Source organism: Protomyctophum bolini (genome assembly GCF_963924005.1).
Source record: "Protomyctophum bolini genome assembly, chromosome: 3".
NCBI lineage: Eukaryota > Metazoa > Chordata > Actinopteri > Myctophiformes > Myctophidae > Protomyctophum > Protomyctophum bolini.
Window position 1 is genome coordinate 32,056,456 of NC_137864.1, and position 142,802 is coordinate 32,199,257.

Genomic DNA, 142,802 nt, shown 5'->3' on the forward strand with positions numbered 1-142,802 from the left:
TGAATGTTTTTAAAAAAGCATGCGTATAATGAAGTGCTCTACAAGTTAATGATCAGAACAAAATGACCGAACTGAATAGATTACAGATGAGAAAAAAAGTAATGGGGTATAGAGACCTTAATTTCTTAATAACTTAATAACTCACATCTGCCCCAAACATGCCAATGCTCACTGATGCTTTCTCCTCTTCAGTTTTCTATTGCTCTGTCTCAATAAAGAATACAACACGAGCGCTGTCATTAAATATGACACATTCCACCTATAGATAAGAATCATTTTCTTGCCTGTATGTGTGTTCTATGGCATTCGTAAATCACATAACACTTTTTCTATAGAGTGCAGGCAAAGAATGATGATGCTGTAAATATTGAAATGCAAACTATTGTAAAGATGTGAGGGTGCTGTAACTGAGTCAATGTGTTCTTGTTTGTAGTCCAGGTGGTCCAAAAGATAAAAAATGAATGGTGCATTAACCTGAGTTGAAAGTTTTTCTTTAACCCATTCTGACCTGAGATCAGATTCTAAAAATGTCTTCTATGTCAGTCACTCTTCGATTAAAAAAAATATCAGACCTACAAGCTCGTGTGGCGCGCTATGAGCTTGTAGATCTGCTATTTTTAAATAGCTAAAGCATAATGTAATGCTAACACCAAAAGGGGTTCCCGCCTAAAAAACTCTGTAGGTGCAAAAACAGGAAACCCTAGTAGAAAGCAACCCTATAGGATTCTGATAGAAAAATCCTATTAGAATTTGGAACAAATCCAATTGGATTGTTCTTACAGTATACACACACACACACACACACACACACACACACACACACACACACACACACACACACACACACACACATAGGTGCCAAAGCCAGCAATGTCATTCTAATTAATTGCTTATTGTCTGGTCATTCCCACATTCAAATTAATTAAACTGAGTGGTGTCAGAGGATTATGTGTAATAAAGTTTAAATTTATCTCTCAGAACACAACCCATTTTAATTCCCTTGGAATGACTTTGAACATTGAACAACCTTTTCAGAATAGGTGTCACTTCTCTGAAATAGTAAAACATTTTTTTCCCCCTATTCCCCCAATTTAGCCATTGAGCTTTTTCTCAAACTTATTCATTACAATCGGCATTGTCGACTTGTTGTGCGCGCCTGTGTGTGCGTGTGCAGCATGCACGCATGTTATTCTAGGCCTATTACATGTTGAAAGATGGATGGAGCCAGCACACCATATATGGTATACATAAAATACTTAATTACAATTACAAAATCATGTGTTAGTCTGATTTCTATATTAATATTATGTTGATTGCAAAGTCAATCAAGAAACTCATTTGTTTCCTTTGGGATATGAACATGAATCAATAATGAGCATATACCAGCCATAGCATAATTATAACAGGATCAACAGATGAATAATAATTCATTTACACACATATAGTTTGTGTGCGTGCGTGTGTGTGTTTTTATAATGAGCATATACCAGCCATAGAATATAACAGGATCAACAGATGAATAATAATTAGCTTACACAGTATACACGTGTGTGTGTGTGTGTGTGTGTGTGTGTGTGTGTGTGTGTGTGTGTGTGTGTGTGTGTGTGTGTGTGTGTGTGTGTGTGTGTGTGTGTGTGTGTGTGTGTGTGTGTGTGTGTGTGTGTGTGTGTGTGTGTGTGTGTGTGTGTGTGTGTGTGTGTGTCACGCTGAAAGTGATCCCTGTGACATATGTATTGTTAATTATGTAATTATCATTCTGATATAATATTCTGATATCTGATCTCTGCCATCTGTGTATGAATGTGTGTGTGAATGGGTAATGCACGCAAGTAAAGAGCTTTGGATAAAAGCGCTATATGAATGCACCATTTACCATTAACTTGTGTGGACGGCCGTCCGTACAAGGTCTGCTTAGAGGATTTGAAACTCAAGAAAGCCTATGGCTTGTTTCCATTGGGGTCCTTCCATACACAGTTTGTCTGGGTGAGACTGTCCAAACCCTTATTTTACCATTAGCTTCCTGTGTTAAGTTGGAAGTTGTAAACACACGCCACATGAAGCCAGAACGGCCTATTCTGGGAGCAGGGCACATAGCGGTGTTGGAGAAGTTACACAGTAGGAGATATTAATCTGGGCTGACAGGTCTATTGTGCAAAGCACTTGAGTCCTGGAAGCCACAAAGAGTGGGTGAGGAGGAAACACTAACAGGGAGGTGTTGGTGTGTGTGTGTGTGTGTGTGTGTGTGTGTGTGTGTGTGTGTGTGTGTGTGTGTGTGTGTGTGCATGCGTGCGGTTGCATGCGTGCGTGGGACACAGGCACTGCATGCACTTACTGTATCAAAAGTATGTGAGGTTTTATTGGATGTTCATGAGCCTGGAGTGTAGAAGCATGCACAAATCTAAATTTGATGAATGATAGAAACACTGACAGTCAACCCCCCCTCCCCCCTAACACACACGGGCATGCGCACACACGGGCATGTGCACGCACACACACACACACACACACACACACACACACACACACACACGCCAACAGGGTAACACAATAGCCAATCAACAACACAGGTATGCCATATGTGTCACATCCCCTTTAGCCTTGCCTGCAGGGTCTGTGGTGTACCAGTATGGTAGGCTACTCCCCTGTCTATAGGCGTCAGCCAAGGTCCCAATCTTCCCAATTAGGTGCATTGCTCCCTGGAGCCCTATAAAAGAATAATACATTATTGTTAAAAGTTTTACACTGCCCGCAGAAGACTGTGACATGTGACACGGCGCGCCGTGCTTGTAGCCGCATTTTGATCACGTCATCACAACAAAACATGTTACGTAGGTAACCCATAGAGTATAAAGAAGGATAGAGACTGAACTCGCGCGAATATGTTCTGTGGCGAATATTCGGTGCATCACTACTACACACACGCACATTTCACACTCACTCACTCGCTCACTCACTCACTCGCACGCACGCACATGCACACGCTCACACTCGCACACTTCTCGCATGGCTCAACATTTGTCTTAGTCTTCTCGGTTTTTACAGCTGCAGATGTTTGAATGAGTTGCTGCTTGGCTTGAGAAGGGAATGTTAACAAGGCAGAAAGGAAAGTCATTTGTCAATGATGCGATAATGAAATGCATTAAACACTGACTGAGTTTGTCACTGTGTCGTATTTTAGTTCTTGACATAGAGGTATATCTGTCCCCTGATATAACCTAATACTAATACATTTGTTCCATTGATCCAGGCTGGAAAAATCTATAGATTGATTAACGTAATGCAGACTGCATTTATAGGGATGTGCATCATGTTTGTTTGCTATGTTCTCTATTCATGTTACATACTTTATGTGTCCGTCAGAATATTACAATAAAAGTATACCATGAACCATTCATCTCTGCACTTTATTTACTTTTTTCCCTTTTCTTTCTTTTTCTTTTTTTACAATCAGGGGCAGTAGTACTGCACATATCTATCAAATCATTTATTTATAGAGCACGTTTTAAAACAACCAAGGTTGACCAAAGTGCTGTACATCACTGGCAAAAACAGAGAACAGGCAGGAGAACACAGAATATAAACGAGAAACACAATAAAAAATGACAAAAATATAAGCCTGAAAGGTTAAAATAAGCAAAAACAACAACAACAAAAAAATAGTTAAGATACAGGAAAAACCAAAAAATGGACTCAAGAGGGATTAAAAGTCAGGGAGAAGAGATGAGTCTTGAGGTGAGACTTAAAAACATTAATGGATGGGGCAGATCGAATGTGAAGGGGCAAGCTCTTCCAGAGCCTGGGAGCTGCAGCCGCGAAAGAGCGTGCGCCCCTATGCTTTTGTTATGTCTTCATCAATAATATAAAAAGATAAGTGGGCTGTTTTTTAGAATCTGCAATCTGTAGAGAAAAGCAATTTTAGATCAAAAGAGGGTGCTTTAATCAAAACATGACATTTCTTGTCATATCCATGGAATCCCATTACAGCGTTATTACATGATCTCCAAACCAAACTGTTCATCCTTAAAACCCAATGTAACAAGCTAAGAATTGCCATGACCAAATCAGCCAAAAGTAACTTTATCAATGATAAAGCCGAGGAAATAAAAAACAATCCTCTGGAGCTCTGGAAGCTACTAAACAACCAACTAGGCTGTGGTCAGAAACTTAAAACCAGGTTTACTAACATAAACATCAAATCGAATAACAGTGATGCATAGTAGTGATGCATTTCAATCAATCAATCAAACATGGAGACAAATTCCAGTTATCTGTGAGGCTGATGACACAACGTGAAACAATAAATGCCAAGCAATGGAACAAAGGGGAAGTCACAATGATTGATTGAAAAGTGACATGAAGGCAAACAGCATACTTTGTTCCTATTTATCGATATTACAATGAATGTTTTTTGAAGTTTTTAAAGAAACAAATTCACAACATTCTTTTACATAAAAGAAGAAAGAAAACGGAAGACCTACTACAAACACCACAAAAGAAAGCCTACCCCCCCCCCCCCCTTTTCCCTTTTCTCTCTCTGTGTCTTTATATCTTTTAATTATTTGTATTTTAATGGACATTAAACATTATTGTTAGTGTGGGCCGATTTCTTATTTTCTGGTTTTCTTCCTTGGTGAAGGGTTGTATAATGTATAAATATGTAGAAAACAGGAATTGTACAATATTTCTGACCCAATAAAGTAATAAAAAAAAACATTGTTGTTGTTGTTATGCCTATCGCTCCTTTTCATGGAGCATAGGCCGTTGACTACAGTTCACCAGAGTCCTCTATCCTGGGCCTTCTTTTCCAGCTGTTTCCATGTCAGTCCACACTGCTTGATGTCAGTCTCAAGGTCCCTGCGCCAGGTGTTCTTCGGCCTCCCTCTCTTTCTTTTGCCTTGTGGGTTCCATGTGTAGCCGGCTGGAATTGAGCCTTTGGGGCCACCGTAGACTAGCTGCCCTGCCACTTCCTGGTTTTCAATCAGTGTTACTATTTAAAGGCCTTGTAGTCTACCAAACAATAGTCTGCTTGGTGGTTACATGGCTGTGGGTCCTGAGACCTGAGTCATACACTTATGCTGGTTTAATGCGGTTGCCAGGGTGAGTAAGGTGTTTCATGCCTATTGGTTTAATGAGGTTTATACTATCTGATAATTGTAAATAACTCTGCTGTTATAATTCAGGTTGATCATGTACCAAACATTGCTGTCGGCGAGAGGGAGTGTCAAGTACAGACAACTGAAGGTACGCAAACAGACATTGTTGTTTAAGCCTACTTTGTGTTTGTTGGTGTAACTTAATTAAAGTGTTTGTTTTTATTTCATCCTGTAGATTGCCACTGCTGCTTTGTTTTGTTTTAGTTTATTTTGTTTAGTTTGAGTTCATGAGTTGATTTTATTGCTTTTAGTATTTTGAGTCATTTCTGTTATTGAGCTGTTTCCTTTTGTTAATTTGTTGTTTCCCTCCCCACATGGTGGCGAGTGTTGCATCTGGATGCCGAAGAGAACCATTTGATGAATTAGCTGACTGGCCGTATGGGTTGCTACCACTAGGATCTCACGTTAGCCCACGACTAAGGTTTGGCTGTGACTGCACCTCTTTTCACGGTGTCGCTCCTGTTTTTTCATGCATGCTGTGCTTTGCTGTGCATGTGGTTAGTAATTATTAGTTTCTTAGTCTTTCATCGTTGGTGTGTTTTCTAGCGGTTTAGCTCCCCCTTATTAGCTGGTTAACTATTTTGCCTATTGGCCCCACTGGCTCCAAATGTGACCTCGTCTCCCCTTTTTATCAGTAGTGTTGGACCTGTTTATTGGTTTTATAGTATACCTGCTTTTAAAAGATTGTTCGCCTTATATATTCTGACATGATAATAAATGTTTTGTATTCATACTCTTAAACGTTTAATACATTTCCGTTTTGTGGAACACGTCTCAAGTCCTTATATCAAACTTGCATTTGTGGGGAACCCAGTTTACTGGTCTGTTTAATTCCTTGAACTATCTCAAGGTGGCGTAGTCATACAAAAGTAAATCCTTTGGTACACTTGGTTACACATGTAAGGGCTTGTCTTGTGATGCTGGTATTGGGCTTCCGGTGTGTGTGGCCTATCCATCCCCACCTTCTTCTCTTAATCTCCTCTTCCACTGGTGGTAGACTCGCTCTCTGCCAGAGGTCATTATTGCTGATGGTGTCTGGCCAGTGGATGCTCAGAATTCTCCTCGGGCAGCTGTTGATGAAAGTTTGCACCTTCATTGTTGTTGCCTTTGTTGTCCTCCACGTCTCTGATCCGTACAATAGTACTGGCTTGACGTTTGAGCTGAAGAGTCTGAGCTTTGTTCGCTGGCTGATTTGTTTCGAGCTCCAAATGGTCTTGAGTTGGATGAATGCGGCTCTTGCCTTGCCGATTCTGGCTCTGACGTCTGCATCCGTGCCGCCCTGACCGTCTATGACACTGCCTAATGTGAAGGCTTTTACTTCCTCAAGTGTTGTTCCCTACGGTCACTGGATCTCTGTGTGTTGTGTTGACCTTGAGGACTTTTGTCTTTCCTTTATGGATGGTGAGGCCAATTTGTGATGAGGTGTCTGCCAGCACTCTTATCTTCTCTTGCATCTGCTTTTGAGTATGTGAGAGCAATATGTTATAATATCATTCAAATCTAAGTGTTTTGCCAGTTATTTTTGACAGGTATTTGGGGGCCCACTTATCCTCACAGCCCACCAGTGGGCCCCAGTCCACAGGTTGGGTATATAGCTAGTTATTTGTCATTCTATATGAGAACACATCCTTTCATTACCATTCCATTGTGGTGGTGGATATTGGTGAATATTAGATTTCCATTGATTTTGATTATAAGATTTCCACTTTCACTTTATCTTTCTGCATCACTGCCATTGTCCGCTACCTGGGACCTTATCAATGTCTGACACACTAGTTCATTAGAGTAGGAGCCAGTGGAATATAGGGATTATGAAAGGTCTCTGCTGTGGTAAATTGACCCCTTCATATCGCTGTTTTGCAGCTGTGGGCTGGGTAAACGGTAGTACGACAGGGAGAGATGTGTCCACAGAGACTCTGCAGTGTTTGCTCAAGGCTCTTATTAATGATAAACAGTTTGGCAAGCCCAGAGTTTACTGTCACCAACATCCTTAATCATTCAGCACTGTGTGTGTGTGTGTGTGTGTGTGTGTGTGTGTGTGTGTGTGCGCACGCTTGTGAAGGGATGGGGGAAATTCCATCCTGATGTAAACCACTGGTCTGGATCATAAGGTCATATACTGACTTTGCGCTTATTGATTATTATACCAACATATCTATATACCAAACTAATGCATCAAGGAGGCCCCCATGGATTGATGACTTCATGTTTGACAGAAATAGAAAATAGAAAAAAAATTCTATGGTCTGGATGAAATCTGAATTTCAAAGCTTAGCAACCCTGTGTGCCAGATGGATGTCATGGAACATCTCACAGGCTGTGAGCCAATATCCACAGACATGAGCCACAACATTGTGGTGGCTCTCATAGTGGGGTCTGGAGAGACCATGCACGTAACCCGTCGTATATCCTATTTCAAAAAGAGCGAAAATAGTATCTGCAAGCACACAACACATATGTGTGAGCTTATAGATCTGCTTTTTTAACATGTTATTCATATGGCGAGCTTAAAAGTGAAGTGGATTTAGGAAGATATTGGATAGATTAGATATAGAAAGAAACAGGGACATATCAGTATCACATCATTTGAGAAGCTGGATTTCGATAGAAGTACTTGTCTTGGGAAGTAAGTAATTCATTGGGAGTATTTGTTTCCTAAAAGGTTAGACGGTGTGCCTGTGTGCGTACGTGAATTTACTATGCACACAGTTTGCATAAATACTCCATCCTAATAGTTCTCGCTCTGTGAGCACAAATAACTATTCATCATAATTATTCGACCGTGGTCGAGATCATGGATTTCACAATGCCTCTGGCAACTTTCCTGCTTACTGATGCATGTGTCCCTAGCGATGACATCGGGGAACGACAGGTTTCTACCTCTGGTCTGCTTTTAGGCAGGATTCCAGAGAAGGGAAGATATAACCTCATTGTCAGCTCTTTAGCAGTGGCCGGCAAACTGTGTTCTTCTGGATCGGATTGTGAAGAATCACAGGGAATGTTGCCGTATATTAGATTAGTCAATGGGTGGCACTTCCTAGACAGATTTTGCGCTCTCATTTGAAGGCGGGTGTACTGTAAGTGCCATCCAACTGTTTCTCTAATTTCTTTGGAAGTGTCCATGTCTCAGATCCATAGAGTAGAATCGGCTCAACGGTCGTCCCAAATATTTTTTACTTTGAACATCTTACTAAGCTGGGATAACCAGATCGTATGCATGTCATTGCAAGCTGACCAGACCATATACCCTTCCTAGTTTGAAAGTCCTTTTGGGAAGAAGATATATATGAACCCAAATACTTGTAGTCATCAACCTGTTTCAGAGGAGTGTTGTTAAGTGTTTTTATAGTGTAGTTATTGTTGGATTTGCATATATTTACGTATTCAGTTTTCGTCTTGTTGAGATAAAGACCAACTCAGTTGGAGGCCTGCTCAAGAGACTGAAGGAGAGTCTGAGCGTATTCCAATGATTGACTCATAAGCGTGATGTCATCAGCGAAGTCAGTGTCGGTTAGATATTTAGCAGGATGACGAGAGCTTCTCCTAGGGTTTAGTTGGTAGCCCTTATCATTGATAGTATCAACTGACATATACGAAGAACATAATCAACAACAATAATAAATAGACCCGGTGTGTCGCCTTGGATTATGCCAGCAAGGATGGGGAATGATGGTGTTTCTCCGTCAGGAGTAAGGATGGTATTTGTAGAACTTTTATGGCATTGATCATTTTGTCTTGGATACCATATAATTTAAGAATTTCAAACATTTTGGTTCTGTCCACCGTGATTATTGATTCCTCAATAATCCTACGTAAGCATAGGATTTGACTCAAAGTGGATCTACCACGTCTAAATCCGTTTCGATTGTTTCGGAGTAGAGGCTCAACGAAGGGGATACGACGATTAAGGATGAGATTGTTGTAACGTTTTGCAGCAATTGGTATCAAGGAAATTCCTCTATAATTATTGGCTAATGAGAGGTCTCCTTTCTTAGGTGTTGGGATGATCTGGTTTTTATGCCATATAGTTGGTGCCTTGACTGTGTTGAAGGTATGATTGCAGAGATTGAGCATTGAGCAATAGATTATTTTTGCTTATTTTTACAGATCAACGCTGGAATATTATCCGGACCAAAAGCTTTAGATGACTTCAATTGTTTGGTGGCTGCTATAACGTATCTCAGCGTATCTGAAACCTGTACACTCGGAAGAGTGTAGTCTACTGGAAGTTTGGCCTCCTTACCAAGAACATTACGCTTTTTGGCTGACAATTCAATTCAATTCAATTCAAAGGGCTTTATTGGCATGAGAAAACATACGTTTACATTGCCAAAGAACAATACAACAATACAGCAATACAATCAAAACAGAAATGATGTACATTTGAAGGTCAGAATCTTCAATAGATCAAATTCTATGTACCAAGGTCACTCAATGCAGGTATAGTGCAGGAATATACACAATGATTATTCATTGATTCGGATGGTGGAGTTTGAATTCTTGCCCGATTTTTTTCCATGCTAAATGGTGCTTCTTGCTGGTTTGTTGCTCTGAGAGATGGTCGATTTTACACTACATTTACACTATTACATTCCTAAAATTCACCTCAGCATCTAGGTAAGCATCGTCAAGTGCCTTTTTAGCCATTATTAGTTGGATTTTCTTGGCTTGTGATGGTGATTTGTGGTAGGCTTAAGACACTGACCTACTGTAAGATGTGTTATTCTTGCCTCGGAAACTAAGGGGGAGGTACTGGATTTACTTTTGCCTCTACCCTTCTTTTTGGGAAGAATCACTAAGGCTACCTCCTCAGTCGATTTCATCACACTGTCATACACATCTTCTACATTATCTGCGTCAATATAGAGAAATGAGAGTGACTGAAATTTGTTGTATACTTCAAGAGTGAAACTTGTTGCAAGGTCTTGATTACAAGATACCTCTTTCCAATCAATTGTCTTCATATGGTGTGGCTCAGAAGGTTTGGAGGATCGTTTTACAGTAACAGAAACTACTCTATGGTCGGAACCAACAGAACTGAAGCGTCAATATGTTCAATAATGCACACAGGCAGTCAATGTGTCTGTTGATTTACTCAAGTTCAGGTTCATAGCCTATGGTAGGACTGAACCCACAAGTACACAACATCTAGAATCTAAATTCAAAACAATGCACAATATACTGTAACTAGAAAAAGTGCCCTTGTGGGCACAGGTCTCCACCAGCAGGATAGGAGTATGTGTGATGTTTTGCAAAATGTGTGTGTGTGTGTGTGTGTGTGTGTGTGTGTGTGTGTGTGTGTGTGTGTGTGTGTGTGTCGCGACTTTGCCTGTTGTAACGCCACCATGTCACCGATTTGAAAACTGAAGTGGCATTTTCCCCTAGTGGGAATATGCATGCACAGTTGCACCGCAATTGGACGCTGCGTTGAGGAGTTGTGGCGATTTGTACAAAACGGGTACAAAGCGGGGCTACTCCTGAAAACTTTAGAAGCCAATCGTAGCCAATCAGGATGGATTATGATAAATCAACCCATCTTGATCACATGACTATGGATGAATGTGTACCGATTTGCGTGCAATTTTGATAAAATCTGAAGGAGTAATATTATAAAATGGGTCGTCATCCTGGTGGTGCTATAAAGAGCAGATGTGAAAAATTCCAGGCAAAGGTTTTTCCTTGGCCTCTAGGGAGTGTGCATACAAAGTTTTACACAGATCAGTGCAGTTAGAGGTAAAAACACTAATTGGCCAGTTATAGCGCCACCATGAGGCTGAGTTGAAAATGTTCCAGGGACCATATCACCATACAGTAATGGTAATGTCCCATACTTTTGTGATACAGTCATTGCAGGTGGAGACTCTGAAACACAGGCAAAAGGGGATCCACACAGCTAGAAAGGCAAACTACAAGCACCGTCTGATATCAAGGGCTTCATTTAGGCCCTTATTATAAGTATCTAATGTGGAGATGATGGATTGAAGGGAGTAGGAGTGGGCAGCATGCAACAATGTGGGAAGAAAACAGATGAGACTCATCAGCATGCAAGTACACCAACTAATCAGGGTCACACTTAATAAAATGCCTGCTCGCATTTGGCATTCTGCGGTGGTGTTCAGCCATTCAATCTATGCCAACATGCGTGACGGCCTCATCATACAGCAGGGAGGCGGATAGACTATGACATTGTTGAGACATAAAGCCCAGATAATGTGTTGCTTATTATTTACAGTACATAGCTTACAGACATTGCTTTCCTTATGGTATTCATCAGCACTCACTTCTGCATCAATAGCTTGTTTACATGCATGTAAACAAGAGGCAGCGGTGGCCGAACAGTTTGCGGAGCGGTCTTGATATCGGAAGGTCGCTTGTTCGTATCCCCGGACCGGCACGTTAAAATTACCACCGCTGAAGTGCCCTTGGACAAGGCATTGAACCTCTACCATGAAATGTTCTATGAGCAGGGCCTGGCTGTAAACAAGTTCTTGAGCTTAGTCCAGTTACCCTGGGTAAACATAGTACCCTTCCTTTCCATGTGACTGTGATATTTCTCTCACAGCTCTCTTGGGTTCCGGGGATCAAGGCTGCCGGAAATGGCAGGATGATTCACAAAAGATCTCTATCCTCTGACATTTGTTAGATGTTGTACCGAAGCTTTAAAAGGACTATACATCAGTACGTGTCGCCCACGTCAAACAGAACCGACATATCTGAGCTGACAAAAAAGCCAATGTTGTTAACGGACTGCGTTTGGAAATAAAACGGCTGTGATGCAACTCAACAGGCCTACTGTAGTAGTGCATATAACTCATCACCAGCATTATAAATTGTTACTGATATGTTAAAGTATAATGGCCAATTTTCCACCAACTTTTCACAAAGTTGTCTCTGTACGGACAAGTAACCTTGTGTTCAGTTCAATCAGAGGAAGTTTACAAGCTATTGCTATTTCTCCCCTTATTAAATATATCAATTACCATTTCTTTCTCGGTTATGTAGATCAATTCAAACAAACAAATCAATGCATATTTTGGTGGGGGAAGATGACTCCACTACCTAGCGACTGTGTGCCATTTGCAGTTTGCTCCACAGTGATGCAGCATTACCTACAACCTTTCCTACAATATATAATATAATCTGCAATCAATTTATAGGAAAACATATTGTCAATGTCAACATGTACACATACACATAGCCTTAAGCCCAGTCCACACCAATGATTCACAACACAACTTACAACTTGCAACCATGCAGTTGCAGCGGTCTGAATTGACCCATTGCAGGTCGGCACAGTTTTGGTATTCTGTTGCAAGTGGTTGCAGTTGCAACTTGTTGCAAATCATTGGGGTGGACTTAGAAAAGTTAAACTGAAAAATGGATTTATCCTAGTTACAAATATTTGGTTTGTCAAGTTCATATCCAGAAGGCATAGAACTCTGTCACTCATGTCCTGATTATATGAATTGAATATTGGACCACAATGAAAACAAGCCCTCAGGGCTTTTTGTGTTATCCTTTTAGCATACGGTAGCTTGCGTAATTGTACTTGCTGTAATGTTTACAATTTGTATTATTCAATCAATCAATCAATGTCCAATGAACTTGGGCATTGTAAAGTTTCCCCGATAATTTCATGAAGCGACAGCAATAGTGTACAAGGCACAGTGTTGTGCACACATAGGGATGGAAATTTAATTTGTTCTGGGATGAATTACGTTGGGGTTGTATTACTTATGTGATATGACATATGAGCTAGCTACCGGTATAATAGTTTTGACGAAACAGGACATACTTGCATGACTGTAGACTAAATATATATATATTTTTGGACTTAGCTATAGTACAACAGGAATACCGATTTCTTGACAGTTTTGATCATACGTCCATACAGTTTGTAGACAACTTCAGTATTGTCACAGACATGCTTTGACAATCCTTTCCATATATTCCCATAGGCCCAAACCAACAGTAGGCCTACACAGACTCTATACATGCATATTAATTGCATGTATAGAACATACAGTAGTGTTTACTGTGTTTTGTATCTTTGGAACATTTCACATTCAGATGAGCAAAACGATGATTAAATCACTCATTCTTGAGATGAGGGACAAAAGTGGAAAAAACATGTCCCACACATAAGAGCCTTATTTTATGTAAAAAATAAATTAATTCATAAAAATAAAAGCACTTGCAAAGTTAAGTGTAATACAGTTGTGTATTATTATGCCCTTAATTTCATTATAATTGTTTTCATATTCCATCTGAATTAGTTAAAAGCAGGCCCTGTACCCAAAAAGGCCTGTATTTAGCCTGTCCCCAGCAAGTGGCCACAATTTCAAACTGCCAAAAAAGTGTCTAATACTGTCACAATCACATAAATATACATACTAAATTAAAGTAGATTGTCAACAACATAGCAAATAATATACACAGTTAATTTTAATTTATATTTTCTATTAAATATCTCATATCAAATGTTCGTCCCACGTCTCCGTCAACTCCGTCAGGTTTTTTTAAAAGTCTTAAATTAATCAGAAAATATTGTCGACAGATTTAGCCTGAAGACTCCTTTTCCAAGTCCCATTTATATTTGTTGCAACAGTGGAGTACCTGGTCTGACAAGCATTCAATTGTTTGATATTTTAAACAAACAATGTTGATAACAATGTGGTCACAGCTTTTACATGTCAACTCCGTCTGCACATTTTTATGATCTTTGTTAAGAATTCAAAAATAATGTTTATTATTTTAGTTTAGGGGTTAGGTTTAGCTAACAAAATTAAGCAAAAACAAAATGGCTACATTGTACTAAAGAGGGTTAAGATGAAAACAAATGCCATTTTGTCAACTCCGTCAGACGTCAACTCCGTCAGATTTTGTGTCTGACGGAGTTGACGTGTATCTGACGGAGTTGACAAAAGTGTTCCTAAAACAATAAAATTATTGTTTTTGAATAATGGGCAGTATTCTAATTTGGCACACAGTTAGAGCATGCCTTAAGGAACATTTTTGGCTATGGGGCCATCACAGATTTGTCTCGTGGTGACCATGGCAGCCATATTACAAAAGAGCCGCCACCTGATGTTATTTTACAATAACTCAAGTTCTACACCACCTAGGATCTTGATTCTGGTGACTAAGACCTCATTTTCAAGGATGAGGGATACAGTGGTACAATTTAGACTTTCCCTGTGACCATGGCAGCCATTTTTCAAAATGGCCGCCACCTGCTGTTATTTTACAATAACTCAAGTTCTACACCACCTAGGATCTTGATTCTGGTGACTAATCATACATTTTCAAGGATGTGGGGTACATTGGTAATATTTAGATTTGTCCTGTGAACATAGCAGCCTTTTTTTTCCAAAATGGCCGCCACCTGCTGTTATTTTACAATAACTCAAGTTTTAGACCACCTAGGATCTTGATTTTGGCGACTAATCATACATTTTAAAAGATGAGAAATACAGTGGTACTATTTAGATTTGTCCTGTGACCATGGCAGCCATTGTTTTTCAAAATGACCACCAACCTGCTGTTATTTTACCAATAACTCAAGTTTTAGACCACCAAGGATCTTGATTCTGGCGACTAATCATTACATTTTCAAGGATGAACTTTCTCTGGGAGAGGTAAGGGCTTATTTCAGGTGCAGGTTGAGTTTCTACTGACAGGACATTAAAAGGAGGTGGGCTTTCTGGCCTTTGACTTGCCCCTTTCAGGTACAGATGCACAGTTTGACTTCACTGGCCACTGCAGGGAACTGTGGGGGAGAAACTTTGGTCTCTTGACACCCCGATTAGGTTCAGGGTTTTTTTTGGTGGAGACTTGCCTTTCATGACATCTTTGCTGCAGCAGTTGATCTCCTTACTGCCAGTGGTGGCACTCTCTGGGGCATTGTATCTTGGTGGCCTCCTGCCAGTGTTTCTCCATCCTTCTCCTGAGCTCTGTGTTCTGGGGCTCTGTTATAGTCAACTTACATTGTCTTGGCTGGAGATTGCTTTCCTGCAGGGTCCAGCCCAGTCTTGTGCAGATGGCTGCTGGCCCACCTGGAGGCCCCAACCTCACTTGTTCGGTTGGTGTGATTAGGTGGGGTGGTCTTCCCCAATCAGGATGAGGGGTTTGACCCTTTCAAACGGCAGTCTGGCCAAGTGTCTGTATTTAGTTGTGAGTTTAGATACAGGATACGATTGCTCACCCAGCCCCAGGTGACATGAGGTGAAGGCTCCTTTGATTTGGTAACATTGCTTTGGTTGACATGCTGGGGACACAGAGAAAGACACTGATGCCTTCAGTGTCTGCACATCCTGCCTGATGGTCCTGAAGCCAAATCTTCTGTCTTCAGTCTTTCGCTCACTGTTCACTGCTCACTGTTCACCTCACCGAATTTAGCCCAAGGAGTTTGACCCCTAGTTTGGCCATAGACCCCCTAGTTTGGCCATAGCCACTTGCCCAAATGTGCCGACATGTGCTGACCTCATCACATCTGTGATGATGGCTATGGCCGTTTTTAGCCAACGTAGTGTTTTTTGTGCAAAACTAATGCTTGGAATGGATCCAGAATCATGAAAAGCCCCTAGTTTGACATGCCACATGCTACTTAAAGCATAATGAAATTTAGAACATTTAGCCTTATATTGGTTGTTGATGGTACCCAACTTTCAGCAGCTGTCAAACATGCCCCTAGGGTGGTCAAATAGAAACCAATGTGGGATATGTTAGTAGACACCTTTACAAACATTGGTGAAGAAAATTCTTGGTAAGAAATGTATTCACAGATTTTATATTATTCTGATAATATTCCCTGAGTAAATTGGTAAAATAATAGCAGGTCCACCATTTTTTTAAATGTCTACCATCCATGGTCACAGGATAAATCTAAATAGTACAACTGTATTCCTCACCCTTGAAAATGTATGATTAGTCACCAGAATCAAGATCCTTGGTGGTGTAGAACTTGAGTTATTGGGAAATAACAGAAAGTTGGTGGCCATTTTGAAAAATGTCTACTATGGTCACAGGACAAATCTAAATAGTACCAATGTATCCCACATCCTTGAAAATGTATGTTTAGTCACCAGAATCAAGATCCTAGGTGGTGTAGAACTTGAGTTATTGGGAAATAACAGAAAGTTGGCGGCCATTTTGAAAAATGGCTGCCATGTTCACAGGGCAAATCTAAATAGTACCACTGTATTCCTCATCCTTGAAAATGTGGGATTAGTCACCAGAATCAAGATCCTAGGTGGTCTAGAACCTAAATCAGTTAAACTTGTCAACTCCGTCAGATGTTCGTCAACTCCGTCAGACGTTCGTCCCGTGATGTTTTTGTTAATTTCCAAAGAAATAGAAAATTCGCTGTCAAATCTTTTGTGCTTATGTATTGAAACACCAACTGAAATGATACGTAATGATGATTTTTTTTTTTTTTACATGGTTTTCATGTTATAATATTGAAAATAAAGGTTGAAATAACGGTTTTGAGAAATTGGATATTTCATAATAGTGTGATATTAGAACAAAATAATATTAAAAGATTTGTATTACTTAACTTGATTACTGAAAGCCATTATAAGATAACTGAGGACTATATATTATTGTTGAAATGATAAAATTCAATTAAAAGGGATTTTAGTGTGTCTGACGGAGTTGACATGAATCAGGTATTAAGTGCATAAATGTCCCATTTTAGAAAGAAATGTTATGCGAAAAACCTGTTCCTTCTCAAGATTGGTAGTTGAGACCTGTGTCTACAAATACATCTATTTGATTTGAATGTATCTTAAAAAAAAAAAAAATCCAGTTTGAAAAAAGTTTTGTCCCTTATCTCAAGAATGGGTGAAATATAATACAACGCAATGCATGGCAGATGCACTGTGCATCTTTGCCATAGAAAAGAATGACAGAAAGGGCCTGGAAGCACAAATAAGGCTGCCTCTTAAGGGGCTGTGCACACCGAACACTGTTTGCAGGCTGAAAATCGCTTTTTATGTGCAGTCTTCAGACTCTTCAAAGCAGAGCAGCTTGCTTGTCCGTCACTTTCAGGGCCTGCCCTGATCACACAGAAGTTGTGTTTCTTGCAATCTCTTTATCTGTTCGCCACCTCTCTCTCAACTCGTCCAATTGGACAGTGGGGAGAAAGCAGCAATGATCTGGAACGCTTATTAGCTGTGAGTTGATTTTCGAGGCTTAGTTGTAGAGCACATAAACTCAAGGCGACATGCAATGCAATATCTGCAAAAAAAACGCTAACTATTGCAAAAAGACTCCCAGAAGCTCAAACATTGTTCGGTGTGATCGATCCCTCCCTATAGCTCCTACATTTGTGCAACATCGTCTGTCTGTCTGTCTGTCTGTCTGTCTGTCTGTCTGTCCGACTGACTCTCTCTCTCTCTCTCTCTCTCTCTCTCTCTCTCTCTCCTTATCTTCCCCTTCCCTGTCTGAAGGGGAACTAAGTGTTGAATGATAGTCCAGACAGACGATTGGTTCTCAGCTCCATCATGGACGACATTGTCCTTTACCTTCAGTACCTCAATTTCCTTCAGTGATCTGTCGTGCCAGGTCCCCCTCGTTGAACTCCTGGATTTTCCATTTGGCATAATGGTCGAGTAATTCCCTCACCTCTTCCATCTTGTGTCATTACGTTTCCTGCTCACGCTCTCCAGAGGTCTCCAGAAAAGCAGTATTTTGATTAAAGAGCCATGCTGTCGCTTACTTTAAAGGCCCATGTACCGGTAATCAAGAGATCCACTGTGTGTGTTCGTATACCTGTGACCGTAGATCGCAGTTTACTATGAAGTCAGTCAGTCACTGGGGAGGCACTGGGGGGGACTGGGGGGGATTGGGGAGGCACTGGGGGGACACTGGGGGGGCACTGGGCAGACACTGAGAGACACTGCAGGGAGGCACTGGGGGGGGGGGCACTGGGGTGGACACTGGGGAGGCACTGGGCAGACACTGAGAGACACTGCAGGGAGGCACTGGGGGGGGGGGGCACTGGGGTGGACACTGGGGAGGCACTGGGGGGGCACTGGGCAGACACTGAGAGACACTGCAGGGAGGCATTGGGGGGGGGGGGCACTGGGGTGGACACTGGGGAGGCACTGGGGAGGCTCAGGGGGGGGGACTGGGGAGGCATCATTTAGATTTTATGACCTACGGTTCAAGAGTTATAAGCCAAGACGTAAAGTGGGCTGTTATAGCGCCACCATGAGGCCGACCGATATAATTATAAGTTAATACAATTTTGTAAAAAAATACTTGAATGTGAGTTTTCGCATTTTCCCATTCATGTCAATGGGGAAATTTAATTCACAAATACATTAATATCAATTAAACTATACATTTTCTCTATACATCTCTCCGATTTTTCCGGTTGATTTTACATATGGCTCAAGTGCGTACCGTCAAAATAAGTTACTCTACAAGAAGTGAAAATACAGTGTTACAATTACAATAGTATATAAAGAAAGTAAATAACATATTGGTTAAATAAATGTGCTGTGTTGCTTTTATTCTATTACAGTGTTCATACGTAGAACAATTATGTAAAGACAGTGCAGTAGGCCTATATGAATGTGGTGAGCCTTAACTGCCAAACACATAATTAACACCTGTCCCTGTGCAGACCATTTAAAAAACAATCCATTTTGGGAGATGGTACCCAAAACCAGGGCCGAACAAATAATTAGAAAGAAGAAAACGGCAGGTTACAACACTCTTCTTTTTTTTTTTGTAATTATTTGTTCGATCCAAAATGTGTTTGTTGTCATGATTTGTCACAACTCGAGTTGGCTTTGTCCGCGGCGTAAACGTCTTTAAATAAATACTTTTTGAAAAGCCTATGGAGAAAATGAATGGAGAATTCACTTCTGGGTCTCACAGGACAAAGTGTGTCCTGTGTCCTTCAGAGCAGTGCCATCTGTTGTTGTCAGAGGTGGATGTTCCGAAGGGATGTTATAGTTGATAACGGCATTCAGCCGAATGCCAACCTTGGAACACTATGCCTCAACTCTGATCAGGAACTCCTGAGCTTGTTCCACGTGTTCTAGAGCAGGCTGATGTCGTCCGTGTAGTCCAGGTCTGTCAGGACTACTGTGGGGTGTCGTCCTGATCGCCTTGGTGTTATGGTGAGGCCAAGATCGTGCTCTCGTCCACTGATGGCCTAAGGACAAAGAGGAAGGGGGCTAGGGTGTACCCTTGCATTACCCCAGCCAAGATGTCAAACTCCTCAAATAGTGCATTTATATAGTGCCTTTATCCAAGGCGCATTACATAGATTGTGCCCATTGTCACCCATTCACACACACACATTCATATACTGATGGCGACGGAAACCATGCAAGGCACCAACCAGCACATCAGGAGCAATTAGGGGTGCAGTGTCTTGCTCAAGGACACTTCGACACTAACTCTGGGAGAGCCTGGAATCGAACTGGCAACCTTGCGGTTACCATGCGGTTACCATCCGGCCACTCTACCCCTGAGCCACCGCCACCTTCACTGTTGCCATCTGGGGTTGTTGGCCCTTGTTCCTGCCATACATGGTCTCTATTGCCCAGAGTAAGTTGGGAGGGACACCGACGTAGGCCTTAAGGATTTTCGTCACCGTGCCTCTGTGGATCAAGTCAAATGCCTTTTTGAAGTCGATAAAGCACAACACGGCAGCCAGGTTGTTCCTTTTAACCTCCTCGATGATTCTCCTTAGGGCCAAGATCTGGGCCACGGTAGTTAGTTCTCCCTTCTCGAAATCCATTCTGGTTCTCCCTCAGATAAGGGTCGATGGCAGCCCGTATCCGGTTCAGGATCATACGATTGTAGACATTTGCAATGATGTCAGGCTGATGCCTCGGTGGTTGTCTGGCTTCGAGTGGTCTCCAGACTCCAGCCTTAGGCACCGGGATTTTTATGACGCCACATGTGAGCATGCACACAGAACAGCTGTGTTTATAGTGTATGTGTATGAGAGTTTTAAACACACACAAACTTTGTGACTTAAAATAATGAGACAACTTTTTTGCAAAACTAAAAAGTTTGCTTTGGACAAATCTGTAACCACTGGGTACTTATGGCGTGTCGTGGACGTGAGGTTATTCATTCTAGCGTGCACGCCGGTTCACCGTTCCTTTCCTTACCTGCGCGTGCACGTCTTTTATTTTATACCACGCCGTGGTACTGCGTTCTACAGTATGAGCATGACACCACTGCTGAGGACAAAGGGCGACACTGAAGAAGATTTGCAACTATTGTGTTCAATTTGTCACAATGCGAAGAAATATCTTTTTACTTGGTATAGTGGAGTCTATGTATGACTCGAAACTGAACTAGGCAGTTGATCAGAGCAGGCATTAACTTCTCCAAGACTGTCCTCCCAGAGTTCATTGGGAATTTGAAAACATTTTCCCATGCAGATTTAACTGCTGATGTAGAAGGGACTTTTACAGCTTGTAGTGACTCATAAAAATGTGACACCTTCTTGTCTGGATCTATATTTTGGAGAAGGAATCTAAGGGTGAAGGACTGAAGGTGATGCTCTCTCCAAAGATCGAGAAAAATGATGGGTGTATTACAGTTCCTAACCTGTAGAAACCTAAAAAGATTACTTTTAACTGAGTAAATGAGGTAAATGTTTAATCTATATACAGATCCCCATTTGTGCATATACCCAAGCCCACCACTGTAAAAACTAAAAAAAACGAAACAAAAACAAAAAACTCATCATCAACTTGTGGTGGTGGAAATGAGGGATTTCCAGTTATGGGGAGGAGCAGATCAGTCATTCCCAAAATAAGTTTAGATTTCTTTCCAGATTCTTATCATACTGTGAAAAACAAGGCAACCATTATAAATAGATTTATCTAAGGCTATGGACCGGGGATATAAGCTTACTGGACACAAACAAATGGACGGCACTATACTGTAACCAGTAGGAGCACGGTATTACTGTAACCCAGTTCAACTGGGTTTTCTAACCAAGCTGAAATTGTTTTAATTTGACGAAAATCAGTAGAAATCAGTGACACTATATTTTAGTGGATAGCTTACTAGGAGAAGCAATTTAGAGGTCTTCACTGACTGGATGAGAGCAGAAGCTAAACTGGTTGAGGGTTAAGAGTTAAGATTATCAGCCTATGAGCCACTCCCTTTACCTCTGTAGCTGTCCATCTGTAATCACTGTCTTTGCCCCCCTGTCTCTCTGTCTGTCTGTCTGCTTACTTTTCTTGCAGCCGGTCTGTCATCATCCTTGAATCAGCTGGGCTCCAATTATGGTAGTTTTGACCTCAATGGAGAGAGAGGTCATGTTGAGGGAGCTGAAATGCCCACTGTTTTAAAAAGCACAGATGATGAAGAAGGGTTTACTGGGTTATACTGTAGCCGGCAGAGCGTTGATGGGAGATGAAAAAACTAATGGGTTGAGAGATTGCAGGGGATACTGGGGAGAGTGATGGAACAGTAAATACCCAAAGTAGGAAGAGAATGAAGAGAGAACGGAGAACAGATCCCTTGTGCATTTTCTTTTAGTGGAAACTAATCAGATGTGTACTCTATGAAAAGCATATTACAACATGCCATGATTCATTATTTGTCATTGTTTGTTTGTTTGTTTGTTTTAATGTAAATGTAGTCATGGTGGGGCATTTATCAGAACATGTTTTGACACCAGATTTGTTGAACGCATCAAAGATAACGAGAATGTATAATATCACTCTGTCCACAATTATTATCATTATTGAATCACAGCACTAGGCCATGGAAATTAATATAGCCTATTAACCTTGGACAGCCACCCCCAATGCTAATTTTTTCTCCGTTGAAGCCCCAATAACTGACAGTCAATACATTCCGTTTATTCCGTATGTGGCATGTTTATATTTTTCGATTAATTCCGTTTATTCCGGGTTTAGTAGTCCAAGGGTTAAGTCTCTAAACTCAATCTGATCAATGGGACAATCCGGTAGTCAAAGGTCAATTGTTATTGCACATAACTTCTGAGCTATTCATAGTCAACAGATGGGACTGATTACATTTGTGTGCTTTCCTCAAGCCTTTTCACTTCCCTGCATGATGACATATCCTGGATGGTGTACGATAATTATGTACATAGTCGATCAAGTTACGGTAGGTATTTCGTATCTCAGTTATGTAACCCTCTTGCCCTTGTTTTACTTTTAAATGTAACACTATGTCTCCAGATAATTGGAGATGGGAGTTCGGACAGGTGCTACTGAGTCAGGAGCGAGCACACAAAACCACACAGACATGCATGCATGCACGCACGGGAGTATTTAGTTTACACTCATCTATTACTAGGCCTTGTTGATCACCATAGCAACCATGCTCACTGAAAAAGGTCAGAATTTCTTATTGTTCAAAATACCGGTACATCTTTTTCTTCAGCAGCATGATTCACTTTCACACATTCATAGTCCCTTGCTCAAGGAAACCTTTTGTTGAGATGAAGTATTTGTTGAGGGGTAGTGTTGAACGACCTTCAATATAATATCATATAATAATAATATCATACCTGAATTGGATAACCCCAACATTTTTAGTTGGGGAGTTAGTTGGAGCATAATTTGTCAGGATTCCTTGCTTAATGTTATGATGAATTGAATGGTGGACCCTATTGTAAACAAGTGTAATGCTTTATGGTGTCGTCCGCGGTAAACCGTTTTTGTATTGAGTTGTGCTTGGAATGTACTGTAATTCTGCAAAGTGTTAATGAATACTTCAATCAATCAATCAATCAATCAATCGTGGTTCGAGCCCTGGCAATGTGTCAATGTGTCAAAGTCCACTCAGGGAGTGGTCTATGGGCTGGATCCAGGCTAGGGTGGGCGTGTTTAATGGATGGATGGATGGATAGATACATGTGCCAAGCCTGTAAGCCATATACAGTGTGAATACTATGCATGCATGCATGCTGAATTGTCCATTTTTCCATGCTCTCTAAACTCTCTTATCGCAGGGATATTATCCCTCTCTTATCCTGCTTAAGGACTTTTTAAGCTTCATTACTTAATTGAAGCATTGAGCTGCAGCTGGGGTAATGATGCCTCTTTGTCTCTCTCTTTCCATTTAGTGTGGGTTTATCTCTAAAGCAGCCAGCTCAATCATCACTAAACTCTCCTCATACTCTCCTCTCCTTATAGACTTTTCACTTGGCAGAATAGTGGTAATGTGCAAAGTCATAGTAAAAGAACACTGATATGCCTATACAATGGAGTGTACGGTATATGGCGCACACACAAGTGTGTACTGTATATATATAGGGAAAGAGGCAGGGAAACACCTGCCATGTCCCCACACTCCATAAGACCTAAAGAATATCGGAGTGAGCTGGGAGCAAGCAAAAGCCCAGGCTGATGATTAAGTAAGTAATTAAGTAATGCCTTTTTACAATTATTGTTAATTTGTATTTTGATTGGAGACTCTAGTAGCCTACTGTATATAAAGTGCAATGTTGTTACGGCTCTGATACATTGAAGATTATTATTTTAAATAGATTGAGGCTCCTTTGATCTTTTAGTGCAATAATTTAAGGTAACTTTGACCTTGAATAACTTAACCTTACCTTGAATAACGTAACCTTTTACTTTGAATTACCTTAACTTTTACTGCACTAAATGTAGCAATAGCATTGATTTATGTTGAGTGGATGTCTAGCTCATCTGAAGAGCCACTGCAATAAAAGAAAGGCCTGATTCAAGGTAATTTGTTTTTATCTAACTGTAAATAATACCGTAAATTAGCCCCATTTCCCAGGTCCATACTCAATTAATCTCTCATTGTCCTCTCGGTTCCATTCCTTCTTTTTTCCCCCTTTAAATCCACATTTCCTCATGAATTGTGTGTGTGTGTGTGTGTGTGTGTGTGTGTGTGTGTGTGTGTGTGTGTGTGTGTGTGTGTGTGTGTGTCCGTCCTCTGAAAGTGCTGACCGTCCTCATCATGGCTCCGTCACCTGGGTAAGTGCCAGTGATGGTCTGGGTGGTTTTATGACTCTGCCTAATGAGAAGGAGTATTTCTAACAACTCTTGTACAAAATGACAACCGCTGGCCAAGTGCAAAGTTCAGTTGGGACGCTTTAAAACAAAATTCATCACCAAGAAGAATGCATGAGGGAACGCGTGTGCTTTGTGAATAAGAAATATTAGCCCTGGGGTGGCCAACATTATGGAGATGTGAAGATGGTGGTGTGTGGGCGGGAGGTGGGGGGACTGAGAGGGAAAATGGAAACCAGCAGTGTGTGACCAATTTTATTGGATATGGTCGCTGTTGGGCAGAAACTTTGTATTTCCATATTTCAACTCTTTATCTTTTTGTAAGTTAGTGCACTAATTATTCGTACAAGAGTGTTGATGGCGCCACATTAGATTTGAGATGATAAGTAACTATTTGTTCATGTATAACTCTTTCCATTTTCTTAGATCATTATTGAACAGAGAATGGAAACAAGTCGGTAATTGCTAGGATCTAGCTTGCCTCCCTTTTTGTAGAGAGGGGTACTCTAGCAACTTTAAAAAGCTGAGGAATTTGCCTTCCTTTATGGATAGGTTTATTATATGGGTTATTGAAGGAGAGATGACTTCAGCTGAGTCTCTTAAAAATCTTGAGGGATCGATGTTGTCATTGCCAGTATCTTTGGATGGATTTAGGGCTTTACGTTTTTGCAGAACATCCTCATTTGTTACCTCTTTCAGAGAAAAGGCATCTTTCTGAACAGTTAGTATGATTTCTAAATCCGATAGCTGTTAGAATTCCTGGATTAATCCAGGGTTCAGTTCTGGTTATAGTCCTGATTTCTTTACTAGGGGAAGTTTATCAATGACTGGTGAGAACATAGAACTTAAAACAACCCGATGCATTATCTCATCTGCTAAGTAAGAAATGGAATGGTCGCTCAGACCGTAGTGAATAACCCCACTTTTTGCAATATTAGATCTGTCTGATGTTAAAAGTATGTCAATGGTGATCTGATAAATTATTTTGGGCTCAGAAATCAGGTAAACAAAGTAGCAAAACTTTGTTTAAACTTTGTAAATGCTGCTGTAATTTTTTTGTCTATCTTTTTCTAATTACTGTGTAATTATTTCATTCAATTTCACCATTGTTTATGGAGTTATCTCATCCAAGAACGTTTCAGTAAAACATACCAAACATACAACCTTACTAGATTTGAACAGTAGTCTAATATCAGTCATCTTATTTTTTTGCAATAAAATACAATATATGAAGACCTTTGGTGGAGAAAAGCCAAGAGCTTGTGACCAAATGATAACTACACTGGATCCATCGAACACAGCTTAATTTATCAATTTCCTGAATAGCAACACTTTTGGACATCCATGGTTTTCACCTGAAAACGATGATACCTGGCTCCACCATGGTGACAAGACAACTTTGCAGGTTTCATATCCTCTGCAGAAACCGGGAAGAGAACATGCACTCAAAGCAGCAACTAAATGCCTAATGCTGTGTTTGATTGGTCTCTTTAGGCATTCAGAACCGAAAACGAATTACTTTCAGACCCCTGGTAGTAGATTCCCAAGGGAGGAAATACATACATTCAAAATTATATTAATTAATTTATAAACGTTATATCAGTTTCAGTGAACCAGTGGCTACTGTTTTCACTACCATCTTCATGAGTGAGTTGCATAAAAACACTGCACAGAAACCCACCATTATTCTCTCAGCAAATGCTCAGCAAATCCTCATATAGTGCAAACAATACAATACAATACAATACAATTTCAGGTATGACATTCAAAATGAAAGAGCCTTGAAAATATTCTGTAGTCAGATCAGGCTGCAGGTATGAAGTGGCGCGCGCTCACTTGGAACTAGACCATCGGTTTTTACTTAATCCTTAATCACAGATCTTGCTTCTTTATATGTTTCAAAGAATCTAACACATAAACTGTAATCAGTTACTCTCTTAAGAATCGTGAGGTTGGGTCAGGAACATATACAGCAGATGATCTCATGAACAGTAGAAGATCTGTGCTGCCCCTTTGTGGATGTCAGCAGTTTCCACAGTATTACAGATTGAGGTTTACTCAATATATGCAGGATTTAATAGTACATTCTCTACATGTACTGTAAATAAATAGATCAGAAACAAGCTATTGCTGCTCATATTATGCTGTCAGAACACATCGCCATTCAAACATGGGGCTAAATATGTATTTTCCTTTTACAAAATGTTATAGCGATTTATTTTGTATTATTTACTATAGTCCTAGACCCCAGGAAATTACAACTGGCCACAAAAGATCACAGGATCTACTGAATGTGACAAAGTGACATATATATATATATATATATATATATATATTGCACACATAAGGCACACCTTTGATCTTTTGTGGACAGATGTAATTTCTTCGGGTCTATTAGGACCATAGTAAATATTAATAAAGAAATCGCCATTATAGTTTGTAAAAAACAGCAAATGAAAAAAACAGCAAATGAAAAAAATAAAAATAACACTCAACTTTTACTTGCTCTAATAACAACCTAAAACATGAACTGTGGTTGAAAAAAAACTAAAGTTGTCCTTTAACTGCACTCGCCAGCAAATACAGCCTTCCAGTCTAAGACAGGGTTCTCAACGTTTTTGTCTGGGCCCTGGGACCCCCGGAAATGCTTTGGCCGCGACCCCTCCCCACCCCCAATACAAATTGACCACTACAATAACCTTAATAATAGTGGGGCGGTAACAGTAAGAGTAACACTTGAGAGTAATCTTCAAACTCGAGATGTACACTTGATGATTAGAGGAAATGTATACTCTACGCTTATAAGTAAACTGAGCTTCTCTCTCAATATTTCCATCCGGACTCTGCATAAGTCATGTTCATGCATATCACTACTAGTGTGGAATTCATACTATTATGAACACTAACTATTTGAGATCATTATTTTGTTATTATTATATAATGTAAATCATTTGTCATTTACATTGTTGTCATTGTCAGGAAATAGCAGCCAGGGGAATGAGACTATATAGCCGAAGACCCATAGCACTTACCCCACCCCCTTAGATAGCATTTCTGTAGACTTAAATAGCATTTGATACAGACTTATAGCATGTTATGTAGACAGCATAAGTGCATTGTATGTAGTCATAGCACGTCATAGTATATATGTATAGCATAGTAGTATAGATGTATAGTTTATATGTATAGTTTCATTATATAGATATTCCACTGTTACTTTCTTAGCTTACGCATGTTTCATGATAAATGTTTTTATGTGATGTATTCCCATGCTTTTTTGTTCTTGCTTAATGTAAGTCGCTCTGGATTAAGAGCGTCTGCTAAATTGTAAATTGTAAATTGAAGACATGAAGAACTGCCAGCCAGCAGATTGGTGCTGTGGGAATCAACACACGGGCATCCATCACAAGGACGTTCCACACTCAGAATTTTATTGAAAGGATAGGCCCTCGTTTTAGAGGGGGTCCCATACATACACAGGGAAAAACATTACATACAGTACAGTGCAGTTACACAAATAGACAGTGGATTAACAATAACATACGTGGATTTACTCAAGAACAACGCAGGAGCTCAAAGTACCAACAAACTGTCCAGATGTATGGAGAACCGAGATGACTGGAAGCGACGATGGAGAGCTCATCTGAGGACGACCTAGAGAGAGAGTATGCTGGGTATGCTTTACAATTTACATCATGTTATATCATTCATCAACTACTCCATGTTGACTTGACTTGGATGTCTTCTACACAATGTTGTGATGAAAGTGATGCAGTTGGAATAAGGCTAGCTAAACTGTGGCCATCACACTAATCTGACAGTTGACCTTCATTTCAGTGAGAGGCCTATCTGAAAAGCTTTGCCACATTTAATCGACAAAAATGTTTACATGCAATTGAGTTTTTTGGAAAATGGCAGATTGGGATCTTTTGGGGGGTTGAGGGTTGAGGTCCTCAACCCTCAATGTGCTGTAGATGATGTGGAATGTAGGCTCACTAGGGCCTAGTCTAGTGACTAGGCTGCTGTTAGTATATTGCGACCAAGCTGGGCTTTCCTTGTGTGCACAGTGGCTATTCTACATCAGAATACACATCCAAGTAGACTATCCACGAAGTGTATTACGTCTTCATTATCTAATTTGCCTCAAATGAGCACAGAAACGTTTTGCTTTATTGTGGAATCGCAAGATGAGCTCTTTAACCTTTATCGTGCACGCATAGTTCACTTACAATGTATTGTGGATAGACCTTAAATCTATCAGAGAGACTGTATTTTGGCTACCACCCCCACCCCGATTTATTTTATATAAAGCACTTGAGTCCTTATATAAAGCACTTGTGTGTGTGTGTGTGTGTGTGTGTGTTTAGTTTATTTGTCTCTGTCATGGTTTATCCCAGCATGATTACATACAGAAAAAAGGATTGACATGATGATACAATTGACCGAAAAGGAAAGTGCTGAAGCCGAAGCTTATTATGCACACCTTTTTGAGAATTAAGTAATCTCATAGAAGGAAACAAAGTCTGAATAGAGAAATCAAATTGCAACATTGCTGCATTTCTAATCAAATCAAAATAAACAAAATCGTGTGGAAAGAAAAAAGATTTTGATCAGTGTGTGTGTGTGTGTGTGTGTGTGAGAGAGAGAACTGAGTCAGCTGACTGTAGCAGCAAGATGATGCTGAGATCACTGATCTTCATAATGATAGGTCCTGCACCCAATCACGTTCATATTATTGGATATTGGACATAGTTACAAAGGTTCCCAAGGCAACTTACTGTGTTCAATTTGGGTGTTTTCTGTGAACCTGCATTCAACTGTGCGGGCTGTACTGACTGATGCCGAGCTGACTGTCTGACTGACACAGTAAAATATAAATGAATGAAACATTCCTACAATTAGTGCTACTTACAGCTGAAAATGGTCTCATGGTTTGCCATCGGATGTGACAGATATAGACTCTCTCTGACTCTGACAGATAGGCCTATACACACTACACAGTGTCCATGGAGGCTTAAGAATTTGCTGAAGATGTTGAATCATGTGCAATCCCCCATGTGACTGATGTGGGCGTGGTAGAATAAAGACAGTGCTTTGTCAACTGAAAACCCCTAGCTCTGGTCCATAGCTCTAATGCCGTTGAGAGGGTATGGACCAGAGCTAGTAAGTAAACCCCCAGAGTGGAGTGCACATGATAGTGCATACCACAGGCCCCAGACCCCAGCCAAGCATCAATTATCAACGGCATGAACTTGTTCACTCTTCGATCCCCTCCTCTAACTATTTTTTGTATGCTTTCAACCGCTTTCAACCTATTTTCCAGTAGGCCACCATCTGAAATTGGTGACCTCGGAGAATCGCATTCTCCGACCACCAGAGGTCACGCTAGCTGTTTAGCTATTTTAAGGAGAGAGAAGAATCACGACATGCTACTTTGTGTCAGGCAGGCAGTTAATTTTCTACGTTTTTAAAATGAGTGTACAATAATTGCCAATTCTAGTTTACCGTAATAAGAAATAAACCTCGATGATGCGATTGCATGCATACATCGCCTCCGATAGTAGCGACGCCCATGGAGACAGAATTCCATTGGTCACTCATTTCGGCTGAACACTGATATTCCACTGATTCCAGCCTTTTTCCAGTCTAGCCCGGTTTTGACGGTTGCCATGGAGATGACGTCATGCTGCACCCTTCTCGAGCAGGGGGGCACAGCGCAACCGCGAGAGGCAATGGGAAAATAGCAGACCTACAAGCTCACACCGCGTCGCGGATGAGACGCCTTTTCAGGTTGTAGCTCTGATATTTTCAACGCGCGACACCGCCTGTGCGACGAGGCATAAATTAGACTGGAGAATACCAGCGAGCGAGCAGAGATCCAGTGCGCAGTTCTCCTCCGCTCCACCATTCATTTATTCAGACTGCCAGAGAGGATACTGTGCTGTGATACAGACCGAACAAGCACAGCATCCTTGTCCATAAACAAAACAAACGAGTTTTAAATTCCACGTCCAGTTCGAGACTTCTTCGGACTCATCATGCGTGAAATTGTGCACCTGCAAGCCGGACAGTGCGGGAATCAGATTGGAGCAAAGGTATATTTGACATTGCACGCACACACGCACCGGTATTTTAAATTAATTTAATTTAACTGCAATCAATTATTGTGTGATTGAATGCAGGCTCAGCCTTTTCCTGTCGGGCCTGTCAGCCATGAGGCTTTGCTAAATAGGTCGACATAATAGTAGCCATTGTTAGTCTGATCATTGATGTAGGCTAGGCAGTATACAATAGCATCGTTTGGATGGATGGATGGATGGGCGGTGGCGAGCGGAGACATCCCCATTGTCGCTGACACTGACAGTCGAACAAAAAAATAGCTGTACACTCTCACAGGGATACTGGGCGTCGTCATTTATCAGGACACTGATTTCTATTAAACTTTTGTAATAGACAACATAAGAAGACATGATTATCACGATGACATGCGTGTGTGTGTGTGTGTGTGTGTGTGTGTGTAAGAGACAGACAGAGGAGGTGTGGCTCAGACACTCGACTAGCTAGCCTATGGCCATCTGGTCATTTTTACAGTTCTTTCTTATTTTTTTTCTCCTTTTAACTGGTGGAACTCAACATACTTAATTGACAATTATGTTATGATAATGGATTACTATAATGAAAATAATTGTGGGTGCTCTAATTATGTTGAAACCGATGCTTTTGAAGGGCACTTGCTATGTAATGGTCTTTGTATTTCAACAGTGTCTGTCAATCAGAGGTCATTAATGATATTGTCACGCTGTTCATATTCAATTCTTAGCCCATGTAAGGGTTATGATGATAATAATAAATTGATTCCGACATTGTCAAGTGCCTTAATATACACCCCCCCACACACTCTGTCTATCTGTAGTTCTGGGAGGTCATCAGTGATGAGCATGGCATCGACCCGACAGGAACCTACCACGGAGACAGTGACCTGCAACTGGACAGAATAAGTGTCTACTATAATGAGGCCTCAGGTACACGCACGCACGCACACACACGCGCACACACACACACACGCACGCACGCACGCACGCACGCACGCACGCACGCACGCACGCACGCACGCACGCACGCACACACACACACACACTAACCTCGCGTCACCACCAGACTTTCCACCTCAGAGGAAAGCCTGGTCTGTGTTCCCAAATCGCCCGTGTGATCCGGTCTAGGCAAGGTTTAGACCAGATGATTAAAAGGAAAAAAGTTACTTGAAACAGCTTTGTTTTAGTCCTCCCCCCCCCCCTCCCCCCAATTGTGGTCCCCCCTGTTTTTAGTCTCGCCAGTCGCTACGAGTTGGAATAAAATGTGGATATACACCAAATGAACTATTCCAATAAGTACTTGAAGAAACCTGTCAGATTAATACTCCACATGGATCTTATTGGGTAGGCCCTAAAATTATGATGCAGGGAATTATTTTGGGTCATGATTACAAACCAGACTACAACATGACGTGAATTATCATCTGCTCCCGACCAGATCATAAACCTGAAATGGTTTATGATTTCCCCCCCACACACACACACACACACACACACACACACACACACACACACACACACAATCCAGGGATTACACAGCAGCAAGATTAGCTCAAGCTGAATTGCCACCATGTGATGAACTGTCACCGTGAGTGACTTCATACATTGATCAAAATCAGCCGCTAAGCTGTGGATAGTGTGTTAGAATACACGACTGTGGAGACAGTGGAGTTGATCTGGGCACAAATTAACCAAAACAGTTACCTTTTGATGCTTCATAGAATTGTTGGTTCATAGAATGCTGCATACAGCGGCTGCGTTCCAACATGGGTGAGGCTGTCAGTGTCAGCTACACCTGACACGTTTTTAGACAACTCCCTCCCCATACTCGGGAATTCCCAGCGGCACTACCACTTTGGTTACTATAGCACAGTACCTTTGCTAGTAATCTATAGAGGGTATGCAACTATGCGCGTGACATCATCGTCATAACCGGAAGTTATGCATGAATGCCTACAGAGTGGCAAAAAATACTTTCTGGCCTTGACAGCCCATACATCCAAATGGAAAAGTCCTATCTGATTGCATTAAACAATGTTAAACAATGTTAAACTCACTTTGCTTCTCACTTTGCCACTCGATTCGCCACTCGATTTGCCATTGACTTTATGCATGCGCATACCCTCTATTGAATTACTGTCTGCCAAAAGACGGTGGAAAAATCTAAACATTTATTTTATTTTAATTTAACTTCACCAGTGTGAAGTGAGCGGTGCAACTATACCATGTGGGTGTCCACAGGGGGGTCCCCGCAACATCCAGACCCCCAGGAATGTGACCAGGGGGCTGGGCCGGTTCCGGCAAGCCGCCTGCATCCGAAACGGTCAAGAAATGACAGTTACCATGTGGGGGTCCCAGGAACATCCGGACCCCCAGGAACGCGGCCAGGGGGGCGGCCCGTGCGTGCGTGCGTGCGCGCATGTATGTCTGTCTATGTATATATATATTTATATTTATGAGAGTGATAATGTGTGTATTAATAAAAACAAAATACCTTCATTGTAGGAGGAAAGTATGTGCCGAGGGCCATCCTCGTGGATCTGGAGCCAGGCACCATGGACTCTGTTCGCTCCGGCCCCTATGGACAGATCTTCAGACCCGATAACTTTGTCTTTGGTATGTACTACTGTATGTGACCTGCTACACACACGGAAACAGTTGCCTGTCGCAAGGACATATTGATTTAAATGTCATAGTTTACAGGGTGAACTACATCAAGACAGGTTGACCTGCTGACACATTAAACAAAAATCCTGTCTAGTCGCATTGCTTTATTAAAATAAATAGGTCTCTCTCTATGGCTATGCAAAAGTCTTAATGAGCCTCCTCACTCATCTCCAGGCCAGAGTGGAGCAGGGAACAACTGGGCCAAGGGCCACTACACTGAGGGAGCAGAGCTAGTGGATTCAGTTCTTGATGTGGTGAGGAAGGAGGCTGAGAGCTGTGACTGCCTCCAGGGTTTCCAGCTCACACACTCCCTGGGCGGTGGGACCGGTTCCGGCATGGGAACACTACTCATCAGTAAGATCCGTGAAGAGTACCCCGACCGCATCATGATGACCTTCAGTGTAGTACCCTCTCCTAAGGTACAGTAACCCATGAACACCTTCAGTGTAGTACCCTCTCCTAAGGTACAGTAACCCCGACCGCATCATGAACACCTTCAGTGTAGTACCCTCTCCTAAGGTACAGTAACCCCGACCGCATCATGAACACCTTCAGTGTAGTACCCTCTCCTAAGGTACAGTAACCCATGAACACCTTCAGCGTAGTACCCTTTCCTAAGGTACAGTAACCCATGTACACCTTCAGTGTAGTACCCTTTCCTAAGGTACAGTAACGCATCATGAACACCTTCAGTGTAGTACCCTCTCCTAAGGTACAGTAACCCATGAACACCTTCAGTGTAGTACCCTCTCCTAAGGTACAGTAACGCATCATGAACACCTTCAGTGTAGTACCCTCTCCTAAGGTACAGTAACCCATGAACCTATCACTGCCCTTTGTCACGTTGTGTGTTGAGTTATATTAGAACCTCTAGTACAGGCACTGCAGGGGCTTCCAAACGTTTCAATAACAATTCTGGAGTTTTTTTCTTAGACATTTTTTTTAATCTTTTGAAATAATTATAATACAAAATTGTAGGAAATTCTCACGACCCATAAAAATGGTTTCCGAGCAATTACTTGGGAAACACTCCTCTAGTGTATTGCTATGTTGCAGTTAGTTCATGCCATTTGCCTTATATGGTCTTCTTTACTGAGTTATGGCCCCTACAGACTGTAGTTTTAAAGTTGTCGGCGAGTCATCAGATGTACATCATTGTCATTATATCTTTGTGGCTTTCACACTAAACGATTGACAGCCGAGTAGGCATCACACACTGCAAGAGTTCACCAAGATGCGATCCAGACCCGATACATATACTATAGGTTACATTTGTTTTTTATTCCAATTCATTTTGACATCTCCGTACGTGTAGGATGCCGTGATACAAGCGAGAGACCAACACAGGACTCTCTCTCTCTCTCTCTCTCTCTCTCTGCTTGCACAAACACAGGAATAGGCTACACAGATCGAAATGTTTGTGATAGCGTAGCCTATTAAATAATTATCTGTCTCTCTCCGTATGTGCACGCGCACACACACACACACACACAGTCACACACACACACACACACACACACACACAGTCTCACACACACACACACAGTCACACACAGTCACACATACACACACACACACACACACACACACACACACACACACACACACACATACACACACACACAGCTGTCTCATTGGCTGTAATACAGGCCTTCTCGGGCCGCGGTCGCCAGACTGCATTTGGCACTCTCGCAACCCAGTTCATACAGTATGAACTGGGTTGCGAGAGTGCCAAACATCAAACCTGCTAGATATTCAGAAACGCTCGGGAAGGCGCCGGCGAGCGCTTTTATCAGCGCTGGATCTTCTCGCAGCTCCTTTCACACACAGCGAGCAAAACCTTGGCGATCAAAGCCTGCAATCTTGCATCAGATCGGGAGTTTTGTCGGAGAGTGCCAAAAATGCGTACGAGCAGTGCGTATTAGCCTCTAATCGTTTGTCTTTCCTTTTCTGCCTCCTTGCCCTGCCACACACCCCCACTCCCACGTCCAGGTATCAGACACTGTGGTGGAGCCCTACAACGCCACCCTGTCAGTCCACCAGCTGGTGGAGAACACTGACGAGACCTACTGCATCGACAATGAGGCACTGTATGATATCTGCTTCCGCACACTCAAACTCACCACACCCACCTACGGCGACCTCAACCACCTGGTCTCTGCCACCATGAGCGGAGTCACCACCTGCTTGCGCTTCCCCGGCCAGCTCAACGCCGACCTCCGCAAGTTGGCCGTCAACATGGTGCCCTTCCCCCGCCTGCATTTCTTCATGCCGGGCTTCGCCCCTCTCACCAGCAGGGGGAGCCAGCAGTACCGCGCCCTCTCCGTGCCAGAACTCACTCAACAGATGTTTGACGCTAAGAACATGATGGCTGCCTGCGACCCACGGCACGGCCGCTACCTGACCGTGGCGGCAGTCTTCCGTGGGCGCATGTCCATGAAGGAGGTGGACGAGCAGATGCTGAACGTGCAGAACAAGAACAGCAGCTACTTCGTGGAGTGGATCCCCAACAACGTCAAGACGGCCGTCTGCGACATCCCGCCCCGTGGCCTCAAGATGGCCGCCACCTTCATCGGCAACAGCACGGCCATCCAGGAGCTGTTCAAGCGCATCTCGGAGCAGTTCACAGCCATGTTCCGCCGTAAGGCCTTCCTCCACTGGTACACCGGAGAGGGCATGGACGAGATGGAGTTCACCGAGGCCGAGAGCAACATGAATGACCTGGTGTCAGAATACCAGCAGTACCAGGACGCCACCGCCGAGGAGGGCGAGTTTGAGGAGGGAGAGGAGGAGGTGGCCTAAGATGGACGGATGGTGATGCTCACTCCTACTTTTAACCACTGTTCATCCTGGTCATTATTATTCCATCCATCCACTCAATTCAGCCCTGCCTTTCTGTCTGGTTTCCTTTTCCTCTTTTTTTCCTCCAATATTCTAACTATCCCTTATCTCGATTCTTTCTGCTGCTCCCACATTTCCTTCTCTTTTTCCTTCTCTATTACGCTCGGTGGTTCTTAAACGATTTAATTCTAAGGACCCCCGTAACTCTGATAGTGTATAAATGGAACCACATGGACCCAAACAAACCTGTAAGGGTCCATTTAGAACCCCTTCAAAGAACTGTGAGGGACTCTGGACCCCAATTTGAGAACAACTGCTCTATCTCTATTGCTCCCCTATTCCCTTCTTTCAGCCTGAGTAGGGCTCACAACACCTCAGTCATTCACTCCCTCATCTCCGTGGTCATATAGAGGTGCTTGTGGTCTTTGGTGAGTAGTTTTGTTGTTTTGTTCATATTTATTTATCTTATTAAATAAAGTAACTCCATACTTCCATCGCTCATTCCCAAAAGGTATTGTGTTTCAGCTGACTTAAAACAATTTGATGACTTCGCTCGCTAATTTGGCATTATTCAAATAAAATTGTTAGGTCAAAATATTTCTGGTTGTGTTCTCTTTTTCTCGTAGTATCAATAATTTGAGACTTACTTGGATCACCCATTCTAGACACAATCCAAAATGGAGATCTGCAGTTTCTATGAATGAGGCAATTTGTTTGGAATATGACAAGGGGGTAGTATGGGCCAAGTTGCCTGCTGTCCATCATTTCTCATCACGCATAAATCACAAACCCTGTGACAGTAAGCATCCTGTTGAGACAGACCTAAAAAAGATACCAAGAACTTGACTGGTTAAAAGCATGTAGTAGACGCAATGCAATATTATTTTATTTAGACCCGAGTACGACAGTATTCTGAAAAACATTATGTTTCTATGTCAGAGGTTCTCAACCTTTTTCATGTCAAGGACTCCCAGAATTATCTGTATTTGGCCGCGGACCCCCATTTGAAAATAGTTTGTTCCATGGACCCCCCCCCCCCCCCCCCCCCCCCCCACAAGCAAAGATTTGAGTTAAAAATATTCACTCAAATATTCAAAGATATTCAAACATTTTTACGACTTTTCAAATATATCAGATCTACAAGCTCATAACTCTGTTCCACACTAGAGCTTGTAGATCTGATATTTTTCAATAGCTAAAGTAAAACAATGCTTAAAACACCAAAAGGGGTTCCCGTCCTGAATGGGTTAAAATACAGTCAGAAACAAAGTTTTGACATGGTAATCTTCCCTCAAGGTTTGAGGAAAGACTACCCTGTCAAAAAGTGTATTTCTATATGGTAGAGTCAGGTAGACTATGCTGTCATATGTTGGTTTAAAATTAAATAGAATTGCATTGTGGCTATGCTGTGTGGCCTCCTTTTAATCAGTTGTGTATCCATCTACCATGGTCAGTTCCTATATCTATAATATTGTGTTTACCAAGAACTTCACCCATGTTCAACCTATGTTCATCAGGTCCTCACTAATGTTTAGGATAAAAAAAGTATTCTACTGTTGTTGGACAGAGTTTTTATTTATTTTTCAAACAAGATTTAAATGTTTGTATTTAGATTTGTATTAACGCAAGAACAATGGTTTATAAATAGCATGTTAACTTCCCAGGAATAGAAAGCCTGCCGTTTCTTTTCTTTTATTTCCTTTTTTTATCCTGCTGTTTCTATACACTGACACGACAACGCGTATTCAGGGCGGAGTCACCACCCCCAGGGTAAGTTGTGATTTGCTCTCGTTCACTGCAATGCAATTTGCGGCATTTTCAAAACAATATTGCGCAGAGTAGCGATTATCAAACGTATTTGCAATGACATAGGTTGAAAGATCTGTTGCCCGTAGACCAGGCACGTTACCTCCGCAGGTTAGATATTATCGGCATAGATGTTTGTCCGTATGTGATTAAGGATTGGAAAAAGTTGCATTGGCAGCCATAGAAAATTCTGCCCAGGGTAAATGTCCCGGATGTGACGTTTTGGGGCGTTCCTGTCTTGTTTCGTGTCAGTGCATTAGCTTGGATTCCCCATGAATGATGTCACTGGTAGGTGGGTTTCTGAACTATCCACAGCTCCCGTCTGAGACACATGGAGTAGACCAAAATGTTACCATAATTATTATAATGAGCATTAGTGAGGAGAGGACCAATTATATAAAGATAGGTGAAGTCGTCCTTTAACTACCACCAAAAGGGAAACGACACCCAAAAATGGAAGTGTACAGTGTTATGATCCTATTGTGAAACACGCATGTCATTAGTAATGGCTACATTCAAAACTGTTTCTTGACAGTGGTTTTGTTTTTTATCAACTACTTTCTTTTCTAAATGAAATTACTGCATGGCCTCACAAAAACATAAAAGAAAAATAATATAAATTGTGTTTTAGAGATACTACTGGAGACAGAAATGGCAAATTACTTTATGCAAAGCCCAGTGATGTCAGTGAAAAGGAAGTCTATTCCTGCAAATAACTTCCTCTATTTGTAGTACTAGTAACATTCAGATATTTGTCTCTGTGCATCATACATGCATGTGTGTGTGTGTGTGTGTGTGTGTGTGTGTGTGTGTGTGTGTGTGTGTGTCTGTGTGTGTGTGTGTGTGTGTGCGTGCGCGCGAGCGCCCAGTGATGATTTAACTCTTGTAACCAAATGTAACCAAATGGACCAGGGTCAATGTGGTAACAACTCCTAGAATGTCCAACTCAGGATTTTATTGTGTCCAGTAGCCTCATATGAGACATTTCTGACTGGAGCTATGACAAAAAGACAGACCTCACAATGCGTGGAGGGAAGAAAAAAATGGAAATGAATGTGCTGATAGTTGAAGAGGACAGACAGACTTAGCTACAGACATACGTCAGACTGCACACAGGCACCTATGCATGCACACATCAATCAGGAAGTGTTGTGCTCAGTCTAGCGCTGCGAATGTGCAGACTGTGTGTATTTGTGGGTTTATCTGTATTGTCTGCTGATTAGAACGACGTTGCCCCTCCAACACACCTGTTGATGTTGTCCTGCTTGCTGTCCATCCACATGGGCACAGAGGTGTACTAGCAGCATGGGCTCCAGACTAAAGTAAGTGTAATGGCTAATTTTCTCAAACTCTCCATCCTCTCTCTGCTCTTTTCTATGTTCTTGTGGGTTTCAATACTTCCTCTTGCAGCTGCACAGGAAGTGTCTCTCTGCTATTCTTTTTGACAGAATCGCCATGTACAATGAAATGGTAGCCTATGTCTTGTTCAAAGCTGAGTTCAAGCCACCCTGAGGCACTCTCTCTATAGCTGTCATGAAAGTACAGTGTTTGCCTTTGTTCATAACAACTTAAAATCATATACCGGTATGACCAGGGTCCCCTACAGGTCTATATTTGTTCCCCAAGCTCCCACCATTTGTTCCCCTCTGCACCACATTTATTTGCCGTTAAAATATTTCTTTAAGAAACTACATAATATTGTTGGAATAATAGGGTGTAGTTTGTTAGTTAGCATGTTGCAATATAAAATAGAAACAAAACAGGTTTTTGTGCAAGAAAAGGAAGAAGCAATAGGCTTATTTGGAATCCTTTCCTCAGTGGAAGAGGTCATAACTTAACATATTAAATGAAATGAAATCAAAAACTTCACATAAGGAATTTCACATCAGAACTAAATCAAATGGACCACAGAAGAAATAAGATAACACAACAAAGTGAAGTACAGATCAGTGAGGTACTGTAGAATTCTTTCCAGTGGGACATCTCAAATTGACTGCCAAAATGCCCTTTCTCAGAGAAAACCCAGACCGAACGTTCAACTGGTTCTTTGAAGCAACTTGCCCTATTACCAGAGAAAAAGGTGAGGCCTTTATATAATACAAATATCTGAAAAATGTTTATGAACATTTGCTTGGTGTACCAGATGGGCGATAGCAGAGGACTAGGCAAACTGTCACACATCATTGACTTATGCTGCTCCTGTTGGAAAACATCAGTGCAATTAACCATGAAAAGTATTTTTACTTGTAATTTAATTCAGGTATGTGATTATAAAAGGTAATATATTTCTGTTGAGGAGAGTGCTTATACTTCCTCTCACATGATCGGGAAAACCACTTGTAAACACTTGTATTTGAAGAGGCCGCCATGTAAAAACCTGCTGGTCCTTTTTAAAGTACAGGGTGTTGTTTGAAGGAGAAGAACTGGAGTGAACATGATTGCAATTGTACATTAATCTTCTTCACAGATCCAGGCCTTTCATTTCAGTTTCCAGAGGACTTCAGTGATGAGGTACACTACACATCAGCATCTACATCCCTGCACCATATTATTTCATATTTGCAGATATCTCATTTGCATGATGGCACTTATGAAGTGAGCATTAACAGCTTAGCATACAGTATCTGCTGTCTTCCACATGTCCTTCTCTCCTACTCCCTAGGAGTCCCGAGAAGAGTTGCCCAGATTCTGTTTCCCTTATGACATACAAAGGTAGGTCAGATCTACCATGATCATAACAGCTCTATTTACTCAATATCAATGTATTTATCTTGCTCTTTGACAATCTTAATATTTTACTTTCTGCCTATCTGTCTGTGGGTCTGTATGTCTGTCCGTCCGCCCACCCGCCCCTCCATCCATCCATGGGTTCATGCAGAGTGAGGGACAGAATGGCAGTGCAGCACTTCTGCTTTGTACTGACAGACCTGGAGGGATGCCAGCGCTTTGGCTTCTGCCGCCTCAACAACAACACACAGACGTGCCTCTGCATCCTCAGGTGTGTGTGTGTGTGTGTGTGTGTGTGTGTGTGTGTGTGTGTGTGTGTGTGTGTGTGTGTGTGTGTGTGTGTGTGTGTGTGTGTGTGTGTGTGTGTGTGTGTGTGTGTGTGTGTGTGTGTGTGTGTGTGTGTGTGTGTGTGTGTGTGTGTGTGTGTGTGTGTGTGTGTGTGTGTGTGTGTGTGTGTGTGTGTGTGTGTGTGTGTGTGTGTGTGTGTGTGTGTGTGTGTGTGTGTGTGTGTGTGTGCGCGCGTGTGCGCGTGTGTGTGTGCGTGTAAGAGAGAGATAAATATTGACTATTTAAAAAACATTATAAATTTGGTTACAGCTATCTTCCATGGTTTGAGGTATTTTACAAACTTCTCAACAACTTGGCTGATTACCGTACAAAAGGACAGGTGGGTGTGTATCTTTCTGTTGTTCTGTTGTCTGCCTACATTCTATCTAGTCTCCTTGTATGAGTATAAGTATCCTTGGTAATTAACCCTGGCCTCTCCTACAGACCAATGATATGAGGGAGCTGCTGGCTGCCCTCTATAAGCAGCCCATGCCATTGCCTGCAGGCTCCATCACTCTACAAATGGTAGGTTTAGGTAAAACAAAGCAAAGACAGCTACTGTCCATTATTTGACCGGTGCTCTGAAATGGTTAGCGTGTTGTGGTTTTCTTTCTGAGGGGAAGCAGCTATTGGTCGGCACAGAGGTGTCCTGGCCAGGACTGGACAGGACTGGGTGAGTTCCAGACAGCCTAACTCAGTCTGGACTAACATACCCAAAGCCAGGATACCGGACTAACTCAGTCTGGACTAACATACCCAATGCCAGGATACCGGACTAACTCAGTCTGGACTAACATACCCAAAGCCAGGATACCGGACTAACTCAGTCTGGACTAACATACCCAAAGCCAGGATACCGGACTAACTCAGTCTGGACTAACATACCCGAAGCCAGGATACCGGACTAATGCAGTCTGGACTAACATACCCAAAGCCAGGATACCGGACTAATTCCTGCAGTGAAACCTAATAACCTCCACCCTTATCTAACTCCTAAAAACAATATCCACTGTGACTTGACTAAAACCTTGTCTATACTTACACTTCTGTCCCCATTGAGCTCCAGAAACGAGCTCCTGTGAACATGCTAATATTTAACTAACTTTTTAGTGCATGTGAACTGTTAGTTGGTAATACTAATATGTATTAGTTGCCTATAACCACTAAATCAAAAGTACAGTATGTGCTGAGGCATTTGATTCCTGGTCTGCCCGACATCCTCATGTAGGCTTTCTGTTTTGCTGTCTTGAGTAATATTTGAAACCTGTGTTCATTAGAGTAGACCAGTGTGTTTGTGCATTGCTATAGAGACACTGAGACCGAAAGGGCTGAAAACTCACCCTACTGAAGCCAGATCACTTTCTGTGAATGTTTAAAAGCTGGATGTAAAAGCTGGATGTAAAAGCTTGTCTGTCCTTCTTGCAGGTTCCTTATTTCATTGCTCCAGACCCCAGAAGTCTACCCTCCATCCCTGAGAGTGTTGGTATATTTACTAACTAAAATGTTGTATTTTGATTTGCTACACTATGGTAGGCTATATGCTATTCCCATTTGCTCGATTTATTGTGTGTGTGTTTGTGTGTGTGTGTGTGTGTGTGTGTGTGTGTGTGTGTGTGTGTGTGTGTGTGTGTGTGTGTGTGTGTGTGTGTGTGTGTGTGTGTGTGTGTGTGTGTGTGTGTGTGTGTGTGTGTGTGTGTGTGTGTGTGTGTGTGTGTGTGTGTGTGACAGAGGAATCTTACAGAGTTGATTGTAGCAGTAGACGTGGGGAACCTGCTCCAGCTCTATGCCAGCATGCTGTTTGAGAGACGAGTCCTGCTCTTTGCCAGCAAACTAAGCACTGTAAGATGCAGGCAGGCACACACACACACACACACACACACACACACACACACAGAGAGCGTGTTCAGTGTGTCTTAATCCCCTCCATGTTGTGTTTGTAGTTGACAGCTTGTGTCCATGCACTCAGTGGTGTGCTCTATCCCATGTACTGGCAACACATCTTCATCCCTGTGCTTCCCCCACATCTACTGGACTACTGCTGGTGAGAACATGTATCACAGTTGATACATGTATAAGTATACATTCACTATGTATTGATGGACTGCACATGTAATTATATATTTATTATAGACTGTACATACTATACATACGTCCTTTTTTTTTTTTTACATCGTTTAATGCAATCAGATAGGACTTTTCTGTTTGGATGTATGGGCTGTCAAGGCCAGAAAGTAGTTTTTTGGCACTCAGTAGGCGTTCCCGCACAACTTCCGGGTATGATGATGATGTCATGTGCATACCCTCTATTGTGTATTCATCACTTTGTAGTGCGCCGATGCCTTACCTCATCGGGGTTCATGCAAGTCTCAGTGAGGTAAGATGCTGCTGATAAGTAATTCATGAAGTTAAAGTAATTCAACCATCCTCTGACTATTGATCATTGATATGTTAGCACACAGTTATTTCGGCTGTCTATGACACAGTTTTGTTGGCCACTCAAGTGTCATAGTTCAATCACGGAATGCTGCAGAATTTCTACAGCATTTGCTGTATTGTTTACAGTGTGATGGGAGTGTAAACTTGTAAGCACATTAAATCTGGTTTTATGACAGAAGGTGAGGAGTCGCGGATTGGAGGAAGTTGTCATTCTAAATGTTGACACAAACACTCTTGAAAATCCCTTTGATGACCTGAAGAGGATACCTACAGACGTGGTAATGAAATGGCACCAACTTGCAACCTGCCAAATAAATACAAATAGCTGTATTCATTTAAAACATGCCCTCAAACCTTAAAATAATTGAAAATCACCTACGCTGCACACCAGCGGTGGTCTGTCAGACTTGATGCCCTATTGGTGAGATAACACCAGTGTCACATGACTCCCTGTTGTTGTGTCTTCAGATGTCCAGGCTGAAGGCACACCTGAAGCGTCAGACAGCGGCTGCAGGCTGCGGTGTTGCCAAGGCCTTTCTTAGAGCTCAGGCCATGCTGTTCGGTGGCTATAAGGATGCCCTGCAAGACGCAAAGGTCAAACTAAACATCCCTGACACTGCGCCTACATTAATGAGTGCACCTGACCTCTTCATACAGCTTGTTTTACTATAGATATATGTTCAGTGGTAGAAGAAGTACTCTGTTCTGATTTAATCTAGCAATAACACAATAATCAAAAATGTACTCGAGAAAAAGTAGAAATGTATTTGGTATCACAATAAAGTACCAAATGTATATGTACTATTTGCAGCTTTGTAATGTGTTCATCACTTTGTTATTCTACATTTGCTGATTTGCCTACTTCTTGTGCTGCTGGGTATATAGCTTCTTAGCTTATGACAATTAATTTATCAATTAATTTGCCTCTGAGATGTGGTGGATAGTGGAAGTATTAAAAGCACCTCAAAATTGTAGTAAATATACTTAGTTATTATTATTAACACCACTGTTTAAATATTGGTGATGAACTCACTCTACTCTACTCTCTCTCTCCGTCTCTCTGATCAGGAGGAGAGTGAGAAGTGCTTTAGTGAAGAGCTGTTTCTACTCCACAAGTCTCCCGCTATGACACAGTTCCTACAGGGAGCTGTGCATTTGCAGTTCTTCAAACAGGTATGCTAACGCTGCCCAACACCTCTCACCCACCACATACACTACTGCCCTCTGCAGGAGTCAGGACAAGTTGGGTATCCTCACCCACACACCCTGAAATCACAGTCAGATGATTTGTACAGTACAGTAAATGACAGACATTAGTCATTTATTTATTTCACTGTTTCGCAACATCTGGTCCGGAAACCCAATGGAGCAAAAATAAAATAAAAATCTTTGGGACCCCAATCTACACTGTAAAATCCTCAGCGTTAAATTTGTACAGATTGAACCAAATGGACTCTCTCAGAGTTACAGACATGTAAGGTTCTATTTGTTCTATACCCGACGTTGAGAACCTTCAGTGTTTTATTTGACATTGTTGAAGGCATTCTTTTATTTTAACTTCACAATTAAAGGACTGATTAAAGGCAGTGTTTAATATTCAAATATATTATGTTGTTAACCTGTAGGCCTATCTTGTTTCTTTGGATAAGAATTCACAGAAGTAAATATGTGACAATCTCACAGGCAACTGTGAGCACATTACATAATTTATGCATATGACTCAAAATCTGTCTTGTTGCAAAATTGACAATAATGGCCAAAAGTATAATTTTAAAGAAAAATAATTAAATGGTTTGGAAATAAATTATATCTCAATTGTTTTTCTAAATCATTTTCTAAATACCATATACATTTTTGGACAGGTTTTTAACTTTTTGTTATAGACTTTTGGAGGTTCATGTGAAACACCAGATACACCTAAATACCCTAGTATTACAAGATACTTTACTGTACTTCCTGATGACAGAACATACATTTTCAGTTTATTGATGAACGTCTGGAGCTTCTGAACAAGGGAGAAGAACCAGATGACCTCTTTGAAGAAGAAATTCGACAGTGTAGAACAGGTGCGTGCATGTCTGTATTTTTCATGTCTCCAGCATGGGCTGTAAAGTCAAAGGTCTCATGTTTGACCTTTTGAACCTTTCAACTCAATTCCTTTATCTCCTGTCTGTCACTAGGGGGCAACGCATCTTACAAGCAGCTTGTAGGTAACCTAAAGGTAACAGCGAGTCACTACAACTGAAATATTTGAACATGTAACTCGAATGTGGGAATTGAAAGGAAGATGACACGGATGCATTTGCATTTTATACAGAAAGGAGGAGGCGCACTCATCCTCAATATGAAATCCAAGGCCAACATGACGGTAACTACAATACAATACAAAACAGAATTACAAAATGCAAAACACAATACATTAAATTCAATTAGTGTGTGTGTGTATACTGTGCATTCTTTGTTGGAACATTTATGTGTGTGATCGGAGGCTACCTAGCCTATATCACAAAAGCAACTTGTTTGATAATCCTATTAATCTCTTCAAGGCCAAAGGTTTCACCAAACGTGGACTAAAGAACCTGCTGTTACACAAGGTGTGTGCAAAACTGTATGTGTGCTGGGCATGCCCTCAATGTTCATTTATCCATAAAGTGCATAATGTACATTATCAGGGTTAAATTAACCACTTGGCGTCCCTACTTTGGGAATGTCATTATAGGCAAAAACATGGTAAATTTTTTTGCAACACATTGTAGGTTGGCTTTTAAGATTTCTTGTGAATAGACCTTAAATCTATCATTGAACAGAGACTGTAGTTTGGCTACCACCCCACCCCCTTTCTTTTATATAATCGTCCATTAATCGTGATATTGATCTTATCACCCAGCCATAGTACTGTGTGTGTGTGTGTGTGTGTGTGTGTGTGTGTGTGTGTGTGTGTGTGTGTGTGTGTGTGTGTGTGTGTGTGTGTGTGTGTGTGTGTGTGTGTGTGTCATGTAGGACCACTGTGAAACACCCGCTCTTCAGAGGGGTGGGTCAGTAACATTCCGCCGATCAGACGGTCTGCAGAACCGTCTGCCAATCACGCAACACTTTGGAATGGTGAGAGCAGTGGCGTTTCCAGGAATGACATTTTGGGCAGGCAAGAATTACATTTTGGGCAGGCAAGATGTGTTAACCCATTCTGACCTGAGATCAGATTCATACCAGGTTTCCACTGGGACACACACTGGTCTGATTAACCCATTCTGACCTGAGATCAGATTCTAAAAATGTCAGTCGTTCTTCGATTTTTCAAAAATAGCAGACCTACAAGCTCGTATCGCGCCACTCGGTGGCGCGATATGAGCTTGTAGATCTGCTATTTTTCAATAGCTAAAGCATAACATGATGCTAACACCAAAATGGGTGCCAGGTCAGAATGGGTTAATTGTCGCGCACAATCAGTAGCACTAAAGGTTTTCAAAGAGATATACCTTCCAGACAGTAGCATACTGTATAGTATAAGGCTGAAAGGCATGCCTTTGCATTCGAATGGGTGATTGAGGGTCGCGCATATGCGCAACGGCCAATCCGCTGTCCACTAATAGTTCTCAGGTCTCCTCAGTGTATCGATTTTGGCCAGGCAGAAAATGGATTTGACAGGCGGACGCCTGTCCTCACCTTATTGTAGATACGCCTCTGGGTGAGAGCCCCAGCACAGCCTCCCTGTGAGCCGGGGCCCACTGGTGGGCTGTCTGGCAGAATGTTGCAAGTGACACTTTTATGAATATAACTTCATGTAAAAGGAAAAAATCTTTGTTTTCATTGAGACACTGATAAAGAGGAATTTTAAGTGTACTACTTTAGTTCATTGATCCAAACCGTTTCGAAATTGATTAATAAACATACTCTGAAAATGCATGCGTCCGCCCACCCGCCCATCTGACCGTGTAACACATGCAGCCAAACATCCTGTGTACAGTACACAGTAAAATCCTCAGTGGTGATAATAACATATTGTAAGAGATTAACCACTTTAATTAACCCCGGCATCGCTATTCTTTTGCATTTAACGTGTTCACAGATTTTAAAAAAAGTTTTTTGAATAGGAATAACTGGTTGAAGTAACATCTCCTTTTTTGTTTTCTGTCTGTTACTGCCGCTCTGCATGTTGCATTGCTCTCTATGTCCAATGCTGATGTATAATCCATGCCTATACTGTATCTACCATAAATGTTGTTGGTGGATGATTTGTGGCCATGCCTTGCTTTGCTGTGTTACTGTATGTGGCATTATGCTAGTCTCGTCCCCGTCGACCTGCTCACACACACAGGGCTTCCAGAGAGGAGCAGAGAACAGATGAGGACAGCAAGGACACTTGGGACGGGTAACAAAATGAGAAACAGTGGGGGAGAGAGAGAGAGAGAGAGAGAGAGAGAGAGAGAGTGTGTGTGTGTGTGTGTGTGTGCGCACGTGTGTGACAGTGTGAGAGACATTTGACACCTAGGCTAGCTCGATAAGCTGATTGGTGTGTGAGATTCTGGGAACTATAAAGTCCTAAAATATTCTACAGATAACACAACATATCCTTGACTGTGGCTCTTGCATGTCTGTCCTTTGTCTATCTCAGTGCTGTGACCAGCAGGCCAGTGGCTGGGTGTGATTCTGACCTCCAAAAGGATGAAGAGTCCCAGCTGTGTGACCCAGAGGAGATGGACCTGTTGGGAGAGATCTTTGAAACGCTTAGCTCTCGGAGCTCCCGTGAGTGCGGCCTGTTGTACGGCACACGCAGCCTGGATCTGTTTGCACTCGACAGCCATGACTACATCACAAAGCTGCCATACAGAAAGGTATTTTTTTTTAATATATCTGAAATCCAGTATTATTTCCTGTGTGGGTCATATGCCATATAATTATGCCAAATTTCTATTAATATTACATTGCTATTTGCACTATTTGGCCACATGTGTGAGAAGTTTTAAAGCATTTATAGTGAGGGCATGCACCGAAGAACGGTCTCATCGATGGTGTGATAGAATCATCATTAACTTTGTTTGTACTTTACAGAAGAGCCTGGTGACCCCCAGCCAGGAGAGTCTGCCACTATCTATTGGCGGCAGTGACAGTCTGCACAGCTGGAACCTGGAGGAGGGGCTACAATCAGAAGTGGCAGAGGGCTGGTTGAGCTTTGACACCTGCGTACCGGAAGAGGAACCCGAGAGTCTGCTGGAATGGAAGAAAGTCTGGTTGGAAGAAACTGGACCAAGAGAGTGTAGAGAGGAGAGGGAGGTCCAAGGAAAGAGAGAGGAGGTAACGGAGGTGACAATGAACTGGAAAGAAGAAGAAATTAACATCAGATCAGACCGTAAGAAAGTCATAGCAGAGGAAGTGAAGGAGACAGTACAGCAGGACATGAAAGTGGGTGCTAAAGAGCTCATGGTACAAGGAAAGATTGAGAAGCATGAGTGTAATGGTTTGGGGGCCAGCAAGGTAGAGGACATAAGCTGCAGTGAGGAGGTCAGGGCGAGTGCAGAGGCGGGGAGATTAACAGAGAATGCAGTTCAAAGGCAGAATGATCTGCTGAGGGAGCAAAATGAAGATAAGGGGGTGACAGGATTTTTATCCAGGATCAGAGGGACAGGGGACACTCAGCATGACTATCACCCTAATAGTGTGGATGTGGTGGACCATCACCAGTGGCAGGATGACACAGCCAACCTGCACACCACAGTTTCTCCTCAGCCTCAGAACCTTGCAGTTGACCCAGACTCCAAACCTTCCTCAGTTGAGAAAAGAGATGGCAGACAGCGGGAAAATGAGGAACAAGAGCTGGAACGGATATCCTGTCCTCCAAGGGTATCTTCTGTTAATCGATTCCAGTCCAACTCCTTCAGGCAAATCCTTGAGAACAGGTCCATGGCCAGCAGTTTGGCTCAATCTGAAAGGACCCTGAACATACCTAGAGGCAGAGAGAATTTGCAGAATTCCCTTTCAAAGGAGTCAATCACCCCATTTGTTAAGGATGACTTGTCAGAAAATACTAAGGAAGTCCTGCAACCTGTCAAGGTCTCTGAGCTGAAGAAAAGATTTGAGGCAGAACTGCTCGGCATCTGATTGGCAGGTTATCTTGCCACTATCATGACAATTATTTAGCAAGCACTTACGTCTTCTGCTTGATGCAATGACTGATGATGAATTGCCGTTTGTGATGACCATTACACTGCATAAAATGTGGGGCCATTCAAAATCGGAGACCAAAAATAATCATTTTGGTCTCAATAGGAGACCAAAATGATTATTCTAAGGGATGAATAAACATGTCTAATCCAACATTCCCATCAGTCAATAAATTGATTTATACTTAACCAACTCCTACTGAACCTGGCTCTTGGAATTTAGGCTATTCACTATAGGTAGCAATTAGCAAATCCCACACAAATTCCTGGACTGACCACAGAAGATGTCATGTAAACACATTTGTTTAATCAATTCAGATTTCAACGTCAGCAGAATCATGATTTTTCTTTAATAATCATTACACCTCAGATCATGAAAATAGCCTTTTAGATACAAAATATTAGTTTTTTTTAAATACATATAAATACAGTACATCTATACAAGTACAAAAAAATAAAAAAATCCTTCACTTCATATATGGGGTGATGTGCAATGTTTTTAATGTGCCACAAGATCACATGCCACCTACTGTATTTGGACATTGAATAACGATTTTTTTTACCCCAGCATCCAAATTCTGGGGCCAACATTAGCCAATTAAATAGTAGATCTACAAGCTCACATATCAGTTATTTTTTCCAACGAAACTTGGTTTAGGGAAGAAAAGAAAGTCCAAGTACAGCAAAACATGTCTGCTTTAATTGTTTTTGTAGCCTACTCTTTAAGTGGTTACTGTTTACACAATCTTGGATGCAGATGAACATAAGGTGAAGTGCAGATAAACAGAAGGGCGAGTCTATAAGAGTATGTTAATGGCACAAAGTAAAACATGGCACAGCCTGGTACTACTGAATATGAGCGAAGAAAATGGAGGAATCCACATTCAGAATAAAAAGTTTACACACATTTTACCACTTACTTTCCAAACACACAGCAAAATCCTCAGTGTTAAATTAAAGTAAAGTGTACAAATAAACAAAATGGACATTGAAATTTTCTCATTAAGGACTTTACTGTGGACGAGGAAGGGCCCAGTGAACATGGGGTTGTGTCATATGAGGCGTTCCTCCTTGGGCAGCGGAAGGGGCAGTCCTGGGCGCTCTGATCCTGCTGTTCCAGTCTGTTTTTTCTCCTCGGCACTGGGCCTATATGCACCCTCCAGCCTTCTTTTCTTCCGGATGACACACACCATCAGAACCAGGGACAGGCTGAGTAGGGACAGTGCCGTGGACACGAGCACAGGCACTGTCGACGGGAGAAACACCTGCAACAGCATCACAGCAAGCCCAGGGGAGGTGAAATGGAGGTCCGGGCTGTCAAATTGGAACGGGTGGAAAATAAAAGGTATTTCAGTATGATGTATGATTGTATGCTTCATTTCAGTTCAATTTAAAACACAATGGACACATGCAAGCATAGTGATCTGCCATAATGAGGCCATTATGCACCATCAGCCTAAACTCACCTCCCGAAGGACAGAAGTAGTTAAATCAAGTAATCATCACATCTGTGACAATAGAGCATCCATCAATATGTGACAGGTGAGCATCTGAAAAAAAGAACATTATAGTTAAACTCAAATATTTCCTTCTTCAGTGATGGGATCAACAAATAAAATAAAAAAGAAACCACAAACTGACTTTGGTTCAAATGACAAATCCCTAACCTAATACATAACAATGAAGGCAAAGCTAGAAATAACTGTATAATTAATCACTGCGGGTAAAGACAATGTGTTGCAGCAACCTTATAGCCTATATGTGCTGAAATAGGACCTCTCGATATAGCCTACTGAATAAGTACACTGGCTCAGGTAACCTATCCAAATCCTTAGGCCCATTGTGTCAGAACGAGCACATCCAATCGCCATCATTCTACCACGCCTCGTTTCAAACAACACTGAAAAGAAACTGCATGGCTATACTAGTAGACTAGTATCATGCCCATCCACGCACTCACGTCTCGCAGATGATAGTCGGATTATATTGATTAATACAAGGAGCGCGCAATTCGGATAGGTTACACAGTCAATGACCACACTAAATACATAACTTCGGTGCGATCACCTGGCATGGACACCACACCAGGACACGGACGAATGCACGTCGCACTCGAAGCAGCAGGAATGCCGCCGATCCTGTTGCACCCGTTTGATCAGACTTCTCTAAAACCAGGCAGCACAGGTAGGCTAATATATATCACTGTTCTGACAAGCGCGTCAACATGAGAAAGAAAACGTGTTTAAAACAACGACGCCGACAATAGGAGCTCCTCTTGACTATAAAACCTAGCTTAGTAGCTTTATAGACAATAGTTTCCTCCTAAAGATGTTCTCAACCCAAATGGGTTACATACATCGCTTAACCTGCTATAAAACATTGTATGGCGGCAGGTGTAATAATTCAAGGGACAGGCTAATATAACAGAGAAACGCATTTTTCCAATGAACCCAGTCACTCACCTGTCATTAATAGTAGGCTGCAGTCTACCAAGATGAGTGGTGAAGACTATAGGCACATCTCATGGTCCAGTGAAGTGATCGCCGATCGGTGTGTCCAAATCATACAGTATGGTGAAACAGTTCTCTCCCACGCTCACCTGTCCATATGCAAATAGCCATGGTCACATGCACAACTTGCACCAATCAGCTTATCGAGCTAGCCTAGGTGTCAAATCTCTCTCTCTCTGTAACACACAGCGCGCGCGCGCGCGCGCACACACACACACACACACACACACACACACACACACACACACACCAACAAATTAATTGATCTATGGGTTCGTTTTTTTATTGACAACAGAACACAAGTACTTACACAGAACTGGGTTTAATAATTAGAGAGAAATGGCCTTGTGTGAGTGTAAAAGGCAATGTTTGCTGACTCAAAACAGTGAGTCTTCTTGGGACACCATTTGATCAGTTGGCGTGGCCTATTCAGGATCACTAACCAAACAAAACGTAATCATGTTCAAATAGCTAGAGTCCTTGGTGCTTTAAGCACAGTTACACTGCATCCATTATCTATTCTTATGTTACAAACTGCAGTGCTGCTAGCTATCTTATATATTTGATTATGTGATTCATTGTGACCTGTGTTCTTTTTGTTTTCTTTTACCTCTCAACTCCTGCTCTAGGGCATACATGGTGGCCGGGGGCCACATGCGGCCTCCACCTTCACTTAATGTGGCCCCCAGGTTAATGTCGGAATACTGATCATTTCAGCTGTTATTCCAAACATGCAAACATGACTCACTTGAATTACTTCAGTCTATATTAGTAGCTTAATGAGTCATAAAGTTAACATAACTATAATTAAAGGCATTTGAAACTTTTTTGAAATGAAATACAAATTACTTTTCAGCATTCCATTAAAAAAATAGCAAAAATTACTTTAGGATTTCAATTCAAATATAGCAAAAATAGCTGATCTACAAGCTCAAAACGCATCTTGAGCCTAGATTGTCTATTTTTGCTGTGACAGTAATATGCAATGTGGCCCTCTGGAGTGAGTGTGGAACTTGAATGGCCCTCTGGAGTGAGTGGGGAACTATAGTGGCCCTCTCCATCGTCAAAGTTCCCTATCTACCCTATCTCTCTCTTTTCAGGAACACTGATGGAGTGTATAGCCTACGCAGGAACAATAATGGTTTCACCCACTTCTTTACACCTGTAAGTAAGTAAACCAATATAGATCAATGGTTCCCAAACCTTTTAGCTTGAGACCCAAAAGAGAAATGTGATCTCACCCCAGGTCAGGACCCAAACGACAAGCATATTTATTATTTATTTATGAAACTATTTTGAAAAAGCATTGAATTTGTTCTTATTTAATAATAAAAAAAGGGAAATTTAAAAAATGTGTCCTTTATCGTAAATGGTGCATTTAGCACTTTTATCCAGAGCACTTTACATATAGATTGTGCATTACATTCACACTCATATTCATACAGATGGCGGAGCAAACCATGCAAGGCACCAACCAGCACATCAGGAGCAATTAGGGGTTCAATGTCTTGCTGAAGGACACTTCGACACTCTACTGGCCACTATACCGCCCCCAGTTCTGACCCAGTGTTTGACAGACAGACAGAGTTCTGTATATTCCCCTGGTGTAAATATATAGGCCAACTCATCTACAACTAAAATGTTACTCAATGGCACTATTCCCTCTATGCAGACAGTGCAAACAGTGACCTGGTAAATAGTCAAAAAATCAATACGTTCGTTAGTGCATTTTTCTTTCTTCAAAGAGCAGGACTCGTCTCTCAAACAGCATGCTGGCATAGAGCTGGAGCAGGTGTGTGTGTGCATGCGTGCATGCGCGCGCTAGGATTTGGGGAGGGGAGTGACGGGAAACCCTGCAGATTGGAATGGGTGAAGAGGATAAAAGTAAGTGTCTGTGGTTTCAGTCCACATTGACAACAGAGTAGGCAGCAAGCAGGATGCGGGAGACTTTACTATGGCAGCTGTGTGTGGCCTCTCTGACCCTCTCTTATCTGGCTGATGCATCTCCATTGTAAGTAGACCTGTAGCAAGGTCGAATAACTGACCCATGTTTGGGGGTCGCGTGTAATTTTTTTAATATATTTTGGTGGTGCATTCTTTGTTTATATTTGTTTATTTAAGAGGGAAATGACCGTACAGTTCTAGAATGTATTAGTCCATAACAGGTTCATTGTGTATCGCCTCCTTCAGGGACATGTTTTTTATGTTTAGTTTAATGTTTTGCTGAGTATACATACTGCAGGCATTCGGTCAGAAGCAAAGCTAAAACAATGATGAAATATAGTTTTGATCTTGTACTGGATGATCAGTGGATTAGTCATTGTGGTCAATGTTCATGCAGGACCTGATGAGTTGACCTTTATACCATCGATTCTCAACCCGTGGGCTGGGGTGGGGCCAACTGGTGGGCTGTAAGGATATTGCAAGAGGACCCCAAATTAATTAATGAAAATACAGTATAGAGGCCAGAGGTTATTTTGGGGTCTTTGGCATGGATCTATGGACATGATGACCCACTTTCGCTCAAGCACCCACACACTTCTCTATTAGAAGGTGTAATAGAGGTCTAATTGATAATTTATTATTTCTTTTTTACTTTTTTGTTCTTTATTTACCCAGGGTATAGTACGTAGCTGAGTGTTCATTTTCAGCAACGCCACCCTGAATATAGAAACACAGTCCGGGGAATCGAACCAGCAACCTCCCGGTACTTCTCTAAGCCCCCCCTCTCTCTCGTTGTCCTTTCCTGTCTGCAGGCAGGTGATGTCTGCTCCTAACGTGTTGCGTGTAGGAACTCCAGAAAACATTTTTGTGGAGTGTCAAGATTGTACAGGTGGAGACCAGGTCATCGAAATCAACGTGAAGGACTATCCGGCTAGTTCAAGGCTGTTGAAGTCCACAGCTGTAACCATTAACAGTGGCAACAACTTCCAAGCAATCGGACATATTACGGTATAATATAAATACTTTTTAAGCCCTCTAAAAAGTCTCATCTGAACTTTAAATTGTCATTATTGTGGTTGAACATTTTAATTTCCAAATCGAAATTAGGAACTGGTGAATAAATCTGTAGCTAAAAGACACACGGAAAATGTGTTTTCTCTCCTGTGGAATTATCCATATTCGCCATTTTGCTATTACACATAAGATCAAAATCAAAATAAGTTTCAACAAAATTGGAAGTAGGCTAAAGTATTTCTACTAAAATATTGTACTTAAAGGGATATTTCAGATTTTTAAAACTTAAGCTGTATGAAATATGCAACTGTATTAATTGATTTCCCGAGTCCCGTGGTGGGAGTTCTGCTCTGGTTTTGGTCAATATTTAGTAGTTCCGGTCATTTTGTGGGGTGCACTGGGGCCACGCAGTAAAAGTAAATTAATTCACAAAACTAACGTCATTTGTATTGTGGACCTATTTCTAAAATATTAGCGCAACTTTCGTTCAACTTTGACCCCTCTATCACATGGAACTCTTTTTTTGGGCGTAGTGATATGGACACAAAAAACATAGTTCCATGTGATAGAGGGGTCAAAAATTAACGAAAGTTGCACTAATATTTTAGAATATTTAGGTCAACCATACAAAAGTTTTGTGGATTAATTTACTTTTAATGCGTGGCCCCAGTGCCCCCCACAAAATGACCGGAACTACGTAATATTTCACTAAGACCAGAGCAGAACAGGTACAGTACGTAGTTCAGACTAGTCATTGGTCCGACGAACGACAACCCACCTCAAACCCTAACCTAACATAACCGCAAGCACGGGAGCAGCGCATGTCCGACATGTGGACGCATGTTGGACTAATGCTCCGTCGGAATTACATGCGGTCTCCGAGCAGAACTCCCACCACGGGACTCGGGCAATCATTTAATACAGTTGCAACCACTATATTAATGGCAAGTATTTCATACAGCTTAAGTTAAAAAATCTTAAATACAATTTTGAGGTAATTTTACTTACCGGTAACTTTTCTTAGCAATATTTTATACTTCTACTCCACAACATCTAAAATGTGTACAAGTTGGTACTTTAGATTAGATTTAGATCAATATTGATTGATTGTTTATTTTAAAATAGCCAATCTACAAGCTCACAAGTCACAACGGATTGACATTTGACACCTACTTTTAGTTTTTGAACATTAACTATATTTTGGTACTTTGTTTTACTCAATAAAAGTTTAGACTTTTACTTTACTCGAGTATTTGTGGTATACTGTAGGTACTGTACTAAAGTAAAGAAATCGGAATACCATGACAATTGAATGTCACTTTTGAATATAATTGGGGTAAAGCCAATGTATTCTGCCTGTACTGGTTTCAGATCCCATCTGATACATTTAAGAAGGATCCCAATATGAAGCAGTATGTCTACCTGCAAGCTCAGTTCCCTGGACGGCTGCTGGAGAAGGTGGTCATGGTCTCCTTCCAGTCAGGTTACATCTTCATCCAGACAGATAAGACCATCTACACCCCCAATACTAAAGGTCAGTCCACCGCCTTAGAACAATACTATAAGATTGTTAAACATAACATTTTAGCCATGAATGCCAAAGAAGGTGTAAAATTATTGTTTTATATACAATGTAGCCTACACAAATATGCGTGCATTGGGGGACAGGGCACAAAGGTGTTTCTGGAAGCCCTGATCTTTCAGATTATGATAGGAGATGCAGAGTGAGATGCTATTATTGTCTCCGCCAGGCGGAAGGCACACTTTTCTAGTTAGTTATTATTATTATAAATGTGATTTAAAAAAAATAATACAAATTGTGACTTTAAAATAGCATTTATAGTTCACTATTCAACAAACAGGGAGGGTTTCTTGCACACAAGCGATTGATAAATATTGACAAAACTGTCTGTCTGTCTGTCTGTCTGTCTGACACACACACACACACACACACACACACACACACACACACACACACACACACACACACACACCTCGACAAATTCAGTTAATTTCAGGATGTTTGCTGTGAATCCTGGCATGGTGCCCATTGAGAGGGATGCTGCTAATGCTAACCAAACTGCCTCCATTTCTATTGAGATTATGGTACAGTATGAACAACATAACATTCGTTCAATGATATATCGGCTGCATATACAGCTTGTGTCAGCATGTCAAAATCTGACAGGACCTGTGCTACTGGGCTACTATACAGTATATGCTTAAATGTCTAGTGGAATCATTTCTGATTCTGGTCAACACATCTTTATCAACCGTCAACCATTTAGCGTTACAGTCTAGTGTTACCTCCCATCTTTCACATGCCGTCCTGTGCAGTGTGACGTCACTCATGAATTCATATACAGTTTGTTTTCTGAAATCATGTCAGCTGTACTCTTCATCAAGAACCTGCAGTCTGAGTGTCGTACCCGGCCAGATACGACACTATATGTGTTATAGTCACAGCCACGGCAGGGCAGCAACTTCTTTGTCATCTGACCAGAGTGGCTATTTGTTTCCTGCCTGGCTGTCTGTTTGTCTGTCTGTGAATGAATGACTGAAACACTGTCGCTGCTCCTCACTGACTGCACCAATCGCTCTGATTTCTTTTCGTTCTTCAATTTATCAAATGTATCGCTGCTTGTGGTATATGGTTACCCCATATATATATTAATATCATATGTATTCTGTAGAAACAGTAAGCTGGTCAATTCAGACAGCAGATAGCAAGGCTAGGAGTCACCCTGTTTTCATCCCCCGAGTGAGACAATACTTTTCACACCGACTTAACGTGGGAAAATGTGAAAACTCACAAGTATTATTCTCTCAGAAACCATAATGGCTACAGTTGCAACACTTGGATAGTGATTGTTTATAATAATTATTAAAATTAATGTAATAAATAATTACATCAGTCATGGTGGCGCTATAACAGCCCACTTTATATTTCACCTTATAACTCTTGAACCGTAGGTCGTAAAATCAGAATTTCCCCTGGATTCCTTGGGTCATGACGCATCTCCCCATATAGGCCACACCCATTTGTGTCAGGATATATTTTCCGCATTTTCTTCAAAACACACTTCCACCTACAGATTTTGTCCAAATCTCACAAAGGCCGGTAGCCTACACATGATCTCTGTCTGGACCTATCCAAATAAAACACCACATGCAGGCATTGCAGGCACAATTGTCATAGTCCGTATCGTTCTGCTCTAAAATCGGCTTCTAATGTTAGTGGGAGGGGCCTATTTTACAAAAAATGCCACAAATCACGAATGGAATGTCCAATCCACCCCAAATTCTATTCACATGTCGAGGGTCGTTTAATCAACAGAGAGCCAAACGCAATTCCATTTCATCTATATGGGGCACCGCAAAGGACAGCATATACAATTGAGAAGACCACACTTTGTGCGCAGATGGCTTTGTGCGAGATTCGGTTGTCCATAGCCATGATTCATGACTCTCGTATTCATACGAGAGTCATGACGTAACTGCACCCTGTTTTTTGCGCTTGCTACATTTACAATCAAAACGTATATATAAACATTCGGAATTCAAATATAAAGTACTCACAATTTGTCCCACGGGTGTTAGTTAGTGGCTGCTCCAGCGATTAGAATTGCTGCATCCCGCGTTGTTTAATAAAAAGTATTTTTATTCGAGCTGTTATTTTGCCATTGGCTTTCAACTACGCGCCCCTATTGGTCGGGAGGAGGGTGGCACTCGGTGTGTTTGATATATGTACGCTGACCGCCCTGCCAATACAGACTAATAGGCGAGTGCGCTCCCGGTGTGCAACTGTGGTTTTCCCAAACGAACCCTGATTGAAAAAAGTAGCCGGGGTGCTCGGATAAAAATGCTTTTTATTAAATAACACGGGATGCAGCAATTCTAATCGCTGGAGCAGCCACTAACTAACACCCGTGGGACAAATTGTGAGTACTTTATATTTTAATTCAGAATGTTTATATATACGTTTTGATTGTAAATGTAGCAAGCGCAAAAAACAGGGTGCAGTTACGTCATGACTGTCATGATAATCATCATGGCAGTCATGTTTCAGGGCTAGGTTGTCCAAGTCATAGACTGTAATGTAGGCGAAGTATGTGGAAGGGCTGTTTACGCCTGTGCTTTATGGCTGTGATAAGCCACTGACTTTACTTCTGTGTTTTCACACACTTGTGGGTGTTCGCAGTTTACCTTTCCGTGATGCGATGGACCCATTACACAGCGCCCACACAACCTGCCCAGCATAGATACAACACGGTCAATGGCCAAAGATAAATTGCCTTCATTCAAAATGTACGGTTTCTGTGTGTGTGTCTCACTGAGATTGCATTGCCACGACGCGTGGCATTAGACGTGAGGCAACACTAGCGGTATCTTCTAAAGCACTGGAACTGGGCACTTAAGAGAAAAGGTCAAGTTCTCTTGGAGGAAAACTTGGCACTCTTTTTGGGAAGAACTATATACTATATTCAAAGATTTGTATACATTTTCAAGATTAAAAAAAAAAGCTGATCTGCTAGCTCATAGCACAAAACTAAGTGACATGCTATATCATCTTCTATTTTTTAATGGCCAAGGTATAAATTAATGGTTAAAGTGGTTACTCAGATGCTTTCCTAGTTTTAATGGGTTAATTCTCATCAGAGCATTGCCAATGCTTTACAATTTAAGACAGGAGCTGGTGTCATAAAGTTGAGCTGTTCAATTATAACAATTATACTTCAGAATGCAAAAATGTAAGCGTAATACTAATCACTTGAACCCCAGCATGCCTGCCTATTCTGTGGAGAACATTCGCCATGAATGGCAAATCTGCAAGGTCAAGAAAAATATTTACACCGGGCCCCCTTTGCAAAGATTCCCAGTTCTCAACATGCTTTATTATGTGAATGACCTTGTAATGGTCGTCAATGGTTGTTCACTATTGTTTTCATTTACCAGACTCCTGACAGCATCGTTTTGCCAGTGGAGACCGTCGCTTTGAAGTCAGGGCTCCACTCTGGAAATTATGTCATCCCAGAAATTGCCAGGTGTTTTTCTTTTCTTATACCTTCTGGTGGATCAAGCTATCCTGCTAAGACAAGTCCAAACTAAGACATGTGACTAGGTGCTATCTTTGTGTCACAATATCCTTTTGTTAATGTTATTGGTGTGTGTGTGTGTGTGTGTGTGTGTGTGTGTGTGTGTGTGTGTGTGTGTGTGTGTGTGTGTGTGCGTGCGCGCGCGCGCATGCAGTATTGGAGTGTGGAAGGTGGTGGCCCGTTTCCAAAATAACCCTCAGGAGACCTACTCGGCTGACTTTGAGGTCAAGGAATACGGTAAGAGTTTTTATTTATGTATAATGTTTGATATTCAAACTTTAGAATGTATACAACAATAAGTAAACATGAAATATGAATGAACGATCAAGTGAATTCCACATCCCTATTTCTAGTGCTTCCTAGTTTTGAAGTGAAACTGACCCCTAGCAGCCCCTTCTTTTACGTGGACAGCGATCAACTAGACATCGACATCAGAGCTACGTACGTGAAATTGTGAATGTCTTTATATTGTGCAAAGAGACTGGGTTATGGTTGAGGTTTACAGAGATGAAGGGACAGTAGGGTTGTTGTGTATATTATATCCAGTACTAGATACAAGGCTACTTGAATTAAAGTATGGATGCTCCTGGTCAAATATTGCTCAACTACGTACAAGTTAAAGTTGCCTTGTCAAATGTATACTTGAGTTAAAGCACTTAGATCTACTTTGAAAAATACTTTAACTAGGCCTATTCAAAAGTACAATTTGTTTTGGAAAAGAAAAATCTTCCAAAAAGATTTAAAGATGTATAGGCTACCAGAAAAAAAAACGTGATCTACAAGCTCACTTTTGTCTTCAATAATGTTTGTGTTTACACGCTTTTGTCTTCAATGTTTGTGTTTACACACTTTTGTCTTCAATGTTTGTGTTTACACATACCCTCAAAGCTGGACATAGGAGGGGCTAGCGCCCATCAAAATATATTAAAAGGACCATTATGGGCCTGGGCCGTGGCTCAGCGATCCAGGCATCTTGGCTGGTAATCCAGTCTGGCAGTGTGCCGCGGGTTCGACTCCCGATCCCAACGGCCTTTACTGCATGTCACCCCCCCATCTCTCTCCCCATTTCCTGTATGCCTACTGTCTGTCCCTCCATAATTTTTTTTTTAAATAAAAGCGAAAGCCACAAAAAAAAGGACCATTATGATATCATTTGAAAATGGGTGACAAACCTATGTTGCTTTTCAGTGGTTCTCAAACTTTTTCCATGTCAAGGATCACTACACAAATATTTGAAAAACATTTGTTTTCATTTAAAAAAAAATAACATTCAAAGCTTTGCACAAAAAAAATCACGATCTTTCGAAAATAGCAGATCTACACGCTTGCAGCACAGCTGCTGGCGTGTTGTGCACTTGTATATCTGCTATCTTTGAATTGCCAAAGTATAACATAATAGTTAAAGTAGTTAAAATCTAAAATGTCACAGGTGCATTCCCAGTCTTAATGGGTTAAGTATAGTAGTGAACTAAGCGTACTTTGTTCCACCATCGGTGCATGTGTTGATTATTTACTTTGGTCTGTACATTATTGACCACATTTATTTCTGTACGTGTGCTTTTAGGTATTTGTTTGGTAAGGAGGTGGATGGGGTTGCCTACGTGGTGTTTGGAGTAGTTCACCAGGATCAAAAGAAGAGTTTCCCCCCGTCTCTTCAGAGAGTGCCGGTTAGCATAATATTGTCAAATCCTATCTGTTTGTTAGTATTTTGTAGAAATCCTATGGCTTGTCTCTAATTCTTCAATCTATGGTCTCTTTCATCTTGTCCTCTATTGTTGTCTCCACCAGGCCGAAGGCCCACTTTTGTAAAACACATTTTTTACTCCTCCAGATGTTGTCTAAAAATCTCGCGAATCATTACACAGTATCTCTATAGTCATGTGCTCAAGACGGATCTATCCGATATTTCTTATTACAACCTAATTGGCTAACATTGGCTTTCAAAGTTTGCAGTATTGACCCGTTTTGAACAAAAAGCCTCAAATCATGAACGCAGCAATTTACGTGAAATCTTTCATGCACTTTCCGACTAGGCTGAGGAATATATCCCACCCTTTTCACATTGGCCTGTTATAGCGCCACCAGCAGGTGGATCTTTGCAAAACACATTTTTGGAACAAAATGCCTCAAATCATCCAACTGCCATTTAAGGCATAAGAATGAAATGGCACCCTTTTCACATTTACCTATTATAGCGCCACCAGGAGGCCACAACCTGACCTGCCCTGGTGGAGAGCTGTGCCCCGAGGGGATTTTTTTTAGTTGATTTATTCTTTGATTCTGCTATGTTTAAACTGTTTGGTGAAAGTGATCCAATTAAGATCTGCTCACATGTGGCCCAAAGTGGATAATACTGTATATGCATTAAGAACATGGAAAAAAGAAAACTCACAAAACTACAGCTATAGATGGGGTTGTTATTAACTTATTATTCAGATTTCTATTTGGTTACTTCCAGTCTATTAATATGGTTATTTCTGGTCTGCATCGTGAAACCTGGGCAGTATATTGGTATTAACGACACTCGATAGAGAACAAACTTCTTTCCAAGCCCTTGCCAATGTACAGTATAATATGTAGTTTAATATGTATTCATATATCTGTGTGTGTGTGTGTGTGTGTGTGTGTGTGTGTGTGTGTTAGTTCTTAGGCCTCGGGCTCCATGAAAAAAATAAATATATATTGAGTGTGTGTATATATGTTTCTTAACTGTACATTTTTTATGCATGATTTTTAGGTGGTAAGAGGTGAAGGAAAGGCCATCTTGCTGAGGAGGCACATCACTGACGTTTTCCCCGAAATCGAAAGTCTGACGAAGAGCGCCATATTTGTGTCTGTCAGTGTGCTGACAGAGAGTGGTAAGGGGAGAGAGAGAATGTGCGTCTGCATGTTTGGGCATATGTCATTTGTAAATGTGTAGGCTGAATAGCATTTGCCTGCTCTTTCAGGCAGTGAAATGGTGGAGGAGCAGCTGAGAGGCATCCAGATAGTCACATCTCCTTACACCATCCATTTCAAGATGACACCAAAGTACTTCAAGCCAGGAATGTCCTTTGATGTTTCGGTAAAATAATAGCTCAGATTTATAGCACTTTTCTAATCGCCAAAAGTCACTTCACTAACTTTTACAAAAAGAGGAAAGAAACAATTAACTTTATTTCTAATAAACAAAATTCACCCATATACCCTCCTATGATAAAACATTGCTGTTGGATCAACAGCTAGTATCTCCATTCAGACACACACTGACTTATTTTGTACTTTGGGACATCATCTCCCACAGCCTTAAAACCTGTCTGTGGTTTGCTATATAGGACATGGCCTTAAATCAGAGGTTCTCAATTTCAGGTAATCCCATATCAATATCTTTTTGTCGCGGGCCGCTATCTAAAATATTTCAAAATGATTAAAATTGGTTCACAAATACATTTTGCTTGTGGACCCCCTGGAACCTGTTTCAAGGATCCTCCCCGAACTACCTTTCATTACTTTTTAATCTGAGAACTTGATGCATGGTTTGAATGGTCAGCTGTTTGTCACATACTATACTGTACATTAGGTTGTGGTTCTGAACCCTGATGACTCTCCGGCCGTGGGCGTGCCTGTGCTGGTGGGTCCTGGGGACTCGCGTGGGCTAACGGGAGGCAATGGCATGGCCAAAGTCACCGTCAACACAATAATAGGGGCCCCACAACTGGAAATCACTGTAAGTCTCTCAATTGTCTCTTTTACATCTGCAAAATTGTGATGTGACAATGAACATGTTGTTGAGGTTGAAGTGTGCGGCTGTGTATGTGATTCCAGGCAAAGACCACTGATATAAACATTCGAGATGACAGGCAGGCATATGCTAAATACAGTGCACTCCCATATATTTCCAGGAGCAACAACTACCTCCACATAGGTAAATAAAAAAAAAGAAAGAAAGAAAATACAGAAAAAACAAACAAACAACTATGTTACTCCATGTGATGGGGCCTAAATCCTAGAGTTCGACAATGTAATGCAGGTAGCTTGCATGCATGCATTTTATAATTTTGTTTAAGCGGTAAACAAAGCAGTAATTGTTTAACATTAAGTCCTGTTATTGTTGCTAATATTTCAGGTGTGGACTCAACTGACGTGAAATTAGGAGACAACATGAAAATCAACCTGAACATTCTCAGTCAAGCTCCAAAGCAAGACATTACATACCTAGTGAGTTCAGATGTGTTTGTGTAAATCAGCATGTTTATTTCAATGATCAGTCAATCGATTGTGCCTGGATCAATGGCAGTTCCTACCTTTCATTATAACAGTGAAATGACTACATTTTACATTGGTTGAGAACGACTGGAATAATGTGCTTTCATCTATTACGTCAGATCCTGAGCAGAGGCCAGTTAATCAAGGCTGAACGTTTCAAGAGAGAAGGCCAGACCTTGGTGTCTCTGTCATTGGTCATTACCAAGGACATGCTACCCTCATTCCGCATCATAGCCTATTACCACATTGGAACCAATGAAGTGGTGTCAGACTCCATTTGGGTGTATGTAAAGGATACCTGCATGGGTTCGGTGAGAGACACACACACATGCACACAAAATAAGTGTCACTGATGATAGCAGAAATCAGTGGTTGTCTCGAATACTTTAGTGTATGAGACTGAAGGAGGGATTACACACTTTATATCAAAAAACAGTGATTGGTGCTTGTGCATGAACTACATACCATTTATTCTACCTCTCCCACTGTCTTTCCCTGTCATTGTACTGTAGTTGAAGCTAGAATCAGTCCAAAATGTGCCATCGTTTGAGCCTCGTAAGAGGTTTGTTCTGAAGGTCACAGGAGACCCAGGAGCCACGGTGGGACTGGTAGCTGTGGACAAAGGCATCTACGTCCTCAACAACAAACATCGTCTCACCCAGAAAAAGGTGTTTTGTGTGTGGTGTGGTGTGTGTGGTGTGGTGTGAGCTGGAAGGTGCTTCTTCTTAACCCATTCAGACTTGAAGCCGATTCTACAGTTTTCTGAAAAATGTATGTTGCTAGAATGCTTCTCAAGCTTTTTTATGTCAAGGACCCCACGTCAAAATATGTTGTTCCAGGGACCCCCAGAAGCAAATAATGTAATAAAAATGCTTTACGGCACAGATCTTCAAGCTCATATATATCGAGAGAGAGAGAGAGAGAGAGAGAGAGAGAGAGAGAGAGAGCTACTGTAGTATATCTGCAATTTTTTCTTCTCTTATAAATAAAGGATCTCTGCCTTTTTTAAATTGATATAAAATGACACAGATGGTTTTAATGGGTTACTTAAAATATAAAGGTGGTGCTTCCCAAGATTACTATATTGGATCAAACATAGTAATCTCATGTTCACTAGCTGTTCAATATTCCTGAAAACCTGTTTAAACTTCACTATTATATTATTTGATTACAATAGGGAAAGTAATAAAAACATTTTAAACCAGCCTGGTTTTAGAGCAGTGCGTCAACAAGATATTTATATTTTATATTTTTGCATAATGAATAAAGCAACTGCCATTTAGTAAATGTTAAATATTATAATGTATTGTGCTGAATTGCTGTTTTGTGTTTGTGTGCGCCTCAGGTGTGGGACCTAGTGGAGAAGTATGATACTGGCTGTACAGCAGGTGGGGGAAAGAACAGTATGGGTGTGTTCTATGATGCTGGGCTCTTGTTTGAGACCAACACTGCGGATGGGACTCCATACAGGCAAGGTAAGGCCACTTATCCTCATTTCTGTCCCTACTTATATTTTATTTGTATCTTTTATACAGACAGACAGACATTTGGAAAGCTTTGATTGAATCTATGGTTTGGAGAAGAGGAAGTCATGATAATACAGTTGAAAGTGCAGATTGATTTGAAATTTATGGCGGTATGGTTCATTCAAGCTCTAGTGTAGTCCGATATAAAAAAGCTCCGATATCTTTTTTTTTTTTTTACTTGTTTATTGCCATTATATGATAGTTTACAGGCAATTTTTTTCATAATACAAGACATGTTCATTTTCTCTCAGTTCATTTTTTTATTATCTAAAGAAGCATGTACACAAACATAGACATTTGTATGGCATCAAAGATTATAATGTTGCAGCAAAATAATAATCTAAAACAGCATATTTTACACTTATCATAGCTTTACCCACTCCCTGTTACTACTAGTGACCTTCTTTATCATCTAGCGCCACCCTCAGGTAAAAATTATATACCTTTTCCTAGATATCACATCCTCACAGATTCCAGGTTGAACCCTACTGATTTCTGTGGCTTCTGTTTTTTTCTTGTAGAAGTCTCCCTGAGCAAGACCCCTAACTGCTCCTCTGTAATGGCAGCAATAGTTAGAATGGGTTATACATGGGAAGAATTTCAGGTATATGAAAATACCTCAACAACAGCTATAGGGAATACTTTTATTGTGTTGTTCTGGGTGTTTTCATTTGTGCATTGACCTAATAGGGCTACAGCTCCCACACACTAAAATATGTATTTATTTGTATGTGCCTCAGGTGTGGTGCATGTCCTTTTTTTGAGCTATGGTTAGTGTGATAAGTTAGATTACAGGTAACATGGGAAAGAATAAACAACAACACAATGATTCTCAAACGAAATAAATCTCATTAACATTATTCTTTTTAGGTTGACATTCAACACTGTCTATTGTGTCTAAGACAAGTGTTAAAACAGCCTCATTATTGTTTTAGCCTTTGTTGTGTAATGTGTTTCCAGAATTAAAGTGTCCATGCAGTGGCAGTGCGAGGAGGAAACGATCCACAACCATAACAGATCTTAGGCGAACTCTAGGTAACTATTAACCATTTTAGTTTGGTTATACTTTAGAAACATAAGAGCTGTTCTACAAGTTCCACAAATTCTCCCATTCACTGTTGGTAGACTGTACACACATCTTATATGATTACATTTTATATGATTCATTATTGTCTCCACCAGGCCGAAGGCATGGGTCGCAGACATACTCTGCACACACACTCCTGAATGCCAGAGCTGAACCTCTGCCCCAAAGTTTTCACATTGGCCTGTTATAGCGCCACCAGGAGGCCGCTTTGTCAATTTTTTTGACAGTACACCTACAGATTTTGTCCAAACATCACGCAAATTGGTACACAGTCTCTCTAGAGCCATTCAACTAAACAGGTCTTTCAGATTTTTCATACTCCATCCTGATTGACTAAGATCGGCTTCCAGAGTTCGCAGGAGTGCTCCATTTCAAACAAAATGCTGCAAATCATGAACACATGGTGTGATTTCAGTGAAATGTTGCACGCACAGTCCCACTAAGCCGAGGAAGAAATGCCACAACAAAAAAAAACATGTTTATATTACTCCTAAACATTTTGCCAAACATCACACACACTCATATCCTCTTGGTGGAGACCTGTGCCCAGAAGGGCCCTTTTCCTAGTTCATAGTCTATACACGAGCTGCATGTTAATTCATATTCTACAGAGACGTCACATGACTGAGCCACCAGGAACCTAACTATTCATTGACATATCTAAGATTTAAAATGCATCGATGGTGACGTGTTTGTCCTCTCCCTCCCAGCGGGCCGGTACCCTGATAAACTGCTGCACAGGTGTTGTGTGGATGGAATGAAAGACACCCCACTGTCATATGACTGCCAGCGTCGCAGCGAGTACATCAGTGACGGTGTGGCATGCACTGAAGCCTTCCTGCACTGCTGCACAGAGCTGACTAGCCAGCGAGCGGATAGGAAAGAATTGGAACTCCACCTGGCTCGCAGTAAGAGACCTCAACACTCCAAAAGATTCATGTTTGTGTCTTCCCCGGGATAAACTTACAGAAATACTTCAATAATAGTGAAAATAGCCTACCGTGGAAATTCTCACTATTATTGTACTTGTACAACAAAGTTTAATACACGGTTTTGTGGTTCATCTGCTTTTTTTCAATAAAAAAACTAACAACAAAAACCTTTTTAATTATTCAATTAACGTACAAGAGCAAGATTAAGTCAGTTATGTATGTTGTATATGGTATGTTAGTTATTCGGTTTTAAAATGAAACTTTCTTTCCTATATTACCACTAGGTGAGGAGGATGATGATAATAGTTATCTGGACAGCAATGACATTGTTACCCGTACTCAGTTCCCTGAGAGCTGGCTATGGAAGGATGTCCCACTGCCCAAATGCGACCTAAAGAATCCTCACTGGTGAGGCAAATTAAAACCTACACGTACACACACACAGTGGATACAAGCCCCCTAGAGCTGTTTGTGTTAGGCTTTTAGCATGACCTTTGACCGTATTAACTGTTAAAAAACTTGTTAATAAAGTATTCATTCAAACACACAGTCGTGTGCACGCACGCACGCACGCACGCTCAGAGACTCTCCTCTCTTCTCTTTCAGTGTAACCACATCTTTTGTCAGAAATGAACCACTACCAGATTCCATCACCACTTGGAAAGTCACAGGCATTAGCCTGTCCAAGACGCATGGTGAGAACTGCCTCCTCTTGCTTAGATATTATACACATTTAATCCAACTACAGTTCTGCATTTTTTAGTCTATATGAAGTGTTTTTAGGAAGGCTTCTAGTCTTATCCCATCCTGTCTTAAATGTTTCCTCTCTCTTAAAGGCATCTGTGTGGCTGATTCATTAGATATAGTCGTTCAGAAGCCATTCTTCATCGATCTCAAGCTGCCGTACTCAGCTGTCCGCGGAGAGCAGCTGGAAGTCAAGGCAATCCTGCACAACAATAGTCCTGACCCAGCTACAGTAAGTCATGTACCTTATTTTGGTTGTTCTTAGTTCAGGCCAGGGTACAGTATAATTTTCAAATGCTTCTAGTTAACATTCTGAAAAACATTAGTTGAGGAAAAGTTGGTGTGAGAAAGTATAGACTAGTCTATAGTTGGGAGCACTATTTATCTCATTAGACCTTAGCAGAGAGAGTATATTATTGTACCATTCTGTCTAACCACAACGGAACAGAAAACAACATCCCTTAATGAAATATACAATACCCTGCATAACATTGTTATGCACCCTGCATAACATTGTTATGCAGGGTTTTGTATATTGTTTATTGTGTATATTATTATTATTATTATTATTATTATTACCCTTTTGGAGAATAAAGTGATGAACTTGAATCCCTATAGGTGCGTGTGGAACTAGTTGAGACCTCAGAGCACTTGTGCAGTGCGGCCTCTAAACGTGGGAAGTATCGCGAGGAGGTGACTGTTGGGGAATACACCACACGGTCGGTGCCCTTTATCATTATTCCCATGAAGGACGGCCATCACCCTATCGAGGTCAAAGCCCAGATTAAAAACTCATATCTCAGCGATGGAATCAGGAAGTTACTGAAAGTAGTGGTAAGCAAGACCGAATGCATTGTATATTGGCAACCATTTAGTAATAGACGTGATCCTTCACACAAATACTACTAATTTTAACCAGTCAGCAGCAATTAAAAGTGTGGCAGCTGTTGCATCATTGCATGTTGGCTACTTTGTGGCTGTGGATCAGGGGTAGAGTGGCTGGTAGAGCAGCTGGATGGGAACCGTGAGGATCCCAGTTCGATCCCGGGCTCCCCCAGAGTTAGTGTTGAAATGTTCTTGAGCAAGACTCTGAACCCCTGCTCCCGATGTGCAGGTTGGTGCCTTGCATGGTTTCCTCCGCCATCGGTGTATGAATGGGTGAATGAAGGTGCACAATCTATGTAAAGCGCCTTGGATAAAGGTGCTATATAAAATGGTAAATGGTGCATTTATATAGCGCCTTTATCCAAGGCGCTTTACAGAGATTGTGCATTACATTCACCCATACACCGATGGCAGCGGAAACCATGCAAGGCACCAACTAGCACAGCAGCAATTAGGGGTTCAGTGTCTTACTTCGACAGTAACTCTGGGGGAGTCCGGGTTTGAACCGGCAACCTTGCGGTTGCCATCCAGGCACTCTACCCCTGAACCACCGCTGCCCATATAAACACAACATTTACCATTTACTTGTTCTCACATGCTATGTACCATTATGTTATGTACTGTTTGCTTGTCCACAAATTTAGAGCGCATGTTGTTTAGGTATGATGCTTACCTGGTGTTTTACTTACTTTGTAGCACTTAGTTTATTTATTATTTACTCTCTATTTAATATTTAATTGATCATTTAACCCTGTCATTTTGTTGACTAGGGTTCATGCCATTTACTGTGACCAAGCCCTGGATAAGCGTGTCAGCTAAATACCCACAATGTAATGGTATAGCTGGAAAAGACTGATATAGGCATGCTGTTTAATTGTTTACTTATTTCTGTGTGTCAGCCTGAGGGAGAATTGATAAAGGAACCAAAGCATATAATTCTTGACCCTGCTAAACACAGTGAGTTCAATGGAATAATCTTTGCATATAAAATATTATATATTTCTTGCCCCTTCTAAGGCAACATTAAAACTTTCCCTATGTCATTCAGATGGTAAACAGCAAATAGTTATCAACAGTGGAATTTCTATGGCAGATGTAGTCGTAAACGCGCCTTGCAGCACCCAGGTCTCAATAACAGGTGAGATGTCTGTCTGTCTACATGTCTGTTACTATCTATTACTATAGATTACTATATGTTACTATAGGTTGGTTAGCCATACTAACAGTCCGACAGGCAACAACTCACAACTTACAACTCACCCGTGGCTCCCGACATGCGTGGCAGGTTAAAACTAACCCGTGGCTTCCTGAGAAGTTAGGTTTAAGGATTGTGTTTTGCGTAGGGTGTGGGACTAATGCCTGTGTGTACTGTAGGTGGACAGCAGACGAGTGTGTTTGTAGAGAATGCCATCAGTGGGGACTCTATGGGCAGTCTCATCAGACAGCCTGGCGGCTGTGGCGAGCAGAACATGATCCATATGACGTTGCCTGTCATCGCGACCACATACTTGGACAAAACCAATAAGTGGGAAAATGTGGGTCTTGACAAACGCAATGTAGCCCTTCGACACATCAGAAAAGGTAGGAATTAATGGAACTAATCTGTATTCATAGCAATTTCCACAGGATAGCTTTATTACTTGTTATTACTGTTTTAAAAGGCCATTTAGTTGCCTATCAACTTGAAGGACATTGTTGACAGGATGTTCTGGTTTTAAATTGTGCATTAGCATTGCTTCCACTTTACTTACTGATTAAAGAAGGAATTGGAAATATTGCATTTATGTACAATTCCCTTTAAGACATTAAGTATAAGCATTTATGTGTTTATTAACCCCCCTTCTTATGTCTCTGTAACTTAATCTTGTTGGGCTATATTTGTGCTTGTGTTTGTTTTAGGCTATGAAAACCAGCTTGCCTACCGTTTCAAAGATGGGTGTTTTTCTGTGTGGAAAGTGAGAAAGTGCAGCACTTGGTGAGCCTCCCCCCTCCCACACACACACACACACACACACACACACACACACACACACACACACACACACACACACACACACACACACACACACACACACACACACACATTTTGGATGAAAGATAGATTCAAAGACATGTTGAACAATAACGCTAAACTTGTATTCACTTCACTTCATATCCTCTTCCTACAGGCTAACATCCTATGTTGTCAAGGTGTTTGCCATGACCAGTAAGCTGCAGGTGGCAGTGCAAGACCATGTGATTTGTGATGCCGTCAAGTGGCTCATTCTCAATACACAATCGCCTGATGGCGTTTTCAAAGAAATCGGAGATGTGATCCACTGGGAGATGCGGGTATGTACTGTGCACTGAGCCAACAATTAGGAGCAGCTGGTGCAAATACTGCTGTTCAATTGTTCAATTTGGTGTCAACCAGAGCCTTGGAGAGAGAGTTGCGCCACCTCCGTTCACTTCATCGGGCCAGTCCAATGCCGGCTCTTCTACATAGACTTCTATTGGCGAAGAGTGACAAAGGCCTGAACCGGAAGTTGATGGAATGCATTGGAGTCTATGGGCTTTATTAGTGACAAACAAGTTACGCTGTTCTCTGCCCCCTCATTGGTGGAACTCTCATTTCAATGGGTCTGGTGCCAACAAAACAAGAGCAACCAGTGGTGGAGAAAGTGCTCTACCCAGTACTAGCCAAAGTATAAATACTGGTCAAACATTACTCCACTGCAATTGAATGTTGCTCAGTCAAATAAGTTAAAGTACTTGTTTTTTAAAATACTTAAATACTTAAAAAATAAGTCTTCCTTTAAAAAAAAATGCTCGGTTGTTACAATAATTCTCTTCATATTTAGGGGGATGTCCATGGAACAGACAGCGATGCCTCAATGACTGCCTTTGTACTCATCGCCATGCAGGAGGCACGCGGTGTGTGTCATGGCAATGTTAATGTAAGGAACTCATGCACTCACGCACGCTCGCACACACACACACTTGAAAATCTGTTATTTTTGACGAAAACATGTGGTCACACAACATTTTGGAATTAAGTAACATATTAGCCGTGGCAATTAGATATATGCTTGAATGATAGATTTATTTGTGGTTCTTTTGCATTTGAGATGACTCTTTCATCCTCAGCACAGTTTTCCCTTCCTTCTCATACCTTACAAAATGCACGGCTCATAGTCTGTTCTTTCTATGTGTCCAGAGTATGGCAGGCAGCATACAAAAAGCAGTGGGGTACCTGGAGAAAAGAATGCCCAGCCTCACTAACCCATATGCTGTTGCCATGACATCGTACGCCCTAGCCAACGAAGAAGACAAGTTCACAATAGAAAGAAAACAGTTTCTCTACACATTTATATCAGGTGATTTTGAATAAAATGTTAATAGCCTATACTGTGTGTGTGTGTGTGTGTGTGTGTGTGTGTGTGTGTGTGTGTGTGTGTGTGTGTGTGTGTGTGCGCACGCGTTAAATTGGTGTTTGTCCACATCTGGACAGATTACTATCTAGTCATTCAGGGTCAATGACTACTGTCTGTGTGTGTGTGTGTGTGTGTGTGTGTGTGTGTGTGACTGTGTGTGCTCCTCAGACCTCAATCACTGGCCTGTTCCCAGGGGTCATATCTACTCACTGGAGGCCACAGCCTACGCTCTTCTAGCTCTCGTCAAGGTCCAGGTGAGCGTATCTCACTAACTCAATGGTTCACAACCTTTTCTGGATCAGGGCCCACTTGAAAATCTTGAAAGCATTCGCCGAAAATGCTTTATAGATTTTCATTTTCAGTTTATTTTTGGAATATTAGTCATAGCACGCCATAGTACATATGTATAGCATAGTAGTATATATGTAAAGTTTATACGTATAAATTTCATTATATAGATATTCCACTGTTACTTTCTTAGCTTACGCATGTTTCATGATGAATGTTTTTATGTGATGTATTCCCATGCTTTTGTTCTTGCTTAATGTAAGTCGCTCTGGATTAAGAGCGTCTGCTAAATGCCTAAATTGTAAATTGTAAATTGAATTCGAAGTGCCTATTTATCCGTATTACAATGAAAACAAAATGTTCAAGATTTTAAAAAACAAATACATTGACATTTAATTTATATGTAATCAATAAAGTCCTGGTACCTATCTTACGTCCGACGCAATGCGGCCCAATGGAGCTTGGCAGGAAGCGCTACAGGCGCATTAGGTATCACCCCTGACGCTTGGCAGGAAGTGCTACAGGCGCATTAGGGATCACCCCTGACGCTTGGCAGGAAGCGCTACAGGCGCATTAGGTATCACCCCTGACGCTTGGCAGGAAGCGCTACAGGCGCATTAGGGATCACCCCTGACGCTTGGCGGGAAGCGCTACAGGCGCATTAGGGATCACCCCTGACGCTTGGCAGGAAGCGCTACAGGCGCATTAGGTATCGCCCCTGACGCAGTTGTCAAATGCATGCCTTCTGCCCGTGTTGTCTAGATCAGTGGTTTCCAAACGTTTTCGCGTCAAGGACCCCCAAATTGACACTAATTAGCCGGTGGACCTCCATAAGAGAAGACTTTTACGGCTCTAGCTGTCTAGCAGTGATTCTCAACCCGTTTCATTTCAAGGACCCCCATTTTGACATGCTTTAGTCTACGGACAGACCCCAATTTAATGGCATTTCTATCTCTGAGACCCCAATTTATATTGTAAAATCAATGTTAATTTAACTCTGAGAGTGTATAAATGGGGTCCATTTGGTTTCCATGTGTACACTCTCAGAGTTACAGACCCATAAGGGTCCATTTGGTTCCAAACTATCATTTAGCTGGGGACCGCCTGGAACTCCCTCAAGGACCCCTAGGTCTTGATATGTACAAAATCATTATGTGCAGATTTTGCACATGGGGCTGTCTTAACTCATTCGTTTTGAGAAATGAGCTGCAAATCAAGCTGTTTTCTGGTCTAAAAAGAAGAATACGAGATATTAGCGTTCTAAGATCTGCATCCCCATAGACAGCATAAGACCAGCAGATTTTCCATTTCATTTTTTTTCCAATACAGGACAGTAGGACACAGTTGATCATCGTAATAAATTTATATTAAAATAGGCGATCTCGGTGCCCGGGGCCTTTGGAAAACATGCGTCAAAATGAGTGCTGAATGAGTTAAAATGAGGTGTGGTCTGACGCATGTGATTCCTTGTTTTTTAGGGATCACATTATTTGAATTAGGCGCCTTAGTTAGTGCCTAGATGGGTTCATAATGTACATTGTGCACACATTGATGGCAAATAGATACGCAAAAACGAACAAAACATTAAACTATAGTAGTATTGTATTGTGTCTTATCTTGCTTCTTGTATCTACAAAGACAAGATTAAACTGTGGATCAATAATATAAATAATAATAAGCAGATCGATATGTGACACCAGCAGAACAATATTATGAGTTTCCATTTCAACGATTCATCACTTAGCTCCTTTCTTTTCATTCATTTTTATGAACGAAGGCCTTTGAGGACGCACGCCATGTTGTCAAATGGTTCAACAAACAGAGAAAGGACGGTGGAGGTTTTGGCTCCACTCAGGTAACACACATATGCATAAGCTGTACACGCACATTACAAACCTTCTCTCTGTTTTTCAATTTGCAATAATACTGTTTTCTCCTCTCCTTTACACTGTCTCTCATTTGTTTGACTTTATTCTGCTAATTGTCTCCACCAAGCCGAAGGCATGCAGAGAGAGTATGTTATGCACCCTGTCCGTCCCTCCGTGTCACATTTTTAAATCAGCCTCATGGTGGTGCTATAAGGCAATTTGTATTTTTACTTATAACTGCACCAATCTGTGTAAAACTTTGTATGCACTCCCTAGACTCAAGGCCAAGGAAAAACCTTTTACCTGTATTTTTCACATCCGACTTTTATAGCGCCACCAGGAGCCGACTTATGTGAAACACATTCTTTATATTAGTCCAAATATCACACAAATTGGTACACAATCTTTATATTCATGTGATCAAGATGGATCTGTGTGATGTTTTTATATTCTATCGTGGTTGACATCTAAAGTTTCAGTTTGCAGGTATTAATAACAAAATACCTCAAATCATGAATGCAGCGTCCAATTGATGTGATACTTAGCACGCACATTTCCACTACATTGAGGAACAATTAATGCCACCCTTTAAACATTGCCCTATTATAGTGACACCAGGGGACAAAAACAAAACAACAAAACCATGTTTATTATTATTCCGTCCCCTACACATTTTGTCCAAACATTACAAACATTCCTAACCTGGTGGAGACCTATGATTCTAGTTATTTTTCTCCCTGAGCTGCAAACATGAAAGCCTGCATAAACAAGAGTTTCACTTTTCTATAACCTGTAATTGTGTTGTGACAATAAAGTTGAGTCTCTTCCCACCACTTTCCAGGCGACCATGATAGTGTACCAGGCAGTGTCTGAGTACTGGGTCAGTGCAAATGAAATAGAATATGATCTGGATGTGGACATCTTGATTCCTGGAAGAGCAAAGCCTGACAGTTTCAACATCAACCATGACAACTTCTATACAAGTAGAACATCTAAGGTCAGACACGCACGCACGCACGCACGCATGCACGCACGCATGCACGCACGCACGCACGCACGCACGCACGCACGCACGCACGCACGCACGCACGCACGCACGCACACACACACACACACACACACACACACACACACACACACACACACACACACACACACACACACACACACACACACACACACATACGAGAAATCTAACTGTGTGTGTGGAACTTTGGACAGATCAAAGATGTAAACCATGACCTGCAAGTGACAGCCACAGGAAGAGGAGAAGCAACTCTCACAGTGAGCATCACTAGTCTCCAGCCACACCAATAAAAACATTAAAAGGCTAAATATAGAGGTTTCTGTCTGACGGATAATAGAGGCATTCTATGTTACACGAATACATTTTGTTGATCGTTCTAACATTAACTCTATCCATCTGCTGACAGGTGGTGTCACTCTATTATGCCTTACCAAAAGAACGGAAGAGTGACTGTCAGAAGTTTAACCTCTCTGTGGAACTCATCCCAGGTGAATTGGATGCTGCATGGCTGCATGTGTCTGCATGTTTGTCTGCCATGTATTGATCCGTTTAGCTGTCAGTTTAGTGCAGTGGTCCTTGAGGGGGTTCCAGGGGGGTCGCAAGCAAAACCTGTTTGTATACAGTAGCATCATGTTCAGAATAAGTTTAACAACTTCATCCCTATTTCATACTTTATATATTTTTTTACATTTCTTAACACAAATCTTGTGCCTGTGTCATAAAGTTCTATAAGATGGTGAGCTGTGGACACATCAATGTGGGGGTCCTCGAGATGAAAATGTTTGAGAACCACTGGTTTAGTGTAGATGTTGTTTGTTTCTGGCTGTGTGTCACTTTGCTTGCTGTATGTTTGACTGTGTACCTTGTTTGAGTTTGTTTTTCTTTGTCTTTGAAATAATTTTTTGTTCATCTCCACCAGAGAAAACAGTAGGAGACTTGAAGACATACACGCTGAGAATATTGGTGTTGTAAGTAAAGTGATAGACAAGGCTGTGCCTGTATTGCAGATTGATATTTTCTGACCAGCAACATTATCTTTACTACATCCCTTGCTCCCTCTTCTCCTTCTTTCCTTCCTGTTCCTTGTTCTCCTTTGCCTTTGTTTTCTCTATTATTATTATTACCCTTATTATTATTTTAATAATTTGATGACAGGACACTCAAATGCAATTTAGTCTCCTGCCAGAGACTCTGCCGGTCGTCAAATTATTGTCTTAGGAATGCGCCAAAAACAAAAGATTCTCCGTGATTATTTGAGGGGTAAACTACTAATACCATTTTCTGGAGCCACATTAGAAACATATACATTTAATTTACTTTCCAGTGATCAGTCAATTTGATAATCTTTCTTTGTTTTGCCCTGCTTGCTTGCTAGCTACTGTCTCCAGGCTCATACTTTACACATTATATTCTTTATTTAGCTTTGAAAAAGACTGCGAAGTTGAGTGTCAGACTGAGGGAATATTCATGCTTTGCTCATCTTTTCTTTTGACTAATCCATCCATTGTCTATCTTCACAGGTATAGGGACAGGGAGGCAGATTCCGGCATGTCAATTTTGGATATTGGCTTGCTCACTGGATTTACTGTGAACACAAAGGATCTGGACTTGGTAAGGGTTAAACCACAACACGCACACACGCAAATAGAAAGGTGCATTTGAAAAAAAAAAGATTGTTTCTGTCTGGCAGAAACCTTGTATAACCATATTTCAAATTCAAGTTTCTTTTTTAATTAATGCCCTACTTTCATCATACAAAAGTGTCACTTGGACAAGGTTTACATGCACTCGCCAGTAAACATATAACATGCATGGGATGTTAATTTAATATTGTATGTTTGTGTGTGTAGTTAATCGAAGGAGTCGACCAAGTCATTTCAAAATATGAGATGAACACAGTTCTGTCAGAAAGAGGTTCCCTTATAATCTACCTGAACAAGGTAAGTCCAGCTCTCTTTATACTGTAAAATGTGTATATCACTCTCTCTCTCTCTCTCTCTCTCTCTCTCTCTCTCTCTCACACACACACACACACACACACACACACACACACACACACACACACACACACACACACACACACACACACACACACACACACTCTCCCTCTGTCGCTTACCTTGGTGTTTGACTGTATCTAGGTGTCTCACAAACGGCCAGATGAGTTTGCTTTTAGAGTCACCCAGACAATGAAAGTGGGCATCATGCAACCCGCAGCAGTGTCTGTCTATGAGTACTACAATGGTGAGTTGACAGGAACACTCCCTTGCACTTGCTCTGTCTTTGCAGTGCGGCGCCGGGGATACACACATGCACACAATCATACAAACACAAAACACAAGCATATACACAAAAAAGATATGCTTCATATAAATACATCATACAAAATATGTAAATCATACATTCAAGTGTATGTATACATGCATACCAGTACATACGGTACATTACATGATACATAAACATAGATAGGCACCATAGACTGTAAAAGATATGGACAAAGCGTCCCGCGGGTCTAACGTGAACGTAAAATGAAGCCTGTCAGTCCTTGCAATGGAAGTCGCCATCTTTCTAGATCTGTTTTGGCCCAGTTCAGGCCAGCTGGCCCATTGGCTGGCCCAGACAACGAGGCGGGACTTCCCCCTTCTTCTTCGTTGGTTTTTATTTTGACTCGAGTGGGTGGGGGATCCCGTTCATAGACTGTAACGGTAGCCACGCCCCTCAGAACATGCGCGACTTTATGGTCATTTTTCTAATAAATGGGACCATAATTTTCCAAAAAGAATATTATGACATTAGAAATGAGACTTTAAACTAGTGACTGGAAGCAAAAAGTATTCATGACCATGTTTATTAAGGTAATACAGTCTAGGTGAAGTTGGGCCCAAATACATGGACTTCTATGGGGCTATGGGTTTTTTTGAGCCCAATGAGAGCGCCACAACAGGCCATTATATGAACTTTCATTTCCTTAGTGGCTTCACAAAATATCCGTCTGACTGCCCCCCTGATAGGCACACATAAATAAGTGTTTTATCAATTTCAGTTAGTTTCAGGTTCTGCCTATCTATCTACAATAATGAAAACATGAAAACCCTTGTGAAACCCTACCTGTACTATAGCTTAATGTTCTCAGTGTCATTTGCAATATGCTATATGAGACATCAAGTTTTCATCTGTTTGTCTGCAAAAATCACAGGGATCTCTCTGTTTTTGTTCTCCTTATAGAGAAGAAATGTGTGAAATTCTACCATCCAGAGAGGCACCAGGGAGAGCTATTAAAGCTCTGTAAAAAGAACGCTGCTGAATGTACATGTGCTGAAGGTCAGCAACAACCATTTAGCTCTAGGAAGGGACTAACTATGCGAGTCAACCTGAAGTCACAGCTTTCATTTACTTGTCTCTCCTATTATCATTGATTGCTGCTATTGTAAATACAGCACATACAAAGTATCTGTATACATTTGCTAATTTTCAAATTCTCAAATATTATACACACATAGCTGATATAGAATATGTACCTTTGAGACATGGTACCCTTAAATAAACATACAATTACATAAATTCTGTATATTTTGACTGACACTAGATATTGAAATTAATCATTCATTTTACATTCATTGATATACAATCTCAGACAAAAGCTCATTACTGTATTTAATTTGTGAACATTTCCAGAGACCTGCAGTATGCAGAAGAAGGGCAATATTAACAATGATGAGCGTTCAGCTAAGGCCTGTGAGACTGCAGTGGACAGCAGAATAGATTATGGTATGTGTGTGCATGTGCGTGTGCGTGTGCGTGTGCGTGCACAGTAAACTACTGTTAACAGTGTGCAACATGTCTGTCCACAGTGTACAAAGCAAGACTGGAGCAATTTGAAGATGCTAAATCCACAGACATTTACCATATGCGCATAGAAGAAGTCATCAAGATAGGTAGATATTCCTCTCTCTTATCGGTTGATCTATTTTAACGTTTGCCTTCAATTTCCCCCTCGAATTCCTTTAAAGCTTAATCATCGGATCTGCAATAGAGGAAGGGTGCTTTTAACATGCGGTTCTTTAAGCTGGGTCTGGGTACCCTCAGGGTCAGGGGTCCCTGAGGGGGCTTCCTTGGGTCGACGTGCAACAGGACATATCACACCGCTGGGAGGAACGCTAATACCGTCACGTCCCGTCTTGACCCTTTGGTGTGGTTTGGGCTTAACACAACTCATTTTAGCATCCATCTGTTATTGACAACACAGTAAAACTAATTTCTTCTTTTTTTTATTATAATTTTTATCCCATGATTTTGTAACCCATTTTTCACCCCTGTGTCAATTATCTAACGTGATCCTGGGTTCTACACACCCTCCACCAACCAGCTGCCTAAGTTTGAGGACTTAACTACAACTGAGGGGGTCCTTACGCTTTTCCGACCAGTCATTGGTCCGACATGCAGAAAACGACCGGATTAAGGTTGGCGAACATGCGCTAAGGTTGGCGAACATGCGTTAAGGTTGGCGAACATGCGTTAAGGTTGGCGAACATGCGCTGCTCCGTGCTTGTGGTTATGGTTAGGTTAGGGTGGAAGTACAGGATTTTGGCGGAAGTACCGCTCAAGGAAATGACGTTGACACTTTACAAATCTGTTTACATTCTCCGTGTATGAAACAAGAAAAATATCGTATCCGTGGGAAATAAATCTGACGGATGTTCTGGCCCACATTTCCGGCTATGCACTCTATGCCTTATATTGTGACCAGGCTTTTCTCTTCGCAGATGAGTAAGCCTGGGACCGAGGCTAGGTTAGGGTTTGAGGTAGGTACCGTAGGTTGTCGTTGTCAGACCAATGACTGGTCGGAACTTGGTTGTCGGACTATTGGAGTAGTTGGACTGTTGGTTGTCGGACTATTGGCTGTCAGACTATTGGTTGTCGGACTATTGGCTGTCGGACTATTGGTTGTCGGACTATTGGCTGTCAGACTATGTAGTCTGTACTGTACTGTACTGTACTGTATTGCCTCTCATCCATTGAATTATTATTTGCATTTCATTCACTCTTTATGTTATATTCATGTTACAGGAACTGATATGGGTGCACAGGGGCAGCTCCGTGCATTTCTAGGTTTCCAACACTGCAGAGAGTCTATGAGATTGACAAAAGATAGGACCTATCTGATCATGGGCACATCAAAAGATATGTACAACAATGATGACCCAAATGACCCAGGGTGAGTTTGCTGTGTGTTGCAGCTGTTCAACATTATTTCATTATACATTTTAGCTTTTATACTCCCATATGGTGTATACTGTATGATTTATCTTACTTTTGACTTTCTATTTCCCCACATTTGTTCTGTACCCCAATTATTGTTGTTTCTTTCACCTCACAATACTGAAAGATAAATTGTATGTGCATGTTCACTGTAGAATTATGTTTATCAGTACTAATTTAGAGATTAGTTAACATAATGTATTTTCCTATCTTTTGTCCTTAGGTACCAGTATGTGCTGGGTGAGAGGACATGGATAGAGTATTGGCCCACATCAATAGAATGTCAGGGTGATGAACACAATCCTGTCTGTTTGGGTTTGCTCAAACTGGTGGACTCCTTAACAATCCATGGATGTCCACAGTAGTCAAAGCAATATGTTTTCCTTTCCTGAATGTCTATTTTCAATGCTATGGGGGAAGTTATACGTACAGTAAGCTACTCATTTTGTATTGTGTGCAAAATATATCGCAATGTTTCATCCCTATCTTCATTAAATCTGTGTTGTCCCACATCACATGGTCTGTCTCATATCTCCTTGAAATGGGTACACGAGAGACGAGTACTCTCGAATAGTTGGGCTGCTCACTTGAACCCCAGCCATGCCTATTCTGAGGGGAACATTCACAAACTAGAAAAAGTGTCCTTCTGGGCACAGGTCTCCACGAGGAGGATAGGATTGTTCCGAGGAGTGTTCCTCGAGTGGGAATGTGCGTGTGTAGTGCCCCTGTAAAAGGAGCAATGTGTGAATATAAACAAACGCACAACGCAGTGTCTCTATTCAAACACGAACGGCACTTTTATCTCAATTTCGACAATAATCAGACAGGTAAATCATGAATACATCGTCTTACAATAGCAGCAGTATTATTATGTCACGAGCACTACTGTACTAATCATGTGACCTTTAACCCTGAATCAGCAAATCACTGTAAATAAATTTCCGCTACCACTCTAGACCAAGTAAGAAGATCCCCCCCCCCCCCCCCCCCATCATGCTGTTTGTTGTTGTTGTTTAGTAATGGTTTGTAAGTGTACGTGATGAGCCTGTTAGATGTTTGGGGGCTGATGCCGAGTTAAAAAGGGTCCGATATCATTATATTGCCCGGTATCCAATGACGGATCATTGCAATAACATAGACATCAGTGCAGTTAAACAGTAAACTTCACAGGAATTTAATAATATAATATATTAGTATAAGAAACATTAATTCAATTTTTACCACAAGCATATTTTTTCTGCATTATGTTTTGTAAAGAATATTTTCATTCTGTATGTTACACACCAAATGTGCTGATAAAATCCACCATCCCCCTTGTAAAAAAAACAGCCCATAGTGTTGAATTCTATTAATTTCAGTGTTCGCTCAGTATTGTTGGCATGATGGTTGTCTTGGCCTACTGTAACGTCCATCTAACTGTCGTTCCGTCTTCCCGCAGGTGTTCGTTAACTTCGCCAAGGACCAAAGTGATGAGGACCACCTGAAAGACCTCCACCTGAACAAGAGGGACGCCGTAGTGGTCGATGTTTCTAAACTCAACTCCTTCCTCATGGACAGCAAGGCACGGGAGAGCTCTGTGTGATTCTACAACCAACCACAAGGGGGTAGAGACTAACAACCCCCGCCCAACCCCACCACCACCTCTACCAACACCAATCAGAAACAAGGACCACTTAAGGAGGGACATGTTCTTTTTTTATTTCAATTTTCCTTTAGTCTTTTACAATGATCATTTCTCAGTGGACCTGCGGATAAGCACACAGCCTTCACAGGCAGACAGCTACTCATAGACAGACAGACAGCTACTCATAGACAATTGGGCAGGCAGGCAGACAGCTACTCATAGACAGACAGACAGCTACCCTGGCTGCGTCCGAAATCATTCCCTATGCCCCATATAGTGCACTACTTTGAGGTTCCGCCATTTTGTTATAGTGTCCGAATATGTAGTGAGCATTTTTGCACCCTAACGTAGTGGACTAAAGTATCCCACAATGCACCGGGAATTGTAGGGAGCATCCGATGGTCACTACAAAAACACAGCGAAGCAAATCTGCCCCATAATGCATTGCGCAAGCTCGCTCTTGAGCGCACATGCATGCGTTTGCGCACGTGCGCTGCTTCTGCATGCATGCGCTCATTGCGCTCCAACTCAGAAGAGGCAGAAGTTGAACCAGCGAAAGAAATCAACACAAATGTACTTTTTAAACTTCCGTTTTCCCCTCTTTTCTTCCCTGGCGGATCTCGAAACTACAGATCTCGAGACAAATGATCTGTGCATTTATTTGAAATTGTTTTATTTTATTTATAATAAATCTACTCATTTGCAATAGTATTACTAATCTGATTCATTGTATCACCCAGGCCCAGCGCATGACGTTAGGAGAGGAATCAGTTGCTTGCTGTAGAATATATTTGTGAGATTCTTTATCACAAACGTAGGCTAAATACATGCATGTGAGACACATATTAATTGTGTCCGAACATATGTTTTATTAATATTCATTAATTCCTGCCATGAAAAAATATGCTATCTAACATTAATTCATTGAATTGCGATAAATGCATTAAAACTTCATTGTGTAGGCAGTCATTTATTGGACTGCTGTTTCTGTTAACCCCCCCGCCCCAGGATTAGCGGGGGTTCATGTGGTTAAGATTCAATCATGCTGCTGATATTTTCATATATTGTCAAGGTTGTGCACTGTTTTCATATTGCTGGATAATGGATATAGCCTAATATTAATTTATTGATAATAATCATAGGCCCATTGTTATGGGCCCATGATTTTAAAATAACCTTTTTATCATAGATATATAGGCCTAAATGCCCGCAAACATATTTTCATTAACCTATTTTTTCTTTATTCATTCATGAATTTAAAAATAACTTTACAAACTGTCCTTGCAGGGAGGTGACAGTCTGCAGTCACTTATTTGATACAGTCTAGCTGTTCCTAGCGGAAATTCAGCAGCAGCGTTTTGATTGGTTTCTTGTAGTAAGTTGATTCTTCATATCCAAATGAGTGAAACGGCCGGGATGATTTGTTTATTTTTCAAACAGTTCTTTATGAGGCGATCTGAAAAAACCTAATGGGGATTTCATGCAAATAAAAAGTACATGAACCCGCGGAACTACAGCGCCCTCTATCGATATTGACGTCAGAGTCGGTGCTCCCCATACAGGGAGGCCCAATCCCAAATGCCTCCCTCAAGCCCTGAGCCCTGGACCCTCATTGACTTTAGTGACGTCAGCTGTAAGGGCTTGAGGGTGAGAGGCTGCAAGGGCTCCACATTGTTGTGAAAGAAATGGGACAGCACTTTGAAGATGAGTCCGCCATTCATGAGTCCATGACACTTTATAAAAAATCTCCATATTCACAGCCAGTGCCTACCTACATGCTTGGCCTATTTATACATGTCTATCATGTCTATTTTAGTATTTAAGCTGATCGTTTTATTATTATTAGTTTCATAAATACACTTTCCTGTGTGATATGGGTTGTAATATTCATATATAATAATATTCATTATACATTTCATTTCCATATTATTTTACTTTGCTCATTAGTCATTTCTCATCATGTTTCCCTTATTATTATTATTGTTATTAAATATATAGCCTATATCCTTCCATTCCGTCTCCTTTTAAGAACAGTGAGAAAGCACTATTGTGTTTGTTGACATTCTAATCGCGATACATAACTAATTTGCATATTTAAATGATTGACGTTTGGAGGATCCCCCTCATTCCCCTGGTAACGCTATGAACTGTGGGTAATTTCTTTGCTAAAGTCAGCCCAAAGTCAGCATCGATGCTGACTTTGGCAAAGGGCACATAAAGGGGCAGGGCTGAGCCCTCACTGACTTACCGATTTCAAATGGGACACCCCTCAAGCCCTCACAGACTTCACGTGAACGCGCAGCTAAGTCAGTGAGGGCTCATTGAGTCAGCAAGGGAGCCATTTGGGATTGGGCCGGAGTATTGTCCGAAATCATCACTATAGAGTCCACTAGAGTCTGGATCCCCGTATGGGGGATAGGGAGTAGGGAACAACCCTAGCAATTCGGACGCAGCCCGGACAATTGGACAGGCAGGAAGGCAGACAGCTGCTAGATGGCTGCTGGTGCTCATTTGCCTGATTGAACACCTGTTAAAGGCTGATGGTGGTGACACTCAAACAAATATCAAACAAGATGGCGGAATAAACAAACCTATAAAGGCTGATACAGACAGCCACAGACACACACGTCCTTGTGTTTATTAATATAAGCCTTTATAACCAACCAAAGGGTGAAATAATGCACGTGCGTGCGTGCATGAGTGCGTGTGTGTGTGTGTGTGGTGCACACAGCAGTTACATCAACAGTGGATGATCCCAAACACAAATCACTCTGACTAACGGACCAATGACGGACGGACTAGTTGAACAGGTGACCGGATCCAGTGGGCGGGGCTTTGGATTTAAATAGGAGCGGCCATGTTTTTTCCCAGCATGCTGTTTGGTTTGGGATCCACTTCATGCTGTCTGTTCCAAGGTAAGAAGCGTTTGTTTGAGAAACACGGTTTTATCCTTGAGCACTGTTGTTGTTTAGACATTAAGATGATTTATAGGACTGTTTATTGTTTAAACAGAGTATTTATAAGACTGTTGTTTATTGTGACACTAAATGGACAACAATGTCAGCAATGTTTGTCCTTTTTATAGGACTCGTTCTTTGGCCTTGGGCCTCGATCACACAAAAAAACCATTTGTCTTGTCCGTTTAATGGCCGCCCCAATGCATTTCCAATGGGAGGCACATGCTTTGACCAAACATTTGTGTTTGATTTTGGGGGGCAATCAAACACAGGCAGAGCCCAGAACATATGCTTATGTGTGACTGAGGCCTTGGGCCTTGATCGCAACAAAAGCATTGTCTTGTCTGTGAAAATGGCTGATCTACAAGCTCACAATGCATTGTGAATGTGATGTGACACATTGTGAGCTTTTAGATCTGCTATTTTCAAAAGGTTTTTTTCTGTTCAAAATGACCAAGTATGCAGATTGTCCCATTTGAAATGTTTAAGTACATTTTGATGCCAAAACCTTTTAACTTTGACTCAAGTTATATAATGTAGATTTTGAAGTTTAGATTTTTTTTTACCAATATCTTAAAGGGACAATTCACTTTAAAAAACTAACTTTTTGTCATTGTATTATCTACTCGGGTTTATGTGAACACTACAGACAGTTTTTAAGTTAAAAAGCTAAAATGAATATTAAATACTGAATCAAGCAACTTAAAAGCTGTCTGCAGTGTTCACATAAGCCTGAGTAGACGATAAAGTGAAATATCCTTTTAATATTATATGAATTTTACAATGTATGAAATCTGGATAAAGAGTAATGTTGTTTTTATTTATGTCTTGCAGGTTAATCATGTGACCTTGGTGTCATGTGTGACCTTGGATGGGGTCATCAGGAGATGGCTGGTATTGATAATAGAGTGTCTACTCGGCTGAGCTGAAACGTATAACGGTGTCAACGAACGCTCCCTGAGATTACGAGGCGTACGGTGCTCGGGACGTATTGTGCCATACAACCTACGCGGCTCTATTAATACCGGCTATCTTCAACTGAGCGACGGAAGCCCCCCCATGGTATGTACCTGGATTACATGTGGCTGTAGTAGAAACAAGGGCAGTGTCACCATTACATGTCAAGTTGACCATTCATTGTCATACATATGATTTTACATATGTTTGGGTGAAAACCTTACTGAGGTTTTTATGCGTTAGTATTTCAATGTGTCCATGATTTCATGGACACTTCCTACCCAGACTACAATTCCCATAATGCTTTGGTGCACTGCTCCTTGTGCATAGGGGAGGGCTGTCTTACTGAGACAACATGTAGTCTAGGGAGGAAGTGAGCCCATTGTCCATGACATCATGGAGCCCATGGACACTTTTGAAATACTACATATCTAAAAACGACGATTACCCACATAAAAAACCCAGGAAAGTGTTTCTTGTCTCCCAAACATCATTAAAATAAGCTCTGGTTGCAAAAGGGGTGAAGTCGCCGTTTAATGGGTTGAATCATTAAAGCTGCTATAAGCAATATGTCAAATGTAATTACTTTTAAAAAATTTGGTATTCAGACTGCCAGCAATGGGTAAAACAATATTGTCTCTGACACATCTTGGGGCCACAATCTGCATTCAAAGATGTTCCTAGCTTTGTCATTGGTCGATTTGCCTGTCTACTTCCTGATTGGTCAGTCATTTTGACCGGGTTCTTTTTTTTTCTCTGACCAATGACAAAGCTTCTAGGAATATCTTTGACTGCAGATTGTGGCCCCTAGATGTATCGCAGAGACTAAATCATGTGTGTTTTACTCATTGCTGAATGAAATAAAAATCATTAAAATTGACATTATTGCTTATAGGAGCTTTAATCACAATTTGTGACAATAATAAAGTAAGATATTGGTGACACAGCTTTCAGTGACTGTTATGACTTACAAAATGTCATCCTGTAGGCCGACAACTAAATAGATATATTTTTTTCTTGTCATTTCAGAACGTGAAGCTGACAAGGCGACGTCGGTATTGAAGGTACAGTGCTGTTGCCACTCCTGGGTGCTGTTGGCAGTGAAGGTTAGTAATGAACCTTTTGATTCCTGATGCTTGTGTAAGTGGGCTACATGCTACATGCTACCATACCATAGGTTGTCATTCGCACCGTGTATCGTTTCACGTAATCTGTGTATAATGCCACTCTACATCACATGCCGCAATGTGATTTATGTATTGTTTAACATAATTTACGGGTAAAGCTGTCGCGTCACGTCACATCACATTATGTATGTTCTGTTGTAGTCTTTCTGTGCTGTTTTCTGTGTCGAGTTATTAGAATTTCTATTTCCTTTCTCTTTTAATAAAAAAAAGTATTTTTTTTATTTCTCCTTGCCCATTGCCCTAGTTCTTCACTAGTGGACTGTGTGTACAAAATGTGATTTGGCGTCATGCGACTTATTTCCGGTATCATTATGGTAGCATGTAGCCTGCTTAACACTGTTTACAGCCTTCTATGCTGTAGATCTGTCCAAACTAACAGGAAGAAAATTATGGCAGATTTTCTTCGTTGGTTAGTTTGTTTTGTTTAGTGCTGATATTGAAGGTAAGTGGGCGTAGTTTATTATCTTTTGATGTCGGGCAGAAACCTTGTATCTCCATAGTTCAACCTTTTGTAAATTAATTTCCTTACTTGGTCATGCTACAGTGTCACACACTAAAGTAGCAAATAGCTGATCTACAAGCTCACGATGCAAAGATCATCCATTATTGAATATAACCTATTAGTATCGAACATGCACGGTTTCTACCCCGACCTTTCATCTTCTCTTCTATTCTTTGCTTTAATAAAGTTATTGTTTTTTCTGGTCAGAGTTTTTAATCGCATTTTGCTTTATTTTTCATAAGTCATTTCTTTCTTTCCTATCTATCACTAGTGTATGTGGTGCGTGTGTCGGGTCGTGTCTCTCATACAGTTTCTAATCATTTGATTGGAGCTGTATCGTTTCACGTCATTTGCGTTGTGTCATTTGCTGGTAAAGCGCCATCACGTCAGTTCACATCAGATATGAACACAGGCCGGTATGTGATGTGCATTTATGTGATATTTTTATGTGATTATTTCACAAATTGCGGATAGCTCGTTGCACGCCATGCACTCTGTTCATTGCTCTTGTGTTCTAATGTCATCCTCAGTGTTGTATGTATGTTGTGTTCTCATGTTCATAGTGTTGCTGTATTGCTGACAAATACTGGGGTCCAAAGAATGCTTCTGCCATTGCATAATTTGCACCTCGTATAATTTGTCAATCCTCCACAAATGGCATAAATTGTAATGTATATTTAAATGTGGGCAATTCTTTTGAAAACATGTAGATTTTAAAATAGAAATGTGGGACAACTGGCTAGAAAGACTGGCCACAAACCTAAGGCCAACTGCTTGGGCGGAGACCAAGAATCTTTTTGTTTTGTTCATGTTCATAAAGCGCTCCAAGTGCTTTAAGTGAGAAGTCCAGCAGCAAACCTCTAGGTCATAAGAGCATTGTTTGTGCTATATTATCAGATCCAATTTGTGATTATAAAGCTTCATCTAAGCCCACATCACATATGAACACAGGCCCGGTATGTGATGTGTGTTTATGTCTCGTATCATTTCACATTGGTGAGTAAGGCTTCATCACGTCATCCCCACATCACATGATGAATTTAGGGTTAGGGCTAGGGTTAGGTATGTGATGTGGATTGATGTGATGTATGTCTTTTATAATGTGCGAGTGAAGCTTCATCGTGTCAGTTCACATCACATTATATGGTGTGTATTGATGTGATTTATTTATGCTGCCATTTGCAGCTAAAACCTAATTCATGCCGGTCAGTAGGCGAGGCATTGACGATGGGCCTATGACCCAAAGGTTTTCTGCTGCACTTTTCACTTTTAGCACTTTGCAGCTCTTTATGAGCACGGAAAAATAAAATATTTTCTTAGTTTATGTCTGAGGAGTTTTCCTTAGTCTTCTTCTCGATTTCAATTGTAAGACATAATCATGGCTATCATTTATAGTCCATTATGATTCAAATTATTATGAATGTGATTGCTTTTGGACCTGTAAATTACAACAAAACAAACTAAGGCACTGGTGTGGTACTACTGGTTTACCAGAATGGGGTTCAACTCCCTGCGGTGCCCTCAATTTGTTGTATTTACATGGTTCATTTTCTGCTCATTGTTGCCTTTTCAGAGATGATAACCCCCAGGTTCTTTACTGCGTTTGTACTCTCTACATTTGGGTTACAAGTCTATTTAGGGACAAGCCCGAAGGTACTCTTGGTTTTCTCTTCTCCTTCCACCAAAAATGGCAGTCCACGGTCACACTCGGCAGTCAGTTGGGGGTTGGGGGTCCATATTAGAAGTCCATGGAACTTTTTTTCAAATCCTCGTTTTTCAGTATGCCGTTTTTCATTTTGGAGGATTTGAAAAAATAGACTAATCATTCCAAGATCATGGACTATAGCCCATGGTCTCGGAATGATTTTCGTTCCATAGTGAGGCGGCATAGCTAACCTATCGTTCATTTTATGACGTAAGCGCCAAATTTGGCAGTTTTGACAGATATATTGGTAACGAAACTGGATATTGGGCCATCCCAAATTCTTATTCTGGTGGGTGTGGCAGCCATTTTTCGAAATGGCTGCCAGCGGTTTTGTCAAATCTTCCTAAACGTCCCTCTAGCAGCTACAATATTTGCTGTAGAAGACTGAAATGTTGCATGAAGGTCATGTGCTTTCAGACCAATTGGCTAAAAGGGGTGGGGGAGATGCAATGGGAGTGGCCTATCATAAAATGTGCATAACTTCGAAGTAGACATACAAATTTTGTTTTCATTATTACATTTTTTTCAAAAATGATGAAAAACGGCGCGCTATAGTATGCCGTACGATATAGGCTATGGTCCAAAATGATGAGAAACGAGGATAACTTTTTTTCAAAAAACATGGGCTATAACCCATCGTTTTTTTTTTCATTTTTGTCAAATCATCAAAAATGATGAAAAATAGCGCGCTATAGTATGCCGTACGATATAGGCTATAGCCCAAAATGATGAGAAACGAGGCTAACTTTTTTTTTTCAAAATTTCAAAAGACATGGGCTATAACCCATCGTTTTTGTCATTTCGTCATTTTTTTCAAATCTTCAAAAATGATGAAAAACGGCGCGCTATAGTATGCCGTACGATATGGGCTATAGCCCATGGTCCAAAATGATGAGAAACGAGGCTAACTTTTTTTTTCAAAATTTAAAAAAAACATGGGCTATAACCATAGACTGTAAAAAATATGGACAAAGCGTCCCGCGGGTCTAACGTGAACGTAAAATGAAGCCTGTCAGTCCTTGCAATGGAAGTCGCCATCTTTCTAGATCCGTTTTGGCCCAGTTCAGGCCAGCTGGCCCATTGGCTGGCCCAGACAACGAGGCGGGACTTCCCCCTTCTTCTTCGTTGGTTTTTATTTTGACTCGAGTGGGTGGGGGATCCCGTTCATAGACTGTAACGGTAGCCACGCCCCTCAGAACATGCGCGACTTTATGGTCATTTTTCTAATAAATGGGACCATAATTTTCCAAAAAGAATATTATGACATTAGAAATGAGACTTTAAACTAGTGACTGGAAGCAAAAAGTATTCATGACCATGTTTATTAAGGTAATACAGTCTAGGTGAAGTTGGGCCCAAATACATGGACTTCTATGGGGCTATGGGTTTTTTTGAGCCCAATGAGAGCGCCACAACAGGCCATTATATGAACTTTCATTTCCTTAGTGGCTTCACAAAATATCCGTCTGACTGCCCCCCTGGCTATAACCCATCGTTTTTGTCATTTCATCATTTTTTTCAAATCTTCAAAAATGATGAAAAACGGCGCGCTATAGTATGCCGTACGATATGGGCTATAGCCCATGGTCCAAAATGATGAGAAACGAGGCTAACTTTTTTTTTCAAAATTTCAAAAAACATGGGCTATAACCCATCGTTTTTGTCATTTCGTCATTTTTTCAAATCTTCAAAAATGATGAAAAACGGCGCGCTATAGTATGCCGTACGATATGGGCTATAGCCCATGGTCCAAAATGATGAGAAACGAGGCTAACTTTTTATTTCAAAATTTCAAAAAACATGGGCTATAACCCATCGTTTTTGTCATTTCATCATTTTTTTCAAATCTTCAAAAATGATGAAAAACGGCGCGCTATAGTATGCCGTACGATATGGGCTATAGCCCATGGTCCAAAATGATGAGAAACGAGGCTAACTTTTTTTTTCAAAATTTCAAAAAACATGGGCTATAACCCATCGTTTTTGTCATTTCGTCATTTTTTTCAAATCTTCAAAAATGTAGAAAAACGGCGCGCTATAGTATGCCGTACGATATGGGCTATAGCCCATGGTCCAAAATGATGAGAAACGAGGCTAACTTTTTTTTTCAAAATTTCAAAAAACATGGGCTATAACCCATCGTTTTTGTCATTTCATCATTTTTTTCAAATCTTCAAAAATGATGAAAAACGGCGCGCTATAGTATGCCGTACGATATGGGCTATAGCCCATGGTCCAAAATGATGAGAAACGAGGCTAACTTTTTTTTTTTTAATTAAAAAAAACATGGGCTATAACCCATCGTTTTTGTCATTTCGTCATTTTTTTCAAATCTTCAAAAATGATGAAAAACGGCGCGCTATAGTATGCCGTACGATATGGGCTATAGCCCATGGTCCAAAAGGATGAGAAACGAGGCTAACTTTTTTTTTCAAAATTTCAAAAAACATGGGCTATAACCCATCGTTTTTGTCATTTCGTCATTTTTTTCAAATCTTCAAAAATGATGAAAAACGGCGCGCTATAGTATGCCGTACGATATGGGCTATAGCCCATGGTCCAAAATGATGAGAAACGAGGCTAACTTTTTATTTCAAAATTTCAAAAAACATGGGCTATAACCCATCGTTTTTGTCATTTCATCATTTTTTTCAAATCTTCAAAAATGATGAAAAACGGCGCGCTATAGTATGCCGTACGATATGGGCTATAGCCCATGGTCCAAAATGATGAGAAATGAGGCTAACTTTTTTTTTCAAAATTTCAAAAAACATGGGCTATAACCCATCGTTTTAGTCATTTCATCATTTTTTTCAAATCTTCAAAAATGATGAAAAACGGCGCGCTATAGTATGCCGTACGATATGGGCTATAGCCCATGGTCCAAAATGATGAGAAACGAGGCTAACTTTTTTTTTCAAAATTTCAAAAAACATGGGCTATAACCCATCGTTTTTGTCATTTCGTCATTTTTTTCAAATCTTCAAAAATGATGAAAAACGGCGCGCTATAGTATGCCGTACGATATGGGCTATAGCCCATGGTCCAAAATGATGAGAAACGAGGCTAACTTTTTTTATTTTTATTTCAAAAAACATGGGCTATAACCCATCGTTTTTGTCATTTCGTCATTTTTTTCAAATCTTCAAAAATGATGAAAAACGGCGCGCTATAGTATGCCGTACGATATGGGCTATAGCCCATGGTCCAAAATGATGAGAAACGAGGCTAACTTTTTATTTCAAAATTTCAAAAAACATGGGCTATAACCCATCATTTTTGTCATTTCATCATTTTTTTCAAATCTTCAAAAATGATGAAAAACGGCGCGCTATAGTATGCCGTACGATATGGGCTATAGCCCATGGTCCAAAATGATGAGAAACGAGGCTAACTTTTTTTTCCAAAATTTCAAAAAACATGGGCTATAACCCATCGTTTTTGTCATTTCGTCATTTTTTTCAAATCTTCAAAAATGATGAAAAACGGCGCGCTATAGTATGCCGTACGATATGGGCTATAGCCCATGGTCCAAAATGATGAGAAATGAGGCTAACTTTTTTTTTCAAAATTTCAAAAAACATGGGCTATAACCCATCGTTTTAGTCATTTCATCATTTTTTTCAAATCTTCAAAAATGATGAAAAACGGCGTGCTATAGTATGCCGTACGATATGGGCTATAGCCCATGGTCCAAAATGATGAGAAACGAGGCTAACTTTTTTTTTCAAAATTTCAAAAAACATGGGCTATAACCCATCGTTTTTGTCATTTCGTCATTTTTTTCAAATCTTCAAAAATGATGAAAAACGGCGCGCTATAGTATGCCGTACGATATGGGCTATAGCCCATGGTCCAAAATGATGAGAAACGAGGCTAACTTATTTTTTCAAAATTTCAAAAAAACATGGGCTATAACCATAGACTGTAAAAAATATGGACAAAGCGTCCCGCGGGTCTAACGTGAACGTAAAATGAAGCCTGTCAGTCCTTGCAATGGAAGTCGCCATCTTTCTAGATCCGTTTTGGCCCAGTTCAGGCCAGCTGGCCCATTGGCTGGCCCAGACAACGAGGCGGGACTTCCCCCTTCTTCTTCGTTGGTTTTTATTTTGACTCGAGTGGGTGGGGGATCCCGTTCATAGACTGTAACGGTAGCCACGCCCCTCAGAACATGCGCGACTTTATGGTCATTTTTCTAATAAATGGGACCATAATTTTCCAAAAAGAATATTATGACATTAGAAATGAGACTTTAAACTAGTGACTGGAAGCAAAAAGTATTCATGACCATGTTTATTAAGGTAATACAGTCTAGGTGAAGTTGGGCCCAAATACATGGACTTCTATGGGGCTATGGGTTTTTTTGAGCCCAATGAGAGCGCCACAACAGGCCATTATATGAACTTTCATTTCCTTAGTGGCTTCACAAAATATCCGTCTGACTGCCCCCCTGGCTATAACCCATCGTTTTTGTCATTTCATCATTTTTTTCAAATCTTCAAAAATGATGAAAAACGGCGCGCTATAGTATGCCGTACGATATGGGCTATAGCCCATGGTCCAAAATGATGAGAAACGAGGCTAACTTTTTTTTTCAAAATTTCAAAAAACATGGGCTATAACCCATCGTTTTTGTCATTTCATCATTTTTTTCAAATCTTCAAAAATGATGAAAAACGGCGCGCTATAGTATGCCGTACGATATGGGCTATAGCCCATGGTCCAAAATGATGAGAAACGAGGCTAACTTTTTTTTTCAAAATTTCAAAAAACATGGGCTATAACCCATCGTTTTTGTCATTTCGTCATTTTTTTCAAATCTTCAAAAATGATGAAAAACGGCGCGCTATAGTATGCCGTACGATATGGGCTATAGCCCATGGTCCAAAATGATGAGAAACGAGGCTAACTTTTTTTTTTTTAATTAAAAAAAACATGGGCTATAACCCATCGTTTTTGTCATTTCGTCATTTTTTTCAAATCTTCAAAAATGTAGAAAAACGGCGCGCTATAGTATGCCGTACGATATGGGCTATAGCCCATGGTCCAAAATGATGAGAAACGAGGCTAACTTTTTTTTTCAAAATTTCAAAAAACATGGGCTATAACCCATCGTTTTTGTCATTTCATCATTTTTTTCAAATCTTCAAAAATGATGAAAAACGGCGCGCTATAGTATGCCGTACGATATGGGCTATAGCCCATGGTCCAAAATGATGAGAAACGAGGCTAACTTTTTTTTTTTTAATTAAAAAAAACATGGGCTATAACCCATCGTTTTTGTCATTTCGTCATTTTTTTCAAATCTTCAAAAATGATGAAAAACGGCGCGCTATAGTATGCCGTACGATATGGGCTATAGCCCATGGTCCAAAAGGATGAGAAACGAGGCTAACTTTTTTTTTCAAAATTTCAAAAAACATGGGCTATAACCCATCGTTTTTGTCATTTCATAATTTTTTCAAATCTTCAAAAATGATGAAAAACGGCGCGCTATAGTATGCCGTACGATATGGGCTATAGCCCATGGTCCAAAATGATGAGAAACGAGGCTAACTTTTTTTTTCAAAATTTTTGTCATTTCGTCATTTTTTTCAAATCTTCAAAAATGATGAAAAACGGCGCGCTATAGTATGCCGTATGATATGGGCTATAGCCCATGGTCCAAAATGATGAGAAACGAGGCTAACTTTTTTTTTCAAAATTTAAAAAAAACATGGGCTATAACCATAGACTGTAAAAAATATGGACAAAGCGTCCCGCGGGTCTAACGTGAACGTAAAATGAAGCCTGTCAGTCCTTGCAATGGAAGTCGCCATCTTTCTAGATCCGTTTTGGCCCAGTTCAGGCCAGCTGGCCCATTCGCTGGCCCAGACAACGAGGCGGGACTTCCCCCTTCTTCTTCGTTGGTTTTTATTTTGACTCGAGTGGGTGGGGGATCCCGTTCATAGACTGTAACGGTAGCCACGCCCCTCAGAACATGCGCGACTTTATGGTCATTTTTCTAATAAATGGGACCATAATTTTCCAAAAAGAATATTATGACATTAGAAATGAGACTTTAAACTAGTGACTGGAAGCAAAAAGTATTCATGACCATGTTTATTAAGGTAATACAGTCTAGGTGAAGTTGGGCCCAAATACATGGACTTCTATGGGGCTATGGGTTTTTTTGAGCCCAATGAGAGCGCCACAACAGGCCATTATATGAACTTTCATTTCCTTAGTGGCTTCACAAAATATCCGTCTGACTGCCCCCCTGGCTATAACCCATCGTTTTTGTCATTTCATCATTTTTTTCAAATCTTCAAAAATGATGAAAAACGGCGCGCTATAGTATGCCGTACGATATGGGCTATAGCCCATGGTCCAAAATGATGAGAAACGAGGCTAACTTTTTTTTTTTTAATTTAAAAAAACATGGGCTATAACCCATCGTTTTTGTCATTTCGTCATTTTTTTCAAATCTTCAAAAATGATGAAAAACGGCGCGCTATAGTATGCCGTACGATATGGGCTATAGCCCATGGTCCAAAATGATGAGAAACGAGGCTAACTTTTTTTTTTTTAATTTAAAAAAACATGGGCTATAACCCATCATTTTTGTCATTTCGTCATTTTTTTCAAATCTTCAAAAATGATGAAAAACGGCGCGCTATAGTATGCCGTACGATATGGGCTATAGCCCATGGTCCAAAATGATGAGAAACGAGGATAACTTTTTTTTTCAAAATTTCAAAAAACATGGGCTATAACCCATGTTTTTTGAAATTAAAAAAAATAAAAAATCGTACGGCATACTATAGCGCGCCGTTTTTCATCATTTTTGAAGATTTGAAAAAAATGATGAAATGACAAAAACGATGGGTTATAGCCCATGTTTTTTTGAAATTTTGAAAAAAAAAGTTAGCCTCGTTTCTCATCATTTTGGACCATGGGCTATAGCCCATATCGTACGGCATACTATAGCGCGCCGTTTTTCATCATTTTTGAAGATTTGAAAAAAATGATGAAATGACAAAAACGATGGGTTATAGCCCATGTTTTTTGAAATTTTCAAAAAAAAGTTAGCCTCGTTTCTCATCATTTTGGACCATGGGCTATAGCCCATATCGTACGGCATACTATAGCGCGCCGTTTTTCATCATTTTTGAGGATTTGAAAAAAATGACGAAATGACAAAAACGATGGGTTATAGCCCATGTTTTTTGAAATTTTGAAAAAAAAAGTTAGCCTCGTTTCTCATCATTTTGGACCATGGGCTATAGCCCATATCGTACGGCATACTATAGCGCGCCGTTTTTCATCATTTTTGAAGATTTGAAAAAAATGATGAAATGACAAAAACGATGGGTTATAGCCCATGTTTTTTGAAATTTTGAAAAAGAAAGTTAGCCTCGTTTCTCATCATTTTGGACCATGGGCTATAGCCCATATCGTACGGCATACTATAGCGCGCCGTTTTTCATCATTTTTGAAGATTTGAAAAAAATGATGAAATGACAAAAACGATGGGTTATAGCCCATGTTTTTTGAAATTTTGGGAAAAAAAGTTAGCCTCGTTTCTCATCATTTTGGACAATGGGCTATAGCCCATATCGTACGGCATACTATAGCGCGCCGTTTTTCATCCTTTTTGATGATTTGACAAAAATTACGAAATGACAAAAACGATGGGTTATAGCCCATGTTTTTTGAAATTTTGAAAAAAAAAGTTAGCCTCGTTTCTCATCATTTTGGACCATGGGCTATAGCCCATATCGTACGGCATACTATAGCGCGCCGTTTTTCATCATTTTTGAAGATTTGAAAAAAATGAAGAAATGACAAAAACGATGGGTTATAGCCCATGTTTTTTGAAATTTTGAAAAAAAAAGTTAGCCTCGTTTCTCATCATTTTGGACCATGGGCTATAGCCCATATCGTACGGCATACTATAGCGCGCCGTTTTTCATCATTTTTGAAGATTTGAAAAAAATGATGAAATGACAAAAACGATGGGTTATAGCCCATGTTTTTTTGAAATTTTGAAAAAAAAAGTTAGCCTCGTTTCTCATCATTTTGGACCATGGGCTATAGCCCATATCGTACGGCATACTATAGCGCGCCGTTTTTCATCATTTTTGAAGATTTGAAAAAAATGACGAAATGACAAAAACGATGGGTTATAGCCCATGTTTTTTGAAATTTTGAAAAAAAAGTTAGCCTCGTTTCTCATCATTTTGGACCATGGGCTATAGCCCATATCGTACGGCATACTATAGCGCGCCGTTTTTCATCATTTTTGAAGATTTGAAAAAAATGATGAAATGACAAAAACGATGGGTTATAGCCCATGTTTTTTGAAATTTTGAAAAAAAAAGTTAGCCTCGTTTCTCATCATTTTGGACCATGGGCTATAGCCCATATCGTACGGCATACTATAGCGCGCCGTTTTTCATCATTTTTGAAGATTTGAAAAAAATGATGAAATGACAAAAACGATGGGTTATAGCCCATGTTTTTTGAAATTTTGGGAAAAAAAGTTAGCCTCGTTTCTCATCATTTTGGACAATGGGCTATAGCCCATATCGTACGGCATACTATAGCGCGCCGTTTTTCATCCTTTTTGATGATTTGACAAAAATTACGAAATGACAAAAACGATGGGTTATAGCCCATGTTTTTTGAAATTTTGAAAAAAAAAGTTAGCCTCGTTTCTCATCATTTTGGACCATGGGCTATAGCCCATATCGTACGGCATACTATAGCGCGCCGTTTTTCATCATTTTTGAAGATTTGAAAAAAATGAAGAAATTACAAAAACGATGGGTTATAGCCCATGTTTTTTTTAATTTTGAAAAAAAAAGTTAGCCTCGTTTCTCATCATTTTGGACCATGGGCTATAGCCCATATCGTACGGCATACTATAGCGCGCCGTTTTTCATCATTTTTGAAGATTTGAAAAAAATGATGAAATGACAAAAACGATGGGTTATAGCCCATGTTTTTTGAAATTTTGAAAAAAAAAGTTAGCCTCGTTTCTCATCATTTTGGACCATGGGCTATAGCCCATATCGTACGGCATACTATAGCGCGCCGTTTTTCATCATTTTTGAAGATTTGAAAAAAATGATGAAATGACAAAAACGATGGGTTATAGCCCATGTTTTTTGAAATTTTGAAAAAAAAAGTTAGCCTCGTTTCTCATCATTTTGGACCATGGGCTATAGCCCATATCGTACGGCATACTATAGCGCGCCGTTTTTCATCATTTTTGAAGATTTGAAAAAAATGACGAAATGACAAAAACGATGGGTTATAGCCCATGTTTTTTGAAAAAAAAAAAAAAAAAGTTAGCCTCGTTTCTCATCATTTTGGACCATGGGCTATAGCCCATATCGTACGGCATACTATAGCGCGCCGTTTTTCATCATTTTTGAAGATTTGAAAAAAATGACGAAATGACAAAAACGATGGGTTATAGCCCATGTTTTTTGAAATTTTGAAAAAAAAAGTTAGCCTCGTTTCTCATCATTTTGGACCATGGGCTATAGCCCATATCGTACGGCATACTATAGCGCGCCGTTTTTCATCATTTTTGAAGTTTTGAAAAAAATGATGAAATGACAAAAACGATGGGTTATAGCCCATGTTTTTTGAAATTTTGAAAAAAAAAAAGTTAGCCTCGTTTCTCATCATTTTGGACCATGGGCTATAGCCCATATCGTACGGCATACTATAGCGCGCCGTTTTTCATCATTTATGAAGATTTGAAAAAAATGACGAAATGACAAAAACGATGGGTTATAGCCCATGTTTTTTGAAAATTTGAAAAAAAAAGTTAGCCTCGTTTCTCATCATTTTGGACCATGGGCTATAGCCCATATCGTACGGCATACTATAGTGCGCCGTTTTTCATCATTTTTGAAGATTTGAAAAAAATGATGAAATGAAAAAACGATGGGTTATATCCCATGTTTTTTGAAATTTTGAAAAAAAAAGTTAGCCTCGTTTCTCATCATTTTGGACCATGGGCTATAGCCCATATCGTACGGCATACTATAGCGCGCCGTTTTTCATCATTTTTGAAGATTTGAAAAAAATGACGAAATGACAAAAACGATGGGTTATAGCCCATGTTTTTTTAAATTAAAAAAAAAAAAGTTAGCCTCGTTTCTCATCATTTTGGACCATGGGCTATAGCCCATATCGTACGGCATACTATAGCGCGCCGTTTTTCATCATTTTTGAAGATTTGAAAAAAATGATGAAATGACAAAAACGATGGGTTATAGCCCATGTTTTTTGAAATTTTGGAAAAAAAAGTTAGCCTCGTTTCTCATCATTTTGGACCATGGGCTATAGCCCATATCGTACGGCATACTATAGCGCGCCGTTTTTCATCATTTTTGAAGATTTGAAAAAAATGATGAAATGACAAAAACGATGGGTTATAGCCCATGTTTTTTGAAATTTTGAAAAAAAAAGTTAGCCTCGTTTCTCATCATTTTGGACCATGGGCTATAGCCCATATCGTACGGCATACTATAGCGCGCCGTTTTTCATAATTTTTGAAGATTTGAAAAAAATGACGAAATGACAAAAACGATGGGTTATAGCCCATGTTTTTTGAAATTTTGAAAAAAAAAGTTAGCCTCGTTTCTCATCATTTTGGACCATGGGCTATAGCCCATATCGTACGGCATACTATAGCGCGCCGTTTTTCATAATTTTTGAAGATTTGAAAAAAATGATGAAATGACAAAAACGATGGGTTATAGCCCATGTTTTTTGAAATTTTGAAAAAAAAAGTTAGCCTCGTTTCTCATCATTTTGGACCATGGGCTATAGCCCATATCGTACGGCATACTATAGCGCGCCGTTTTTCATCATTTTTGAAGATTTAAAAAATGATGAAATGACAAAAACGATGGGTTATAGCCCATGTTTTTTGAAATTTTGGAAAAAAAAGTTAGCCTCGTTTCTCATCATTTTGGACCATGGGCTATAGCCCATATCGTACGGCATACTATAGCGCGCCGTTTTTCATCATTTTTGAAGATTTGAAAAAAATGATGAAATGACAAAAACGATGGGTTATAGCCCATGTTTTTTGAAATTTTGAAAAAAAAAGTTAGCCTCGTTTCTCATCATTTTGGACCATGGGCTATAGCCCATATCGTACGGCATACTATAGCGCGCCGTTTTTCATCATTTATGAAGATTTGAAAAAAATGACGAAATGACAAAAACGATGGGTTATAGCCCATGTTTTTTGAAAATTTGAAAAAAAAAGTTAGCCTCGTTTCTCATCATTTTGGACCATGGGCTATAGCCCATATCGTACGGCATACTATAGCGCGCCGTTTTTCATCATTTTTGAAGATTTGAAAAAAATGATGAAATGAAAAAACGATGGGTTATATCCCATGTTTTTTGAAATTTTGAAAAAAAAAGTTAGCCTCGTTTCTCATCATTTTGGACCATGGGCTATAGCCCATATCGTACAGCATACTATAGCGCGCCGTTTTTCATCATTTTTGAAGATTTGAAAAAAATGACGAAATGACAAAAACGATGGGTTATAGCCCATGTTTTTTTAAATTAAAAAAAAAAAAGTTAGCCTCGTTTCTCATCATTTTGGACCATGGGCTATAGCCCATATCGTACGGCATACTATAGCGCGCCGTTTTTCATCATTTTTGAAGATTTGAAAAAAATGATGAAATGACAAAAACGATGGGTTATAGCCCATGTTTTTTGAAATTTTGAAAAAAAAAGTTAGCCTCGTTTCTCATCATTTTGGACCATGGGCTATAGCCCATATCGTACGGCATACTATAGCGCGCCGTTTTTCATAATTTTTGAAGATATGAAAAAAATGATGAAATGACAAAAACGATGGGTTATAGCCCATGTTTTTTGAAATTTTGAAAAAAAAAGTTAGCCTCGTTTCTCATCATTTTGGACCATGGGCTATAGCCCATATCGTACGGCATACTATAGCGCGCCGTTTTTCATCATTTTTGAAGATTTAAAAAAATGACGAAATGACAAAAACGATGGGTTATAGCCCATGTTTTTTGAAATTTTGAAAAAAAAAGTTAGCCTCGTTTCTCATCATTTTGGACCATGGGCTATAGCCCATATCGTACGGCATACTATAGCGCGCCGTTTTTCATCATTTTTGAAGATTTGAAAAAAATGATGAAATGACAAAAACGATGGGTTATAGCCCATGTTTTTTGAAATTTTGGAAAAAAAAGTTAGCCTCGTTTCTCATCATTTTGGACCATGGGCTATAGCCCATATCGTACGGCATACTATAGCGCGCCGTTTTTCATAATTTTTGAAGATTTGAAAAAAATGACGAAATGACAAAAACGATGGGTTATAGCCCATGTTTTTTGAAATTTTGAAAAAAAAAGTTAGCCTCGTTTCTCATCATTTTGGACCATGGGCTATAGCCCATATCGTACGGCATACTATAGCGCGCCGTTTTTCATCATTTTTGAGGATTTGACAAAAATGAAAAAAACGATGGGTTATAGCCCATGATTTTTTAATTTAAAAAAAAAAAAGTTATCCTCGTTTCTCATCATTTTGGACCATGGGCTATAGCCCATATCGTACGGCATACTATAGCGCGCCGTTTTTCATCATTTTTGAAGATTTAAAAAAAATGACGAAATGACAAAAACGATGGGTTATAGCCCATGTTTTTTGAAATTTTGAAAAAAAAAGTTAGCCTCGTTTCTCATCATTTTGGACCATGGGCTATAGCCCATATCGTACGGCATACTATAGCGCGCCGTTTTTCATAATTTTTGAAGATTTGAAAAAAATGACGAAATGACAAAAACGATGGGTTATAGCCCATGTTTTTTGAAATTTTGAAAAAAAAAGTTAGCCTCGTTTCTCATCATTTTGGACCATGGGCTATAGCCCATATCGTACGGCATACTATAGCGCGCCGTTTTTCATAATTTTTGAAGATTTGAAAAAAATGATGAAATGACAAAAACGATGGGTTATAGCCCATGTTTTTTGAAATTTTGAAAAAAAAAGTTAGCCTCGTTTCTCATCATTTTGGACCATGGGCTATAGCCCATATCGTACGGCATACTATAGCGCGCCGTTTTTCATCATTTTTGAAGATTTAAAAAATGATGAAATGACAAAAACGATGGGTTATAGCCCATGTTTTTTGAAATTTTGGAAAAAAAAGTTAGCCTCGTTTCTCATCATTTTGGACCATGGGCTATAGCCCATATCGTACGGCATACTATAGCGCGCCGTTTTTCATCATTTTTGAAGATTTGAAAAAAATGATGAAATGACAAAAACGATGGGTTATAGCCCATGTTTTTTGAAATTTTGAAAAAAAAAGTTAGCCTCGTTTCTCATCATTTTGGACCATGGGCTATAGCCCATATCGTACGGCATACTATAGCGCGCCGTTTTTCATAATTTTTGAAGATATGAAAAAAATGATGAAATGACAAAAACGATGGGTTATAGCCCATGTTTTTTGAAATTTTGAAAAAGAAAGTTAGCCTCGTTTCTCATCATTTTGGACCATGGGCTATAGCCCATATCGTACGGCATACTATAGCGCGCCGTTTTTCATCATTTTTGAAGATTTAAAAAAATGACGAAATGACAAAAACGATGGGTTATAGCCCATGTTTTTTGAAATTTTGAAAAAAAAAGTTAGCCTCGTTTCTCATCATTTTGGACCATGGGCTATAGCCCATATCGTACGGCATACTATAGCGCGCCGTTTTTCATAATTTTTGAAGATATGAAAAAAATGATGAAATGACAAAAACGATGGGTTATAGCCCATGTTTTTTGAAATTTTGAAAAAGAAAGTTAGCCTCGTTTCTCATCATTTTGGACCATGGGCTATAGCCCATATCGTACGGCATACTATAGCGCGCCGTTTTTCATCATTTTTGAAGATTTAAAAAAATGACGAAATGACAAAAACGATGGGTTATAGCCCATGTTTTTTGAAATTTTGAAAAAAAAAGTTAGCCTCGTTTCTCATCATTTTGGACCATGGGCTATAGCCCATATCGTACGGCATACTATAGCGCGCCGTTTTTCATCATTTTTGAAGATTTGAAAAAAATGATGAAATGACAAAAACGATGGGTTATAGCCCATGTTTTTTGAAATTTTGGAAAAAAAAGTTAGCCTCGTTTCTCATCATTTTGGACCATGGGCTATAGCCCATATCGTACGGCATACTATAGCGCGCCGTTTTTCATAATTTTTGAAGATTTGAAAAAAATGACGAAATGACAAAAACGATGGGTTATAGCCCATGTTTTTTGAAATTTTGAAAAAAAAAGTTAGCCTCGTTTCTCATCATTTTGGACCATGGGCTATAGCCCATATCGTACGGCATACTATAGCGCGCCGTTTTTCATCATTTTTGAGGATTTGACAAAAATGAAAAAAACGATGGGTTATAGCCCATGATTTTTTAATTTAAAAAAAAAAAAGTTATCCTCGTTTCTCATCATTTTGGACCATGGGCTATAGCCCATATCGTACGGCATACTATAGCGCGCCGTTTTTCATCATTTTTGAAGATTTAAAAAAAATGACGAAATGACAAAAACGATGGGTTATAGCCCATGTTTTTTGAAATTTTGAAAAAAAAAGTTAGCCTCGTTTCTCATCATTTTGGACCATGGGCTATAGCCCATATCGTACGGCATACTATAGCGCGCCGTTTTTCATCATTTTTGAAGATTTGAAAAAAATGATGAAATGACAAAAACGATGGGTTATAGCCCATGTTTTTTGAAATTTTGGAAAAAAAAGTTAGCCTCGTTTCTCATCATTTTGGACCATGGGCTATAGCCCATATCGTACGGCATACTATAGCGCGCCGTTTTTCATAATTTTTGAAGATTTGAAAAAAATGACGAAATGACAAAAACGATGGGTTATAGCCCATGTTTTTTGAAATTTTGAAAAAAAAAGTTAGCCTCGTTTCTCATCATTTTGGACCATGGGCTATAGCCCATATCGTACGGCATACTATAGCGCGCCGTTTTTCATCATTTTTGAGGATTTGACAAAAATGAAAAAAACGATGGGTTATAGCCCATGATTTTTTAATTTAAAAAAAAAAAAGTTATCCTCGTTTCTCATCATTTTGGACCATGGGCTATAGCCCATATCGTACGGCATACTATAGCGCGCCGTTTTTCATCATTTTTGAAGATTTAAAAAAAATGACGAAATGACAAAAACGATGGGTTATAGCCCATGTTTTTTGAAATTTTGAAAAAAAAAGTTAGCCTCGTTTCTCATCATTTTGGACCATGGGCTATAGCCCATATCGTACGGCATACTATAGCGCGCCGTTTTTCATAATTTTTGAAGATTTGAAAAAAATGACGAAATGACAAAAACGATGGGTTATAGCCCATGTTTTTTGAAATTTTGAAAAAAAAAGTTAGCCTCGTTTCTCATCATTTTGGACCATGGGCTATAGCCCATATCGTACGGCATACTATAGCGCGCCGTTTTTCATAATTTTTGAAGATTTGAAAAAAATGATGAAATGACAAAAACGATGGGTTATAGCCCATGTTTTTTGAAATTTTGAAAAAAAAAGTTAGCCTCGTTTCTCATCATTTTGGACCATGGGCTATAGCCCATATCGTACGGCATACTATAGCGCGCCGTTTTTCATCATTTTTGAAGATTTAAAAAATGATGAAATGACAAAAACGATGGGTTATAGCCCATGTTTTTTGAAATTTTGGAAAAAAAAGTTAGCCTCGTTTCTCATCATTTTGGACCATGGGCTATAGCCCATATCGTACGGCATACTATAGCGCGCCGTTTTTCATCATTTTTGAAGATTTGAAAAAAATGATGAAATGACAAAAACGATGGGTTATAGCCCATGTTTTTTGAAATTTTGAAAAAAAAAGTTAGCCTCGTTTCTCATCATTTTGGACCATGGGCTATAGCCCATATCGTACGGCATACTATAGCGCGCCGTTTTTCATAATTTTTGAAGATATGAAAAAAATGATGAAATGACAAAAACGATGGGTTATAGCCCATGTTTTTTGAAATTTTGAAAAAAAAAGTTAGCCTCGTTTCTCATCATTTTGGACCATGGGCTATAGCCCATATCGTACGGCATACTATAGCGCGCCGTTTTTCATCATTTTTGAAGATTTAAAAAAATGACGAAATGACAAAAACGATGGGTTATAGCCCATGTTTTTTGAAATTTTGAAAAAAAAAGTTAGCCTCGTTTCTCATCATTTTGGACCATGGGCTATAGCCCATATCGTACGGCATACTATAGCGCGCCGTTTTTCATCATTTTTGAAGATTTGAAAAAAATGATGAAATGACAAAAACGATGGGTTATAGCCCATGTTTTTTGAAATTTTGGAAAAAAAAGTTAGCCTCGTTTCTCATCATTTTGGACCATGGGCTATAGCCCATATCGTACGGCATACTATAGCGCGCCGTTTTTCATAATTTTTGAAGATTTGAAAAAAATGACGAAATGACAAAAACGATGGGTTATAGCCCATGTTTTTTGAAATTTTGAAAAAAAAAGTTAGCCTCGTTTCTCATCATTTTGGACCATGGGCTATAGCCCATATCGTACGGCATACTATAGCGCGCCGTTTTTCATCATTTTTGAGGATTTGACAAAAATGAAAAAAACGATGGGTTATAGCCCATGATTTTTTAATTTAAAAAAAGAAAAGTTATCCTCGTTTCTCATCATTTTGGACCATGGGCTATAGCCCATATCGTACGGCATACTATAGCGCGCCGTTTTTCATCATTTTTGAAGATTTTAAAAAAATGACGAAATGACAAAAACGATGGGTTATAGCCCATGTTTTTTGAAATTTTGAAAAAAAAAGTTAGCCTCGTTTCTCATCATTTTGGACCATGGGCTATAGCCCATATCGTACGGCATACTATAGCGCGCCGTTTTTCATCATTTTTGAAGATTTGAAAAAAATGATGAAATGACAAAAACGATGGGTTATAGCCCATGTTTTTTGAAATTTTGAAAAAAAAAGTTAGCCTCGTTTCTCATCATTTTGGACAATGGGCTATAGCCCATATCGTACGGCATACTATAGCGCGCCGTTTTTCATCATTTTTGATGATTTGACAAAAATTACGAAATGACAAAAACGATGGGTTATAGCCCATGTTTTTTGAAATTTTGAAAAAAAAAAGTTAGCCTCGTTTCTCATCATTTTGGACCATGGGCTATAGCCCATATCGTACGGCATACTATAGCGCGCCGTTTTTCATCATTTTTGAAGATTTGAAAAAAATGATGAAATGACAAAAACGATGGGTTATAGCCCATGTTTTTTGAAATTTTGAAAAAAAAAGTTAGCCTCGTTTCTCATCATTTTGGACAATGGGCTATAGCCCATATCGTACGGCATACTATAGCGCGCCGTTTTTCATCATTTTTGATGATTTGACAAAAATTACGAAATGACAAAAACGATGGGTTATAGCCCATGTTTTTTGAAATTTTGAAAAAAAAAGTTAGCCTCGTTTCTCATCATTTTGGACCATGGGCTATAGCCCATATCGTACGGCATACTATAGCGCGCCGTTTTTCATAATTTTTGAAGATTTGAAAAAAATGATGAAATGACAAAAACGATTGGTTATAGCCCATGTTTTTTGAAATTTTGAAAAAAAAAGTTAGCCTCGTTTCTCATCATTTTGGACCATGGGCTATAGCCCATATCGTACGGCATACTATAGCGCGCCGTTTTTCATCATTTTTGAAGATTTGAAAAAATGACGAAATGACAAAAACGATGGGTTATAGCCCATGTTTTTTTAAATTAAAAAAAAAAAAGTTAGCCTCGTTTCTCATCATTTTGGACCATGGGCTATAGCCCATATCGTACGGCATACTATAGCGCGCCGTTTTTCATCATTTTTGAAGATTTGAAAAAAATGACGAAATGACAAAAACGATGGGTTATAGCCCATGTTTTTTGAAATTAAAAAAAAAAAAGTTAGCCTCGTTTCTCATCATTTTGGACCATGGGCTATAGCCCATATCGTACGGCATACTATAGCGCGCCGTTTTTCATCATTTTTGATGATTTGACAAAAATTACGAAATGACAAAAACGATGGGTTATAGCCCATGTTTTTTGAAATTTTGAAAAAAAAAGTTAGCCTCGTTTCTCATCATTTTGGACAATGGGCTATAGCCCATATCGTACGGCATACTATAGCGCGCCGTTTTTCATCATTTTTGAAGATTTGAAAAAAAATGACGAAATGACAAAAACGATGGGTTATAGGCCATGTTTTTTGAAATTTTGAAAAAAAAAGTTATCCTCGTTTCTCATCATTTTGGACCATGGGCTATAGCCTATATCGTACGGCATACTATAGCGCGCCGTTTTTCATCATTTTTGATGATTTGACAAAAATGAAAAAATGAAAAAAACGATGGGTTATAGCCCATGATTTTTTAATTAAAAAAAAAAAAAGTTATCCTCGTTTCTCATCATTTTGGACCATGGGCTATAGCCCATATCGTACGGCATACTATAGCGCGCCGTTTTTCATCATTTTTGAAGATTAAAAAAAAATGACGAAATGACAAAAACGATGGGTTATAGCCCATGTTTTTTGAAATTTTGAAAAAAAAAGTTAGCCTCGTTTCTCATCATTTTGGACCATGGGCTATAGCCCATATCGTACGGCATATTATAGCGCGCCGTTTTTCATCATTTTTGAAGATTTGAAAAAAATGACGAAATGACAAAAACGATGGGTTATAGCCCATGTTTTTTGAAATTAAAAAAAAAAAAGTTAGCCTCGTTTCTCATCATTTTGGACCATGGGCTATAGCCCATATCGTACGGCATACTATAGCGCGCCGTTTTTCATCATTTTTGATGATTTAAAAAAAATTACGAAATGACAAAAACGATGGGTTATAGCCCATGTTTTTTGAAATTTTGAAAAAAAAAGTTAGCCTCGTTTCTCATCATTTTGGACCATGGGCTATAGCCCATATCGTACGGCATACTATAGCGCGCCGTTTTTCATCATTTTTGAAGATTTGAAAAAAATGATGAAATGACAAAAACGATGGGTTATAGCCCATGTTTTTTGAAATTTTGAAAAAAAAAGTTAGCCTCGTTTCTCATCATTTTGGACAATGGGCTATAGCCCATATCGTACGGCATACTATAGCGCGCCGTTTTTCATCATTTTTGATGATTTGACAAAAATTACGAAATGACAAAAACGATGGGTTATAGCCCATGTTTTTTGAAATTTTGAAAAAAAAAAGTTAGCCTCGTTTCTCATCATTTTGGACCATGGGCTATAGCCCATATCGTACGGCATACTATAGCGCGCCGTTTTTCATCATTTTTGAAGATTTGAAAAAAATGATGAAATGACAAAAACGATGGGTTATAGCCCATGTTTTTTGAAATTTTGAAAAAAAAAGTTAGCCTCGTTTCTCATCATTTTGGACAATGGGCTATAGCCCATATCGTACGGCATACTATAGCGCGCCGTTTTTCATCATTTTTGATGATTTGACAAAAATTACGAAATGACAAAAACGATGGGTTATAGCCCATGTTTTTTGAAATTTTGAAAAAAAAAGTTAGCCTCGTTTCTCATCATTTTGGACCATGGGCTATAGCCCATATCGTACGGCATACTATAGCGCGCCGTTTTTCATAATTTTTGAAGATTTGAAAAAAATGATGAAATGACAAAAACGATTGGTTATAGCCCATGTTTTTTGAAATTTTGAAAAAAAAAGTTAGCCTCGTTTCTCATCATTTTGGACCATGGGCTATAGCCCATATCGTACGGCATACTATAGCGCGCCGTTTTTCATCATTTTTGAAGATTTGAAAAATGACGAAATGACAAAAACGATGGGTTATAGCCCATGTTTTTTTAAATTAAAAAAAAAAAAGTTAGCCTCGTTTCTCATCATTTTGGACCATGGGCTATAGCCCATATCGTACGGCATACTATAGCGCGCCGTTTTTCATCATTTTTGAAGATTTGAAAAAAATGACGAAATGACAAAAACGATGGGTTATAGCCCATGTTTTTTGAAATAAAAAATAAAAAAGTTAGCCTCGTTTCTCATCATTTTGGACCATGGGCTATAGCCCATATCGTACGGCATACTATAGCGCGCCGTTTTTCATCATTTTTGATGATTTGACAAAAATTACGAAATGACAAAAACGATGGGTTATAGCCCATGTTTTTTGAAATTTTGAAAAAAAAAGTTAGCCTCGTTTCTCATCATTTTGGACAATGGGCTATAGCCCATATCGTACGGCATACTATAGCGCGCCGTTTTTCATCATTTTTGAAGATTTGAAAAAAAATGACGAAATGACAAAAACGATGGGTTATAGGCCATGTTTTTTGAAATTTTGAAAAAAAAAGTTATCCTCGTTTCTCATCATTTTGGACCATGGGCTATAGCCTATATCGTACGGCATACTATAGCGCGCCGTTTTTCATCATTTTTGATGATTTGACAAAAATGAAAAAATGAAAAAAACGATGGGTTATAGCCCATGATTTTTTAATTTAAAAAAAAAAAAGTTATCCTCGTTTCTCATCATTTTGGACCATGGGCTATAGCCCATATCGTACGGCATACTATAGCGCGCCGTTTTTCATCATTTTTGAAGATTAAAAAAAAATGACGAAATGACAAAAACGATGGGTTATAGCCCATGTTTTTTTAAATTAAAAAAAAAAAAGTTAGCCTCGTTTCTCATCATTTTGGACCATGGGCTATAGCCCATATCGTACGGCATATTATAGCGCGCCGTTTTTCATCATTTTTGAAGATTTGAAAAAAATGACGAAATGACAAAAACGATGGGTTATAGCCCATGTTTTTTGAAATTAAAAAAAAAAAAGTTAGCCTCGTTTCTCATCATTTTGGACCATGGGCTATAGCCCATATCGTACGGCATACTATAGCGCGCCGTTTTTCATCATTTTTGATGATTTGACAAAAATTACGAAATGACAAAAACGATGGGTTATAGCCCATGTTTTTTGAAATTTTGAAAAAAAAAGTTAGCCTCGTTTCTCATCATTTTGGACAATGGGCTATAGCCCATATCGTACGGCATACTATAGCGCGCCGTTTTTCATCATTTTTGAAGATTTGAAAAAAATGACGAAATGACAAAAACGATGGGTTATAGCCCATGTTTAAAAAAAAAAAAAAAAAAAAGTTAGCCTCGTTTCTCATCATTTTGGACCATGGGCTATAGCCTATATCGTACGGCATACTGTAGCGCGCCGTTTTTCATCATTTTTGATGATTTGACAAAAATGAAAAAATGAAAAAAACGATGGGTTATAGCCCATGATTTTTTAATTAAAAAAAAAAAAAGTTATCCTCGTTTCTCATCATTTTGGACCATGGGCTATAGCCCATATCGTACGGCATACTATAGCGCGCCGTTTTTCATCATTTTTGAAGATTAAAAAAAAATGACGAAATGACAAAAACGATGGGTTATAGCCCATGTTTTTTGAAATTTTGAAAAAAAAAGTTAGCCTCGTTTCTCATCATTTTGGACCATGGGCTATAGCCCATATCGTACGGCATACTATAGCGCGCCGTTTTTCATCATTTTTGAAGATTTGAAAAAAATGATGAAATGACAAAAACGATGGGTTATAGCCCATGTTTTTTGAAATTTTGAAAAAAAAAGTTAGCCTCGTTTCTCATCATTTTGGACAATGGGCTATAGCCCATATCGTACGGCATACTATAGCGCGCCGTTTTTCATCATTTTTGATGATTTGACAAAAATTACGAAATGACAAAAACGATGGGTTATAGCCCATGTTTTTTGAAATTTTGAAAAAAAAAGTTAGCCTCGTTTCTCATCATTTTGGACCATGGGCTATAGCCCATATCGTACGGCATACTATAGCGCGCCGTTTTTCATCATTTTTGAAGATTTGAAAAAAATGATGAAATGACAAAAACGATGGGTTATAGCCCATGTTTTTTGAAATTTTGAAAAAAAAAGTTAGCCTCGTTTCTCATCATTTTGGATAATGGGCTATAGCCCATATCGTACGGCATACTATAGCGCGCCGTTTTTCATCATTTTTGATGATTTGACAAAAATTACGAAATGACAAAAACGATGGGTTATAGCCCATGTTTTTTGAAATTTTGAAAAAAAAAAGTTATCCTCGTTTCTCATCATTTTGGACCATGGGCTATAGCCCATATCGTACGGCATACTATAGCGCGCCGTTTTTCATCATTTTTGAAGATTTGAAAAAAATGACGAAATGACAAAAACGATGGGTTATAGCCCATGTTTTTTGAAATTTTGAAAAAAAAAGTTATCCTCGTTTCTCATCATTTTGGACCATGGGCTATAGCCTATATCGTACGGCATACTATAGCGCGCCGTTTTTCATCATTTTTGATGATTTGACAAAAATGAAAAAATGAAAAAAACGATGGGTTATAGCCCATGATTTTTTAATTAAAAAAAAAAAAAGTTATCCTCGTTTCTCATCATTTTGGACCATGGGCTATAGCCCATATCGTACGGCATACTATAGCGCGCCGTTTTTCATCATTTTTGAAGATTTAAAAAAAATGACGAAATGACAAAACCGATGGGTTATAGCCCATGTTTTTTGAAATTTTGAAAAAAAAAGTTAGCCTCGTTTCTCATCATTTTGGACCATGGGCTATAGCCCATATCGTACGGCATACTATAGCGCGCCGTTTTTCATCATTTTTGAAGATTTGAAAAAAATGATGAAATGACAAAAACGATGGGTTATAGCCCATGTTTTTTGAAATTTTGAAAAAAAAAGTTAGCCTCGTTTCTCATCATTTTGGACAATGGGCTATAGCCCATATCGTACGGCATACTATAGCGCGCCGTTTTTCATCATTTTTGATGATTTGACAAAAATTACGAAATGACAAAAACGATGGGTTATAGCCCATGTTTTTTGAAATTTTGAAAAAAAAAGTTAGCCTCGTTTCTCATCATTTTGGACCATGGGCTATAGCCCATATCGTACGGCATACTATAGCGCGCCGTTTTTCATCATTTTTGAAGATTTGAAAAAAATGACGAAATGACAAAAACGATGGGTTATAGCCCATGTTTTTTGAAATTTTGAAAAAAAAAGTTATCCTCGTTTCTCATCATTTTGGACCATGGGCTATAGCCTATATCGTACGGCATACTATAGCGCGCCGTTTTTCATCATTTTTGATGATTTGACAAAAATGAAAAAATGAAAAAAACGATGGGTTATAGCCCATGTTTTTTGAATTAAAAAAAAAAAAAGTTATCCTCGTTTCTCATCATTTTGGACCATGGGCTATAGCCCATATCGTACGGCATACTATAGCGCGCCGTTTTTCATCATTTTTGAAGATTAAAAAAAAATGACGAAATGACAAAAACGATGGGTTATAGCCCATGTTTTTTGAAATTTTGAAAAAAAAAGTTAGCCTCGTTTCTCATCATGTTGGACCATGGGCTATAGCCCATATCGTACGGCATACTATAGCGCGCCGTTTTTCATCATTTTTGAAGATTTGAAAAAATGATGAAATGACAAAAACGATGGGTTATAGCCCATGTTTTTTGAAATTTTGAAAAAAAAAGTTAGCCTCGTTTCTCATCATTTTGGACCATGGGCTATAGCCCATATCGTACGGCATACTATAGCGCGCCGTTTTTCATCATTTTTGAAGATTTGAAAAAATGACGAAATGACAAAAACGATGGGTTATAGCCCATGTTAAAAAAAAAAAAAAAAAAAAAGTTATCCTCGTTTCTCATCATTTTGGACCATGGGCTATAGCCCATATCGTCCGGCATACTATAGCGCGCCGTTTTTCATCATTTTTGAAGATTTGAAAAAAATGACGAAATGACAAAAACGATGGGTTATAGGCCATGTTTTTTGAAATTTTGGAGAAAAAAAGTTATCCTCGTTTCTCATCATTTTGGACCATGGGCTATAGCCTATATCGTACGGCATACTATAGCGCGCCGTTTTTCATCATTTTTGATGATTTGACAAAAATGAAAAAATGAAAAAAACGATGGGTTATAGCCCATGATTTTTTAATTTAAAAAAAAAGAAGTTATCCTCGTTTCTCATCATTTTGGACCATGGGCTATAGCCCATATCGTACGGCATACTATAGCGCGCCGTTTTTCATCATTTTTGAAGATTAAAAAAAAATGACGAAATGACAAAAACGATGGGTTATAGCCCATGTTTTTTTAAATTAAAAAAAAAAAAGTTAGCCTCGTTTCTCATCATTTTGGACCATGGGCTATAGCCCATATCGTACGGTATAGCGCGCCGTTTTTCATCATTTTTGAAGATTTGAAAAAAATGATGAAATGACAAAAACGATGGGTTATAGCCCATGTTTTTTTAAATTAAAAAAAAAAAGGTTAGCCTCATTTTGGACCATGGGCTATAGCCCATATCGTACGGCATACTATAGCGCGCCGTTTTTCATCATTTTTGATGATTTGACAAAAATTACGAAATGACAAAAACGATGGGTTATAGCCCATGTTTTTTGAAATTTTGAAAAAAAAAGTTAGCCTCGTTTCTCATCATTTTGGACCATGGGCTATAGCCCATATCGTACGGCATACTATAGCGCGCCGTTTTTCATCCTTTTTGAAGATTTGAAAAAAATGACGAAATGACAAAAACGATGGGTTATAGCCCATGTTTTTTGAAATTTTGAAAAAAAAAGTTATCCTCGTTTCTCATCATTTTGGACCATGGGCTATAGCCTATATCGTACGGCATACTATAGCGCGCCGTTTTTCATCATTTTTGATGATTTGACAAAAATGAAAAAATGAAAAAAACGATGGGTTATAGCCCATGTTTTTTTAATTAAAAAAAAAAAAAGTTATCCTCGTTTCTCATCATTTTGGACCATGGGCTATAGCCCATATCGTACGGCATACTATAGCGCGCCGTTTTTCATCATTTTTGAAGATTTAAAAAAATGATGAAATGACAAAAACGATGGGTTATAGCCCATGTTTTTTGAAATTTTGAAAAAAAAAGTTAGCCTCGTTTCTCATCATTTTGGACCATGGGCTATAGCCCATATCGTACGGCATACTATAGCGCGCCGTTTTTCATCATTTTTGATGATTTGACAAAAATTACGAAATGACAAAAACGATGGGTTATAGCCCATGTTTTTTGAAATTTTGAAAAAAAAAGTTAGCCTCGTTTCTCATCATTTTGGACCATGGGCTATAGCCCATATCGTACGGCATACTATAGCGCGCCGTTTTTCATCCTTTTTGAAGATTTGAAAAAAATGACGAAATGACAAAAACGATGGGTTATAGCCCATGTTTTTTGAAATTTTGAAAAAAAAAGTTATCCTCGTTTCTCATCATTTTGGACCATGGGCTATAGCCTATATCGTACGGCATACTATAGCGCGCCGTTTTTCATCATTTTTGATGATTTGACAAAAATGAAAAAATGAAAAAAACGATGGGTTATAGCCCATGTTTTTTTAATTAAAAAAAAAAAAAGTTATCCTCGTTTCTCATCATTTTGGACCATGGGCTATAGCCCATATCGTACGGCATACTATAGCGCGCCGTTTTTCATCATTTTTGAAGATTTAAAAAAATGATGAAATGACAAAAACGATGGGTTATAGCCCATGTTTTTTGAAATTTTGAAAAAAAAAGTTAGCCTCGTTTCTCATCATTTTGGACCATGGGCTATAGCCCATATCGTACGGCATACTATAGCGCGCCGTTTTTCATCATTTTTGAAGATTTGAAAAAATGATGAAATGACAAAAACGATGGGTTATAGCCCATGTTTTTTGAAATTTTGAAAAAAAAAGTTAGCCTCGTTTCTCATCATTTTGGACCATGGGCTATAGCCCATATCGTACGGCATACTATAGCGCGCCGTTTTTCATCATTTTTGAAGATTTGAAAAAAATGATGAAATGACAAAAACGATGGGTTATAGCCCATGTTTTTTGAAATTTTGAAAAAAAAAGTTAGCCTCGTTTCTCATCATTTTGGACCATGGGCTATAGCCCATATCGTACGGCATACTATAGCGCGCCGTTTTTCATCATTTTTGAAGATTTGAAAAAAATGACGAAATGACAAAAACGATGGGTTATAGCCCATGTTTTTTGAAAAAAGAAAAAAAAAAGTTAGCCTCGTTTCTCATCATTTTGGACCATGGGCTATAGCCCATATCGTACGGCATACTATAGCGCGCCGTTTTTCATCATTTTTGAAGATTTGAAAAAAATGACGAAATGACAAAAACGATGGGTTATAGCCCATGTTTTTTGAAATTTTGAAAAAAAAAGTTATCCTCGTTTCTCATCATTTTGGACCATGGGCTATAGCCTATATCGTACGGCATACTATAGCGCGCCGTTTTTCATCATTTTTGATGATTTGACAAAAATGAAAAAATGAAAAAAACGATGGGTTATAGCCCATGTTTTTTTAATTAAAAAAAAAAAAAGTTATCCTCGTTTCTCATCATTTTGGACCATGGGCTATAGCCCATATCGTACGGCATACTATAGCGCGCCGTTTTTCATCATTTTTGAAGATTTAAAAAAATGATGAAATGACAAAAACGATGGGTTATAGCCCATGTTTTTTGAAATTTTGAAAAAAAAAGTTAGCCTCGTTTCTCATCATTTTGGACCATGGGCTATAGCCCATATCGTACGGCATACTATAGCGCGCCGTTTTTCATCATTTTTGATGATTTGACAAAAATTACGAAATGACAAAAACGATGGGTTATAGCCCATGTTTTTTGAAATTTTGAAAAAAAAAGTTAGCCTCGTTTCTCATCATTTTGGACCATGGGCTATAGCCCATATCGTACGGCATACTATAGCGCGCCGTTTTTCATCCTTTTTGAAGATTTGAAAAAAATGACGAAATGACAAAAACGATGGGTTATAGCCCATGTTTTTTGAAATTTTGAAAAAAAAAGTTATCCTCGTTTCTCATCATTTTGGACCATGGGCTATAGCCTATATCGTACGGCATACTATAGCGCGCCGTTTTTCATCATTTTTGATGATTTGACAAAAATGAAAAAATGAAAAAAACGATGGGTTATAGCCCATGTTTTTTTAATTAAAAAAAAAAAAAGTTATCCTCGTTTCTCATCATTTTGGACCATGGGCTATAGCCCATATCGTACGGCATACTATAGCGCGCCGTTTTTCATCATTTTTGAAGATTTAAAAAAATGATGAAATGACAAAAACGATGGGTTATAGCCCATGTTTTTTGAAATTTTGAAAAAAAAAGTTAGCCTCGTTTCTCATCATTTTGGACCATGGGCTATAGCCCATATCGTACGGCATACTATAGCGCGCCGTTTTTCATCATTTTTGAAGATTTGAAAAAATGATGAAATGACAAAAACGATGGGTTATAGCCCATGTTTTTTGAAATTTTGAAAAAAAAAGTTAGCCTCGTTTCTCATCATTTTGGACCATGGGCTATAGCCCATATCGTACGGCATACTATAGCGCGCCGTTTTTCATCATTTTTGAAGATTAAAAAAAAATGACGAAATGACAAAAACGATGGGTTATAGCCCATGTTTTTTTAAATTAAAAAAAAAAAAGTTAGCCTCGTTTCTCATCATTTTGGACCATGGGCTATAGCCCATATCGTACGGTATAGCGCGCCGTTTTTCATCATTTTTGAAGATTTGAAAAAAATGATGAAATGACAAAAACGATGGGTTATAGCCCATGTTTTTTTAAATTAAAAAAAAAAAGGTTAGCCTCATTTTGGACCATGGGCTATAGCCCATATCGTACGGCATACTATAGCGCGCCGTTTTTCATCATTTTTGATGATTTGACAAAAATTACGAAATGACAAAAACGATGGGTTATAGCCCATGTTTTTTGAAATTTTGAAAAAAAAAGTTAGCCTCGTTTCTCATCATTTTGGACCATGGGCTATAGCCCATATCGTACGGCATACTATAGCGCGCCGTTTTTCATCCTTTTTGAAGATTTGAAAAAAATGACGAAATGACAAAAACGATGGGTTATAGCCCATGTTTTTTGAAATTTTGAAAAAAAAAGTTATCCTCGTTTCTCATCATTTTGGACCATGGGCTATAGCCTATATCGTACGGCATACTATAGCGCGCCGTTTTTCATCATTTTTGATGATTTGACAAAAATGAAAAAATGAAAAAAACGATGGGTTATAGCCCATGTTTTTTTAATTAAAAAAAAAAAAAGTTATCCTCGTTTCTCATCATTTTGGACCATGGGCTATAGCCCATATCGTACGGCATACTATAGCGCGCCGTTTTTCATCATTTTTGAAGATTTAAAAAAATGATGAAATGACAAAAACGATGGGTTATAGCCCATGTTTTTTGAAATTTTGAAAAAAAAAGTTAGCCTCGTTTCTCATCATTTTGGACCATGGGCTATAGCCCATATCGTACGGCATACTATAGCGCGCCGTTTTTCATCATTTTTGATGATTTGACAAAAATTACGAAATGACAAAAACGATGGGTTATAGCCCATGTTTTTTGAAATTTTGAAAAAAAAAGTTAGCCTCGTTTCTCATCATTTTGGACCATGGGCTATAGCCCATATCGTACGGCATACTATAGCGCGCCGTTTTTCATCCTTTTTGAAGATTTGAAAAAAATGACGAAATGACAAAAACGATGGGTTATAGCCCATGTTTTTTGAAATTTTGAAAAAAAAAGTTATCCTCGTTTCTCATCATTTTGGACCATGGGCTATAGCCTATATCGTACGGCATACTATAGCGCGCCGTTTTTCATCATTTTTGATGATTTGACAAAAATGAAAAAATGAAAAAAACGATGGGTTATAGCCCATGTTTTTTTAATTAAAAAAAAAAAAAGTTATCCTCGTTTCTCATCATTTTGGACCATGGGCTATAGCCCATATCGTACGGCATACTATAGCGCGCCGTTTTTCATCATTTTTGAAGATTTAAAAAAATGATGAAATGACAAAAACGATGGGTTATAGCCCATGTTTTTTGAAATTTTGAAAAAAAAAGTTAGCCTCGTTTCTCATCATTTTGGACCATGGGCTATAGCCCATATCGTACGGCATACTATAGCGCGCCGTTTTTCATCATTTTTGAAGATTTGAAAAAATGATGAAATGACAAAAACGATGGGTTATAGCCCATGTTTTTTGAAATTTTGAAAAAAAAAGTTAGCCTCGTTTCTCATCATTTTGGACCATGGGCTATAGCCCATATCGTACGGCATACTATAGCGCGCCGTTTTTCATCATTTTTGAAGATTTGAAAAAAATGATGAAATGACAAAAACGATGGGTTATAGCCCATGTTTTTTGAAATTTTGAAAAAAAAAGTTAGCCTCGTTTCTCATCATTTTGGACCATGGGCTATAGCCCATATCGTACGGCATACTATAGCGCGCCGTTTTTCATCATTTTTGAAGATTTGAAAAAAATGACGAAATGACAAAAACGATGGGTTATAGCCCATGTTTTTTGAAAAAAGAAAAAAAAAAGTTAGCCTCGTTTCTCATCATTTTGGACCATGGGCTATAGCCCATATCGTACGGCATACTATAGCGCGCCGTTTTTCATCATTTTTGAAGATTTGAAAAAAATGACGAAATGACAAAAACGATGGGTTATAGCCCATGTTTTTTGAAATTTTGAAAAAAAAAGTTATCCTCGTTTCTCATCATTTTGGACCATGGGCTATAGCCTATATCGTACGGCATACTATAGCGCGCCGTTTTTCATCATTTTTGATGATTTGACAAAAATGAAAAAATGAAAAAAACGATGGGTTATAGCCCATGTTTTTTTAATTAAAAAAAAAAAAAGTTATCCTCGTTTCTCATCATTTTGGACCATGGGCTATAGCCCATATCGTACGGCATACTATAGCGCGCCGTTTTTCATCATTTTTGAAGATTTAAAAAAATGATGAAATGACAAAAACGATGGGTTATAGCCCATGTTTTTTGAAATTTTGAAAAAAAAAGTTAGCCTCGTTTCTCATCATTTTGGACCATGGGCTATAGCCCATATCGTACGGCATACTATAGCGCGCCGTTTTTCATCATTTTTGATGATTTGACAAAAATTACGAAATGACAAAAACGATGGGTTATAGCCCATGTTTTTTGAAATTTTGAAAAAAAAAGTTAGCCTCGTTTCTCATCATTTTGGACCATGGGCTATAGCCCATATCGTACGGCATACTATAGCGCGCCGTTTTTCATCCTTTTTGAAGATTTGAAAAAAATGACGAAATGACAAAAACGATGGGTTATAGCCCATGTTTTTTGAAATTTTGAAAAAAAAAGTTATCCTCGTTTCTCATCATTTTGGACCATGGGCTATAGCCTATATCGTACGGCATACTATAGCGCGCCGTTTTTCATCATTTTTGATGATTTGACAAAAATGAAAAAATGAAAAAAACGATGGGTTATAGCCCATGTTTTTTTAATTAAAAAAAAAAAAAGTTATCCTCGTTTCTCATCATTTTGGACCATGGGCTATAGCCCATATCGTACGGCATACTATAGCGCGCCGTTTTTCATCATTTTTGAAGATTTAAAAAAATGATGAAATGACAAAAACGATGGGTTATAGCCCATGTTTTTTGAAATTTTGAAAAAAAAAGTTAGCCTCGTTTCTCATCATTTTGGACCATGGGCTATAGCCCATATCGTACGGCATACTATAGCGCGCCGTTTTTCATCATTTTTGAAGATTTGAAAAAATGATGAAATGACAAAAACGATGGGTTATAGCCCATGTTTTTTGAAATTTTGAAAAAAAAAGTTAGCCTCGTTTCTCATCATTTTGGACCATGGGCTATAGCCCATATCGTACGGCATACTATAGCGCGCCGTTTTTCATCATTTTTGAAGATTTGAAAAAAATGATGAAATGACAAAAACGATGGGTTATAGCCCATGTTTTTTGAAATTTTGAAAAAAAAAGTTAGCCTCGTTTCTCATCATTTTGGACCATGGGCTATAGCCCATATCGTACGGCATACTATAGCGCGCCGTTTTTCATCATTTTTGAAGATTTGAAAAAAATGACGAAATGACAAAAACGATGGGTTATAGCCCATGTTTTTTGAAAAAAGAAAAAAAAAAGTTAGCCTCGTTTCTCATCATTTTGGACCATGGGCTATAGCCCATATCGTACGGCATACTATAGCGCGCCGTTTTTCATCATTTTTGAAGATTTGAAAAAAATGACGAAATGACAAAAACGATGGGTTATAGCCCATGTTTTTTGAAATTTTGAAAAAAAAAGTTAGCCTCGTTTCTCATCATTTTGGACCATGGGCTATAGCCCATATCGTACGGCATACTATAGCGCGCCGTTTTTCATAATTTTTGAAGATTTGAAAAAAATGATGAAATGACAAAAACGATGGGTTATAGCCCATGTTTTTTGAAATTTTGAAAAAAAAAGTTAGCCTCGTTTCTCATCATTTTGGACCATGGGCTATAGCCCATATCGTACGGCATACTATAGCGCGCCGTTTTTCATCATTTTTGAAGATTTGAAAAAAATGATGAAATGACAAAAACGATGGGTTATAGCCCATGTTTTTTGAAATTTTGAAAAAAAAAGTTAGCCTCGTTTCTCATCATTTTGGACCATGGGCTATAGCCCATATCGTACGGCATACTATAGCGCGCCGTTTTTCATCATTTTTGAAGATTTGAAAAAAATGATGAAATGACAAAAACGATGGGTTATAGCCCATGTTTTTTGAAATTTTGAAAAAAAAAGTTAGCCTCGTTTCTCATCATTTTGGACCATGGGCTATAGCCCATATCGTACGGCATACTATAGCGCGCCGTTTTTCATAATTTTTGAAGATTTGAAAAAAATGATGAAATGACAAAAACGATGGGTTATAGCCCATGTTTTTTGAAATTTTGAAAAAAAAAGTTAGCCTCGTTTCTCATCATTTTGGACCATGGGCTATAGCCCATATCGTACGGCATACTATAGCGCGCCGTTTTTCATCATTTTTGAAGATTTGAAAAAAATGACGAAATGACAAAAACGATGGGTTATAGCCCATGTTTTTTGAAATTTTGAAAAAAAAATTAGCCTCGTTTCTCATCATTTTGGACCATGGGCTATAGCCCATATCGTACGGCATACTATAGCGCGCCGTTTTTCATCATTTTTGAAGATTTGAAAAAAATGATGAAATGACAAAAACGATGGGTTATAGCCCATGTTTTTTGAAATTTTGGAAAAAAAAGTTAGCCTCGTTTCTCATCATTTTGGACCATGGGCTATAGCCCATATCGTACGGCATACTATAGCGCGCCGTTTTTCTACATTTTTGAAGATTTGAAAAAAATGATGAAATGACAAAAACGATGGGTTATAGCCCATGTTTTTTGAAATTTTGAAAAAAAAAGTTAGCCTCGTTTCTCATCATTTTGGACCATGGGCTATAGCCCATATCGTACAGCATACTATAGCGCGCCGTTTTTCATCATTTTTGAAGATTTGAAAAAATGACGAAATGACAAAAACGATGGGTTATAGCCCATGTTTTTTTAAATTAAAAAAAAAAAAGTTAGCCTCGTTTCTCATCATTTTGGACCATGGGCTATAGCCCATATCGTACGGCATACTATAGCGCGCCGTTTTTCATCATTTTTGAAGATTTGAAAAAAATGACGAAATGACAAAAACGATGGGTTATAGCCCATGTTTTTTTAAATAAAAAAAAAAAAAGTTAGCCTCGTTTCTCATCATTTTGGACCATGGGCTATAGCCCATATCGTACGGCATACTATAGCGCGCCGTTTTTCATCATTTTTGATGATTTGACAAAAATTACGAAATGACAAAAACGATGGGTTATAGCCCATGTTTTTTGAAATTTTGAAAAAAAAAGTTAGCCTCGTTTCTCATCATTTTGGACAATGGGCTATAGCCCATATCGTATGGCATACTATAGCGCGCCGTTTTTCATCATTTTTGAAGATTTGAAAAAAATGACGAAATGACAAAAACGATAGGTTATAGCCCATGTTTAAAAAAAAAAAAAAAAAAAAAAAAGTTAGCCTCGTTTCTCATCATTTTGGACCATGGGCTATAGCCCATATCGTCCGGCATACTATAGCGCGCCGTTTTTCATCATTTTTGAAGATTTGAAAAAAATGACGAAATGACAAAAACGATGGGTTATAGGCCATGTTTTTTGAAATTTTGAAAAAAAAAGTTATCCTCGTTTCTCATCATTTTGGACCATGGGCTATAGCCTATATCGTACGGCATACTATAGCGCGCCGTTTTTCATCATTTTTGATGATTTGACAAAAATGAAAAAATGAAAAAAACGATGGGTTATAGCCCATGTTTTTTGAATTAAAAAAAAAAAAAGTTATCCTCGTTTCTCATCATTTTGGACCATGGGCTATAGCCCATATCGTACGGCATACTATAGCGCGCCGTTTTTCATCATTTTTGAAGATTTTAAAAAAATGACGAAATGACAAAAACGATGGGTTATAGCCCATGTTTTTTGAAATTTTGAAAAAAAAAGTTAGCCTCGTTTCTCATCATGTTGGACAATGGGCTATAGCCCATATCGTACGGCATACTATAGCGCGCCGTTTTTCATCATTTTTGAAGATTTGAAAAAATGATGAAATGACAAAAACGATGGGTTATAGCCCATGTTTTTTGAAATTTTGAAAAAAAAAGTTAGCCTCGTTTCTCATCATTTTGGACCATGGGCTATAGCCCATATCGTACGGCATACTATAGCGCGCCGTTTTTCATCATTTTTGAAGATCTGAAAAAATGACGAAATGACAAAAACGATGGGTTATAGCCCATGTTTAAAAAAAAAAAAAAAAAAAAAGTTATCCTCGTTTCTCATCATTTTGGACCATGGGCTATAGCCCATATCGTCCGGCATACTATAGCGCGCCGTTTTTCATCATTTTTGAAGATTTGAAAAAAATGACGAAATGACAAAAACGATGGGTTATAGGCCATGTTTTTTGAAATTTTGGAAAAAAAAGTTATCCTCGTTTCTCATCATTTTGGACCATGGGCTATAGCCTATATCGTACGGCATACTATAGCGCGCCGTTTTTCATCATTTTTGATGATTTGACAAAAATGAAAAAATGAAAAAAACGATGGGTTATAGCCCATGATTTTTTAATTAAAAAAAAAAGAAGTTATCCTCGTTTCTCATCATTTTGGACCATGGGCTATAGCCCATATCGTACGGCATACTATAGCACGCCGTTTTTCATCATTTTTGAAGATTAAAAAAAAATGACGAAATGACAAAAACGATGGGTTATAGCCCATGTTTTTTGAAATTAAAAAAAAAAAAGTTAGCCTCGTTTCTCATCATTTTGGACCATGGGCTATAGCCCATATCGTACGGTATAGCGCGCCGTTTTTCATCATTTTTGAAGATTTGAAAAAAATGATGAAATGACAAAAACGATGGGTTATAGCCCATGTTTTTTTAAATTAAAAAAAAAAAGGTTAGCCTCGTTTCTCATCATTTTGGACCATGGGCTATAGCCCATATCGTACGGCATACTATAGCGCGCTGTTTTTCATCATTTTTGAAGATTAAAAAAAAATGACGAAATGACAAAAACGATGGGTTATAGCCCATGTTTTTTTAAATTAAAAAAAAAAAAGTTAGCCTCGTTTCTCATCATTTTGGACCATGGGCTATAGCCCATATCGTACGGTATAGCGCGCTGTTTTTCATCATTTTTGAAGATTTGAAAAAAATGATGAAATGACAAAAACGATGGGTTATAGCCCATGTTTTTTTAAATTAAAAAAAAAAAGGTTAGCCTCGTTTCTCATCATTTTGGACCATGGGCTATAGCCCATATCGTACGGCATACTATAGCGCGCCGTTTTTCATCATTTTTGATGATTTGACAAAAATTACGAAATGACAAAAACGATGGGTTATAGCCCATGTTTTTTGAAATTTTGAAAAAAAAAGTTAGCCTCGTTTCTCATCATTTTGGACCATGGGCTATAGCCCATATCGTACGGCATACTATAGCGCGCCGTTTTTCATCCTTTTTGAAGATTTGACAAAAATTACGAAATGACAAAAACGATGGGTTATAGCCCATGTTTTTTGAAATTTTGGAAAAAAAAGTTAGCCTCGTTTCTCATCATTTTGGACCATGGGCTATAGCCTATATCGTACGGCATACTATAGCGCGCCGTTTTTCATCATTTTTGATGATTTGACAAAAATGAAAAAATGAAAAAAACGATGGGTTATAGCCCATGTTTTTTGAATTAAAAAAAAAAAAAGTTATCCTCGTTTCTCATCATTTTGGACCATGGGCTATAGCCCATATCGTACGGCATACTATAGCGCGCCGTTTTTCATCATTTTTGAAGATTTAAAAAAAATGACGAAATGACAAAAACGATGGGTTATAGCCCATGTTTTTTGAAATTTTGAAAAAAAAAGTTATCCTCGTTTCTCATCATTTTGGACCATGGGCTATAGCCTATATCGTACGGCATACTATAGCGCGCCGTTTTTCATCATTTTTGATGATTTGACAAAAATGAAAAAATGAAAAAAACGATGGGTTATAGCCCATGTTTTTTGAATTAAAAAAAAAAAAAGTTATCCTCGTTTCTCATCATTTTGGACCATGGGCTATAGCCCATATCGTACGGCATACTATAGCGCGCCGTTTTTCATCATTTTTGAAGATTTGAAAAAATGATGAAATGACAAAAACGATGGGTTATAGCCCATGTTTTTTGAAATTTTGAAAAAAAAAGTTATCCTCGTTTCTCATCATTTTGGACCATGGGCTATAGCCCATATCGTACGGCATACTATAGCGCGCCGTTTTTCATCATTTTTGAAGATTTGAAAAAAATGACGAAATGACCAAAACGATGGGTTATAGCCCATGTTTTTTGAAATTTTGAAAAAAAAAGTTAGCCTCGTTTCTCATCATTTTGGACCATGGGCTATAGCCCATATCGTACGGCATACTATAGCGCGCCGTTTTTCATCATTTTTGAAGATTTGAAAAAAATGACGAAATGACAAAAACGATGGGTTATAGCCCATGTTTTTTGAAATTTTGAAAAAAAAAGTTATCCTCGTTTCTCATCATTTTGGACCATGGGCTATAGCCTATATCGTACGGCATACTATAGCGCGCCGTTTTTCATCATTTTTGAAGATTTAAAAAAAATGACGAAATGACAAAAACGATGGGTTATAGCCCATGTTTTTTGAAATTTTGAAAAAAAAAGTTAGCCTCGTTTCTCATCATTTTGGACCATGGGCTATAGCCCATATCGTACGGCATACTATAGCGCGCCGTTTTTCATCATTTTTGAAGATTTGAAAAAATGATGAAATGACAAAAACGATGGGTTATAGCCCATGTTTTTTGAAATTTTGAAAAAAAAAGTTAGCCTCGTTTCTCATCATTTTGGACCATGGGCTATAGCCCATATCGTACGGCATACTATAGCGCGCCGTTTTTCATCATTTTTGAAGATTTGAAAAAATGACGAAATGACAAAAACGATGGGTTATAGCCCATGTTTTTTTAAATTAAAAAAAAAAAAGTTAGCCTCGTTTCTCATCATTTTGGACCATGGGCTATAGCCCATATCGTCCGGCATACTATAGCGCGCCGTTTTTCATCATTTTTGAAGATTTGAAAAAAATGACGAAATGACAAAAACGATGGGTTATAGGCCATGTTTTTTGAAATTTTGAAAAAAAAAGTTATCCTCGTTTCTCATCATTTTGGACCATGGGCTATAGCCTATATCGTACGGCATACTATAGCGCGCCGTTTTTCATCATTTTTGATGATTTGACAAAAATGAAAAAATGAAAAAAACGATGGGTTATAGCCCATGATTTTTTAATTTAAAAAAAAAAAAGTTATCCTCGTTTCTCATCATTTTGGACCATGGGCTATAGCCCATATCGTACGGCATACTATAGCGCGCCGTTTTTCATCATTTTTGAAGATTAAAAAAAAATGACGAAATGACAAAAACGATGGGTTATAGCCCATGTTTTTTGAAATTTTGAAAAAAAAAGTTAGCCTCGTTTCTCATCATTTTGGACCATGGGCTATAGCCCATATCGTACGGCATACTATAGCGCGCCGTTTTTCATCATTTTTGAAGATTTGAAAAAAATGATGAAATGACAAAAACGATGGGTTATAGCCCATGTTTTTTTAAATTAAAAAAAAAAAAGTTAGCCTCGTTTCTCATCATTTTGGACCATGGGCTATAGCCCATATCGTACGGCATACTATAGCGCGCCGTTTTTCATCATTTTTGAAGATTTGAAAAAAATGATGAAATGACAAAAACGATGGGTTATAGCCCATGTTTTTTGAAATTTTGAAAAAAAAAGTTAGCCTCGTTTCTCATCATTTTGGACCATGGGCTATAGCCCATATCGTACGGCATACTATAGCGCGCCGTTTTTCATCATTTTTGAAGATTTGAAAAAAATGACGAAATGACAAAAACGATGGGTTATAGCCCATGTTTTTTGAAATTTTGAAAAAAAAAGTTATCCTCGTTTCTCATCATTTTGGACCATGGGCTATAGCCTATATCGTAAGGCATACTATAGCGCGCCGTTTTTCATCATTTTTGATGATTTGACAAAAATGAAAAAATAAAAAAAACGATGGGTTATAGCCCATGTTTTTTTAATTAAAAAAAAAAAAAGTTATCCTCGTTTCTCATCATTTTGGACCATGGGCTATAGCCCATATCGTACGGCATACTATAGCGCGCCGTTTTTCATCATTTTTGAAGATTTAAAAAAAATGACGAAATGACAAAAACGATGGGTTATAGCCCATGTTTTTTGAAATTTTGAAAAAAAAAGTTAGCCTCGTTTCTCATCATTTTGGACCATGGGCTATAGCCCATATCGTACGGCATACTATAGCGCGCCGTTTTTCATCATTTTTGAAGATTTGAAAAAATGATGAAATGACAAAAACGATGGGTTATAGCCCATGTTTTTTGAAATTTTGAAAAAAAAAGTTAGCCTCGTTTCTCATCATTTTGGACCATGGGCTATAGCCCATATCGTACGGCATACTATAGCGCGCCGTTTTTCATCATTTTTGAAGATTTGAAAAAAATGATGAAATGACAAAAACGATGGGTTATAGCCCATGTTTTTTGAAATTTTGAAAAAAAAAGTTAGCCTCGTTTCCCATCATTTTGGACAATGGGCTATAGCCCATATCGTACGGCATACTATAGCGCGCCGTTTTTCATCATTTTTGAAGATTTGAAAAAAATGATGAAATGACAAAAACGATGGGTTATAGCCCATGTTTTTTGAAATTTTGAAAAAAAAAGTTAGCCTCGTTTCTCATCATTTTGGACCATGGGCTATAGCCCATATCGTACGGCATACTATAGCGCGCCGTTTTTCATCATTTTTGAAGATTTGAAAAAAATGACGAAATGACAAAAACGATGGGTTATAGCCCATGTTTTTTGAAATTTTGAAAAAAAAAGTTAGCCTCGTTTCTCATCATTTTGGACCATGGGCTATAGCCCATATCGTACGGCATACTATAGCGCGCCGTTTTTCATCATTTTTGAAGATTTAAAAAAATGACGAAATGACAAAAACGATGGGTTATAGCCCATGTTTAAAAAAAAAAGAAAAAAAAAAGTTAGCCTCGTTTCTCATCATTTTGGACCATGGGCTATAGCCCATATCGTACGGCATACTATAGCGCGCCGTTTTTCATCATTTTTGAAGATTTGAAAAAAATGACGAAATGACAAAAACGATGGGTTATAGCCCATGTTTTTTTAAATTAAAAAAAAAAAAGTTAGCCTCGTTTCTCATCATTTTGGACCATGGGCTATAGCCCATATCGTACGGCATACTATAGCGCGCCGTTTTTCATCATTTTTGAAGATTTGAAAAAAATGATGAAATGACAAAAACGATGGGTTATAGCCCATGTTTTTTGAAATTTTGAAAAAAAAAGTTAGCCTCGTTTCTCATCATTTTGGACCATGGGCTATAGCCCATATCGTACGGCATACTATAGCGCGCCGTTTTTCATCATTTTTGAAGATTTGAAAAAAATGATGAAATGACAAAAACGATGGGTTATAGCCCATGTTTTTTGAAATTTTGAAAAAAAAAGTTAGCCTCGTTTCTCATCATTTTGGACCATGGGCTATAGCCCATATCGTCCGGCATACTATAGCGCGCCCTTTTTCATCATTTTTGAAGATTTGAAAAAAATGACGAAATGACAAAAACGATGGGTTATAGGCCATGTTTTTTGAAATTTTGAAAAAAAAAGTTATCCTCGTTTCTCATCATTTTGGACCATGGGCTATAGCCTATATCGTACGGCATACTATAGCGCGCCGTTTTTCATCATTTTTGATGATTTGACAAAAATGAAAAAATGAAAAAAACGATGGGTTATAGCCCATGTTTTTTGAATTAAAAAAAAAAAAAGTTATCCTCGTTTCTCATCATTTTGGACCATGGGCTATAGCCCATATCGTACGGCATACTATAGCGCGCCGTTTTTCATCATTTTTGAAGATTTTAAAAAAATGACGAAATGACAAAAACGATGGGTTATAGCCCATGTTTTTTGAAATTTTGAAAAAAAAAGTTAGCCTCGTTTCTCATCATGTTGGACAATGGGCTATAGCCCATATCGTACGGCATACTATAGCGCGCCGTTTTTCATCATTTTTGAAGATTTGAAAAAATGATGAAATGACAAAAACGATGGGTTATAGCCCATGTTTTTTGAAATTTTGAAAAAAAAAGTTAGCCTCGTTTCTCATCATTTTGGACCATGGGCTATAGCCCATATCGTACGGCATACTATAGCGCGCCGTTTTTCATCATTTTTGAAGATTTGAAAAAATGACGAAATGACAAAAACGATGGGTTATAGCCCATGTTTAAAAAAAAAAAAAAAAAAAAAGTTATCCTCGTTTCTCATCATTTTGGACCATGGGCTATAGCCCATATCGTCCGGCATACTATAGCGCGCCGTTTTTCATCATTTTTGAAGATTTGAAAAAAATGACGAAATGACAAAAACGATGGGTTATAGGCCATGTTTTTTGAAATTTTGGAAAAAAAAGTTATCCTCGTTTCTCATCATTTTGGACCATGGGCTATAGCCTATATCGTACGGCATACTATAGCGCGCCGTTTTTCATCATTTTTGATGATTTGACAAAAATGAAAAAATGAAAAAAACGATGGGTTATAGCCCATGATTTTTTAATTAAAAAAAAAAGAAGTTATCCTCGTTTCTCATCATTTTGGACCATGGGCTATAGCCCATATCGTACGGCATACTATAGCGCGCCGTTTTTCATCATTTTTGAAGATTAAAAAAAAATGACGAAATGACAAAAACGATGGGTTATAGCCCATGTTTTTTGAAATTAAAAAAAAAAAAGTTAGCCTCGTTTCTCATCATTTTGGACCATGGGCTATAGCCCATATCGTACGGTATAGCGCGCCGTTTTTCATCATTTTTGAAGATTTGAAAAAAATGATGAAATGACAAAAACGATGGGTTATAGCCCATGTTTTTTTAAATTAAAAAAAAAAAGGTTAGCCTCGTTTCTCATCATTTTGGACCATGGGCTATAGCCCATATCGTACGGCATACTATAGCGCGCTGTTTTTCATCATTTTTGAAGATTAAAAAAAAATGACGAAATGACAAAAACGATGGGTTATAGCCCATGTTTTTTTAAATTAAAAAAAAAAAAGTTAGCCTCGTTTCTCATCATTTTGGACCATGGGCTATAGCCCATATCGTACGGTATAGCGCGCCGTTTTTCATCATTTTTGAAGATTTGAAAAAAATGATGAAATGACAAAAACGATGGGTTATAGCCCATGTTTTTTTAAATTAAAAAAAAAAAGGTTAGCCTCGTTTCTCATCATTTTGGACCATGGGCTATAGCCCATATCGTACGGCATACTATAGCGCGCCGTTTTTCATCATTTTTGATGATTTGACAAAAATTACGAAATGACAAAAACGATGGGTTATAGCCCATGTTTTTTGAAATTTTGAAAAAAAAAGTTAGCCTCGTTTCTCATCATTTTGGACCATGGGCTATAGCCCATATCGTCCGGCATACTATAGCGCGCCGTTTTTCATCATTTTTGAAGATTTGAAAAAAATGACGAAATGACAAAAACGATGGGTTATAGGCCATGTTTTTTGAAATTTTGGAAAAAAAAGTTATCCTCGTTTCTCATCATTTTGGACCATGGGCTATAGCCTATATCGTACGGCATACTATAGCGCGCCGTTTTTCATCATTTTTGATGATTTGACAAAAATGAAAAAATGAAAAAAACGATGGGTTATAGCCCATGATTTTTTAATTAAAAAAAAAAGAAGTTATCCTCGTTTCTCATCATTTTGGACCATGGGCTATAGCCCATATCGTACGGCATACTATAGCGCGCCGTTTTTCATCATTTTTGAAGATTAAAAAAAAATGACGAAATGACAAAAACGATGGGTTATAGCCCATGTTTTTTGAAATTAAAAAAAAAAAAGTTAGCCTCGTTTCTCATCATTTTGGACCATGGGCTATAGCCCATATCGTACGGTATAGCGCGCCGTTTTTCATCATTTTTGAAGATTTGAAAAAAATGATGAAATGACAAAAACGATGGGTTATAGCCCATGTTTTTTTAAATTAAAAAAAAAAAGGTTAGCCTCGTTTCTCATCATTTTGGACCATGGGCTATAGCCCATATCGTACGGCATACTATAGCGCGCTGTTTTTCATCATTTTTGAAGATTAAAAAAAAATGACGAAATGACAAAAACGATGGGTTATAGCCCATGTTTTTTTAAATTAAAAAAAAAAAAGTTAGCCTCGTTTCTCATCATTTTGGACCATGGGCTATAGCCCATATCGTACGGTATAGCGCGCCGTTTTTCATCATTTTTGAAGATTTGAAAAAAATGATGAAATGACAAAAACGATGGGTTATAGCCCATGTTTTTTTAAATTAAAAAAAAAAAGGTTAGCCTCGTTTCTCATCATTTTGGACCATGGGCTATAGCCCATATCGTACGGCATACTATAGCGCGCCGTTTTTCATCATTTTTGATGATTTGACAAAAATTACGAAATGACAAAAACGATGGGTTATAGCCCATGTTTTTTGAAATTTTGAAAAAAAAAGTTAGCCTCGTTTCTCATCATTTTGGACCATGGGCTATAGCCCATATCGTACGGCATACTATAGCGCGCCGTTTTTCATCCTTTTTGAAGATTTGACAAAAATTACGAAATGACAAAAACGATGGGTTATAGCCCATGTTTTTTGAAATTTTGGAAAAAAAAGTTAGCCTCGTTTCTCATCATTTTGGACCATGGGCTATAGCCTATATCGTACGGCATACTATAGCGCGCCGTTTTTCATCATTTTTGATGATTTGACAAAAATGAAAAAATGAAAAAAACGATGGGTTATAGCCCATGTTTTTTGAATTAAAAAAAAAAAAAGTTATCCTCGTTTCTCATCATTTTGGACCATGGGCTATAGCCCATATCGTACGGCATACTATAGCGCGCCGTTTTTCATCATTTTTGAAGATTTAAAAAAAATGACGAAATGACAAAAACGATGGGTTATAGCCCATGTTTTTTGAAATTTTGAAAAAAAAAGTTATCCTCGTTTCTCATCATTTTGGACCATGGGCTATAGCCTATATCGTACGGCATACTATAGCGCGCCGTTTTTCATCATTTTTGATGATTTGACAAAAATGAAAAAATGAAAAAAACGATGGGTTATAGCCCATGTTTTTTGAATTAAAAAAAAAAAAAGTTATCCTCGTTTCTCATCATTTTGGACCATGGGCTATAGCCCATATCGTACGGCATACTATAGCGCGCCGTTTTTCATCATTTTTGAAGATTTGAAAAAATGATGAAATGACAAAAACGATGGGTTATAGCCCATGTTTTTTGAAATTTTGAAAAAAAAAGTTATCCTCGTTTCTCATCATTTTGGACCATGGGCTATAGCCCATATCGTACGGCATACTATAGCGCGCCGTTTTTCATCATTTTTGAAGATTTGAAAAAAATGACGAAATGACCAAAACGATGGGTTATAGCCCATGTTTTTTGAAATTTTGAAAAAAAAAGTTAGCCTCGTTTCTCATCATTTTGGACCATGGGCTATAGCCCATATCGTACGGCATACTATAGCGCGCCGTTTTTCATCATTTTTGAAGATTTGAAAAAAATGACGAAATGACAAAAACGATGGGTTATAGCCCATGTTTTTTGAAATTTTGAAAAAAAAAGTTATCCTCGTTTCTCATCATTTTGGACCATGGGCTATAGCCTATATCGTACGGCATACTATAGCGCGCCGTTTTTCATCATTTTTGATGATTTGACAAAAATGAAAAAATGAAAAAAACGATGGGTTATAGCCCATGTTTTTTGAATTAAAAAAAAAAAAAAGTTATCCTCGTTTCTCATCATTTTGGACCATGGGCTATAGCCCATATCGTACGGCATACTATAGCGCGCCGTTTTTCATAATTTTTGAAGATTTAAAAAAAATGACGAAATGACAAAAACGATGGGTTATAGCCCATGTTTTTTGAAATTTTGAAAAAAAAAGTTAGCCTCGTTTCTCATCATTTTGGACCATGGGCTATAGCCCATATCGTACGGCATACTATAGCGCGCCGTTTTTCATCATTTTTGAAGATTTGAAAAAATGATGAAATGACAAAAACGATGGGTTATAGCCCATGTTTTTTGAAATTTTGAAAAAAAAAGTTAGCCTCGTTTCTCATCATTTTGGACCATGGGCTATAGCCCATATCGTACGGCATACTATAGCGCGCCGTTTTTCATCATTTTTGAAGATTTGAAAAAATGACGAAATGACAAAAACGATGGGTTATAGCCCATGTTTTTTTAAATTAAAAAAAAAAAAGTTAGCCTCGTTTCTCATCATTTTGGACCATGGGCTATAGCCCATATCGTCCGGCATACTATAGCGCGCCGTTTTTCATCATTTTTGAAGATTTGAAAAAAATGACGAAATGACAAAAACGATGGGTTATAGGCCATGTTTTTTGAAATTTTGAAAAAAAAAGTTATCCTCGTTTCTCATCATTTTGGACCATGGGCTATAGCCTATATCGTACGGCATACTATAGCGCGCCGTTTTTCATCATTTTTGATGATTTGACAAAAATGAAAAAATGAAAAAAACGATGGGTTATAGCCCATGATTTTTTAATTTAAAAAAAAAAAAGTTATCCTCGTTTCTCATCATTTTGGACCATGGGCTATAGCCCATATCGTACGGCATACTATAGCGCGCCGTTTTTCATCATTTTTGAAGATTAAAAAAAAATGACGAAATGACAAAAACGATGGGTTATAGCCCATGTTTTTTGAAATTTTGAAAAAAAAAGTTAGCCTCGTTTCTCATCATTTTGGACCATGGGCTATAGCCCATATCGTACGGCATACTATAGCGCGCCGTTTTTCATCATTTTTGAAGATTTGAAAAAAATGATGAAATGACAAAAACGATGCGTTATAGCCCATGTTTTTTTAAATTAAAAAAAAAAAAGTTAGCCTCGTTTCTCATCATTTTGGACCATGGGCTATAGCCCATATCGTACGGCATACTATAGCGCGCCGTTTTTCATCATTTTTGATGATTTGACAAAAATTACGAAATGACAAAAACGATGGGTTATAGCCCATGTTTTTTGAAATTTTGAAAAAAAAAGTTAGCCTCGTTTCTCATCATTTTGGACCATGGGCTATAGCCCATATCGTACGGCATACTATAGCGCGCCGTTTTTCATCATTTTTGAAGATTTGAAAAAAATGACGAAATGACAAAAACGATGGGTTATAGCCCATGTTTTTTGAAATTTTGAAAAAAAAAGTTATCCTCGTTTCTCATCATTTTGGACCATGGGCTATAGCCTATATCGTAAGGCATACTATAGCGCGCCGTTTTTCATCATTTTTGATGATTTGACAAAAATGAAAAAATAAAAAAAACGATGGGTTATAGCCCATGTTTTTTGAAATTTTGAAAAAAAAAGTTAGCCTCGTTTCTCATCATTTTGGACCATGGGCTATAGCCCATATCGTACGGCATACTATAGCGCGCCGTTTTTCATCATTTTTGAAGATTAAAAAAAAATGACGAAATGACAAAAACGATGGGTTATAGCCCATGTTTTTTGAAATTTTGAAAAAAAAAGTTAGCCTCGTTTCTCATCATTTTGGACCATGGGCTATAGCCCATATCGTACGGCATACTATAGCGCGCCGTTTTTCATCATTTTTGAAGATTTGAAAAAATGATGAAATGACAAAAACGATGGGTTATAGCCCATGTTTTTTGAAATTTTGAAAAAAAAAGTTAGCCTCGTTTCTCATCATTTTGGACCATGGGCTATAGCCCATATCGTACGGCATACTATAGCGCGCCGTTTTTCATCATTTTTGAAGATTTGAAAAAAATGATGAAATGACAAAAACGATGGGTTATAGCCCATGTTTTTTGAAATTTTGAAAAAAAAAGTTAGCCTCGTTTCCCATCATTTTGGACAATGGGCTATAGCCCATATCGTACGGCATACTATAGCGCGCCGTTTTTCATCATTTTTGAAGATTTGAAAAAAATGATGAAATGACAAAAACGATGGGTTATAGCCCATGTTTTTTGAAATTTTGAAAAAAAAAGTTAGCCTCGTTTCTCATCATTTTGGACCATGGGCTATAGCCCATATCGTACGGCATACTATAGCGCGCCGTTTTTCATCATTTTTGAAGATTTGAAAAAAATGACGAAATGACAAAAACGATGGGTTATAGCCCATGTTTTTTGAAATTTTGAAAAAAAAAGTTAGCCTCGTTTCTCATCATTTTGGACCATGGGCTATAGCCCATATCGTACGGCATACTATAGCGCGCCGTTTTTCATCATTTTTGAAGATTTAAAAAAATGACGAAATGACAAAAACGATGGGTTATAGCCCATGTTTAAAAAAAAAAGAAAAAAAAAAGTTAGCCTCGTTTCTCATCATTTTGGACCATGGGCTATAGCCCATATCGTACGGCATACTATAGCGCGCCGTTTTTCATCATTTTTGAAGATTTGAAAAAAATGACGAAATGACAAAAACGATGGGTTATAGCCCATGTTTTTTTAAATTAAAAAAAAAAAAGTTAGCCTCGTTTCTCATCATTTTGGACCATGGGCTATAGCCCATATCGTACGGCATACTATAGCGCGCCGTTTTTCATCATTTTTGAAGATTTGAAAAAAATGATGAAATGACAAAAACGATGGGTTATAGCCCATGTTTTTTGAAATTTTGAAAAAAAAAGTTAGCCTCGTTTCTCATCATTTTGGACCATGGGCTATAGCCCATATCGTACGGCATACTATAGCGCGCCGTTTTTCATCATTTTTGAAGATTTGAAAAAAATGATGAAATGACAAAAACGATGGGTTATAGCCCATGTTTTTTGAAATTTTGAAAAAAAAAGTTAGCCTCGTTTCTCATAATTTTGGACCATGGGCTATAGCCCATATCGTACGGCATACTATAGCGCGCCGTTTTTCATCATTTTTGAAGATTTGAAAAAAATGATGAAATGACAAAAACGATGGGTTATAGCCCATGTTTTTTGAAATTTTGAAAAAAAAAGTTAGCCTCGTTTCTCATCATTTTGGACCATGGGCTATAGCCCATATCGTACGGCATACTATAGCGCGCCGTTTTTCATCATTTTTGAAGATTTGAAAAAATGACGAAATGACAAAAACGATGGGTTATAGCCCATGTTTTTTTAAATTAAAAAAAAAAAAGTTAGCCTCGTTTCTCATCATTTTGGACCATGGGCTATAGCCCATATCGTACGGCATACTATAGCGCGCCGTTTTTCATCATTTTTGAAGATTTGAAAAAAATGACGAAATGACAAAAACGATGGGTTATAGCCCATGTTTTTTTAAATTAAAAAAAAAGAAGTTAGCCTCGTTTCTCATCATTTTGGACCATGGGCTATAGCCCATATCGTACGGCATACTATAGGGCGCCGTTTTTCATCATTTTTGATGATTTGACAAAAATTACGAAATGACAAAAACGATGGGTTATAGCCCATGTTTTTTGAAATTAAAAAAAAAAAAGTTAGCCTCGTTTCTCATCATTTTGGACCATGGGCTATAGCCCATATCGTACGGCATACTATAGGGCGCCGTTTTTCATCATTTTTGATGATTTGACAAAAATTACGAAATGACAAAAACGATAGGTTATAGCCCATGTTTAAAAAAAAAAAAAAAAAAAAAAAGTTAGCCTCGTTTCTCATCATTTTGGACCATGGGCTATAGCCCATATCGTCCGGCATACTATAGCGCGCCGTTTTTCATCATTTTTGAAGATTTAAAAAAAATGACGAAATGACAAAAACGATGGGTTATAGGCCATGTTTTTTGAAATTTTGAAAAAAAAAGTTATCCTCGTTTCTCATCATTTTGGACCATGGGCTATAGCCTATATCGTACGGCATACTATAGCGCGCCGTTTTTCATCATTTTTGATGATTTGACAAAAATGAAAAAATGAAAAAAACGATGGGTTATAGCCCATGATTTTTTAATTAAAAAAAAAAAAAGTTATCCTCGTTTCTCATCATTTTGGACCATGGGCTATAGCCCATATCGTACGGCATACTATAGCGCGCCGTTTTTCATCATTTTTGAAGATTTAAAAAAAATGACGAAATGACAAAAACGATGGGTTATAGCCCATGTTTTTTGAAATTTTGAAAAAAAAAGTTAGCCTCGTTTCTCATCATTTTGGACCATGGGCTATAGCCCATATCGTACGGCATACTATAGCGCGCCGTTTTTCATCATTTTTGAAGATTTGAAAAAAATGACGAAATGACAAAAACGATGGGTTATAGGCCATGTTTTTTGAAATTTTGAAAAAAAAAGTTATCCTCGTTTCTCATCATTTTGGACCATGGGCTATAGCCTATATCGTACGGCATACTATAGCGCGCCGTTTTTCATCATTTTTGATGATTTGACAAAAATGAAAAAATGAAAAAAACGATGGGTTATAGCCCATGATTTTTTAATTAAAAAAAAAAAAAGTTATCCTCGTTTCTCATCATTTTGGACCATGGGCTATAGCCCATATCGTACGGCATACTATAGCGCGCCGTTTTTCATCATTTTTGAAGATTTAAAAAAAATGACGAAATGACAAAAACGATGGGTTATAGCCCATGTTTTTTGAAATTTTGAAAAAAAAAAAGTTAGCCTCGTTTCTCATCATTTTGGACCATGGGCTATAGCCCATATCGTACGGCATACTATAGCGCGCCGTTTTTCATCATTTTTGAAGATTTGAAAAAAATGATGAAATGACAAAAACGATGGGTTATAGCCCATGTTTTTTGAAATTTTGAAAAAACAGTTAGCCTCGTTTCTCATCATTTTGGACAATGGGCTATAGCCCATATCGTACGGCATACTATAGCGCGCCGTTTTTCATCATTTTTGATGATTTGACAAAAATTACGAAATGACAAAAACGATGGGTTATAGCCCATGTTTTTTGAAATTTTGAAAAAAAAAGTTAGCCTCGTTTCTCATCATTTTGGACCATGGGCTATAGCCCATATCGTATGGCATACTATAGCGCGCCGTTTTTCATCATTTTTGAAGATTTAAAAAAAATGATGAAATGACAAAAACGATGGGTTATAGCCCATGTTTTTTGAAATTTTGAAAAAAAAAGTTAGCCTCGTTTCTCATCATTTTGGACCATGGGCTATAGCCCATATCGTACGGCATACTATAGCACGCCGTTTTTTATAATTTTTGAAGATTTGAAAAAAATGATGAAATGACAAAAACGATGGGTTATAGCCCATGTTTTTTGAAAATTTGAAAAAAAAAGTTAGCCTCGTTTCTCATCATTTTGGACCATGGGCTATAGCCCATATCGTACGGCATACTATAGCGCGCCGTTTTTCATCATTTTTGAAGATTTGAAAAAATGACGAAATGACAAAAACGATGGGTTATAGCCCATGTTTTTTTAAATTAAAAAAAAAAAGTTAGCCTCGTTTCTCATCATTTTGGACCATGGGCTATAGCCCATATCGTACGGCATACTATAGCGCGCCGTTTTTCATCATTTTTGAAGATTTGAAAAAAATGACGAAATGACAAAAACGATGGGTTATAGCCCATGTTTTTTGAAATTAAAAAAAAAAAAGTTAGCCTCGTTTCTCATCATTTTGGACCATGGGCTATAGCCCATATCGTACGGCATACTATAGCGCGCCGTTTTTCATCATTTTTGATGATTTGACAAAAATTACGAAATGACAAAAACGATGGGTTATAGCCCATGTTTTTTGAAATTTTGAAAAAAAAAGTTAGCCTCGTTTCTCATCATTTTGGACAATGGGCTATAGCCCATATCGTACGGCATACTATAGCGCGCCGTTTTTCATCATTTTTGAAGATTTGAAAAAAATGACGAAATGACAAAAACGATGGGTTATAGCCCATGTTTTTTGAAATTTTGAAAAAAAAAGTTATCCTCGTTTCTCATCATTTTGGACCATGGGCTATAGCTTATATCGTACGGCATACTATAGCGCGCCGTTTTTCATCATTTTTGATGATTTGACAAAAATGAAAAAATGAAAAAAACGATGGGTTATAGCCCATGATTTTTTAATTTAAAAAAAAAAAGTTATCCTCGTTTCTCATCATTTTGGACCATGGGCTATAGCCCATATCGTACGGCATACTATAGCGCGCCGTTTTTCATCATTTTTGAAGATTTAAAAAAAATGACGAAATGACAAAAACGATGGGTTATAGCCCATGTTTTTTGAAATTTTGAAAAAATAAGTTAGCCTCGTTTCTCATCATTTTGGACCATGGGCTATAGCCCATATCGTACGGCATACTATAGCGCGCCGTTTTTCATCATTTTTGAAGATTTGAAAAAAATGATGAAATGACAAAAACGATGGGTTATAGCCCATGTTTTTTGAAATTTTGAAAAAAAAAGTTAGCCTCGTTTCTCATCATTTTGGACAATGGGCTATAGCCCATATCGTACGGCATACTATAGCGCGCCGTTTTTCATCATTTTTGATGATTTGACAAAAATTACGAAATGACAAAAACGATGGGTTATAGCCCATGTTTTTTGAAATTTTGAAAAAAAAGTTAGCCTCGTTTCTCATCATTTTGGACCATGGGCTATAGCCCATATCGTACGGCATACTATAGCGCGCCGTTTTTCATCATTTTTGAAGATTTGAAAAAAATGATGAAATGACAAAAACGATGGGTTATAGCCCATGTTTTTTGAAATTTTGAAAAAAAAAGTTAGCCTCGTTTCTCATCATTTTGGACAATGGGCTACAGCCCATATCGTACGGCATACTATAGCGCGCCGTTTTTCATCATTTTTGATGATTTGACAAAAATTACGACATGACAAAAACGATGGGTTATAGCCCATGTTTTTTGAAATTTTGAAAAAAAAAGTTAGCCTCGTTTCTCATCATTTTGGACCATGGGCTATAGCCCATATCGTACGGCATACTATAGCGCGCCGTTTTTCATCATTTTTGATGATTTGACAAAAATTACGAAATGACAAAAACGATGGGTTATAGCCCATGTTTTTTGAAATTTTGAAAAAAAAAGTTAGCCTCGTTTCTCATCATTTTGGACCATGGGCTATAGCCCATATCGTCCGGCATACTATAGCGCACCGTTTTTCATCATTTTTGAAGATTTGAAAAAAATGACGAAATGACAAAAACGATGGGTTATAGCCCATGTTTTTTGAAATTTTGAAAAAAAAAGTTATCCTCGTTTCTCATCATTTTGGACCATGGGCTATAGCCTATATCGTACGGCATACTATAGCGCGCCGTTTTTCATCATTTTTGATGATTTGACAAAAATGAAAAAATGAAAAAAACGATGGGTTATAGCCCATGTTTTTTGAATTAAAAAAAAAAAAAGTTATCCTCGTTTCTCATCATTTTGGACCATGGGCTATAGCCCATATCGTACGGCATACTATAGCGCGCCGTTTTTCATCATTTTTGAAGATTTGAAAAAAATGATGAAATGACAAAAACGATGGGTTATAGCCCATGTTTTTTGAAATTTTGAAAAAAAAAGTTAGCCTCGTTTCTCATCATTTTGGACAATGGGCTACAGCCCATATCGTACGGCATACTATAGCGCGCCGTTTTTCATCATTTTTGATGATTTGACAAAAATTACGACATGACAAAAACGATGGGTTATAGCCCATGTTTTTTGAAATTTAGAAAAAAAAAGTTAGCCTCGTTTCTCACCATTTTGGACCATGGGCTATAGCCCATATCGTACGGCATACTATAGCGCGCCGTTTTTCATCATTTTTGAAGATTTGAAAAAAATGACGAAATGACAAAAACGATGGGTAATAGCCCATGTTTTTTTAAATTAAAAAAAAAAAAGTTAGCCTCGTTTCTCATCATTTTGGACCATGGGCTATAGCCCATATCGTACGGCATACTATAGCGTGCCGTTTTTCATCATTTTTGATGATTTGACAAAAATTACGAAATGACAAAAACGATGGGTTATAGCCCATGTTTTTTGAAATTTTGAAAAAAAAAGTTAGCCTCGTTTCTCATCATTTTGGACCATGGGCTATAGCCCATATCGTCCGGCATACTATAGCGCACCGTTTTTCATCATTTTTGAAGATTTGAAAAAAATGACGAAATGACAAAAACGATGGGTTATAGCCCATGTTTTTTGAAATTTTGAAAAAAAAAGTTATCCTCGTTTCTCATCATTTTGGACCATGGGCTATAGCCTATATCGTACGGCATACTATAGCGCGCCGTTTTTCATCATTTTTGATGATTTGACAAAAATGAAAAAATGAAAAAAACGATGGGTTATAGCCCATGTTTTTTGAATTAAAAAAAAAAAAAAGTTATCCTCGTTTCTCATCATTTTGGACCATGGGCTATAGCCCATATCGTACGGCATACTATAGCGCGCCGTTTTTCATCATTTTTGAAGATTTGAAAAAATGATGAAATGACAAAAACGATGGGTTATAGCCCATGTTTTTTGAAATTTTGAAAAAAAAAGTTAGCCTCGTTTCTCATCATTTTGGACCATGGGCTATAGCCCATATCGTACGGCATACTATAGCGCGCCGTTTTTCATCATTTTTGAAGATTTGAAAAAATGATGAAATGACAAAAACGATGGGTTATAGCCCATGTTTTTTGAAATTTTGAAAAAAAAAGTTAGCCTCGTTTCTCATCATTTTGGACCATGGGCTATAGCCCATATCGTACGGCATACTATAGCGCGCCGTTTTTCATCATTTTTGAAGATTTGAAAAAATGACGAAATGACAAAAACGATGGGTTATAGCCCATGTTTTTTTAAATTAAAAAAAAAAAAGTTAGCCTCGTTTCTCATCATTTTGGACCATGGGCTA

The 142,802-nt window shown here is 39.0% G+C and overlaps 3 protein-coding genes across 4 annotated transcripts; all 3 read left to right on the plus strand.

Annotated features, from left to right (window-relative positions):
* Window positions 1-29,956: 29,956 nt before the first annotated feature.
* Window positions 29,957-36,351, plus strand: LOC308336670 (tubulin beta-4 chain-like). Its single transcript, XM_080794154.1, has 5 exons — window positions 29,957-30,255; window positions 31,074-31,182; window positions 32,758-32,868; window positions 33,094-33,338; window positions 34,912-36,351. The coding sequence occupies exons 1-5, from the start codon at window positions 30,199-30,201 to the stop codon at window positions 35,719-35,721; spliced, it is 1,332 nt and encodes a 443-aa protein (XP_080650280.1). The 5' UTR covers window positions 29,957-30,198; the 3' UTR covers window positions 35,722-36,351.
* A 2,267-nt stretch (window positions 36,352-38,618) lies between these two features.
* On the plus strand, window positions 38,619-50,265 carry dennd1c (DENN domain containing 1C). Of its 2 annotated transcripts, none has more exons than XM_080794134.1 (22): window positions 38,619-38,888; window positions 39,582-39,646; window positions 40,034-40,077; window positions 40,229-40,278; window positions 40,445-40,564; window positions 40,891-40,960; window positions 41,065-41,145; window positions 42,046-42,099; window positions 42,349-42,459; window positions 42,561-42,661; window positions 42,949-42,994; window positions 43,233-43,334; window positions 43,525-43,650; window positions 44,125-44,229; window positions 45,038-45,122; window positions 45,237-45,277; window positions 45,374-45,424; window positions 45,603-45,650; window positions 46,057-46,158; window positions 47,340-47,425; window positions 47,669-47,888; window positions 48,106-50,265. In XM_080794134.1, the coding sequence occupies exons 1-22, from the start codon at window positions 38,872-38,874 to the stop codon at window positions 49,150-49,152; spliced, it is 2,772 nt and encodes a 923-aa protein (XP_080650260.1). In that variant the 5' UTR covers window positions 38,619-38,871; the 3' UTR covers window positions 49,153-50,265. The 2 variants fall into 2 exon arrangements, with proteins under 2 accessions (XP_080650260.1, XP_080650261.1); XM_080794135.1 differs by having other exon boundaries at window positions 48,109-50,265.
* Window positions 50,266-51,175: 910 nt separating this feature from the next.
* On the plus strand, window positions 51,176-81,557 carry LOC308312375 (complement C3-like). The gene is made up of 43 exons (XM_080758979.1): window positions 51,176-51,398; window positions 54,481-54,676; window positions 56,054-56,216; window positions 56,691-56,788; window positions 59,639-59,727; window positions 59,933-60,015; window positions 60,132-60,219; window positions 61,343-61,445; window positions 62,516-62,636; window positions 62,727-62,842; window positions 63,338-63,484; window positions 63,583-63,682; window positions 63,884-63,975; window positions 64,143-64,334; window positions 64,536-64,691; window positions 65,369-65,498; window positions 66,510-66,584; window positions 67,347-67,544; window positions 67,853-67,976; window positions 68,175-68,263; window positions 68,405-68,544; window positions 68,931-69,146; window positions 70,097-70,154; window positions 70,246-70,335; window positions 70,572-70,778; window positions 71,097-71,172; window positions 71,366-71,528; window positions 72,038-72,133; window positions 72,394-72,553; window positions 72,779-72,864; window positions 74,676-74,753; window positions 75,608-75,763; window positions 75,988-76,050; window positions 76,200-76,281; window positions 76,713-76,761; window positions 77,314-77,404; window positions 77,644-77,733; window positions 77,935-78,037; window positions 79,019-79,114; window positions 79,469-79,561; window positions 79,645-79,728; window positions 80,861-81,008; window positions 81,276-81,557. Exons 2-43 carry the CDS (start codon window positions 54,488-54,490, stop codon window positions 81,415-81,417), a joined length of 4,920 nt encoding a protein of 1,639 aa, XP_080615105.1. The 5' UTR covers window positions 51,176-51,398; window positions 54,481-54,487; the 3' UTR covers window positions 81,418-81,557.
* Window positions 81,558-142,802: the final 61,245 nt, after the last annotated feature.

What these genes read in the sequence shown, in the direction of transcription:
- LOC308336670 (XM_080794154.1), top strand. Translation starts at nt 30,199, where the DNA reads ATGCGTGAAATTGTGCACCTGCAAGCCGGACAGTGCGGGAATCAGATT. An exon ending in GGAATCAGATTGGAGCAAAG is followed by an intron (nt 30,256 to 31,073) that starts GTATATTTGACA and finishes GTCTATCTGTAG; the next exon opens with TTCTGGGAGGTCATCAGTGA. An exon ending in ACCCGATAACTTTGTCTTTG is followed by an intron (nt 32,869 to 33,093) that starts GTATGTACTACT and finishes ACTCATCTCCAG; the next exon opens with GCCAGAGTGGAGCAGGGAAC.
- LOC308312375 (XM_080758979.1), top strand. Translation starts at nt 54,488, where the DNA reads ATGTCTGCTCCTAACGTGTTGCGTGTAGGAACTCCAGAAAACATTTTT. An exon ending in CAGTGTGCTGACAGAGAGTG is followed by an intron (nt 62,637 to 62,726) that starts GTAAGGGGAGAG and finishes CTGCTCTTTCAG; the next exon opens with GCAGTGAAATGGTGGAGGAG. An exon ending in AGATCTTAGGCGAACTCTAG is followed by an intron (nt 66,585 to 67,346) that starts GTAACTATTAAC and finishes TCTCCCTCCCAG; the next exon opens with CGGGCCGGTACCCTGATAAA.
- dennd1c (XM_080794134.1), top strand. An exon ending in TACCCTCCATCCCTGAGAGT is followed by an intron (nt 42,100 to 42,348) that starts GTTGGTATATTT and finishes TGTGTGTGACAG; the next exon opens with AGGAATCTTACAGAGTTGAT. An exon ending in AGCTTGTAGGTAACCTAAAG is followed by an intron (nt 45,278 to 45,373) that starts GTAACAGCGAGT and finishes CATTTTATACAG; the next exon opens with AAAGGAGGAGGCGCACTCAT.